Consider the following 144179-nt stretch of genomic DNA (forward strand, 5'->3'; position numbering starts at 1 on the left):
TAGCTAAAAATAGGGTGACTAGAAAAGAGATTCAGCTTACTAGGATGATTGAACTATATATTATATTATATATTTTTATATTATTATATATAGGTCCTATTATATCATTAAACTATATATATATCATCATTAAACTTGTTAAGACTAAGCAAACCAAAATTTAGCAGCAATTCGTCAAACATTAAATTAAATTTTGTAAAAGGTCATAAATGCAAGTATCTATTCCTGTTTTTTTCTTTCAATATTGTACAAAGTCATCTCAACAGTTTTTGTTGGCTTATCGAAGCCATTATTTCACTGACTTGTAATAGGTTAATTAGTATTGTAATTATAATGTTATTATTTATAGGGCATTATTTTTACTAAACAAGCAGCTTGACATGTCTTAACTGAATGGTTGCACTAGACAAAATGTGAGTATACAACAACTTGTATACAAAATAACAATGTCTATCATTGATGTGACAGTTTCCTGTCTCATATGTCTGGTTATTATGGATTTCAGTGAGCTAATAACACCGTTGCTTATTATACTTGAGAGACAACCAGATATATAGAATATCTGGAGTAGTAGTGCATGATAAGAATGTATTCTTGAATCTTACAGTTCTATTGAACTGTGGCAACAACTGCCACTGGCTGTCTAAAAGAATTGGTGGTTTGAGTGGCTCACAATCACTATGTTTCCATGGTGCGCAGTACTGCGAAGCAGCCCCCTCCGAAGTCGAGGAGATTGTACGTTTCCATGCTGCACAGTGGTTTTCAGCAAATTAGTCAGAAAAGAGAAATTGTATAAATCGAATCGCCGGATGGATACATGGAATCGATCATGCGTACTGAACATCAAAAAAGGTCTTTTTATGCTTTTGTCATCATTATACTTTTATTTACAATACACATTCACAATGTTTTACAAACCTTAACACAATTTATACAAATAGTATATTTTTAATAAATATTTATATAAGTAATAGATTATTGAAATGCTATTTTAGGGCTTGCCACCTATTTTTCGAAAAGTGTTGGTATCGATAACAAAGTCTAGGAAAGTAATCACTTCATCATCCTCGTAGGAGCAGACCATAATTAAATTTAAGTGAAAAAATATCGGAAGAATAGCAAAAACAAAGATAAGCAGGATAACTTTTGTACTAGTCTATGGCGCTCGAAGAATCTGTTTCCACGGCATGAGAGCTATGCGCAGCCACTGAGCAATTGCTGTTTCCTTGCTGCGAATTTGCACTGGCTTCTCACTGACCAGTACGCAGTGATTTCAGTGCGAAGACGTCGTTTCCATGATTCGGAGAGGGCACAACTCCGAAGCACTGTGCATCATGGAAACATAGTGAATGTTCTGGAGGATGTAGCGACAAATTCTGCATATTTTACCATTTTTTTGTAAATAGTATTATGAAATAAAAGCATCCCTCAAGCCTGCCACTTGGTTGGGTATTTGCAGTATTACGTTTTTGTACTCGGTCAGGGTCCTGACACATACTTATGTTTTTCCAATTGTGTACCCGATTGCTGTAAGCTTGCCTTCTTTTTCTGAGTGACCTTCGGTCGTTAAATACAGGTTCATACATGCAGTCAGATTTAAAATTTACCACTCAAATGCTTTGTGCAATATTGTCTATGGCATTTGACAGATTAAGGAGCTTGTTTTCTACACTTGTGTACACCTGGATAACTTGTGTAAAGAGACTTTAACTTGCCACTCCTTTCAGTCATCTATAGCACTGTCTTTTGATTAGGGTAGCGGATTTGTAATGAGGATGAGCTTAATTTTTTGTCAGCATGCTTAAGGTGAGCAGCAAAAAAATAAATTGTCGAATGAGGAACCATAGGCAAAAGTAACACTGATTTTTAGTAAGTAGGCTTAACTGGCTAAAAGCTTCACGAGTTTTGCATAATTACATTCACAAAACGGTATTGTACTAAACATTGAATTGATTGCTAGTTGGTTTAATTGGCCATAAAATAAATCAGTCATCATTTGGTCATTACATTGTATCCTCAATACATGCTCGGCTGCCGGCCACAATTCGTTCAGTCTGGGTTAAGAACAAGCAGAGTTATCTCACAGGCTGCTGAATAGTTAATGATTCTTATACTGCACCCAAGACAGGTCAAAGGTCATAAAGTTAAGATATACGTAAGCTTCAAACTGGCTACTTAAAGTCAACATAGAAGATTATTCATTCACCAAGTAAAGTGGCTAGTAGCCGATAAGGTCATTCTGCACTCTTTAGTACCTAGCAAGCATGCTGCCTTTATTCCTTTTAGCCTTGCCTAAAGTACTGCTGAAGTATGTTCACCATCTCTGGGTGAGGATTGTGAAATTCATTTGGGTGCTTACTGGTAAGTTTAAACATATTTTGGTGAGTCTAAACAGTTATAACTACTGTACTTAGTGCCTTTCCAGGTTTTTATAGAAAATGATTGTGAAGTGTGTATGTCATGCAAAAGGTGTGTTGCTGATGTTTTGAAACTGCAACAGATTGAGTTTGTTGTTATGACAGCAAATAAACATATATAGTCAGAACTTGTTTTGCAAAAATATCATTGCACTTTATAACAATAAAACTTTTCATAGCGAATAGTGTTTCAAATGAGGTTTCAAGGTTAAAGCCTTTCTAATCTATGTTTACTCCTAGCACTTAGTCATCAGTTCAGGTACATATTTATGTTGTTTACAAATTTATTTTAGGAACTTCTGCAAAGATAGAATCTGCAATGAGTAGTAAAGAAGCTCCAGCTCCAGCTCATGTGCAGAGAGTGGTGTGGATCAATCCCTTTAGTTTTCAAGCAAATCCGCAATGTTTTTTCACTGTTCATGAAAGGTTTGCGCCCGCTGATATTGTTTTAAAAAATAGGGTGCATCTTCTGTCAGTCACTTCAAAGAAAGCAACATTCACAGAAGTTGATTCTGACATACTTGATTCAAAAAAGCATCCTTTCGTATGGTTGGCTCAAATAAAGCGTTGTACCAGATTGATTGTTCGATTGATTGAGTGTTGTCATAGAGTTATCGCTGTAAATCAGCGTGTTATCATAGAGTAACCACTGTACATCAGCGTGTTGCAATAGAGTAACCACTGTACATCAGCATGTTGTCATAGAATAACAACTGTACATCAGCATGTAGTAATAGAGTAACCAGTGCATACCAGCGTGCTGTCATAGAATAACAACTGTATATCAGTGTGTTGTCACAAAGCTACCACTGTACATCAGTGTCTTGTCATAAAACTACCACTGTACATCCGTGTCTTGTCATAGAGTTACCGCTGTACATCAGCATGTTATCATAGAGTAATCGCTGTATATCAGCATGTTGTCATAGAGTAATCGCTGTATATCAACATGTTGTTATAAAGCTACCACTGTACATCAGCATGTTGTAATAGAGTAACCAGTGCATATCAGCGTGCTGTCATAGAATAACAACTGTATATATATATATATATATATATATATATATATATATCAGTGTGTTGTCACAAAGCTACCACTGTACATCAGTGTCTTGTCATAAAACTACCACTGTACATTCATGTCTTGTCATAAAGTAACCGTTGCACATCAGCGTGTTGTCATAAAGTAACCACTGTACATCAGCATGTTATCATAGAGTAATCGCTGTATATCAGCATGTTGTCATAAAGCTACCACTGTACATCAGCATGTTGTAATAGAGTAACCAGTGCATACCAGCGTGCTGTCATAGAATAACAACTGTATATCAGTGTGTTGTCACAAAGCTACCATTGTACATCAGTGTGTTGTCATAAAGCTACCATTGTACATCAGCTTGTTGTCATAGACTAACCACTGTAAATCAGCGTGGTTGTCATAGAGTAACCACTGTACATCAGTGTGTTCTCATAAAGCTACCACTGTACATCAGGATCTTGTCATAGAGTAACCACTGTAAATCAGGGTGTTGTCATAGAAAAGTAAACTACAGATCTTCAACTTTCTTAGAGTGACTTTTCATACTTTGAATGCACTTTTTGGCCTTTCTATCAGCTTCAAGGTATTATGGAAAGCAGGCTATGCTACATTGTATTAAAGCAGTATTCTCTAACAAACCTCTTGTAGTCTTGGCTAGCGTAAGAACGCCTATCATTTGACCTGACAGGTTTTGGTATCGCATGTCTGGTAAGTATGGATTTCAGTAAACTATTGCCAATGTTGCTTATAATGCCTGAGAGATGACCAGATATATGGAATTTCTGGAGTAGTAGCCTGTGATAAAAATGTATCTTTGAGTCTTACAGTATAATTTAGCTGTAGCAACAACTACAACTGTATGTTTAAAAGAACTTGTGGTTTGAGAAGCTCATGATTTTCAAGAGGGTGTAGCTCGCCAATTCTGCAGGTTTGATCTCTCGAATACTTTGTGCAATATTGTCGATGCCATTACATAGTGTTCTTTCTTTACACTTGTATCTGCCTGGATAATTTGTGTAAATGGATTTTATTTGCCACTTCTTTCATTTACCAGTATCACTGCCTTTTGATTATAAATTGTAGATAGATAATGAAGACCAGCTCCATCTTTTTTGCAATACGAAAAGGAGGTTTGAGATATGGTTTAAAATTAGGGAGATAGTCACACTATCTACAATAAGCAAAGTATATCACCTGTCATAAAGTTGTGCTTGCTTGCTGTTCGGTTTTGAAATTGAATAAGCAGCGCTTAATGGCAGAAAAAGGCATTATTGTAGATATATTTGAAGTAGCATTTCTATTTCTCACAACAGTGTTTGTTGGAAAGGAAAATCAGTCATTTTGTTGCGTTTATTAGTTAAGTGTGTAACAGCAAATGGGTATTTCAGTGTTCAATGTTGTTGTCTCTGAAATCTCCTTGTAAGAGTTACAGAGATTTAGCGTTGCTTTAAATCATTGCGTCTGTATGTTTGGTAGTGCACATCTCAGACACAGAGCAGGCCATACTATCCCTTGAGCAAATATTCCTTTGTTTTCTGCGCATCACATATCTGAGTTAGGGAGCTTTGGAAAGTTCTGTCGACAACTTCCATAGTTTGGAACCCATCGATATCGTATCTATATTATTAGCTGAGAAACAATGTTAGTGATTTAGTTAGCTCAGGAACCTTAGGAGAGAAGCTAACTAGTTGTTTTGTCTGCTCCAGAAATTGCACAGCTTTCTGGTACATAAAGAGTTAGACAACTCCAAAATGTATAATATACAACTTGGGCCTGTGGGCAAACCTTGTCTCTTATGGATTTTTTTTAACAAACTAGTTTAACACCTTTTATGGTCTGAAATCATATCTAATCAGCAATTTGTGTATAATACTGTTGGCATGTTTACTTTTAATAAAAGTAGGCCTACTGTATACTAACAAATTGTCCATGTAAAATACAGCATCATCGAGTACATCTGGAATGTCAACCATGCATTGTTGAAAGTTTATCTTTTCAATGTGCATCTAGATTAGTTATAAATTTTACTTTTGATATGTTGCTAAAAGTGCTTTTTGTTTATAGAATTGTCAGTTGGCTGTTGGACAATCTCTGGAAGATTGAATATGATGTCTGTATAGCCTACTGCAACCACAAACTGTGCGTGTCTTCAAAACCATTGTTACACAAACAGTGGCTCTGTGATTTTGGATGAACATGCTTGAGTCTGATGGCAAGCAAACCTCAATGACTGGGGAATGCCAAGTTGTGAAAAGCAAATAAAGATTGCATGTCATTTCTTTCAGCCCAAGCACGGATGTTTGTAGACTCATTTTTGGTACTTGAACTACACATCAACACAGTAAGAATTGTTACTTTAGTTACTGTACTCTTGCTCACATTTTAAGCCTGGTTCCCATACACGCCACAAAAGCACCGGCGACAGCACCGCAGGCTATTGCGGTGAAATTTGAATTTATACGCCGGATACCGCCAGTTGTTGACGGCAGTCAACGCGAGAGTTTAGCTCTATTCAACTTTCGCGAAAAGCCGCAGGCAAAATTTTCCCATCATGCACTGTACAGGTGAAGGTCACCATTATCGAAACGGCATGGAGAGCGAAGATTTTATGTGATTATGTTTAGCGATGCAGCCTGGCGTTGCAAGCGTTATGCTGTGCAAGTTACTGCCGGATTCTTGCAATCGATATAGGAACCATGCTTTATTCAGCCATTTAGTTTACTTGCAATACTCCTAATTACATGTAAAACATATTGTACACCAAGTGTAACGTGGTGGGTTTCCCATTGTTTTTTTCTGGATTTTATATGGCTCAGTAGTTCTAACTTTGCCTAAACATGTGAATGCAACAAAAAAATTCCTGAAAAATTCTTAACAGATTCCAGTATCAACACAGTACAATTATTTGGTGTTCTATTGTGTGAGACCTAGTACTAAAAGTGCATTTTTACTATGTTGATAAGCTAATTATCGACTATATAAATTCATAACCTGATGTTATATCTTGATCAAACTACTTAGAAGTAATCCTTCCAACCAGAGCTGTACAGTGTTTCTGTTGTCTTCAGTGGTTTCTGATCACTTTGATAATCTGCTTACCAGGTAACATTACATCTGTACCAGAATTTGAGTGAGTAGTTGCACTTCCACATTGCCTACATTTGGATTGTTGTCTGTAAATCTTAGACAGTTTGCAGGAATGACTTTTTGATTTAAGATTACCAAGGTTTGATTTCATTAATTCCACTGTGCCGTTTCTGGTTCAGGCTTATCAAAATAATGGCAAGAAGTTTGTATTACCAACATTGAATGGATATGTCTGCAGCCTCTACTGAATTATAGCTTTTTTTCAAGTTTCATACTTTCACTAACTTTTACAGTTGAACTATTAATTGTGGAAGTATTATAGACACCTAAAGTTTTTGCAGCATATTAATAAAATAAAAGTTCAGCATGTGATTTTGTTGACTGCCGAACAACCAAAGTGTAGACTAACGTTTAAATACTGAGAAGAGAAATGTGTTTTTAGATATTTGCTGTTTGAAATACTCAACTCATACCTCCAAGGCGCCTGACCATTTCTTACATTCTTACTTCTCTAAAAACCACAATATCTTATACTAGTCACAAACATCTTGCCAAGTTACACTGCAGAACAGCGTGATACACAAATAGCTTTATCTTTCAATGCCCTAATTTACTTCACTGTACTATATCTGTTTTTATGTCTCATGGTCTGATTTGCTCTAAGCTGCATTGACCGGTGTAAATAGAGTGTATAACTACCTATATCTAAGATATAGGCCTACTTACTCTAATGATTCAACTGTAATTAAAAGTCTTTATCCCTTTATTTTTAAAGAAAGCAAGGGTACAAAACTCAACTCTGGAATTGTGAGATACTCATGTTTATGTCTGTGTTAATACCCACCCAAACACCCAAATTATTAACTTTTAGTGATTAGCATGTGCAATACAGACTATTGATGGTATTGAAAGTCATTTCAGCATTTTTGTGCTTGTATTTGAGTGTTTTTGCCTCACTCATGATATTGGCTGGTTCGGTTTGCAGTTTAATAAGGGTTATATTTTGGACAACAATAAAAAACAACTAAAACGATTGCATCGCCATGGTGATTATTTTTGTAACCACTTGAGAAATGAGCTTTGAATGAGTCACTTCATCAATCAAAAGTCACAATAAGAGTATATTAAAAAAAATTGTGAAAAGAAGCATTAAGGCAAAACAACAGCGTTTCATAATCAACTTCTCTGGTTAGTAAAAGATCAATGCTGTACCCTATCACTAAACCTCGATATCTTAAAGCACAGGCTAGCAGAGTAGCTTCTGGTTAGTAAAACATCAATGCTGTACCCTATCACTACACCTTGATATCTTAAAGTGCAAAATAGCAGAGTAGCTTTGGCTGAATGTTACTACAACTAATCCTTTCACGTCTACTCCATATAATACTTCTTCATAATCAACCATTCCTTCTTTTATCAAATCAGCAACTCCTTTGATGGCAGTTGCTAAGGAAGTTTCTGGTATAATAAACCTACATAAATAAATTAATTCTTCTACCAAGCATGCATAATTGCTCAATATTTAATGCTTTGTTATCAGTAAACAATAACTTATACAAACCACAGTGACTGAGCAATCGGTCTTTGTTCAAGTCTGTTGCTTAATGTTTGTTTAATCTATGTTTTAAACAAATACATACAAGTAGACAATCATAAGATAAGAAAATAGAAAGCTGTCATTTGATGTCTGGGTATGAACTCAGCATTACATTCAAATGTTAAAAGACATCGAGCAAAGTTGATGGTGAATTACAAGGTGTTGACATTACTTTACTCTGCAGTGTTATTGTTATGCTTGCTGCTCTCTGACCTCCAAGATTATATTTAGAAATTATTCTGTCCAAGTGGAAATCAATTTTATAACTGCATAAAACTGTTCATAATGAAATCATTTTAAATTTAATAAATTTATTATGATTCATTTACTGAACGTTATTTAAAACCCTTGACAAGGTTTATCACAGCAATGAGACCTAAAAAACGACGATGATGAGATAATTACCTTTTTATATAATTTTTTACCTTATTCATTAAATAACTGAACCAACCGATTGTAGAGATTCCCACTGCCCAGGTGCCCTTTTCTAGACTTAACTCTTCTAGAATAAAAAAGTTATTTACTAAAAGCGACTGTCGTACATGCGACCTTTGAAGTAATAACTGTAAAGGAAGTAGTAAATTCTGTTGCTGTTTTGTAACATAGAGAGAGCGATAAGGAAAACAAAAAGAAAATTCTGATCAGGTATCCTGGCTGAGTTAGTGCAACAAACCTATGAAGCGTGAATTGAAAAGTGACCGTGACCCGAAAGCGAGTCTACTTTAATAAGTTCTGTTTTGAGGAGTACAACGCTAGTCTTGAAAGGATCGATAGAGTGCAAATCAGAATCGTTGGAACAGTAGGGTGTGACTTCATAGGCATAAGTAAACTCCGAATCCGTTTGAAGCATAGAAACCCAGTATATGGCTCCTCGCGTCGTGTCTAAATGTACATGTTGAACCTGTTGACATGTTGGTAGAAAAAAACTGACACAATTGCTCTCATGACCTTCACCTCACCTAGGCTAAAAACAAATTGTGAGTCTACTTGTAAACTCGATACATATACATCATTTAGCAGTGTCTCGGTGTGCAGCCACAGCAGCTCCCTATGCAGTTATAGCTATGCAATTTGCAGGTGTATTTATCCAAGGCTACTTTGTGACTTTACGTAAATCATAAGCTATCGTCTGTTGCTAGGTTGCTTGTAATTTCTCTTGACGGTGTTCCTGGTGTGATTTTGTTTTTAATAGCCAATCCCTTTAAGACTCGTATTGAAATGCTGATTTTCTGAATTAAATTATTTGTAGACTTTTCCATATCACGAAGTTCTTTTGATATCTCGATGGTAGGAATCTCAGTCTATCGTAAACTACTCAAATAGGCAAAGAATAGGCAATAGAATGCTCCAGGCAATAGGCCTGGCCTATACCCGCCCTATGATGGGCAAGTCCGCAATATGGTATCCGTGATACAGTAACTCCGAAGTTAACATTGCCTCTCACATCGGTGATGATCAACAGTGAACTCAAGGGCTGTAGTTGCGCATAGCAGTTTTTCCTTGTACTTTAGTCATGATTAGCTCACCGATTGTTAGCCAAGTGGTATTAATGCAACAATTAAATTATTTAAATAGTTTCAAGCAGTTTACAAACCATTTCTTCAGGTTTGGTAAAGGCTTGCGAGGAGCAGCAGGTAAGTTTTGACCAGTGAGTGTCTAGTTATGCATGGCTAGTGATGGTGCTTGTGTTATACAAGTACTAAGTTCTATACACTAATAGTACAGCGAAACTTGGGTGTACCAGTGCCGAAGAGTTATGGTGGGCTGACTATCAGATCATGTTTTCATAGGGCGCTGTAGTTAAGCGATGGTTACGCGACGCCTTATGTCATGGAGTATGTCTGCATAAGAAGCAACAGAAAAGCAAAACTTATTGGCCTTCACAAGTGCGACGCAGTTGGTCGCTGAAGCCGTTTCCATAGAACAAAGATGCTAAATTTGCACGGGTTCTAAACAGTGACACTTAATCACAACAAAATGAGAGCAGCACCACTGTTTCCATGATGGCAATGTAGTGCTATATTGGGGCGTGTCGCTACACTACCGCTGTCGCTGTATGGAAACTTTGTGACTGCCTATCAAATTTTCTCTGTCGAGTAATCTGTAGCAAGCTTGTACTAAACAGAGAGATTCACAGGCTTAAAGATTGGACATCCTTGACTTTTATTGGAATTTAACTACTCTGAAATTTAATAGAAAGAATGAGAAACAGCATCTGCCTTCAGTTATTTACAAAAACCATTTGCTGATAAACATTGTGGCTGGTCAACGCTGAAAAGCTCCGTGTGATAGTTAAAGTAAGCAAACAGGCCTTAATTGGCGGCAAGCCAACACTTATGAGTGGTTAGTACTTTATGTGCAAATAGTGTCCATAATTCTTTGTCCTCTGACATATGTTTGATTGCACAGTTTCAGGTTTCAATCAAAAATACCAAGAAGTTAGTAGTGTGATTGGATTAAATACTAGCTGGTTGGTCGAAATGTTTGTTTCAGTCAAGATTTATCGGAGTACTGACAGCAGGATAAAACAACCTTTGCAAGTTAAACTAACTGGTACTCAGGCAGTCTAGCGTGCCTGGTGGCATCTTAGTGACACACGAGTATAAATATGTGCAAAATTATTTGGAAACACCAGTATGCGATTGATTGGGGGAAATGTTTGAGTGTTGGTCTACCATGGTGAATGTTGTGGGGTTACATCATCTACGATTAAGATTACGAATTACAATTACACCATCTGGGGTTTGAAACCCAGATGATGTAATGGTTTTTCTAACCTCCAACCACGGACTCAGACAAAATGAATAAACTGTTGTTAGAGTAAAGATTACAAGGCAGCTATGCCTGCAGATATATGTTTAAAATTAAGGAGCTTGCAACACTAGTACAACAGGAAGAACTTGCAAAGAGGAAAGGCCAAACATATCCTTAGTTGAAAAAAGTCATCATGTCATACCAATTACGATGGTACCCTTTAAATCAGATTGCAACTATGCCAAAACCATCCTCACAGTAATATGAAGCAGAGCATGTGAGCTGAACCGACATCTCCCACTCGATAGCTTTGCGTAAACTCAATTTTTCGCTAGTCAGTTAAGTTTTGTACTGGGAAATAATTAATCATTTGACAAAGGGGTGTACAAGTTTTCAAAGTTTTTGAATCACAAGGTCTGTTAAAAAGATTTTGAAACTAAACTAATCAGAATAGAGTTTTATATCAGCTGATATAAGAGGTGTGATAAGAACTGTAAAAATCTTTTTCGCAAATCGAATCAAACTTTTTTGGTCCCTCTCTTACCACAGTGAGTAACAATCTGAGCATGCTCTACATAGAAAAAGCTATTACTATTACTAAGGGCAACAGCATTATTATTATTGTAAGAATTAAAATAAACTAATCTGTGTCACTAGTAATTTTACTAAGTAGAGAGTCATAAGAAGTCTATAATTCTACAGTTAGGTAGCCACAATGCGTTTGAGTCTGCTAGTAACTGCAAACAAAAATTGCGTTAAAATTTTAACACTTTTGCCAAGTGAAAATTCTCTCACCTATATTGGCTCAGTGTAGGCATCAGATTGTTTTATTTTAGTTTACGTATGTACATAATAGCCTGTTTACCTAATCACCAGTTCCAAAAGCTGTCTATTAAGCCCACCAATAACTACGTCTCGGTATTCAGTCATGCGCAAAAGTAGCGTCAAGCAGCACTACAAGGCTTGTGGTACATAATCAGTCAATGAAAGTATCAATATTCTTATTCCTTATAACATAGTTAGGTTTAAGTAGATATATTTAAAGTTTCACTCAAACTACTTTGTTAAACGATTATTTGTAAAAACCTCCTCTTTTCGTTTTCTTATAAATAAAAAGTTGTAACCTTAAATCTGATTGCTCAACAGGCACAGCCTAGTGATGACTGACCACCTTTATGGTTCATCTCTGATCTTGTCCCTCACCCTTCAAATAATACTTTTATTCAATCTGAAATTTTGACAAAACGCTAAGTGGGCTGCTGAAATCTTGCACATTAAATTGGGTTCATTAATTAAAAATTTAGGTTTCCATAGTTTAACAAGCTGCTGTTAATATACTTGAAAAAAGTTATGGAAATTTTAAAAATCAGGTGAAAGTGGGGGGTTCTCTTTAAAAAGGTAGGTTTGAACTGACAAAAAACAGCATTTGGCTATAACTCTATTTTTATTGCCTGCAGTATTTATTTGGAAATTTTTCTGAAGTTTTTTTGCGTTAAAAACGTATTATGTTAGACATTATGTAGTAAAAGTAACTTCAAATATTTTTAGAGATGGTTAAAGTTATTGACTTCCAAGCTGTTGTGCAAGCTAGTATACAGTGAACTCAGAGTTACAGCATCTCTGTCTGACAGTTTTTTTGTCTTGCGATGTAGAACAAAAAGTTTTCCATCCCCTCGTTATAGCATTTTCCTCGCCATATGGCATGAACAAAAAATTTTCTCAAAAATTAAGTTTAGCAGTTGGTGTATTACGGCACAAAAATGCTGGTATGCTACTCATCGAAATCTTTTTCACAATGCCTGAAAAAGATGGGTGCACGCACTCGCTTGTCCTCTTCCTCCCTCTCTCAGCTCAGCATTCTTTGTGTTTTGTAAAACGATTAATTAAGACAGTAACAAAATTAAGATTTAGTTTAGAAATACATTCTAGAACTTGGCTTTAAGTGTGTGTTTAGCATGCTAAACTCATTTAAGCTAAATTTAAAGTTTATGTGATGTCCGTCTCGAAGGTGAAAACTCCATATAGTATGTACTGTACAAATGCTACAATTTATTGCAGATCATAACCACTAAATAGGCAAATATAGTTACAAAGGTTCAGATACTATTTTGTTATTATATTTAATATGCACAGCATGTATATAAAATTTTGAAGTTTTGTATCGCAGAGGGGGTTTTTATTAGATAATTAGTAAGGGTTCCTATACCCCTCTAGACCACATTTTGACCTATTGATCCCAACAACGGAACAAATTAATGTTGTATGGCAGGGGTTGCTGTAGTTGGAAAGTAAGGCTTAGGTTGTATGAAACTTACTAGCTAAACAGTTATTTGTTAAAAAATGAAAGCACATACAAGGCATGATCTTGGTATTAGCACTATGCTATTAATAATAGGGGCGAGTATTCAACAGTCTACTTTTTTGTACAATTGTATTTCACACATCCTAAGGTGAAATCTTTGGCGAAACTAAAGTTTTTATAGCTATGAAACCGGCAATAATTATAATATGTGTGGCTTTTTGCATAGTTGCAATAGAGCTATATTCACAGTCTAAAAGTCAGTTTATCATTAATGCAAAAGATAGTCACTGCTGGTTGGCATTCAGCCAATGAAATGTAAAACAAAGCTCCACAAAACATGCTTATATTGTTAAATTTGGTAAACTTTACTTGCCTTTTCAGTTGATATTACTCCACCGCTGCCATGTAAATATTGCACTCATAATCTCAGCCAATGAATAAAAAACATACTATATTTTTCATACTTATTTTCCAAATTATATATAAGTGCAATAAAAATATATAAAATAGCAGATTTTTCTATAGAAAAACTAATTAGTTGAAAATTTTGTCAAAAATGTAAAAAAATTGTCTAAAATGGTTGCAGTACATTATATTTGATGCTTCAAGAAACACACTAACTGCTGGACATGCAGGGCTCTTCCTCCCTCATGGAGATCACTGCATTTCTCATCTATGGCAGCCGCCCTGGAATAGGATTAAATGCTTGTATCATACCAGGCATAGCAAGTTGTTGCATTCCCTCTATGACATATTTCCCAGAATGCCTCAGAGACTTCCGAAAGCTCGCGCTGCGACTAAGCTGAAATTAAATACTGATGGTAAATTTGTTGACCACAAAGTGGAAGTCATTTATAATGAGAGGACAAACATGAATTTGGTAATGAGAAGTAGCCTCAATTGGGCAGTTTCGTCTCGCCAAGTTCTAGCAGTTACTGACAAGCTAGCTTAGACTGCCTCTATCGCGATGTTTCTCTTGTGCAGATGATATGAATTTAGAATTGTCAACCAACCTTCAAGGCTGGTTCACACCAGATCGCCATATAATGGTACAGATGATCACTCAATAATTTAGTGATCATCTGTAATATCAAAGCTGACACTATTACAAACCCATTCGTTTTCACATCAGGAACAGTCGGTAGCATAGCATTCGCATTATACAATTGTATCTGGATGCGTTGTTTGGTGGTTTAATTCATATGATAGCCTAACCAGACTTCACATTTTTTACCTGTATTACTGAATGTGTGTCAGCATCAAGTTTAATCTCATTGGCCAATACCACAGTCAGGTTTAATCTCATTGGCCAATACCACAGTCAGCTATTTTTATAACCATATATGGTAGAGAAAATTGTCATAAATTGTATTTGTATAAACTGAAAAGTGCCCAAAGGAGAGAAGGCAGCTAGCCTCCTAGCAAGCAAGATAAAAGCCTAAATATCAGATAAATAGCTCAACCTTATACATTTTAGTATATTCAATAATCTAGTTATTCGTGAGCTATACTAGATGATCTTATTACTTCACACTATATTTAATCTATTACTGGATATCAAAAGAACTGGAAGACACCAGGATTTGTAAGTTTTAATACATTTTAGTTTTGATTAATTAGGCCTACATGTAATTTTTACATTGTTTTATTAAATCCGTTGTGCAAGGTAGGCTATGTAGTATTACGTTATGTTGTATTTTTTATGTATCATGTAATCATGTACTGCATTGCTTATTATGCAATAAAGTACTGCATTTTTTTTTATTCATATGCTTTATTGCTTGTTATGTAATCAAAGTCATTCAAAGTTAATGTCAGTATTTTAGAATACAGTTCAAGTTTTACATTTCATTCATGTACTTTCACAAAACCAGTTCAAATATGATCCGGTAACAACAATGCAGTCGCGAAAAAGATTAAATACTAGTCCCGTAGAAACAGTCATAAAAAATAATTATCGAATAACCCGTGATGGCCAATCATCATGTACAATGCACAGGATGTTGTAGATGCTTGGCGAACTATAGGAAAATCTTGACAGCTGCAATCTTTCCAGACGTGTCTGCGTTGCCTCGATGATACAATCGCTTTACGGTCGACGTATTCAACAAGTAATTGCTGAAAGGACAATGCCGACATACAGCGATATAGTGTGAACCAACCTTCAGGGAACTAGTCACAAGCAGATGACAAGGGAAGACAGAAAACAAAGCCCTACGAAAGTCATTGATAAACCAAAACCTTACAACAGTCATAGTCGAAACGACCAACTGCAAGAGGGACATTCATCGATCAAATGTATTATACGCTTAGTTGATGTGTTGTCTAAAAGTACATCGGCTGAGAAAAACTCAAAGGATTTGCTGATTGACAAAAAGAAATTATTCGCTGGGAGCATCTTGATTACACTTTTCTCGATTTCAGCATAATCTGGTTTCAATGAAAATGTAATTTTGAACTGTGACTGTAGGACATCATACAAACAATTACCTATATATGAATAAAGATCTATAGTGAGTATGTGATCACCACTAATATGAATTGTAACTGTCTGTGAAACCTTTAGGATAAATTTCTAACAAACTAAACCTATTGTTTCCAGAAGTTTACAGAAGCATTTTTGTAGTTTGTTTCATGTCATGGACCCAAATTGATTCAGTACGTAGTTACTGTAATACAGTGCAAGTTGAGTTACAGTGTTCTACGCGTTTCAATGGACACTGATATGTCGCAAATTAACTTGTGTATGTTTGTTGAAAAGGTGAGGAATTCTACACAAAAAATCGCAGCGGCGCACTCCTGTCCAGCTCAAACCGAAATAGGAATTACCGAAGTTAGAAAAATGTTTAAAATAGAATAGGTTGTGGGACATTTTCTTGCACAACATTCGCAAGTGACGTTTCCATCATTCCCAAACATGAAACGTACTATAAAATTTTGCAAGCAACAACACTTATTTAGCTTGTGGATTTTTGACACTTTCATCTTGCGAATGACCCAAATTCGCGGATTAGCCACATCATGGAAACATTGATTTCTAAGTTTAGGAAAATAATGGCTTATTTTCTATTGTCATAAGACTTGATTGATCGTTGCATTCTTTTCACTGTAAAAATTTCAAAAATTTTGATGAAAATCATTTAAGCTGCAAAATAAATTTAATTAGAGGCTGTACAAAATGCCGCAAAACTAGTGAGTTAATAAAAAGTTTAAAATATTTCCATAAACTTGAATAGGATTGAGAACATGTATCGGCTCCAGATTAGCCTACATTAGCAAATATGGATAGACAGGCATATGAAGACATTACAATACAACAAAAAAGTAACTTCAAAGTGACAGTCAAAAAGAATGTGCTTCCTGTGATTGGTGAAATATGGGGTAATCAAATAAATATTACCAACCACTTGTCCTAGAAACTGCCGTTTTAGTGACAAATAAAAACTGTGGCACTCTCAAGACTTCAGTTATTCCCCTTAACAGGCGTTTGATGCTTTACCAATGAGCAAGTTTGCAAACTTCATGGAGCCAACTGCTCAAAGGAGTAGGCATACAGAGGAGGAGAGGCGGTATGAGGGATTAAGAGAGGGGAAGGAATGAGGGGAGGGTGAGGAGGAGGGTGGAACAGAGGGGAAATAGGGAGAAAGAGGGAGAAAAAGAAAGGTGGATAACAAATAAGGAATGGGAAGGAATAGAAAAGGTAGAGAGGAGAGAAAAGGTAGAGAGAAGAGAGAGGGGAAGGAAGAGGTGGGAAGGAAGAGGTGGGAAGGAAAGCAGGGAAATCAGAGTCGAGAGGAAGGAAAAGAATAATGAGAATAGGGGGGAGAGAGAGAGGGTGGTTACAGAGTAAGCTAGACTGGCATGAGAACCAGCTTTGCATGCGACAATAATTTTGTATCAAGTTCAACTTTAAACCAACAGAACACTTAAACTCTTAAAGGTTGACTTGCAACAAAATACACATTACAGTTATTTGGTATGATAAGATTCACCATGTCTTACTCTGCTGTGTTGTAGGTGTGAAATATGTGGAAATGTGATTACAAGCTCTTAAAAGCTAAAAAAACAAACAGTTAATCGCAGCCACAAAGACCGCCGTAGTTTGGATTCGCTTTCCAAAACGGCTCAAATATGACGTAGTTGGTACAGGATGGTTTCTGTTTACTTTTTCATGCAACCTCATTCATCGAAATATTTTCACAAATATACTTCATGCATTCAATAAACCCATGTCTATTGTTTTTACGCGTCTGTTTTATCATCATTGTAATGCTGTCACTTTGAGCACTAATATCTTATAAGATATAACTTACCGTAAAAAATGGTTAAACTTTTTAACCTTACGTCGAAGGAGTATATATCATTGTCTGATAATCATGACGAGCCTGTTGGTTACCTGTGATCATCGAAAAGAGCTGCCAAAATTATTTGCGAAGTATTGGGTCACGTTATCAGATTACAACTTGACGATTGAATAATGCCGAAACAAAATTGTATAGTGGCGAGCATCTATATTTGATACGGGGTCTTCGGTAAAACCCGAAGTGTTTGTCATAAACTAGTGCTACGATAAGTTTTACATTAAGCTTTTTATTGGCCTTTCAATTCACATGAGAACATATGTGACAAAACGATAACCAAACTGGAATGACTACGTCAGATAAATAAACAGATTCCAATCTACGGCGGCTTTTCGTTTTTGAGCTTTTAAGAGCTGGTAATCACATTTCCACGTACTTGACACCTACAACACAACAGAGTAAGACATGGTGAATCTTTTGATACCAAATAAGTGTAATGTGAATTTTGTTGCGAGTCAACCTTTAAAGGGTCTCCAAATGAAAACAGAAAATTGTGCATGTTACCATTCTTTAGTTGGTAAGTCACATTTTTTCAGTGGTGGGAGACATCTTTGTCTCTGATTCCCATCAAAAGAATGAATGACTAGTAGCTGAGAAAAAACAGTAATAATATGTCATCAGGTGTTTAGGATAGAAAAACAAGAGAGAAGTTTGCTTACTGGGCAATTACTAGTGGCTCACACCTTGCAGCTTGTAAGACTTTTTTAATTATCGGCTCGGCCAGAGATCTGTTTGAGTAAAAGTGATAACAGTCAACCACTGTTTATGCATAGTTCTCAATTAAGATTGGATTAGGTACTTGAACACTGTGACTCACCTCTCATGATTACATAAAAGACATTTGAGTAACAACGAGGAATGTAAGAACTAGTTCTATAGGTGCTACTATTTCAAATAGCGCCCGTACACTTTTATATTACATTTCAAAACATCTTTAAGATTTCGAAAGATAAATATTTTTTCTGAAGGCTATTGACAAAGAAATATCTCGTCAATCTAGATTGGAGTGTGAGTCGTGAGTGAGAGATTAGTTGCAAGCGTCAATATGTGGGTAATCTTATGTAAGAGAGCCTGTATTAGTAGCAGAAGTGATTAGGTAGAGTGCAACCTTCAAGGCTGGTTCGCACTAGATCGCCATATATTAGTGTTTCCAATGTGCCATGATATTGTTTAATTCTGTTTCACACTGTATCACAGTATGTCAGTTTTAATCACATAATAATTTAGTGATAATCTGTAATAAGAAAGTTCACACTATTACAAAACCATCCGCTTTCACACCAGTGAATAGCCGGATGCATAGCATTCGCATTATAAAGTGCAGTCAAAAAATGATTAAATTCTAGTCCCGCAGCAACAATCATAAAAAAGTAATAATGGAACAACCCATGATGGCCAATCACCATGTACAAAGCACAGGGTGTTGTAGATGTTTGGGGAACTATTTGAACATCTTGACAGCTGCAATCTTTGCTGATGCATCTGTGTTGCCTCGATGATACGATCGTTTTATGGTGGGCATATTCAACGAGTAGTTGCTGAAAGGACAACGCCGACCTATGACGATATAGTTGAACCAACCTTCAGGGAACTAGACACAAGCAGATGACAAGGGAAGGCAGAAAACAAAGCTCTACGAAAGTCATTGATAAAACCGAAACCTTACAACAGTGCAAGTTGAGTTACAGTGTTCTACGCGTTTCAATGGACACTGATATGTTGCAAATTAACTTGTGTACGTTTGTTGAAAAGGTAAGGAATTCTACACAAAAAATCGCAGCGGCGCACTCCTGTCCAGCTCAAATTGAAATAGGAATTACCGAAGTTTGAAAAATGTTTAAAATAGAATAGGTTGTGCGACAATTTTTTGCACAACATTCGCAAGTGACGTTTCCATCATTCCCAAAAATGAAACACCCCATAAAGATTTGCAAGCAACAACACTTATTTAGCTTGTGGATTTTTGACCTTTCCATCTTGCAAATGACCCAAAATTGCGGATCAGCCACATCATGGAAACATTGATTTCTAAGTTTAGGAAAATTGTGACTTATATTCTATTGTCATAAGACTTGATTGAACGTTGCTTTCTTTTCACCATAAATGTAACTTGTTCGTAGGTTGGGAACCGTCTGTAGTCGAAACGACCAACTGCAAAAGGGACATTCACCGATCAAATGCATTATACGCTTAGTTGATGTGTTGTCTAAAGGTGCATCAGCTGAGAAAAACTCAAAGGATTTGCTGATTGACAAAAAGAAATTGTTTGCTGGGAGCATCTTGATTACACTTTTCTCGATTTCAGCATAATCTGGTTTCAATGGAAAGGTAATTTTGAACTGCGACTGTAGGACATCAAACAAACAATTACCTTTATATGAATAAAGATCTATAGTGAATATGTGATCACCACTAGTATGAATTGAAGTTGTCCGTGAAACCTTTAGGATAAACTTTTAGCAAACTAAACCTACTATTTCCAGAAGCTTTTTTGTAGTCTGTTTCATCTCATGGACCCAAATTGGTTCAGTACGCAGCAGACTTTCTTTGAGCTCTTTGAGCAAAAATATAACGTTGCCAACACCTACACAAATTTGATTGCCTTCACAAATTTTTGATGATCCCTAATCAATAATTAATATACTAACGGTACTTCAATAAAGGTAATGAAAAACTCAGTAAATACATCATCTGTTCTACAAATCTGAAGCTAGTTATCATTGGTCGACCCATATATTAATTTGACAAGTTGTTGAATATGGTTGGTGGGTTTAGCCCCAGCAAATATTTATGCTCAAAGCCAAGTGTAGCCAAGCCTTTTGTCTTGTGTATGGATACTTCACAACTGTATAATTTTCGTAGAGCAAAAGCTTAGCTCAATAAAACCCAACAACATTGAAAAAATTCTGTTCGCATTACATCACTTTCGGATAAACTAGTATTGCTTGCTGAAAGAGCGTTCAGTCACACATATATTTTGCTAAAGGTTATGCCACTTTTTCCAGATAATAGCACGAGAATTAGTAGGTATGTCAAACAATCCAAATAAAGGAGGGGGTGGCTACACAGCAACAGAACTAAATATTTCAACCAAAGCAATCAAAGATTGTTTGGAGCAGTCATATTTGTTCCAACCAAACACAGAGAATTGACACCACTCGAGTTATTTTCACTCAGTGTTACTCAATTACACTCACCAAGTTCTGGATCACTATTGAACCAGCTGCTCAAGGAAATAAATATGGATAATAATAACTGTACGCAGTACAATCCATGGGAGCATCGATTGTGCCTAGCAGAGAGAAACCCAAAATGGCCAATGCCAGTTGGTTGTAAGCTTTTGGGCTTCAGTTACTTAGGCTTCTGCCAATTAGAGCCTTTGCCTAGATGCTGTTTCACTAAAATTATAAGCTTACACTATAGCTATACTGAAAAATAATTTTGAACCTTTGCCGATAAAGGTTTAGCAATCACATTTGTAACGAATGAAATTGTGACCACTGCTGCTCACTAAACGAGTACATCTAATTGGCTAACTAACTAGGAAACTAGGGTAATCGTAACAGGTCAACCATGTTGTAGTCAGATATTTTGAAACACAGGATACCTTGGCAAACTGAAGGCATATATTCTTAAGTTTAGGAATCAACTTTTTTGCTCATTGCAGGATGATGACAATGACTAACTTTTGGTGGTCAAGCGAATAGCCCAACAGCACTCAAGGCTTTGTTAAAAAAAACAACCCTTCAACTCCAGTGCTACAGTAATTGACATTGTTAGTAAGTCAATTACTGTAGCACTTATCATAAACTATTTGGGTCTAGGCTAATTTCAGCATGTGTGACCAGGCAAAAGCTTAAGCATACAAGATTTTTTGGTTTTCCAATAATAAAACTCATGAACATTGTTGCTACAACCTTTTTATATTTTTAGCAAGGCAGCCAGTGCAAACAATAACAAAGTTTGGAAAGTGAAATGGGTTAGTTTTAATGACGAAGATTGAGTCATACCGTAGAAAGAGACAGAGAGAGAGTAGGACAGAGAGAAAGAGGGGAAGAAAAGCAGAACCCCATTGTAGAACTAGAAATATCTGTTGCCATTGGATCATGTCATCACCAGTGTACTTCTGATTAGTGATTTGAACTGGAAACTCTTCGTTAAGACATTTTTACTCAACATGTTTTAAGTTCAATTGTCAGCCATCGATACTACACTTCGTTTTTCACTTTCATTGCTGCCGAAAAGCTAGTTGACCATTTTCATACACGCCTTGCGGTTCTATGTGTTGAAAATTGTCTCTTCCTAATTTTCTTCAGTTCAGTGTATTCACATGTGCACAACATGTATTTGCAAGTGCATGTAAATTTGCATGTGTGAGTTAGACGTTACTTTTCAAAGGAGCTTTCCTCATGGTTTTTTTTAAAGAGCTTGTCCTTTTAAAAATGCTTTGACTGATACAAATGACAATCTTTCAGAAACTAATTGCTGGTAGAGTTATTTGATTATTTGCAATTTTTACAGTGGCTATTTGCATTAGCTTGATGTGACGTATTTCATTCAAACTATTGCTAGCTATAAATGAAAACAAAAAAAGTAATTATTACTAAGCATTCAGAAGCCCAAACTTGCCAAAAATTGCCAGAGTTTGTAAACTGGTAATGATAAACAGCCAAACAAGCTAATAGCCATGTACTCTACAGTTTACTAGTTCATGTGCCTACTTAGACCTGCATGATCTTCAAGTTTAATTCTATGTGATTTGTTTTGGCTTCATAAAAAAACTCCCAGCATTTCTCCTGCTTTTTACAACGCAAGCTCACAGACACAGCGAGCCGAGTTTGGACAAGCCACTTTGTAAAAGAATCTTACAGCTCACAAGCTATCAACTTTCTCAGCAAGCCGATGAAAGGAAATAGGGCTATTCTGACAGTTTGGCACTGCGAGTTGATACACCTTAGCTTCTTTCTATTGTAATAATAAGCGACCGATAATTTTACTTTCTTTTGGCTAATGGAAATTTGGTTTGCGATTGGGAGTATGACAATGACAATCGTTCATTGACAAAACTTAAAAGCACTAGTTCACACCACTTTTTGTTTCTCACATAAAGCTGCCTACAAAGGTTATGCCTGCTTTGGGCCAAGCAAGAAGCCAGCTCATTCCAGGAGCGCTGCTAAAAGCCGCGCAGTTATACGGCACGCCAGTTATATAGCCTCAGTCAGTTATATGGCTTGCCCCAATCCGCTTCAGCCCAAAGCAGGCTTCATAATATCCTTCAAAAGAACAGCATTTCCCCAGAAGGAGGTTTTTGAAAGATATACACACATGCGTGTGGGCTGAATGGCCGTGGTGGCCATTCCAAGGCAGGCCCATAAAAGAGAAAGAATGGCCACATAATCTCATTGGATAACAAATGTCAAGCTAATCACTCAATCAGCAGCAAAAAGGTCAAATATAAGGGGGAATGTCTATGTAACGTAATGTCTATGTCTATGTAACGGAGTATTTGCTAAAAAAGATCGGACATATTATTAGAGTATTAGAATGAACCAATCAACAAAGGCAACTCATGCATGAGTGGATGGAAAGATGAGGGAGAAAAAGGTCTCTTGGAGGAGCGGCTAAAGGCTCACATCTGACACTGATGTGTTCACTGCATAGTATCCATGGTAACAATCCTAAATCCAGCACAATACCATTTAATATTACACACTTCTCACTGACTTAATTACTGTCGTCACAAAAACAGCTTAACATGTTTTGGAAAATTTACTGCATTGGCTAGAATAACTGATTTCATGAGTACTAAAAATAATATTAATGATGTAACTTGATTGGCCAATATATTACCAGCACAAACATTTGTAAACAACAGTGAGCTAAGTAAAGGATTATTAAGCAACTGTCAGAAGGCAACGTGTAGTAACTTAAATACCAGCGTGATATCTGGTGTAAAACAGAGGCGCCCTAACCACTGATCCATATGGCTTCCCTTTTAAGATCATATAGTATGAGTTTGCATTCATGAATAACTTATGGCTTGTTCTAAATCGTGATTTGGATCAATTGCTTTCAACATGGTATCTGATTGACAACCATGACTACATAATTCGGGAATGCAAACCTTTGTCCTTCACACATGCAGGTCCTTATCATCCTTATTACTCTAACAACTGATATCATGTTAAATTCTGACAAACAGTTTGACCATATCTAAGTTAGTCATGAATGCCTGTCTTGTTTTACCCTATTGTGGAATCACACACTAGCTAAGATCTACCAGGAAGCGTGGGGTAAGCTTTTACTCACACATTTAAGAAGGAAAGAGCGCAGGTAAATAGGCAAGACTATATCTCAATCACCTGCGGCCTCCTTTTCGATCCAGGACTATGATCGTAGTCAACGATTTCTTCATCGACTATGGCTTTTGACTGTTCGCTTAAGCTGCCATATTTTCGCGAGTGAGTTCGACGTCGTACACTCTCTCTCACATTCCCCAGTTGATGAGCGCTGCGTCGTTTGAATTCTTTAAAACTGTTCCTTAGTTTACTGCTCCTTTGGAAACTGATCGGATTATATTCTGGTTTACTATTAGTTTTAGATAAGTTTTCAGTGACTTCTGATAGTTCTTCCGATGATGCCAAAACTTCAATGTCATCAGAAGTGGAATCTGTTATTTCGGTCATATCTAATGCTGGCTCGGATCTATGCTTTGGGTCTAAAACTCCATCAGGCGTGATTCCGATTTCAGCGTTGGCTTCATCTATTTTTCGTCTGCTGTAGAAAGCACTTTTCGTTGCCGAGGAACTAGTGTCGGCTGCAGCGACTTCCGATTCTTCAACCGAGTGAATGTCTATAAACCGCTCTGTATCATTGGAAGACTCCCTGCTGAATGTTCGGAAACGATTGGAGCCAGTTTTATTGGTCATTCGATGTTTATGTACCATTCGTTGCACAAACTTCCATCTCATAAATGGTTTTTTCTCAAGCAGCTTGAACATAGCAAGCCAGTTTTAACTGTCATACAGAGACGATTGAAGAACAACCTAAAATTATCAGAAAGCACTGAGACACATGCTACGCTAGCTTGGCAAAGTTTCTGTTGTCTCAACACTATCAGCGCTGACAAATAACTATTCAAGGTCTGAGCTTCAAGATCCCTTCTCAATATACTTACTTTAATTGTTAGAAAATTGGAGAAAGAATTAGTTATTACTTAGACGTCTATTCCTTCTACATGAACTTCAATCCTTCGGCTGATCATGGAGTTTCAAGCGACTTCAGTCACACCCCTAGTAGAGTTCACGCCTGACTGACCACCTGTTGAGCGCTGATCATTGATAGCCATAGAACTTCAGATCAGTTAGACGATTCTGCACGCCTCCGTCAAAGTTTATTCAACAACAATACAACTATGCAGATTAAATAATTACAGGTATCGATCACACGATTAGTAGGTTTTGAATGTATAGCTGTCCATTGTGCATTCCATTGATGAATAGCTTTTCATAAGCTCGTAAGACTTATGAATTACACGGAGTGCTAATAGCTGCAGACTGATCAGCAACAAAGCCTGTGTACCAAATTATGTTTAGACTAAACTACATTGCCACCAGCCTCAATAATTCATAACCAAAGCTAGCACTCGCAACTGTATTCATTTAAGTGTCTAGTTTTCTACATCCTCAGGATAAAGTCAACCTATCAATAGACACATATTCTGGACTGATTATCATAGTCAAGCACATTTTTTACATCTAGACTGTATGGTACTTAAATTTCTTTAGTTTTACTCAGGTGCAATAAAATTCTTTGTAGCTCTTGAAACTAACTTGCAATATACATATTTGTTGCCTTGTTACCGCAGAAGAATCGCTAGTCAAATGATACAAAGAGTGAGTTGCACACTACAGAAAGAAAGTAGGAAATTTATCTACTCGAATACTAGATTTAGACTATAATAGGCCAAAATGTGAAATTGAGTTGCATCAATGAACAGCTCAACTCACAAATAAATTCCTTACCATAATCTCAGCAGAGCTGACAAACAACATGTTGCAATATTATACCCTGATATATTAGTTATTTTAGTTATAAGACCGCAAGAAGCAAGCAAAGATGCCATTGAATAATATATTATTGATAGCATAAGAGGTTGCAATTATGTACAGCAATATACAAACAGGCTATATATAACAAATGTGCACCAATCAAAAATCTATTATTCTGCGCAGAACTAATGGAGCTATAGCACTGTGACATTAGTTTGTATCTTTCAAGTGTGTAGGTTTTCCCAAAATATGATAATCAACATAGACTAGGAATAATGTAAAAAGACAATAATTTTACCAGTGAATTTTGTACAGCTTCTCTTTATACATTAAATAAGAGCAACAACTTATGTGGAGTAGAAAAATATTTTATACAAAATTCATAGGAGGCTGGGAGAAATTACCCAGTCAGCAATTAGAAAAAATTTGCGAACTTCTAAATGAGAATATCATACCAACAGGTAGTCAGTCGGTTAACAAGTGCTCACAATGCCAAACATTGGTAAAACAAGAGGTTACAATGAGAGAAAACACTACCGCAAACTGATGATCTTCAGTTGCTACTCTCCTAATAGATAATTTCTGTACCTTGATACTGAAATATCTCACCAAAAAAGTAACAACAAAAAACGCCTTTGGAATTGTAAAAAAACCTAATCATTTGAATGTTTGTTGATACAAACATGCAAGGACAACCCTGAAGGCTAGAGGTTACCACCAAACGGATAGCAAACTCTGCAGAACAAAGCTATTGAAGGAATCTATCAGCTCCTAACATCGCTGTAATTTCAAGTATTTGTGTAAATGCTCAAAAAGTTTACAGAGTATATATCTGCCAGCCATCTAGTGTTGACAAAATCTTGTCTGCATTCTCTGTTCGATCAGTTAAGTTATATTGCAGTGCGACCACCGGCTTAGTGGCATTCGCAAAAATTATGACATTACTAATGGAGGTGATGAATGGCTGGTTAAATTCATCCAACGCTTTCCCGCTCCTGTTTGACCTTTACTGCTGCCCTATCACCGGAGTTATCCCCATCTTCGGCACCATTGCTACCGACAGAGTCACCCATTGACCTATCTACAGAAGATGACACTACAGGTAGCACTTTCTCAGCTAGTCTCTCCAGAGCGATGGGCTTCTCTACTGCACGCTCTTCTCGATGGGCCAACCTGTCATGGTTGTATTTCGGTGCAGTATATGTGGAGAGGATGTGCGTTATTTCAGATGGAAGGAAAGCCCATGGCACTGTGCCTCCTTCTAGCGGACACAACTTTCCACTCGGGCAAAAGACATCCTTCTTCGCCGCAACTAAAACAGGAAGCAGATTTTAGGACTGGCAACAGACACAATTATGATGGTAGATACAAAGGCACGCTTTGTATACTATTCTGCTGGTGGCCTGTTGCTAGTAGCAGATCAAATTCAGCTACACTTGATATATAACCCCTATAATAGGCGGTGTCATATAGCCATACAGGGAGACTATAGGGAGTGTGTTGCACTGATAACATGTACGTTTGGGTGTGGTAGTAGAGGTCTACTGTTTAGCATAAACTATTGCTACTCCCTCTCAATAGCTCACCTGTATTATGTAGAATTTAAAACTTATGAGATGTTTATCAGTTTATCTTGCAACCATGAAACACTCATGAGATGGCGTCTTTCGAACGTTGTTACCCAAGTTTTTAATATTCTATCGTGCGTTTATGGGAACTTCAATAATATCCATCACTAATTCTGAGAATAGCGTTATCTGCCCTACTGAAGAGAGAAACCCATGTTTACCGTGTTAAGCCTGAGCTGTTGGAAGAAAATTTAGGGATCGCATAGCAATTTTAGTAAATGGAAATGAAACAACAAATGTAGATAATAACTTAGTTCAAGTGATTGAATAGCTATAATGAAACCTTTAAATACTACCGCCTCCAGAAATCATCCTTCATTTTGCAAAAAGATCTCCTGAAAAGGGTTAACATGAGGGCTGATACAGATACCAATCATTCTATCGTTCCGGACAACTAACTTGATCTCGATATTTTCCGTCGCATGGTGGAGTAATTACGCTATCACAGAAAAGTGATATAAAAATACATGTATCTTTCAGTATTCAAGAAAGAAACAGAAATATGTCAAAGCAAGTTCATATAGCTAGTGAGTAGAAGTGTCACAGCCCTGGTTTGCATTTCTAGCCAGTAGCCCGTGAATGGTTGACCAGGTCTAACTTCTTACAACACGAAAAGTGTCTTCTAAAAGGTTAAATCTGTGCTTAGTCTGGCATGTTTACAGGCGTCTTAAAATACTACGAAATACCAACCATCTGTTAACCCAAGTTCTGACCAAGCCGATTCAATCGGCTTTTCGGCCTGATTTTATTTTGACCAAGCCAATCAAATAAGCTGTTACAATATTGTTTTATAACTTTTCTAATTAGCTCATATTTGTCAGTTTACCCAACCATTGTAAAGAAAACAAAACAAAGAAACGTTTTCAGTTGGAGTCATTGCGATAATTTCCGCTTTACACGTTTTGCAAATAGAAAATATTTTCAAGAAAATGATTGTAACTCTGCTACTCTCAATATGGACAATGAAGACGTTTTAGGTCATTTAGATTCTGATGGGAGTGATTTCGTGGCCGACCAGACTAATGATGATTACTTCGAAAGCTCTTCTGATTCAGATGATGAAAAATGTAAATAAAATTTAAATAATTTTATTTACATTTTTCATCAGCTTTTCATTCGTTGGTGTTGGTAATTCATTAGAGTGTTAGTCAGTCACACTCGGAATTAGACATCAAACTGAAGTTTCAACATGTAGTCAGTCACATGAAATTTGATCTAGAGTTGATTTTTCCGAGCAGAAAATTTTTCATTACTGTGAGAGAGTTAGATTAGATCACGTTTATGTGTTAGTCTGTGAAAAATAAATCAAACAATTCATTATTACATGTATACATGTCATTGTCACGACTAATAATAATAGAGCTAGTATGCAGTATGAGTGAACAAATATTGAAGCAGTTGGTATGTTGCCTCAATATTTTCTTGTTCTTGTTATTGTTTTATCAAACAAATTCCTGGTCCAACCGTGGTTGTAATCAATGTTGCAATTCTTGTCTTCTTTTTCTAGCTGTATCCCCGGTTGTTGGTGCTCTACGAAGCGCCAGAGTGAGAGCTCGAGGCAGACGAGCTGTACGGGCCGTTATTTAGGCTGCTATCAGATCATGAGCTATGCTATGCTCACAGCTATGCTACTCATAAGCTGTGAGTATTTTAATTATTCTTAATTGTATTAATATTTTATTAATAGATTATTATATTATATTTTTATATTATAAAATTTTATTATATAGTGTATTATTACATTATCAATATTAATTAACAATACTGGTTTACTGTAACTCTCTGTTTGCGTTCATCTAGTGCAGTTTGCACACTCAAATATTATTAATTTGTTTTCTTTCCTTATTTTTAACTTAATCGGTTTAGAATAAAACTGCAATAAAATGAAAAATAATTAAGATAATTCTTAGAGATTTTGTGCAGATATTCTTCACACTTAGTCTTGCTGGATTCTATTAAAAACACCTTCAAAAGAAGGACAATACCTTTGCCTACAACTCCTAACACAATCGAAAATTTTTTACGAAATTGTCTCCCCATAATGTATGGTCAAATATAGTGTATGTAATGAGCATTTACAACCTAGATTATGGTGCAGTTGGATTCTTTACTTTGTTAGCTTTCAGAAAATGTATGCATTGTTCAGGTTTGGTTGATAACTTTTTGATTTATTGGGGATTAGCCACTTGCGTCAATTATCTCTGAAATAGACGTCATTTGACAAACTTTTATGGTCGGTACTTCGGTTAAGGAAATATCTGGATTGAGTGCGATTAAACGAAACATAACCCCAGCATCAAAAAAAATGCCCAAGTATTTTAGTTTATAAATTGTAATAACCTTGTTGGTGTTTGATGCTGTCTTTGCTGCAGGGGAAGCAGAAACGATGACCCTTGACTGTCGGACATTGGACATAGTGAGCATCCTCGAGCTGCGAACAACAGAGGTAGCATTTCATTCTCATGTCTATGCTGCTCCTTTCCTCTCCCTTTCCACTACTCGTCGACAGCCTGCAACACACCTCAACTTTGTAAATCACCAGTTACACAGTTAACACAGTTAACACGCATGTAAAGGTCTGGTTATACTCACAGACAAAAAGCATAGCGTAAACATATGCTGTGGTTGCGCACTACAACACTAAGGAACGACGAGTGGTGTAAACAGATAGATTGACCAATGAGAATGTCATATCATTGTGTACGCATCACGCAGAGTATTAATTAGTTATTGCGGATTCCTGGAAAATCTTCTAAAATGTTTCATAGACAGTTACAATTTAAGGTAGGGGCCTTCACATGTTAGAATATCTTTGTTCATATATGTAAATAACTGTTTGGGTCAAATCTCATCATCGTCATTTGAAAGTGAATAAAACTACCTTGCTCTGAAAATGAAGAAAATAGAATCATGATTATGTTTGTTGGTAATCAACCCTTTCAGCCAATCACAAGTGTACCCGATATCTACCGATGTAAACCACCACGCTCAGCAAAGACGCACCGACAGCATTGACAACACTGACAGCATAGCCAACTTGTAAGCTATACAAACTTCGTCGTTTGTATAGTCGGCCCCATAAAACAGTAGGGCTTGATACTTGGATCTCAGACTACTTAATATTTAATTAGCTCATTCGCTGGCTTAGTTCTCAAATCAGCTAACGGCAAAAACTAAAAAAATTGAGATAATTGCATATTTTGGGTGTTTATAGAGTTACAAATATATGGACAAACTTTCTTTGCAAAGTTGCTGTTTTTCTCTTACGTCTCAGTCATACAAATGAGCTAAATGGGTTTATTCTACAAGCTCGTTAGAGCTCAAACTCTTCAACTGCTTTATCCAATACAGACTAGATACAATACCAATAATCCAGTTTATCTAACTACAGTGTATTATACAAACTGCTTCATCGCATATACGCAACTCACAACTCAACGCTGCTCGTTGCATGAGACTTAAGCAAGCATGGAGGTTGCAAATGGCTGACCATACCAGCACTCAACATATTATTTTATGGTTTGATAGCTGCGTCCCACAGAACAGGAACACCATCATGTCTTATGTTTTGCAACATTATTGCGCAAAGTCATGACAAACTCGTGTCTGTAACGCAGAGATATTGCGAGCCTGGACACAACTCAATACAGGAAATCGATTCTGCTCAGTTTGATCGGAAGAGCTCTACAACCACATGACAAATACAGTCCACTCTCCCTCATTCGCTACATACTCAATATAAAACCCAACAAGAAAGGTATGGAAGTCACTCTTAGGTATACAAAGTTGTAGTGAAATAACAAAAACAGGGCATTACAATCTGGTACGCTACATCAAGGTGAAGCAACTTATATACCATTCACTTAGACCTCAAAATGTTTCACATCTTGATCACTGGAATGAGCCTACTTTAAAAGTGAGTTCTATTATAAGTAGAACCTGATCAAGAGGATCCTCATCTGGGATCAGATGAGTCAACGCTACAGAAGATAAATGGGCTATAACGTTAGATGAAGCAAAAGTGAAAGATCTCAAGCCAATGCTTCCTTTTATGGCAGAAACAAAACAAACCATACATGGAATCGCTACTAAAATAGACTTAGTTTACCATCATAACTTTGAGCCTATGTACTGTAATGTCGTAAAATTATCTAGTGGTTCATCTAGAGAAAGTGAATACAATATTTGTACACTATAAACCAAAGTAATTCTATGCACTTGTGCATTCTCAGACGCATTGTTATGCATCAATGATATACCAATTGGCTGCTTTGTGCTCTAACTTCTAAACTGGTTTGTGAATAAACCAGTAAACTAGAATTACGGAAAATAGTTTTAACCACAAAGTAAACTGATAAAATAAAAAAATATTTTACCCACTCTTTGTTAGGATATTGTTTACTGGATTTTGAAAATTTTAACTAATATTAAAATGGAATTACAGAAGATCAAAACTTGTAATCTATTTTGTAAATTAGCCTTTGTGTCCCACATGACTGGTTTGAGAATTAAGCCAGAGCATTGTCAGCAAATGCATAACAAAATATAATCAGAAATACACCAAATGAACGAGTTTCGATTGAAATCTAAGTCATTTTAATACAATATAAAGTAGCTTGAAATAAGTTTAATGAGTTTAAACATAAATATTGAAAGGCTTATAAATGAAAACTGCAGCTTATTTTATAAGTTGTATAGTGAAAATGATACGGGTAAATGTCAAATACAAAAAAATTTGCTCGCATTGCCGACCTCCAGCACGCTTTGCAGGGCCACCGAGACAGAGCTCAAGCTTGAAGTACCTTTTGTGTCGCCTACAATTTACTTAGACTTTGAAATGAAGGACACGAGATGTATGACTGCACAGATCAAAAGATGTGGCCTCTTTCTCTTGGATATCTACACACATATCGAGCAAAAGCTCACACTTATTCCGATAACTACAGGTAAATGAAAGCGAGTAATGAGTTATTATAGACATGGTTTGCCTCTGATCATAGTAGATATTTCAGCTCTTTGTTCTACATTTGCCATAACAGAAGTAAATGCTACATAATTCTACACAACTGGGTAGTATAACCCAGTTAACAAGTTTACCTACCAGCAGCATTCATGCCTTTAGCGAGCTTGTAGAACGCCTGTTTGGCACTACCACCAGACATTTGCTGATCCAACTGATCTCATTTGCTAGAGGAATATGGTGGTTGACAAACTCACTGACACTAGGGTTTTAAGTACTATTAATTGTCAGGGGACTACAACAAGGTCAGAACCTTCCATAGAAACTTACGATAGAACTTAAGTTAACCTTGACATGCAAGGCAATACCGCTACAGAACACGTTTTACGAGCGTGTAAAAGCTTTACCCTACGCTAAGTCGACTGAGCTCATGTTTATGAATAAAAATGTCTGTTAAAACAGCTTTCGCAATGTTGAATGAAAACTCAACACTGAATGATGTCACGTGAGAAGAGAGACAAGTCCATAATAATCTTGAACCTAAAGAAAGCACAGGATATTTAGCTTGATGCAGTCCTCCCAAGAAAGATCAGCTAGAAGGATATCTAGCTTAGAAGGATGCTAAAGAGAATGTCGGCTGTTTGAACTTCAAGCATGATACGCGGCGTAGGCTTAGTTTTGAACAAAAACATACGAAGATATATATATATCTTCATGTTTTTGTATATAAATATGACAGGAAGGCAACTCTCATTGTCAACAGGAGTTATCTCCCTTGTCGACTCTCTGATGAGCCTTAAATAGCTGAAACAGTACTGTCTGTAGCATGAGTATGTATATCTTTATATATATATTTTTATATACCTTTTTAGCTGTTGTTCAAACAGATGGTTAGGCTATGAAATGGTGTATCGTTTAAGACTGAGAGGAGTGAGCTGACTCCTTATCCTAGCTCGACTACCGTAAACCAAAATAGCTGAATAGAAAAAGCTGTCAAAATAAAACATACTGATTAGTGAGGGGAGAGGCCGAGGCTATAGAGGCACCATGTAAAGCATCTGTAGGAGTCAGTTTCTCTACAAGAGCATCAATTCCAGCTTTCTGCCTGAGCATGAGACCGGCTCCATTTGGCATTGAGGAAGGAGTGCCTACAGGTATCCAAAGCAGCTAGTTGCAATTAACCTCAACTCTGTCATGTTGCAAATTTACACAATCGTTTAAAACCCACTTTCATTTACAGTCATACCTTGACATATGAGAACAACATATGAGAAATTTGAGATACGACAATTCTGAGCAAACCTTTGCCTTGAGATAAAAGACAAACTTAAGATAGAAGCAGTCGAAGCTGCTAGGTGGCAATGCATGTAAGAGGCCACCCAAGAGAACAGCATTGCTCAGTCTTTCTCATCAGATCAGTTTGGAATTTTTTTAAAAGGCCGGCTAAAAGTGAAGATGAAAACGAGGCTAAAAGAGTCAAGCCGGAAGAAGATAACTTTTTCAGAGGGTAGGAGGATATGGAGTTGCATTTAGTTATCCTATGGAGGAAAAATTGATTCTAGATATGAGAGAATTGACATATGAACTCAGTCCTGGAACGCATTAGGCGCGTATGCCGAGTTATGACTGTATATTATTAAACAAAATACTAAAACATTAAGAAAACCCAAAATAAAAATATAATAGAAAGTCACAGGTTCATCTGAAAGTCATGAGCAAGAGGTCACCAAGAGGTCAGCCAGAAACATGTAAAACATATACAAGAATGACAGTTGCAAAGCTAACAACCTGTACCATGCAGTGAAACTTCAAGCAAAATGTGCTGAAGAAATTCATTGTTCTAGGAATTACCCAGTCTCTCTGAGGGCGTGTCATATGACGGAGAAGGTGTGGTTATGCTCAATGAAAGACTATTTGGTCTCCTTGCAGCTGGACTAGGAAGTGCTGCCGCCTTTTTCGATGGAGGTCCAGCTGCAGTGCTGACGTTATCAGACGTCTAAAGAACACACGTAGGAAATAGAATCACAAGGTTACAAAGGGCATGTTTGAAGAATTGATTGTTTTCTGATGAAGAAATAGTTATCGATATTTTTTGTATCTTCTTTCCAGTATTTAAAAAGGTAACCACTATGTAATGTACTATTAACGCGGAACGGGTTCAACTAGTACCAACTTTTTAGATCAGCAACAAACATTAAATATTTAATGATTCACTGCATCAGTATTGGAAAGAGAATAACAAAAACATAAAATGGATTGCCCAGATGCCCACAGGCCAAATCTATACAATACAAATGCAACATATTCACTGACACTAGGGTTTCAAGTACTATTAATTGTCAGGGGACTACAACAAGGTCAGAACCTGCCCTAGAAAGTTATGATTGAACTAAAGTTAGCCTTAACATGCAAGACAATACAAGGTGAACTCGTAGTCTCGCATACTTGGAGCTTGATTTTTTTTACCAAATTATTGTTGAAATAGCAACTGGCCGATTCCAAAATATTCAACTATTGCCAGTTTATTACAGACTAGCAGAATACCCGGCGTTGCACGGGTATTAAAAATCAGCTTGTACACAATGAGAGGTAGTGAAGTTGCCGGCCCCTTGCAATCAGCCTGGCACATTGCCAATGGCTAATTTGAGTAAGCTTACTAATAGGAGCTAAGGACTTGCTCTCACAGGAGAACAAGCATAAAACGATGTTGCGCTGTAATGGAAAGCGGTAGCATATTTTCAGCTGCATAGCGACATATATCAATCACCCAAAGAATTAATCTTGCGCGTAGGTAAATTGGTAAGGCATTTGCCTGGCAAATGGGATGTTACAAGATCAAACCTACGATACGGACTCTCCATTCCAATAGTTTAATAGCTATAACAGGACAAACTGAATTACACACAGATACACAGACTTTGAGATATATATATATATATATATATATATATATATATATATATGTGTATGAATGACAAAATATTGTGGACACTTACGGACATAAAACCAACCTGTGTACACTTACAGACATACTATAAACCTGTGTACACTTAAGAATGCACAACCTACCTGTATACACTTAGGGACACACAACCAAGCTGTATGAACTTAAGAACACACAACCAACCTGTGTACACTCAAGGACACACAACCAATCTGCGTATACTTAGGGACACACAACCAACCTGTATACACTTAACCACACACAATAAACCTGTGTACGGTTAGGGCACAAAACCTACCTGTTTACGTTTAGGAGATCTCCTCTCGCCTGGCTCCAAATTGGATGAACCATCTGAAGAGTTGATGGTGAATTTAGGTAACACTGGATAGTTGGGGTCTATCCGAGGCACTGCTAGGAACTCCTCTTTAACTGGTTCCTAAAAAAATCATTAAAATTCAAACTGAATAAATCTCAACATAATAGGAAGGTCAGACAACTTCTACCTATCTAAACAGAACACTACTTAAGCATACACAGTACGTATATGCGCTTACCATGGCTTTCTAAATTAAAATCAGTTTAACTGAAATTAATAAGCGCAAATAAACTTTTGCAAAAATTTTGGCGTTCTTTGGATGAGCTAGCTTTTTTTATTGAGAATTTAAGTTTTTTAAATCCTATTGTAATGATCTAGATTTGATCGCAAAGATCTTCCATTTGATCATTTTACTTCCTCACACCTGTTACAGCATATGTTCAGTTTTCATTGACCAGAACTTGATAGGAAACACCTTCTTTACTTCATACCAACAGCTTGCATCTTTGCACACTATGGCTTGTTATTTCCCAGCACTTTCAGTGTCACGTGGCTGAAGCATTGCCAATCCAACCCACAACCAATTTTTTACAACAATCAAAACATTTGTTTCTCTTCTCCAAAACATCTCGTGACAAGCAAGATTAACCGTATGTCACATCTAGAAGAGCTCAGCTCTGTAAACCGACTTTGAGTATGCCTCAGGTTATTCACAACATGTCGAACCTCATTAAAATATCACCCTTGTTGTTGCAATATTTAACTGATAAAATGTGTGAGTGTAGAATGGGATAACTCCCCACACACCATGTTCATCTAACAATACATCGAAGCTTTTTCTTGAGAAAACTTCTGAGATTACTAAAAACAGCAAAAGAACTTTGAACCGGCAAATAATTTCAAGTGCCTAATATAGGATGGAGAAACTCTTATAAATGGGGTCTGGAAGCGCATGAAATTAAACAGAGAAACCTGTTCCTTTATCTCCGACCAACTCAGATGAATAGACAATTGGTGGTGTAATATAAAATCTGGCCATTAGAAATGATGACGAGAGTCCTGTCGAAGACTAGGAGTACAAATGAGCTCTTGTGAGCAAGCATTAAAGAGCTTGAAACATGCACAGTAAATCCTCGCTCTTCAAGATTAATCTCAGCCAGCCCCTCCACCATCGCAATAAGCGCAAATCCACAAAATAGAAACTAATGTACTCATATCTAAATATCAATCCAATAAAGGCACTTCTTCAGTTATCATTAGCATTTTCATTTATTCAGGTGCAATAGACAATGTTGAGGGTCAAGGGCGTATAAGAGGAGTGATGAAGGGCTATTTCACAAAATGTAACAAGAAAACAGTGAGCTGTGAAGACGGCTCTTACAATGATACCCCGGAGAGATCTCACTGGCCAAAAGTAAGAAAGAGATTTATGTATTTTGTGTATTATATTTGTATTGATTTAATTTTCAACTTTGAACGAATATTTTTACTCCGTAAAGCGATAAAGCCACGAAATATTGAAGAGCTACTGTAATAGCAACTCACAGCACACCTGTTTCCCTAATAAATAATAAAAAGTATAAACAGATCCAATAATTTCTACAGCAGTAATTTACCAATTTTCATTTTACTAGAACAATGTTAGCGAGTTAAATCGTAAAAACCTCAATGAGCGATTAGGAAGATGACTGACCTTAAACGACCGAACATTCTCAGGCAGGAGATCACCGAGGAGCCTCCAGTCACCTGTGTCAGGTCTCACCTCATATTCTAGATATTTAAAGCCAGAGGAAAGGGGACGACTCTGCTCTTTTAGCGAGTTGTAACACATCTGTTTAGCCACGCCTGACGCAGATGTATATACCTAAAAAAGTCTTCAAGATATATCTCTGCGGCCATTACAAAGCTTGGAAGAATTCAGGCGAATGGAAAAATATCCATTAAGGACTTGAGCCTTAGCATCTGAGTCTCCTAAAATGATGACCAATTCTAACCATCTCTCTGTAGCAACTTGGAGAATATACTGAACACAAGGAAGCTTTTGCTAGAAGCGGGCAACTGCAATACCTCCCACCCCCTTATATGGTCTATGTGACAGATATGGGCAGTCCTTAGAATAGTTTAATTGTTTTAAAAGTTCAGCAGACACCCTTAAAATTTAAATACTCTGTTCCGAAAATGGTTACGGTATACCAAGCTAAAATACATGTAAATAACTTATTCCGTTCCAAAATCTTTCCAACCTTACCCCTTTGGCCCCCCAAAATGAAACAGCTAAATTTCTCAATTTAATGACTCTACGGTAACTGTGGAATTACTGTTTTGTACTGACAACTTTTCCCTGTTTTCTTATCACTTTTACTCAGTTTAGATTACAATAATTTTATGTAAAGTTAAAAGGAGCACTTACCTTCAACGTCAATTAAAATTGTTTTTTTCCTTTTTTACTCCACAACGAGGTCTATGGTGCAAATCTAAAAGTTTATGGCTAAAGTAGCGGAAAAGTATAAGTTTCTCCTATACATGATTTTCTCTCCTAAGTGTTGGAAAATAAAAGCCAATACCTATCAAAGCTAGCTATGAAAGGCTGGTTATTCAAATCTAATTTGAGAATTTGCACCGACTTGACGCTTTACGATATATGGAAGTTCTCACATAATCCTTCCTTTTTTCGTGACCTCATTCTTTCGTTGTCTGCCATCTTTATGGACAACTTTTATCGTTAAAAACACGAAGCTTCTGCAATTAATATCGCAAACAATGCTTTTGTTTGCAAATTTTTTATTTTAGTGTCAAAACAACAGCGAAAAAACTACTAATCCAGAGAATGACAATTTTTTCTACAAAGATAGCGGCTTTTTCGCGGACGAGCGCATGTGCAAACAGGGTTATGACGTCAAAAAAAACAACGATGGATACGAAGCAAAACCTTTACATAACCCTTTAGGTTCAGAGAAATTTATGTAAAAGGTTTACGTATATGGCGTCTGCTGTACTCAGAAATGCTATATTACCAACACCTGCCCACTCGATGTTCAATACACCACAAAATCTAGGGCTAGGTATCAATACCCTTTGGATAGTCTATATGTCATGCATTTCTAACTATCTACAGCTTAAGAATGGTATGTGTCAGCAACTTCTAGGTGCTTTGCACGCTGCAGCATCTACATTAGAGCTCGGGAATGGCAAGGGTCAATCAATATCTGTCCGATGGTTTATATGTCACAACATCTAGAGCTCGCGAATGCTAAGTGTCCCAATAACTACATCAATGATCGACAGCACCAAATGTCAAGACCTGTACAAAGCACCTGAGTTGTCAATATGTAACAATATCTAAATCTCAAAGATGCTATGTCAGTTCCTTATATTTCGCTTCCATTCCGCAATATTTAAATGATCACTGAGTAATGCCAAATGATAGTACCTGCCCAGTAATGCCAAATGATAGTACCTGTCCAGTAATGCCAAATGATAGTACCTGCCCAGTAATGCCAAATGACAGTACCTGCCCAGTAATGCCAAATGATAGTACCTGCCCAGTGCCTTTGGGGTATTCGATGAAGAGTTTCAGATCGTAATCTGTTCCTGACTTGTGGCTAGCATCAAAAGCAAAGACACGACCCCTCTCCGAATGAGCTTTTTTGAACCGCACTTCGAATGGAGTAGACTTGGCGAGGACTTGCAAAACTGATATAACATGAGGCGGCTGCAACAAATAGAGACACCAATGTTTTATAACGCAGCTCTGTAAGAACACTTCGAGTCTCAGAAGGCCTCGAATACCGTGGAGTTTTGATTCGAAGATTGACTGACCAAACAGTACCAGTAACAAGCCTAGGTCAGTAGTCTCTTGTATATAGAATTGAAAAAATAAAAATCCTTAATAAAAACCTGCAAAGCCAACTCACACTATAAATATTATATGATGTATTATGAAGATCATTGAGACCTAAAAGGAAGCTATTACGGGAAAACTTAATAATTACAACTAACTATGGACTTGCTTTCAATACAAACTCAAACATTCTTGAAGAGAGTTGTTCCCACCATGTAATCAAGGAAAGACAACAATGCATACCTTAGTAGTGTAGTCGAGGTTAAGAGGAGCTGTCAATGGTCTACACTCTTCGCTGCCTGGTGTGACCGGGGAGGTCAGGCCATCTCCACTTACAACTGGAGTGCCACTCAATCCCGGTATACCTGGTATAACCGGTAACCTGTTCTTTTGACCCCAATTAGCTGCAGCAATACGGGCGGCAGCCATACCTGAAAGAAACCTGTCCTGATGAGAAGAGGCATCCAATAGGAAGCACTACATGAAACTGAACAGCCTGTGGAATTCAGCATTGTAACCAAGTACAAGGTCGGCTGAAGGTGAACGAATATTATTCTCTGCAATTAACCAAAAAGCTATCTTATTAAAAATAGCAAAAAACCTTGATTTTGGTGTTTAAAAAGATAAATAATATCTGCCAACTGAATAGGCCGTTAGCAGTGGACACACATCAGCCAACTGAAACTTTCGACATCGGCTGCTTCAGCTGAGAGAAGCAACAAAAGAAAACCGAAAATCTAACAGCAAAACTACATTGGTTATGCATAATTCAATTTAGTAAGACGACACAAAAACTCATATTTTACCGAAAACCTGAGCAAACATTTCATTTTACTTGAGCAAATGAGATATTCACTTATTATCCCAAACAGTTAATTCAATTGGATTTAAGAACGTGATTATTTAAAGAATGTAAGAATAACACTGGAAATGGCCAAAACGACACAGATATAGCTACTAAGCCCAACCAATCGGTTGTAACCAATCTTACAACCAATCCCGATTGGTTGTAAGAGAATCCAAATTGACATCATATGTAAGTTCCAGAACATTGGCTGCTTCGATCAAGATACAACAACTTCAAAAGCTTCAGCCCATTTGCCCTATAGCCACCTCTTGAGGAAGTCTCACAACCAGCATTAATAAAATGGATTGGTTGGTTTAACACCGACTGTCAGCACGAAGTCCTAGCTTTCCACTGATAAAACATGGAGATGCCTTATTAGAGCTAAAGGGCTTTAGCTTTGATGCATTGTCTAGCCATCTTATAACTCTGGTGTTTTACTTCCAGCCTTTTCTAGTTTGTAACACCTTATGACCTGCGCGAGACAGACACAACTGTAACTAGTTCAGCTTGTAGTAAGTAAAGTGGGCTTCTAGTAGTTTGTAAATGCTTAAAGGTTGACTTGCAACAAAATTCACATTACAGTTATTTGATATCTACGGATTCACCATGTCTTACTCTGTTGTGTTGTAGATGCCAAATATGTGGGAATGTGATTACAAGCTCTTAAAAGCTAAAAAACGAACAGTTAAGCGCAGCCGCACGAGACTGCCGTAGTTTGGATTCTCTTTCCAAAACGGTTCAAATGTGACGTAGTTGTGAGAGATGGTTTCTGTTTATACTTTCATGCAACCTTATCCGTCGAAAAATTTTTACAAATATACTTGACGCATTCAATAAAACCACGTCTATCATTCTTACGCATCTATTTTATCGTCATTGTAATGCTGTCACTTTGAGCACTGATATCTTATAACTTACCATAAAAATTCATTTAATTTTTTAACCTTACCTCGAAGGAGTACACATCATTGTCTGATAATCATGACGAGCCTGTTGGTCACCTGTGATAATCGAAAAGTGCTGCAAAAATTATTCGCGAAGTATTGGGTCACATGATCAGATTACGACTAGACGATTAGACCAAGCCGAAACAAAACTTTAAAGTAGCGAGCATCTATATTTGATACGGGGTCTTCGGTAAAACCCGAAGTGTTTGTCATAAACTCGTGCTACGATAAGTTTATATTGAGCTTTTTATTGGCCTTTCAGTTCACATGAGAACATCACGTGACAAGACGATAACCAAACTGTCATGACTACGTCATCGAAATAAAGAGATTCCAATCTACGGCGGCTTTTCGTTTTTGAGCTTTTAAGAGCTTGTAAACACCTAAGCACCTACAACACAACAGAGTAAGACATGGTGAATCTTTTGATACCAAATAACTGTAATATGAATTTTGTTGCAAGTCAACTTTTAAATTTCATAACGGTAGCATTGTAAAAGATGTGAGCATCCTTAAAGACATGTGCGAACAGCAAAACTTTCGAGCTGCATTTACGCTAGCACAAAAAAAACGCTGAAAGACTTGAGACCCTCCATCTTTTGTGAGCAAGCTTCATAAACCCTCAGTATTGACAACAGCAACATTTCCATAAATGGAAACGAAGCAGTGTCTTATTTTGAGCATTTAAACCAAACCATGCATTGCCAAATCATTAAGAATGACTCCAATAAAACCTGTTCAGATTATTTCTTTTCAATTCAACAATAATGGTTCAAGTAAAAACATACATGAAGTTCAAATACTTATTATATAAAGTCTAAAAGACGGAATCGAGAATGCTACACCCATAGATAAGAGGTTGTTGCAAAATGAATGTATTTGAGACCGTAAGCCCATTTTTCTGATGAGTCATGCCATTCCAAAGCATGAGCCATTGTTGGATAGAAATGAATATAATTGTGACGTTATGTTATAAATGTTACGGGCAGCTAACAACTGTCGGACTTTACTACGTCAGTGTCTGCAGCGGAACTGCGCTGAATGTCAACGGCTTTAGTATTGGTTAACTTGATAGCTATTGGTTAATTATAAGCCCAGCTCGCATATATGCTGACCTATAAAAACAGCCCTGAAATCAGGTAACTTATAAGAACTCACATATAAGCCGACCTATAAATCATAACACGCCGAACAGACCTATCAAAGAATAAGGTTCCATTTTGCTTGATGGCTTTTGCAAGCTTAGCACCAAATGTTTCTGATGGGTGAGTAATTTTATAATCAGCATATTATGTCTCCGCTTAATTGAAAGGAAACAATCATGTTTGCTGTGAGCCAATGGGAAACATGTTTGCATTTCACCGTTGCCCTTCGATTCACTTTTCAAAAGCACACTTTAATAACTATTTCTTCTTTGCCATGATAAATAGTAAAAGAATAATAAAATCTTCAGTAAAATAGTCAGGCAACCCACTGCAAATCTCATCAAACAGAAAACAGTATTTCAACATTATTCAGGCTAAAACTATAGCAGTTTGTGCGATTTAAAAAAACATTAACAGTAGTATCATATCCATCGAGCACATGTTCATCAACTTTTCATGACCCAAAGTATACTGAAAAATTATAGTTAGTATCATATAATTCTTCATTTGCATCACAATCATTTATGACCTACCAACGAATGAGTCGTATTGATTTTTTCGCGATATCGTTATAATAAAATTTGTTATTATAACAAAGGAAGTAGATGGAGATATTTGAAAACTGTTACAAATGCAAGTGAAATTTCTGGTCTAACATCCTGTGCAAGAATTAATTTGATTGATTTACCCTGGTACTTAGAAACAGCTTTTGTAAACAAAGAAATGTTAATGCCGGTATTTCTGCCGTTAGGGTTCAACGGGTAAAATTTTAGCCACCCTTCAGCACTTTTCAAGCAAATACAGTTGACGAGTGCACCCCCCCCCCACCGCATGTCCTTCTGAAGCATAGTGGTCAGACACAAAAACCTTTGTTACAAGATCATTTAAAAGACAAATTATAATTTTTTAGTGAGTAACCCTGCTGAATATCGAATACCATAGTAAATTTGCTACTAAGGCTCTCGTGCAGATTGCTCAGGATGTTTAGCTAGACAATCCCTAACTGTTTCTAACAAAATGCTGAACACAAGCTAACACCCCTTCAGATGTACCTCTAGATCTACATATATAGTAAAACGCAGCCAATACGCTCAATGTTATTAAAGAAAGTTCAATGAGGACAACAGTATTGGCAACGGGCAGCCGAGCTACTAGTAGAGTACTAACCCTGACGGTAAGCGAGACTGGCAGCGGGAGACATGAGTTGAGGTGCTGCCACAGACTGACCGATGTTGGGTACATTCGGCAGGGCACCGAATCCCTGTCTGGACAAATCAATGATTCCTGGCCGAACTGGACTAGGCAGTGGCTCTGCAGTCGTACTTAGCTCTACAAGTGATAGCACAGCTGGTATCAGTAAAAATGAGTAAAAATCATGCACGGTGTATGACTGAAATAGATAAACTTGTTCAACAATTTTACCTGCAAATTTGGAGTTGTATTCTCAATTGCCTTTCTAAGCTACTAACTGACAACAAACATGACATTTTGATAAACAACAGTACCCAAACAAAGCAAACTCAGTCATTAATTATACAAATGCACTAGTAGGAATATTTAGTTGGTTTTAAAATGCGAATTACAACCCTTACCACAGACAGCCTCAAAGTTAATCAGTACCACTTGAAATGCTATATATATATATTTCTCAAAGTTTGTGTGAATGTGTGTATGCGTGTCCAGCTATAGCTATTAAAATCTTGGAATAAAGAATCGGTAAAGAAGAAGATTTGATCTTGGAACCTCCCGTTTGCCAGACCGACGCCTTATTTACTAAACCACATGAGCTTGATATATTCGCTAGGCAATATATGTCGGTATATGGGAGCAACTAGACTAGACGACTGCTTTCGGTCACGACGCAAAGTCATGGCATAACATAGGTAGCTCTTACTAGTAAGCGTACTCAAATTATCCATTGGTAATGTGTCAGGCTAATAACATGTGGCAGGCAACTCTCATTACCTCTCATTGTTTATAAGCTGGTTTTACTACCCAGATGACAACGCCGAATAACATAGCTAGTATGTGTATAAAACAAACAAAAATTTATTTTACTTTTGAACAGAGCTTGTACATTAACATGTAATGTAACAACGTCGATACGGGGTTGAACAACGGAGTATTTTGCAAAAGAATAACCAGTGCTGCAAAAAGACCAAACCTCATCTGCATAGTATATACAGCTAAAAACTAAGTACACCGATCATAGAACGACGCGATGCTTGATGACGCCAAAATGTGGTGAATATTTATTATTGCAGAAATTGTGCTTGCACATTTTATGAGCGTCAAATGAAATGTAAAGACTTGAAAGAAGGAAAAGATAGAACAAAACTGTAGGACAGTGGAACCAATATATGAGAACGCTGAAAATCTATTCATCCTTGCTGTATAATTCGTATATGCAGAACAACAAATTTTAAGTACACCTGACATTATCAAGCGGGTCTCAGACATCACAACACTCAACCAGTTCTTCATCCGAATCATAGCGCAACACTGAATATACGGTAAGCTGAGAGTTTGAGTGTAACACACAATCCTAGGTGAAACTAATGCCAGAAGCAGCCTCGCCCATTCATACCCACTACTGACCCTGAACAGCCAACTTGACCTACCTGCTGGAGCAGAGTGTATTGGGCTAGCCAAAGGTTCAGGTTTAGCCATAGAATACTGTGATGTGGAAACCGCTGGGTCATTTGAAGGAGGACGACTGTCTTGTGAACCTTTATATGAACTGCTATCAGTAGCTCCTGCCATATAATTGATAACATACATGAAAACTGAGAAAATTCATGACAATTATCCTTGATTTACACATGTGATAAGAAAACTGACACTTTACAGATTTTCAATGAAGTGAACCATTATATGCTATCGAATAGTTGAAACTAATGCTGGATAGTAGGAGTTGTCACAGCTTTGTTCTAATAGAATATCGAGCGGACAACTCTTGCATAAGTAAAATGTTTACAAACCTCGACCAGGGTTAATGTAGCACATTGTAAACCTACGTATTTAGTGTGAGAACTGGCATGCTCGTGGATCACGTAATCAATGTTAAATTAGAAAGACACATAATCAACGTTAAATTAGAAAGACAAGATGAGTAGCTACGAAACTTTAGAATTAGATCGATGAAATGCAGCTACACAAAGTTAATAAATGCGTAGCGGCATTCATTAACTTTGTGAATGAATGCAGCAACTTCAAATGCTTTAAACATAAGCCTACACAAAACTTTGGTAGAGTTTAACAAAAAGTATCGGTATTTTTCTACCATTTGCAATTGTTCTCGATGTTTGAGATGGGCTTACAGCCAGGACGCTAGATTTAAATCAACAAAACTTCATCACGGTTAAAATGGACAGATGAAGCGAAAGCGATAATCACCAGATTATCTCAAAGATAATCGCAAATGATAAGAAAATACCGATACTTTCTGATACAATCTACTAAAACTTTGTCAAAGTTCATCTCTAAGAGACTTCCAAAGACAAACTCTACCATATTTTGTGAACTACAACGTACTACTTGACAATTCATCTTTAGGAATTTGTAGTGACTTGCTCAGCCACTTGAATTGAATAACTTACCCCTCTGGGCACTCATTTTTTTTTCTGGCTTGGCAGCCCTTGAAGGCTCAGAAGAAGAGAGAACACCGTGTTGAACTTTGAGTAACCGAGCCATCTGTATGGAGTGCTCGACCCGGTCGACACCCTCGTAGTTGGCACATCCTCGACATATTGACTCTACGGCAAAAACAAAAAAGCTAAATGACTAAATCAACTGCTCCGGAAAGAAATGATGCTGATGGAGTTATCTGAGCATGTACTCTGAGTATGAGTAGATAAGTATACTTATGTGATGTTCCATAACCCTAAGTGTGATTTAAGAAAACTATAAAATTATATATATAGTAATTATAGTTGTGCCTAACACAAGGCCTAAAACCACAAAAGTCAACAAATGATGTATTCCTTGAAACAGGATGAGTTGTTCCATTATTGCCGCAATACAAATAATACCGTAGTTATCAATCCGGTTAAGTCTCAATCAATATCAGCTGGTTGTACCCAAAGTGCTCTTAAATCAAAGTGCATTTAAAATGGCTCCTGAATTTCAAAAGTATGTGACCATCAATGTTTACAATCAGTCTTTCAACTTTATATTGATTTGCTGAAAGCCTTTTTTTCAAATACGATGCTTTAGATAAAAGCATGACATACCAGTAATTTCAGTTTAATTTCATGTATTTTTAGACAGTATCGCTACTAGCGCTGTATAACTACATTCAGCTCTAAAGTAACAAAACAATTCAACATTTTTGTGAAATTAGAGTCTAAACCTGGTCGGAATGTGCCTTAAGAATGCTGAAGAGCAAGTCTTGGATTTATTGTTTAATGAGGAAGCTATTTTAGTTCTTTTCATCAAAATGGGCAGCAAGGACACTGCACTAAAATTAGCTAATCAAATGAATTTTCAACACGAAACACAACTGGCTGATTGCTGAATTAGCTCATTGGAGTGAGTAGATTTCCGCCGTATATTGATAACACATACAGCCTAGCCTTTACTTATGACCACCTTAACTTAGAATTTTTTAATATACAATTTAACTATTAGACAAATTTTCTATGCAAAATATGAAGTAATTTTTTATAATGTACATTGGAATTTTTCAAGTATTGAGGTTATTTAAGGAAAATAAACAGAAGAATTAAAATTGGGAGCGAAACATAAAAACAATAAGAAACTGCATCAGCTAATTTAGAGTAAATCAGGTCTAAATTGGACTATATCAAGTCTAATTTTGACTATATCAGGTATAAATTGGACTATAACAGGTCTAATCTGGACTATATCAGGTCTAATTTGGACTATATCAGGTCTAAATTGGACTATAACAGGTCTAATCTGGACTATATAAGGTCTAATCTGGACTATATCAGGTCTAATTTGGACTATATCAGGTCTAATTTGGACTATATCAGGTCTAAATTGGAGTATATCAGGTCTAAATTGGACCTGGTTAAACCACCTGTCTCTATCATCTCTTGTACCTTTAAAACAGCACCGTAGAGCCTATATTGCCATTTACATGTTTCTATGATAAAATGACAATGAACATTTTTTATTAAAGCTTATCATTAAATTATTAATTTATTGTCGTACCCATTATTTACTTTTGGAAATTTAGCTTCTTAGATAGCTTCATATAATGCATTTGTTTGAATGCTATGCGTTATCAACTGAAGTAGTTGTTTTATGACTTTTTGGGATGTGGAACGAGTTCAACGCAATACAATGTATTGTTATCGGAACATTTGCTGTGATATATGATTGCTTTACTCATTGATAGAACTTTTGATGTAATGGTTTCACCACATTGTTTAGTGTACAATTAGTTGACTGATTATGTACAAGTTGTATATATTTTAGTTCACCTTTCATTTTAGGTAGGCATCAGCTGTAAGTGCCTCAAGTATGTGTGATAGTAGCTTGTATACATAATATAGTAAATCAGATAATTAACCTTGGTGGGAAATAGGAAATGTCAAACATTGAAGAAAATTTCATTAAGTTATAATTATATCAGACTTATATCAGAAAATCAGTTGAATCACCGACTCGCTCATCGATAGCGTAGCAAGTTAAATCTAATTGCATGCCAAACATTCCATGTCATAATCGAGGAGTGAATTACATAGTCACAGCATCATTTAAAAGCTTCACCCTTGGATACAGACTTGATATTTGTTGGAATGAATAATTGTTGCCATTGTTACATGGAATACTCATAATCCGCAAAAAAAGAAAGGCCTCTGCCTGAGTCAATAATGTAGGAAATTTCCCATGCCATGAACTGCCATTAGCTCGCTCAAATGTTGTACAAGTTAATTAAATATAATTGAGTGATCGTTGACATACATTAAAGGACCAAAAGTCAACAAGTTTGTTTTCTATAGTAACAAAATAGTGTGCTTAATTTTACTACTTTTTGCATGTAAAAAACTTATCTTTTGGCAGAATTATGACATGACAGCCTTGTAAACTAATAGCTTGTCTGACTTGGCTACCTATGGTCTATCCTGTAATTTGACATGTACTATAACTAAGTACTGATCAGTAATGCTCAGCAAGTTGGCGCACCCGAGCGGGTTTCAAATGACCGTGGTAAAAGCCCAAATTATGGTAAGTTGGTACGCAAAAGAAAAACATGAACATAGAATGATAATACTAAACTCAGCACTTAATAATTGTTGCAATGCAAGTTCTGGGCTGAACCATTGAGCAGATCTCTGACAAAGCCACTAATGAGGAATCTCTTACATGCCGATAGTCTAGAACAAATCTAGAGTGAGAAATAGAAGTGAAAGAGAGCTATTACTATAGGAAACAGGCATGGCCAATCAATTTTTTCAAACTTGTTTTATTAGCCGAAATGATAACATCATTATTCTTACTATTTCTTTTCACCTACTGAAATTTGGTCCATTAAATCTCCTAAATTTGATCCAACAGGTCTATAAATCGCAATTAACAATGACACAGTGGACCTCCAAGTTACGGCGTTCCTGCCTTACGGTTTTTTGCCTCATGATGTGGAATATAACGTTTTTCCAGGCTCCTTGTTATGGCATTTTCCTTTTTACCATTTCAACAACGTCTCTCCAAATAGAAACTTAAACAGCATCGCTTATCAAATTAATTTCAAAAAGGTTTTAATAAGGTCGGCTAAAAGTTATAGCGTAAGTGAAGCATCAGGCGCCAATCAGGAAACAGATAGGTAACAAAAATTAAGACAAAGACAAAATTAAAACCAAGTTGAGTAAAATATTCAACCATAGCCTCAAGTGTGTTTGTAAGAGTAAAACATTCAACCATAGCCTCAAGTGTGTTTGTAAGAGTAAAATATTCAACCATAGCCTCAAGTGTGTTTGTAAGAGTAAAATATTCAACCATAGCCTCAAGTGTGTTTGTAAGAGTAAAACATTCAACCATAGCCTCAAGTGTGTTTGTAAGAGTAAAATATTCAACCATAGCCTCAAGTGTGTTTTGTAAGCTAAATTCCTTAAAATTAAAAGTTTATAAAGTTTACGTTATGTTACATAGCGTCACAAAAGTCTAGTGAACCAACCGTTGCTGTTAGTCTTTATCTCACAGCGCTAGTAGCCACTACGCCCGTCTCGAAGGTAAAAACTGCATACATTATTGTACACAGTAATGTTACATTTTATTGCAGATTATAACCACTAAATATATAACTACAGTTATCTAAGGTTACTATACTATTTCGTTACTAATTTTTAATATTTACAGAATGTATATACAAATTTGATGTTTTTATCATTAGAGAGGTTGCATTAGATAATTACTATAGGTTCCTATGCCCTTCTAGACCTGCACGATGTTTCGGTTTGATCCGGTGGTTGCGGTTAGGTTCTATTAAATCGAGTCGGAATCTTTTATTTTCTGACATCGGACAAAATCGAAAACACCGGTTAACCGGTGGGAGTTTGAAATGCGATATTTTGGTGCGGTTTCGGTTTCCATATCATAAAAACTGTGCCAGCCCGCTTGGGCAGTTACACAGAATCTTCCATGGAAACGGACATTATTTTCTCTTGAAAGGTTTTTTAATCTTTGCTTTACACACACGTAGATATTACAACCATTATCGAAAGCTGTTTATTCCTCCCGTTGCAATAAACGCATTTATGCGTTTTCTAAGGTCCACTGCCATAGACGCATTATTGCGACTTTCCCAGCAATTACGTAGTAACCAGATTTTATTATTCGCTGACAACATAACCCACGGTCTTTTAAACTTTTATGAAATTGACAGTGTTGTCCGAAAATCTCTATAAAATTAGCCTAAAACAACGAAGCAATTTTAAACTTTCTAATCTAAAACCGAACATTTTTGCGTAAGTTAGTTAATACCAAGCGCCAGTCAGAAAACAGGTAATTATTTATGTTGATGACATTATAGCCATCGCAGATTTATGTAATTATACAGATAATTAAAGTAGCAGCACTGTCTCTGCTAGTGGTGAAAGTAATAGTTTTGTAAGAGTAAGAAACATTGGGGAGAATCGTTTTAGCTTCGCATCGATCCTAGCTTCACATAGATTTATCATCGCACAAAGTATAGATCCATTGAATTTTTGCATAGCAATGTTGGTTAAAATTTTATCAAAATAAAATATGTAACAAAAATGTTCTAGATAGAGATTGAAAAAAATACTGAATACATATCATGAAGCAATATCGGCAATTTTCGGTAAAATGGCTGGCACGGGGCATATACCTGAATTTGTACATGATTGGCAGTGAAAGTGTTAAATTTCATTACAAAAATCTGAAGTTAAGATTCATGAAATGAGGATGTTCAGGTTGCCTCGGTGTCAGGTTAACCGCAAGCAATTGTGACATCGTTTGACACCGTGATGAGTCCTCATGTGTGTGTCGGTTATAAACGGTGTTCGATTGAAGTTTAGGTCGATAACCGAATTGGCATGGGGAGACAAATCGTGCAGGTCTATGCCCTTCCATATGACATTTTCGCCTTACGACCTCAACACCAGAACAAAGTCTTTTCGTATTGCAGGGGTCCACTGTACTCGGTTGTCGACAGAGCCACCTCGTAAACCAAGAGCTATACGAGTTGAAGATTTTGTTCAACATAAAAAATGACTGCCTAGAAATACAAAACTTATTACAATCAAATAAATACCTGAAAAGTCATGAACCATCGCCCAAGGCATTCTTGGCAGATCACAAAGAAAGCATAATTCCCTACTAGACTTTCCAGATCTGGCAGCTCCAGATGCTGCCATGGCTGTCTGCACGCCTGCTGAATATTATTAATTACAATAAAAGAGATATCACTTGCAAGGGGAGTCTCATGGAAAATTAGTGAATTCTAGTAAACTTGATAAAATATTATGACAGAGTTGTTTCGTAAAGAAAATATTGAATATATAAAAAACGAACAAATATTATGAAGTACAACCCAGTTACTTTAAAACGTGAAGAAAATCTGAATTACATAAAGTTGGATCAGACTAAATCATGTTAGTGACTGTCTAGAATATGCGCTGCCTAAAGAGATAGAAAACTGATAATGAAATGCATCATTGATTCTCTGCTATTGCCACACGTATCTTTGGCTAAGTATTTGAAACTTCAGCAAGTTCAACTATTCCATCACTCTAAGCTGAATTGACGAAATAATATATTGTTTATCACCAGACAACTGCATCAGTCCTCAGAGAGGTTTGCAATAAAATAATTAATATAATATATTGGTACATCAATAATTAGCAACAACATGTGAACTATAGACAACGTCTAAGATAACGACTTACAACAGCTGAACCAGTGAAACCGACTGAATATCAAAAATACATGATGGGGTCTAGCACAATTTTTTATACAATCACTTTTAAGTAGCACAGCTGTTGCTCTTGGTAACTGAACATTGCAAAGATGGCTGCATCCATCTGTTGGAAAAAAATTGTTAACTGAAACTGTCGACTATGGTAAAATAATACAGGTAGTCCTCATATATGACGGGCTTATGTTCTTAAGATCCTGTCATTAGGCAATTATGTATATATGTATGTATATGTACAGTATGTTTACGCTGTACTGTATCGTGTCACCTTTTTTCCTCTACTTTCTATTTACTTTTTTAATAAGTGTACAAGTCTAGGCAATACATTGAATTTCAACTTTTGTCATTTCCTTTAGCTTGTGTGTGCACACAAGTGGGTAAACAACTATTACGCTACTAATAAACCAATAAAACTAAACTCATATTTTGTCATACAGTAGAATATGTATAATTGTTGCATTCGGCTTCATGCACTAGTATATTCACTTTATGTGGCTTTTAGTCTAGACATGTTCATAATCTGGCATCTTATATACTGGGTTCCATGCTTCAAATGGACTCGGAGTTGCTTTCATTCCGAAAAATAGAAACGGTGAAATTCAAACGGATTTGATGCCCTTTCGCTCCACAAATTTCGGGCAAAGGCATTCGCGGTGAGGACTACTATTCGACGTCACAGAAACGCTCATTGCAGATGGATCCAAATTGATAATGCTCAGTTAGCTCTTCCAAAAGGAAATAAAAAAATTCAACTCATTTCATAATATTACCACGCGGTAGGTACATTTCACTATGGCAAATGATAGGTTGCTCATATGACAATTATGAGATAATTACTAAATTTCATTTACTTTATTCCCTTATTCAATAAATAAATGAACATACCAAATTGTACAGATTCTCACTACATTGGTGCCAACACCTTCCTAGGCTTAACTATTTTAGTATAGAAAGTTTTTTTACGAAAAGAAGATTGCCATTCAAACGACCTTTGAAGTAGTAATGGCTTTGTAATATAGAAGGATATTAATATTAATAATAATAAAGAAAATTCGGATCAGGTATCCTGGCTGAGTTAGTGTAACAAATCTATGAAATGTGAATAGAAAAGTGACTATGACCTGAAAGCGAGTTTACTTTTAAAAGTTCCGTTTTGAGGAATACATCGCTAGTCTTGTGAAAATCGAAAAAGTGCAACTTCGAATCGTTGAAGTGTTAGGGTGCGAATTCGTTGGCAGAGATCAACTCCAAATCTATTTGAAGCATGGAAAACCAGTGATTGTGTAATGTAACCAAGGACAGGCACTCAATAGCCGCGGGAAAACTGAGATGAAAAGTAAACGAAATTATGATAAATTCAAATAGCTCTCAAAGGTTTTGGGTGATTCATGAGAGGTTTTTAACGTGCAAGGCTGCCTAGCCAGTAATTTTGTTCATGAGAACCTTGATTGTGCAATTTTAGGCGAGTTGGTTGCTCTTACTCAACTCACCAGTTTCGAAGAGTGGTTTGGACACGGGGGTTTTGTGTATGAAGCAACAAGTTATTTCCTTTTGAAATATAGTGGGAAACCTTAAATGTTGAAAACAGCTTTTGAAAGGATATATCCATGATTATTTCATTTCAATATGCATTTCATTGAGGCAACAGAAGCAAATATTACCAAAATACTCAATCGTTTGCATACCTACTCCTAGATAAACCCCTAGTGAAGTACAGTAGCACACATCACCTCAAATGACAAAAACAGATGGCCTAGTCGATAAAATATAATGATATACTATCACAGTCCCAAGCTTGCAGTCTAACAAAAATGTCGCTTAAATGATGGTCTTCATCTTGTGTAATATACTTTGGTTATTTATCTTGGACAATGCGGCTTAGTTTTTAAAGACATTCAACACAGACCTGTCAACCCAAGAGTGGGGCAATGCTTGAGATTTGGTTTTGGGGCAATTGATGTATCAATGATAGTATATATAAAATTGTGGAAATTGGGGCAAAATCTCACGCATTTTCATTTTTTCTTTGGGGTGATTGCGTGAGTCTCACGCCCAATACGTGAGAGTTGGCAGGTATGATTCCACAGCAACGTAGTTGTAACTAAATGAAATATTCAGATAAAATTACATTGTCTAAGTTTTTTTGGAAATAGCCTCTTCTCATTCATGTAGGTGCATGCAGCGTTGTGTGTTCTTTTCATATAGGCCTACCGGTAAAAACTATCAGTCGAATAAAATTATTGGGTAATGCTTTACTGTATGCTTTGCAACTATTGATCACATGCATTAAACATGATATATCGTTTGATATTTAAAGTACAGCAACACCTTACTCAAGGCTGCTTTAGATGTGATTATCTTCTCTTAGACTGCAAGAGACCTGGCAGGCATATCATTTCTTTGTAAGGATATAAAGGAATTCTAAACACGATTTATTCCTAAGTTACGGTGACGAAGACACAATGGGTCAATACATGTCTGTACATCAATACTTATCAATTAATGCAATTGTTCTAAAATGTCTATTTTGATCAAACGTAATGCTCGTTTTCCCATCCTTTGGAAAACACGGTTTGGCAAACATAGCTAGCTTGCCGGTAAAACGGAATAAACCCTTTTAGATGAAAGATACACTACTGCAATTCATGATCATTTGGTAATTAGCAAATAATACCTCTTGGCAAGGCTACCCAATCTGCTTTTCCAGGAGATGACTATTTTGAACGGAGGTCTCGCGACTAATCCTCTTCCGTTCTACGATAATGCACGTGTCATTGATAAGTATGAAGTCTTGCAAAACGATACAAATAAAACTTCAAAAGTAAATTTTAACAAATCAACATTCGGTGATTACAACTGATCATGTTGTTGCAAAAAGTTCGCATATACAAAGGTTTTTGCATGTACGCGGGCACCAGACGCCAGCGTTTACTTTACTGACCCGTACATCTAGCGATGACTAATGACGGTCACGTGGTCCAACGTCATCATCACAGCCCGCTATCACATCGCTTTACTCACAATAGGACTAATCATCCCTTACTAATATGCGTTTATAATGATTGCTCATGCCTTCTATGTCTTTGATGGAAATACGTGACTTTGATAACTCTATGGATAGAAAAAACGAACGCAACTCCATATAAAAACCGGAGAAACGTAGTTTTTTTTTCAAATATTCGGTAGTGTTTTCTCCCTCAGACACTATCCAAACGATAAGATCGTCAGAGTACAAAAAAAATCGTCGTAATATAACACAGACAAGGTTAGATTATTTGACTAGACTACACGGATTATGATAGGCGGGTGTGTTGTGTTATCAAAGTAGTGAGCATATATTTTACTATTTACATGTATTTCAAAACTGGTATTTAAACGAGGCTAAAATTACTTATGTTCGAGCGAGTTTCACATAAATTGTAGTATTGCATGAAGAAGAAATCTTTTCTTTGCAAATCAAGGCAGCCTGCCTAACACAAAAATACACAGAGTGATGCAATTGCTGAGGTTTTATACCAGCATTTAAATTAGAAAACATAACGCATATTAAAAGCAAGAAAGCTATTGATTTCTCAATTATTAAAGATTGGCCTCGCTATAGTAGCAGATTCCAATCAAACAAAGCAATCAGGCTGAAATAAAAGAAGTGCACCCAAAAACAACAGAACAACTATACAGCATAGAACTTTAGATGGTGAACAAGAATTATGTCAAAAATCTTTAGAAACGATTCTAAAACTGAAAAGTCTAAGAGTGCCAGGAACAAACATCAACTTGCTAAGCAAAACAAATATTTTATGTCTAATTGATGAACCGGGTGTTACACGCTTAAATATGCTGGATATGCTTTATAAAGCAAGCAAATCAGTAACTCTAATGCCATTTCGAGCATTGAATCCCAAGGGCATTGAATCCCAAGGGCATTGAATCCCAAGGGTATTGAATCCCAAGGGCATTGAATCCCAAGGGCATTGAATCCCAAGGGCATTGAATCCCAAGGGCATTGAATCCCAAGGGCATTGAATCCCAAGGGTATTGAAACTCTAAAAGCTCGAGGGATAATATAAAGCACCAGCTTCCTGTCTTTCAGGCTAACTTATCGGCTGCCCAGTCGACTGAACACATCGGCTGACTTGCTTGCTGAATGCATCTGGCTGATGATGCGAGATGCCGGTGTTGATACAAAGGTTACTCTCTGTTTGGCCAGTGATTTAGATGAAACCCTTACAGCCGAGCTGGATTGGTCAGTACTGCTGCTGACAGTGCTGTCACTAGGTGCTCCCAGCCTGCGTCTCACTGAACCTGCATTCACATAAAAAACTATGATGTCTGAATATTCAATAAGTTCACAACGGACAACACTGGGGAAAATTCTGGATAAGTGTGACAAACAAAAATCTAGACGATGAAATAACGGTGCTGGAAATTTTTGGTCGTTGTTGTTAGAGCTGTTATAAAATTTGACCTTTTTTTTAAATGATGGTTTCACACAAAAAATTTGAAAATTAAAAATTTTACAGTAATTTTTTTTAATTTTCACCTGGCCAGTTGCAGTTTTATGCTGCCTATGTTCATATGAGGTTATATAACCAGAGACTAAAAATTCCTACAATTTTCATATAAGCGAACAAAGGCTGTAAAAATTTTCATTGCTAGACAATAGTGGTGGTTATTAGAGTTGACGAATGAACCAACCATTTGTAATCTCAGATGGCTTGTAACTCAGCTCATTTCAAATTATCTTTGTTTTTCATTTTATACTACATAAAAGGGTTCAGAATAAAGTTACAAGTAGTAAATATTTGCCACCTCATTCATACTTAATAAGAGGCTTTACTGTGTCATAGAGCGTAGCGCAAACTGCTAATGCATGCTGATTACAATAATTATTTCATGAGCAAACAACTCCAAACAAAAGCTGTGTGTGTGATTAACCTGGTTTACGAAACCATAGAATGTTAAACCTTTCAAAGTTATTGATATTATTGAACTAGAAGAACTCCTAAACATAAAACACACAAAATGCCATCAACTGAAAGTTAAAAACTATAGAATTTCAATGAGTAAATCCAAACGAACAATTACACAATTTTTTCGAGAAATTGTTCATCAATACACACATATTTTGACAAGTGTTTCTATTTCTGTGATGTAATTGCTCATCATAACAGCCAAAGTTACCGCTCAAATACACACAAATAAATTTTTGTGGGACCTGATGAGAAGTAAGTTTCATTTGGTCAAACAGTTAACCATTATGTGCTGTCACCAAATATGCATTGTTACACAGGTAACTGTAGCATGAAGAACTCCGATAGACGCCGTTGAATGAGTAACCATAGCCTGCAAGTATCTAATAAGGGCCAATGAACGAGTAACCATAGCCTACAGGTATCCAATAAGGGCTAATGAACGGGTAACGATAGCCTACAGGTATCCAATAGGAACCGATGAGTGGATAACCATAGCCCACAGGTATTCAATAGGGGCCATTGAATGAGTAACCATAGTCTGCAGGTATCCAATAGGGGTCATTGAATAGGTAATCATAGCCTGCAGGTATCCAAAAAAGGCTGTTGAATGGGTTACCATAGCATCCGATAAAGATTGTTAACAGCTAAACTATTGCCTGTAGTTGCCCAATAAGCATTTATAACAGGTAACCATTACCTAAAGGTATCAGAAGATAGAGTCTTGTTAGCAAGTCATAAAGGTTGAAAGTTGAATGTCATTGAAGACCTCTAATACTATAGATATGCTCAAATACCCACCTCCACCCAAGTCTCATCATCAACATGTATATAAATCTCAAAGTTTGTCACTCGTCTGTTCAGCTATAGCGATTAAAGTCTAGCAGCGACAATCCGTACAACACAAAATCTGATCTCGGAGCTTATTTCCACTATATTTCCATATACATCCACTGTAGTCTCGCACAACTCATGTTCAAAAATGACAATCATAAATTCTAATACTGAAAATGAAGGTGGAAATCATTACGTACTTTCTAACTATGGAACTGCAGAAACCTGTTCATATGATCTAACTATGGAACTGCGGAAACCTGTTCATATGATCTACCTGTGGACCAATAGAAACCTGTTACATACTGTCTACCCGTGGACCTATAGAAACCTGTTCCATAGTGTCTACCTGTGGACCAATAGAAACCTGTTACATACTGTCTACCCGTGGACCTATAGAAACCTGTTCCATAGTGTCTACCTGTGGACCTAAGGAAACCTGTTACATACTGCTTACATGTGGACCTATGGAAACCTGTTACATACTGTCTACCTGTGGACCTATGGAAAGCTGTTACATACTGTCTACCTGTGGACCTATGGAAACCTGTTACATACTGTTCACTTGTGGACCTATGGAAACCTGTTACATACTGTCTACACAAAGACCTATAGAAACCTGTTACATATTGTCACCTGTGGACCTATGGAAACCTGTTACATACTGCCTACCTGCGAACCTATGGAAACCTGTTACATACTGCCTACCTGCGAACCTATGAAAACCTGTTACATACTGTCTACCCGTAGACCTATAGAAACCTGTTCCATAGTGTCTACCTGTGGACCAATAGAAACCTGTTACATACTCTCTACCCATAGACCTAATGTAATGCTGGATACTTACTGTTAGTGTTGCTGATGCTACGAGTTATTACAGCAGTTTTGGATTGTCCTAGCCTCTTCTTTGCAGGCTGTGTAGCTAACCTTGATGCCGAGAACCCGGCTTTATCAGCAGCACTTGGAGCTGTTGCGATAGAACAGATGCGTATTAATTATAGCCTACTAACAATACATACAGAAGTGGACTTCTTCGAAGTTTGCATTTATTTGAAGATTTTCCATTCATGACAAAGCACTATACAAGTGCATATCGCCACTGTTGCTATCCTTTCGAACTTGGACATGTTGGAAAAGATTATTTCAATGCTTCATAATGAAAGAAACCATCCTACACCAACACAAGCTCCGCTCGATCCGAACATTGAATACAGGTAACACAGGAACTGGATGGCTTGCAATTGCCTAGGAGCTGCTGACTACCAAAATACCAGAGCTAAGGCTATAAATCTGCGGTCTAACATAATGTAGCTGTAATAATCACCAAACTTGATCTTTGGTTTAGTTCGGGCATGCTTGCCTCCATCCTTGAGTACGCCGATGTATGGAGCAGCGTCTATCGCTATTGGTTCATCTGCCTGTGTAGAAGTAGCTGGACGCTTTATGGTGCGCCGTACATTAGGGCTACTTGTACCACCCAACCTTCGAAACACTCCCTTATTGAGAGCCTCAGTCTAAAACAGATGACAATTAGGATATGACAAGTGAAAACTATTCATACTTGCTGAGGTTTGTAATGAAGACGATTTAATGTCGATACTGAAGCGTGTTTTGATAGATTTTACTAAGGACAACCCACTTCAACCTTCCGCTTCAACCTTCGCACATCCACAGCCTCAGCTTCAGTTATAGCTACTTGTTGCCCACAAGGATGGTACTTGTTATCATCTCAGAGATACTTTATGGTTACTATAGTTGACCTGACCATTAGCTCATCTGTCTTGATGTAATAATTAATTTTTTGAGAAAAGAACAATTTAACTAATTCAAATACAGGGTTACTTTTAGTGAACAAACTTTCAGGATACTTATTTTGTGATGACCTGCCTTGACCTTCAAACCGTTAAAAGCTGTGTCAAAGTTTAATTTTAACATAAGCAATCATCTAGAATAGCATTACCTAGGAGTCTTAGCTAGTACACAGACAGAGTTCATAATCATGTATCACAGGAGTTAAATGATATAGCTCTGGTTCAAATGAATCGTTTTCAGAAGCGTTGAGACAGCCTTGGCATTTAATTCGGCGTGCCATGAAATGTAAAGATGGCAAATAATAGTGAAGACTCCAGGAGACCGCACATTATGTCTATCGCAAAGTTTCCAAAGTTAAAAAGAAAATTAGTATAGAGATACCTAACTCGAATTGAAACCAAAGAAGCAAACATCTTCAGAATTCGGTATTTTAGTTACACTAAACATCAAATTTGATTGGACAGTTTCATGTGAGCGAAACAAATTCCTAATCCATTTCTTAACTATCACAATTCATTTCCTGAGAATGCTCTTTCCTTCAAGTGACTTTGATGAATCTGCGGATTATGGTTGCAGAAACCAGAACTAACCAACTACACATGGGTCCTCATGGTAAGCATTAACAACTTCATGATGCTTTTTATATAACAAGGCTCATTGACTGGCCGATGGCTAGAGCCGATAATCATGAGAAACTATATGGCAAAGAACTTTCTTGAATTTAATGTAGATTATCTAAATGATATGGAGCCATTTTTGTTAGAAAATTTTATGCACTGGGTCAAAAATCCTTTACTTATTTTTCTTCACAGTAACTTTTCACCATTGCTCCTTCTATTGTTTTGACTACCGGTACTACAAATCTGGTGTCTAGATATTGATTTCACCATTGCTCCTCCTATTGTTTTGACTACCGGTACTACAAATCTGGTGACTAGATATTGATTTCACCATTGCTCCTCCTATTGTTTTGACTACCGGTACTACAAATCTGGTGTCTAGATATTGATTTCACCATTGCTCCTCCTATTGTTTTGACTACCGGTACTACAAATCTGGTGTCTAGATATTGATTTCACCATTGCTCCTCCTATTGTTTTGACTACCGGTACTACAAATCTGGTGTCTAGATATTGATTGCGGAAGAAACTTGGCGAATGGTCATTGATAGGTCAAACAGTCACTGCCTTACAAACTATAGAGCGATGATGCACACCGATTTTCTTCGATCACACGAAGAAGCGCTTTACTGTTATGACAGCTGTAACACAGCGCTGGAAGGGGGTTTACAAAATCTTTTTTTCACATGGCTTACTCCGTGTGACAGAAATGCCTTGCTTACCTTTGAACAGTCCATGTAACAAACATGATGTACATACACGAGAAAAATACTGTAGAAATTTAACTAAAAGTTTAGTAACTAACTGAAAGGTTGGCTAAGAGCTAGCTGAAAGGTTTCATCACAAAATCTTTACCCTCGATATGTTTACAATTCTAGAAAAAACAAACAATCCAGTCACTTACCGGCTTGGCTGATTCTATTATGCTCTGCGGGTTCACCTTGCCCAGTCCTGTTACCGTGAAAGATATTGTGTTATCATCGGGATTCATATGAGCACCGACTATGTGTGATTTGGTCACCGCTGTCTTTGTAGAAACTTCCTGCACAGGACTCGTACTTGAGCCAAGGCGCTCAAACACTCCCTTAGAATGTGAGGCTTGTCTACGGGCGCTGGAGAGCTTACCTATAAGAGCCATGAGTTCAAAAACTTGTCTTACAAAACCTCGGTTTGACCTAGAACCAATATCAGAGATCATTAATACTGGTGGTTAATAGATTAGATATAAACTCGCAAATGACTTCAAGACTTTTGTGCAAAATAACAACAATACCTCTTTTAAAGTTTTAAAGCAAAAAAGGTGCTTTTGGCGCCTAGCCAGTTTTTTGTATTTGAATGAATGAAATCAAAGGTGTACAACACTCTTCAATGCTTAAACTTGAGTTGATTGCTGTAAAGAGTTTGATGTCATAATTTCATTTATTAAACAGAGTAGTGAGGGAAAACTGTACCAGTTACAGTTGCTACCTCATAATAAATCCTACTTTGAGGTTTACTAAATAAACTCAAAGGTCCCAATTTCAAGGTCCCTCCCATAGCATTGTACTACACATGCAGTCAACTATTGCCATGCACATATGAACTCATGGCAGATGACGGTTTACAGGTTTGTTAAGCGCACATCAAAACAAGATTGTTTGCCAAAAACATTGATTTCTTGCAAAAGTATGAAAAAAATCGAAAAAGTCATTTTTTTCAAATTTTTCTATTTGGTTGTTGTGAAGGAAGGGATGCATTAACTCATTGTTACTTTTTGAATTTTCTAAAAATTTAGTAAAACAAAAACTGTTTGCTTGTATTGAACTTTAACACTCCTCAGTTTAAAGAATTACTGCTGTGTATGAGCCATTTTGGTTGGGACATGCCACATATATAGGTCCATCAGAACAGCCATTTTGATTGGGACATGCCACATATATAGGTCCATCAGAACAGCCATTTTGGTTGAGACATGCCACATATATAGGTCCATTAGAACAGCCATTTTGGTTGGAACATGCCACATATATAAGCCCATCAGAACAGCCATTTTGGTTGGGACATGCCACATATATAGGTCCATTAGAACAGCCATTTTGGTTGGGACATGCCACATATATAGGTCCATTAGAACAGCCATTTTGGTTGGGACATGCCACATATATAGGTCCATTAGAACAGCCATTTTGGTTGGGACATGCCACATATATAAGCCCATCAGAACAGCCATTTTGGTTGGGACATGCCACATATATAGGTCCATTAGAACAGCCATTTTGGTTGGGACATGCCACATATATAGGTCCATTAGAACAGCCATTTTGGTTGGGACATGCCACATATATAGGTCCATTAGAACAGCCATTTTGGTTGGGACATGCCACATATATAAGCCCATCAGAACAGCCATTTTGGTTGGGACATGCCACATATATAGGTCCATCAGAACAGCCATTTTGGTTGGGACATGCCACATATATAAGTCCATCAGAAAATCAATTTAAAGAAAAACTCAGTTTGGACTTTTCTCAAACTCCTCAAATTGACAAACCTTGAGCAACGAGTCGTGCAGTCTTGGGAATGGTGCCAGCCGGCATTTTGATCTTGTAACCTCCTTCATGCTCTGGAAGCACCCTCCGCTTCTTAGGCACCGGCACAACCTCCTCAAGTTTGTCTATCTCTATCGGAGACGCGACTCGTCGCTTTTGTGCCATAGTGGTTGAAGCGACAGGTACTTTCTTAATTCGAGGGTTGGGAGCCATCCGGCCACTTCTCAGCTTACTTGCCATGGCTGACACTACACCCATATGCCAAAACACTCAGAAATATTACAAGCTAGCACGAAAAAGATGCATTGCTGATGAAACACTGAGACACAAGATTAATGAACTGATGCGATGAGAAGTTAAGAACTAGATATGAACTTGCAGTTTACTCTATATTTAGATCCAATCACCCTGAATACAAATAGCAGCATGCTGTCGCTACAATACAGTCACCAAAGTCAAAACATGAGAACTACCTGCTGAAACTTAATACCTAGTTTACAATAGGACGAACCTCCAACAAAACCTACACCTGAAGCTTTGGAGGAAATTGTTTGGGCCAGTGTGATGGACATGTTAACGTTTCATGACGTATGAGTAATGCTCTTGTTCATAATATTGTTGGGGAAGTGGATCGGCAGGGCTACATAATTGTAGCTTGTGTCCCTTCCCCATTACAAAAAGCTAAGCCTATTATATTGATTAACTGTTCGCGAGAAAGTAATGATGTCACATCGAAGACAACTTGTGTTATCATCTGCTGAAATAACGAGTCAGACGAAATGACAAAATATGTTTGGGTGAAGTATGGCCATACAGATGACATTAACGTTTCGTCCCATGGTTTGTTGAGCTTTGTTCTTATGTAAACCAGACATTACCAGTTTATTTATAACAATGCCAGATGTTTGGTATATTAAAACCATCGCGTTGGTACATGAAATAATTAAATCTATGCGTATTGCCACAAGGAAGAAAACCATTAGACGTTTCAGATGAAACAGAAAGGATTCCGCTACCAGAAGACAGAATCAAACAAACCTAGATGAGCTTAGGTTAACGTGAACAAACTCAAAGTAACTTTTGTAGTTCACTGGGAGGGTAGCTAATCTGCTGCTGATACTTTCACCAGCGTAATGATAGGCATGTTATGATTCATGGGGTGTAATTATTAATTTAAAAAAGTGGCTCATTCACAATTTAGGTGCGTTTACACCAAGACGATTTGTTGGAGTTGTGTTTCCGCCATGAGAGTTGGAGTTCAAATGGCTTCTAGTCTGTTTACGATTTGAAATGCGTTATGCAAAGACTACACCAAACTAACTCAAACACCGGCTGTACAAAATGGGTCACTTTTTTAGCCAATGAAATACAACGTCGATATCTATTTCATTTGCTTGTATTTTCGGCGCTATTAAAATTTCGAGATATGATTGGTCAATTCCATATTGTACTCCGTCAATAATGACATAGTGAGGCAGCATTTAATAGTAATGACGACATTTCCCAATCACTTTCGTCAACTAGGACGCCATTTTTGGTTTTAAACCAAAAGTACTTTGTGGGCGTGGAAGCAACTTTCATAAAATGCCCTTTTGTAAGTCGTCTTTAAGTGTTATTTGGTGCAAGTATTTAAAAACTTGTAAAAAAGATTCTCAATGATAAATTAGAACAAGCGCGATGAATGCACCAATAAGTACATTGTATTCAGCAGCATCTGTGGTTTACAAATTACTAAATTTTGATTCCAAATTATAAATTTCCTTTTACAGTTCATGATTTAAGCTAGGCACAAAATAGTCAGTTTTTTTCTCAATCTCAAAACTATTTAAATATCTCAAATAGTTAAGTTAGAGAATTCAATGGTTCATCTGAGATAAAAACGAATTCGTGAACTATATTGGGTGTATACACACGGTTTTATTACCACTGCCTAGATTTAAATACATTCCATTGTATCATTGGTACAATGGAATGTATTGTATCAATAAGATATTATTGATACAAAACACCAGTCCTTTCAATGTTTGACCATTGGGAAGATTTTTGGATTAAACACACCGTAACAGGATAAACCGTCAAATTAGAGTTTAATTGTAGCAGAATGAACATTATAGGAGAATTAAAATTGTAACATGAAACACTGACAGACACTTATATCAAACCATGCACACCTTGTATAATCGGGGCCGTCTCTATGACGACGTCTTCATTATCATCATCTTCCGAAGGTTCCTTAGGAATGATAGGGCTAGGCGGACTGGAGTCATTTGATTTGAGTATGTGATCAACAAGTCTACTGACCGCTGTAAAAACAAACCTAAGTTGCTTTAGAACAATGCAGTAAGTGTGCCACATATTATCAGATGACCTTTCAGAAAGGTAGTCTAGAGACGACTTATGACAAACTTACGTGTCGACTTCTTAAGTCCATCTGGAGTTCTAACCATCTGTATCTCAGATTTTTTCGATGACTGCAAGAAAAAGAGTCATTCTTTATTCACCCAAATAATACATTGCAGATTCTATAAGCATAAACTGTAGAACCGATGGCGATTTACTAATATCAAGACATCAAAGACCAGTTATTAATTAAGTCAATAGTCACATACTCAATAAAGATGAACTTACGCAATGTTTAGTATATTTTATTAAAACTAGCTGTGCCTTCCGGCGTTGCCCAGGTATTAAAAATCAGCTTATAAACAATGAGAATGATGAGATTTGCTTTCCACTTGCTGGCAGGTAACTCTCCAGCAAGTGGAAGGCTATTGCCAAATGGCCTGGCATGTTGCCAATAAAAAAATCCACTAACCTAGTTAGTAAGCTTCAAATGCCGGTAGGCAATGACATTGCGTCAGCATTGTTGCCCAGCTAGGCTATTCTAATAATAGCTATAGCCGGAATGCAGACAGACATACAAAATATGACACACGAATATACTTTGAGAAATATATAAATAGAAGTATCAATATTTTCTATCATTTCCAATTGTTTTAGATGTATGAAGTTATCTGACTGCCAGGATGTTTCAAAATTAAAATTGACAAACCTTCATCTCGGTTAAAACGCTCAGAAGAAAAATACATGCAAAATAACGTTACTAGTTACTACTATTGCTATAGTTGATATCCCCTAATGCCCTCGAGTTGAAGCGTTACGCGTCTTCATTCTGTGGGTCGCTTTACGACTATAGACGTCGTCATACTTTCGCTTAACCTGAGCATTTTAATCGTGATCAGGTTTTGTCGATTTCAGTCTATGAATATTATGGCAGTCAGATCACTTCAAACATAAAACAATCGTAAATGATAAAGAAACGTCTATAATTTCTGATATAAACTCCTAAAATTTTGTGCAAATTCATCTTTAACCAAAAATAGGTAGCCAACCCTGGAACGGTAGAAATTGATTGAAGGCTATCGATCACATGACCTCTAATGTCGCTAGCATCACATGACCTTATAAGCCGCTAGTTGAATCTAATAAACAACTATTACAGTCAGACCTCAACAATTATTACAGTCAAACCTCAACATCTCTAGTTAATCAATGTTGGTTTTGCTTCTCATGTCAAAACCATCGTATGCTAGAGCAAATATTCTTATAAAACATCCACATTTCAGCTAATTCATTTCACAATTCATTTCGACCTAAAAACCACATGGCAAAGTCTTCCATTATTCACATATGGTATTGAAACCAAAGTGAATACATAAAATAATAAGCAAACAGAAAAAAATCAAATTATATGGATGAAACTATATATACTAATGATCAATAAAAAAGGTTTTATTGCCATTTTGTCTTCAAACAGAAGACATAATGGCAATAAAACAAGACAATAGTAGAGGAAATAAATGATACACAAGTAGAGGTCGCCATAGAGATGCCAAGCTAGTCTGACTACAGAGCAAATTAACAAATTTTATTTGAATTCTTAAAATTTTCATAATAGACGTTTGTAGCCTATCGACTTCCATTCACCAAAAATGATAGACATTTTTTGTCTCTTAATATAATTTCACTTCCGTGCTCTAGATAATTACGATATGGCATTAGAGATAACTACGATAATGATAATTATCGATCTGAATTAAGTACGAACAAAATGTTACAGCCTTGACTGTGGTTGTTGATCTCCCCCAAATGAGCTGATGTCAAAAACTTCAGTTCAATTTTAAAGTGTTAACCTTTATCTACACTTCTTAATATTTACTGACCCAGAAACACTTATAAGACTCTTAGCTATTCTTTAAACAACAAACACCTACATACCTGAGACGCAACTTTTTTGGAGTGCTTCAATATGGCTATAAGATCCCCGAGAACTGTAACACCGAGTTCCCTTAAATAATCTTTGTCAAGATCACAAAGCATGTCTTTTGTAATTCTGTTGTCCACAAAATTAACAGCATAGTTTGCTGCCTGACGCGCTGGAATGCCAGCCTCGAGGAAAAACTGCAGCCAGTCCGAGAGAGTTCCACCTGCAAAAGCGACAGCTTCATAACCATTAAAATCTTACTACGAAAACAGCCAATCACTCCGTAATTTTTGCTGGACATGTCTGGGTCCAATGGCAAGAAGACCTTAATGGCTGGTGATATGCTTAGTTGCAGAGAACAATTAAAACCCAAACATCATTCGACTCATTCCTCCACGATCAGTGTCCTTTTCACAAACTGAACCTATTGCTTAAGGTTAGGCATTCTGGACCACTAGGCCACGGTTGTTTTCATATTACATCGTGTAGCAATAAGGAAAAAGAGAAAAGCAATGCAGATACAGAATATGGAAACGAATTGACTTTTACAACAGCAAACGATAGCCTGATGAGGAACATCACATACTTCAGTGACCACTATAAAATGGTTTGCTTAACCTGTAATAGCATTGTATTATATATAAAATATAAGCTGCGAAAAATGGTGTTTCATATGTGGTGTTTTTGGTTAAGAAGTTTTACTAAGGTTTAGTTTGATCCCCTGGGTTCATATGCCCAACACAAACATCTAGCCAACTGAACATTTTCATAAATGATAAATCTAGATGCTAAAACAAGCTCATTGAAACCGGAAAGATAAGTTTAGAAAAAAGCTTTGATGAGCGAAAACGTATAATTATATTTAATAAATGCACCATCATTCAACTCAAATAATGGTCAGACTGTATATAATAAAGAATGAAAATAGTACCCAACTTAGCCATAACCATAATAAATGTTTCATACTAAACAAAACTTGAGAATCGATGCTTTAAATTGAATTGTACAGAAAAATTGACGAATGCTTTTGATGAAATTATCTGGTTTTTTAATACCCAAGGATTATTCTATGGCCAATCGTTTCTAAAAAAATTATATTTTAAAAGCATTCTAAGCATCGGGACCTTAAACTGGAATACACTGATGACGGTGTCAAATAGCAATCACTGATCGAATTAGGACAGACAGCTGAGTCCTCCAGAAGGATGAGGTCACATAGGTGAGAACTTGTATTACGTAAACATGTAGTAACTTGACAATCGATAACCAAACATTTCTACTGTCCAGCCCTATCTAGGCAACCCTACTAACATTACACTGCATAAGCATTGTCTAGGTTGCATATACCAAGTTCAATTTCTCCTTACACCGTGAAAATAGGATGAGTAGGAACAAAAGACATGAAAACAGAAATATTCTATGCTTCTATTTATAACAGTCCTCCATATTTGTTTATGAACTATGGTTTTGTAAATTATTTTACATCTCCAAAACTCAAACATGTTTTACGTTCTACTAGTTATGTATTGTTTGAGTTAAATGTGTGAGTAATGTTGGGCGATGAACCCTATTTCTACGCTTTATGTCACATGTTAAGCACACTGTGACAGCAATTAGACCGGTAAAAGAATACATAAAACAGTTTCAAGTTTACTCACGAGAAACTTCCATTTCAGTAGATTAACAACCCCTTACAGCATAGCAACAAACGTGATATATTGTTTCAGTGCTTCTATAAAGCAATGGAAATAAAGTTGTTGTTGAACAAACTAACGAAGGACATATAAAGGTTATACTTTTCGTAGTGATCGACTTTTGATGAAGCATGAAACAGGGCGATTTATGCTAGCTAGTCTTCGGACTACGTTAGCCCTGCGCATTGAACTCGGAACGTTTTATACATTTGCAGCTATGCTCGAGTTCTATAAAGCTTTCCATCGGAGTTGTCAGTTAAAGAGGGCATAACTACAATAGCCAATTTTGTGCTTTAGTAGATTAAAATAAAAAAGTAGATTCGAGGCCTTGTCAGGAAATTTCATAAATTTAAAACAATTAACAGACAAGCTTTCACACTAATATATTTGCTTGCTAATTTTGCTCAAGCATCAAAGAATATAGATGCCAGAGAGTGTCCAAAAAACTTGACAGTTTTGAAGTTTTACTGCAAATTGTGAGTCAAAAGATAGCTGTACAATATATTTAGTTTTTTATGCTGCATGTTTTTCATTTTTCATTACAAAATATCAAATATTGGCCTTGAAGGTATTACCACTAAAAAACTTTTCTAAATCCATCTTTTTCCATGAAGAAAAATGCTTCATTTATTTTGCACTAGTCTTTTTGTTGTGGGTGACAGGCCGCAAACCGTATTTCATGGTCTAGTCCTAAAATTTTACCTGCAGACACTGAAATTACAATCTTATGAATATTTTATATAGTTGTTTCAAAACGTTAAACTGCCATAATGCCGGATTTAAAAATATTCATAAACATGCTGAGCCATAATTAATAATGCATTTAGAGCAAGTATAAGCTACTGGTCAGTTTTACCAATTTATTTGAAGAATAAAATGAAGAAACAAACATAGTATTCACAAACTCCACATGTAATAGAATCTTACTTAATCAAAATTGAACTAGCTACCCAAGAAAAGAAAGCGAAATAAAGTTTGGAAAAAAATATATCTAATTGACCCAATTAACTATACAATAAAACTACTAATTCTTGAAATCAACAATAAAATCAAACACTTAAATAATGAAAATAGTGCCTTTTTTTCATGAAAAAGTGGTCCTCAGAAAACTTTCATAATATCAACATCAAAAATGGCTGCAAAAGCAGTAAGAGAGGAACAATTCAGACGAGTGATGAAGAACTATTGAAACTTTGCGATACACTTTGCTATACGTATTAAACAGAGAATGCTTGTCATACAAACTTTGAAATAAACTGCTAGCAACACTAAAAAACTAGTCCTAACAAAATAGGCAGCAGTGAACAAGAAAGACTTGAAAGAAATTGATTAGCTGTAGATGAGAGAAATGGGAGCGATTCTGAATCCTCATTTGTCTGCAAGGCAGTTTTCCGATACTGATCTGTAATGACTTCCTCTTCTTTGAAGATCATGCTTTTTTCAGAAACTAACTCCACATCCACAGGAGATGCAAAATAAATAGGACCCTGCATCACATTTTTGGTCTCGTGTTGATTGTCGTCCGCCTATAATAAAACAAGATATGCAGTAGTGCACTTAATCGACCTTCAATAAGGTTACATCTATTTGGACAATAAATTTGGAGCAGAACAGAAAAAATTGAAGTTCATATGAAATAAAAAAATAAATGAACTTTTTCACTTTTGCCCTCCAATATACCTCTGTGCTAAGTTTAGCGATATGTGCAGCTCAATTATTACTTTCAGTGAGTTACTAATATAGACTTTCAGAGAGTTAATAGAGTTACTAATAGAGACTTTCAGATAGTTAATAGAGTTACTAATGGAGACTTTCAGAGAGTTAATAGAGTTACTAATATAGACTTTCAGAGAGTTAATAGAGTTACTAATAGAGACTTTCAGAGAGTTAATAGAGCTACTAACAGATACTTTCAGAGAGTTAATAGAGGTACTAATAGAAACTTTATTCCCTTTATTCATCAATGTTTCATTAGGTAGGGCAGGCCTCGTGCAAACATAAATCTTTCAGCATCAGTACAAGCACATTTTTACTAAGTGTTTTTTTTAGTTCGATGTACTCTATAGAATTGTTGATTGTTGATGCAATTATCGTCAACAGAAACAAAACATATTCACTGAACTTCCATATTTGCGGATATTTTTCACCAGTTTGTTACTCTTACAAAAAATAATTGCAGGCACTGTCTTACAATAACAGATTGTAAGTACATTTTATATAAATTCTTGCCCATTGCTGCACCACATCCAGTGCAAGTTTCCAAACTAATAGACTTCTTTCTGAATGACTTACTTTCTTGTTATTAGCTCGCTGTTTATTGCTAGCAACTATCAGAACCTATTTATAAGGCTGATAATTCAGATCAGTAGCAACTAGTCCATAGAATTTTAATTCGAAACTAATCGCATCAAATTTTATTATACTATAATAAACTGATACGAATTAACTCTGTAAAGAAGATGCTAAATCCTATTAGCATGTATTGATCCTGACAGTCGTATCTTACAAAACTAACTTCAAATCATTGAAAGATTTTTCATTCAACCTTTTCTAAAAAAAAACAAAGGCCCTGCCTAATGAAAACATTTTGAGATAGTAAAATATTCACGGGCCTGCGAATTTATGTGAATCTAATGGTTCTACAAGAATCACTATTCAGAGCATGGAAAGGGAGTTATCTTATCTATTATCCCTAGTACAATCAGTTAGTATATTTCAAACATATGCACTTATTTTGATCCAATATTTGTTTCATATATCAAAACCATTGTATGTAAGAGCGAATACTCCTAGATGAACACATCGCGTTTTGTTTCATTTTCTTCGCGCTCTTAAACTCAACAATACATACTTTTAATAAATTACTACACACATTAAAACAAGCTCACCACCTAAAACTATGTGAAAACCTAAATGTAAAACAAATGAAATTATAAGTAAGAAACCAAACAAATATAATAATAATAACTGATAAAAAAGGCTTTATAGTCACATTCCCTTTATGCTGAAGCAAACTACGGATAAACTGTGGTGATAGGAGAGAGATGATTATTAGGTAGAGGTAATAATAGAGATAAGGAGCTTATCTAACTTACACTGATAAAACTATAAATTAACACAAACTAGTTTCATATTTTTTCGTTTTTATAATTAATTTTTGAGAAAAAACTATGTTGAATTATTATTATTCAGCCACTATTTCCATTTTGACTAGTTTTAGATATTATTTTATGCGCATCACTTTAAGAGACTTCTTCTGAAACTCGTCAAAGAATTATTCTAGATTCTTTGCTCATTGTTTGTTTTTTTTATGAGATAAACCCAAATTGGTTTACAAGATTTCAAAGGAAAGGGGAAGCACTGCTAATGCTATTTAAACGCCCTCAACTAAGTACTGATTTACAAAGTCACAAGGTGCAAGGTTTTGATGAACTCAGAATGTTGCATGCTGGAATTTACATAGTGAGCCAAGACAAAAAATTTCTCAAAACTGATTTTTGTTGGAATTTTTAGATGCTGAGGTAGTCAAAGTCATGGTTTGACTGGTTAAATGACAGTAAGTATGCCAACATATTCGGGATATGAAGCAACCGTAAATGAATCTAACAGAAAATCAATCGAAATATTTCTTAACAGAATGACTTACTAATTAAACATATGTAGTGCCTTCCCAGTGTTTGTGAATACATCAATAACTCACCTTTTCAGAATCTCGTCTACGGCGGCTAACGCAGGTCTGGTCACAGGGTGAAATCTTCTCACTATTGAGACAGACGATAGCCTGACAGTGGACATAAACAAATGTCTGATTGATAAACTTTAAGCTCTGTAGTCGGAAGCCAAACATGGTCTCATTCAGCGGGAATATTCTCACAGTTGGGTCAGTGGGACACCTAAAGCCAACATAAAAATGCTTTGAAGCAACAAATATATATAACACTATGAGATACATGACTATATTGTGTTGTTACTTGATTTTCATTCCATTAGCGTGCTGTATCAATCCAAAATGTCTACAGTAGGTCCCGTTTCTTGGAAGTTTACTTTTTCGGATTCTCCATTGCCTAAACATGTTTGATGTAGTCGTGTACGTCCAAAGCGTGACAACTTAGACCGATAGGTGGCTCTCGCAACAGATGAAAACTGATGACGTGAGCGACACATGTGCACGAGTTTTCGCCAGAGTGTTGTAATGAGCGAGTGATGTACTAAAATTTTCATTAATTTTTATTGCTGCTATTAATACTATACTGTACCCTATTGCAGGTATAACTATATATTACTCTCTTATGTATACTCTATATGCTTATCTATACATATATTTCTCAAAGTTGGCTGTGTGCATGTGTGCAGTTTCAGCTACATCTATTAAAATCTTGGAATAAAGAAACCGTATTGCAGAAGATTTGATCCAATACCTTACCAATTCAGCCACACGGGCTTGAGCTTGATGTATTCATTAAGCAATATATGTCGCTATATAGCAGCAAATCCATCGGTTTTTGACGTCATCAAGCCGTTTGCACACGCGCTTGTTCACGAAAAAGCTGCGATATTTGTAGAAAACGATTGTTATTCTTTTATTTAATAGTACTTTTGGTGTTGTTTTGATACTATAATAAAAAAATTGCAAACAAAAGCATCGTTTTCAAAAATTCTTTGCAGGAGCTTCGTGTTTTTAACGATAAAATTGTCTATAAAGATGACAATCTAGAAAGATGAAGATCTAGAACAATGACGTCACAAAAACAAAAGATAGGCTACTGCTCTACCTCATGACGTATTGTGATGGCATGACGTCATGACAACACCAAAAGTCATGACGTCATGACTTTTGGTGTTGTTTTGATACTATAATAAAAAAATTGCAAACAAAAGCATCGTTTTCAAAAATTCTTTGCAGGAGCTTCGTGTTTTTAACGATAAAATTGTCTATAAAGATGACAATCTAGAAAGATGAAGATCTAGAACAATGACGTCACAAAAACAAAAGATAGGCTACTGCTCTACCTCATGACGTATTGTGATGGCATGACGTCATGACAAGCGGTAGCTCTTATTAGTAAGCTCACTCCAATTATCCATTGGCAATGAGTCAGGCTAATAGCAAGTGGCAAGCAACTCTCATCACTGCTAATTGTTTCTAAGCTGATTTTAATTACCCGGGCAGCGTCGGGTAACACAGCTAGTTGAACCATCTATTGTAACAGCGATTGTAGCCTCGAAGTATGTGTGCGAGACATTATAGGAGGTTAACTGTACAGTAAAATACACAATTTTCAGTGTCTAGACATGGTACAATCTATAGTAGTTCAAACAAGCCAAAGTTGGCTGTATACCAATATTTTATCTCACACTAAATATGACTTCAATAGAATAAAGACCAAAACATGTGTGATATTCATTATGGCGATAATGCTGGTTACGCACAGATAATAGCAAACCACACAGCAAACCATAATAATTCACAACTTTTTGGTTGCCACTCCAGCCAATATGGTGTAGCTTGACTAAAAATGTGAGACAACTTTCTCGAATAAATTTTGTAAAATTAATTCTATTCTATTTTTAGTACATGATCAGCGCATGTGCTAAAAATAAACATCATGCTTTATGCACCTAATGTTTGCAATAAAAATGCCTTTTCAGCCCAAAAAGAAAGAAATTATGTCTGTTGACCTCGCACAAAAACGGTGGAGAAATGCTCACAACCACATATTTCCTTAAATTTTATTCATTAAAATCCACTCATTAAATTTCGTGCTTGGGTGGCAGGGCCTTAAAAATTTTTTTCATGCAAACTTTGTGGGAATATTAAAATGAAGCCTCATTGCAGTTGCAATGATTATTCGCCATTGTTAAAGACACAACAGCCAATGTTGTGAAAGTTGTGTTGTTGTGAAAGCTGTGTTGCCAATGTTGTGAAAGGGTCATTGCAGATCAAAATATAGACATTTTTCTGGAAAAAAATAAAAAGGCAAAAAGCTCCTGTTGTACAACATAGAGATACATACCTACCAACTATGAGAGTATACACAGACATACCTATCAACTATGAGGGGATAAGAAGGGGTGGAGTTGCTGTACATGTCTGTGGTGGCCCAGCATTCTGGGATAATCTGCTTCACACGAACGTCTTCAGACCTCAAAAGCACAGCGACATTGAGAAACCCTCCCAGGGTCACGTTGTATGGGTAGGAAGTGATGGCAGATTGAAAATTGTCATCCTGTATATAATAGAGAAAAATAACAGATGAATTACGAAACTTAAAAACACATTAATGACAATAGATCAGTTGTTCCTAACTTAGTTAGATGTATTGAACCCTACAAATGTTGTATGTGCAGTCACTGAACATTTTGTAGTTGTAAATAAATATATTATATTATTTAAGTAAATGAAATAACTTGTGTCAACTTTACCAAGCCTGTGAGATTCCATTACCGGAAACCCCGCTCGATTGTACACAAGTTAAGAACAATTGCTATCAGTAAAACATTTTACAGTCCACCTAATTTGGTGTTACATGACTGTAATAGTTACGATGTAAGTTGTTTTGTAGATGAGTTAATGCTGTCCAACTAATGATGAGTCAACCAGAAAAGGTTGGATTAGGCCCACATTTAAAATCAAATAAGGAATCTCCGGTGAGTTTAGCTAATGGCCAGTTTCCTCAATATTAGCGATAGTCGCAATACCAAAAGATCATTACAACCTGCGAAAACTAATTTATGATGCAATGTTATTTTTCACCCAACATTTTATTGTACATAAATCAAATATTATTTTTCAGATTAACATCTGACTCTGATTGTCCATAGATAATAATTAGCTTTGTAACCTAAAACAATCTTCTGAAGCTTTTAGCGAGACATATCTGTGGATTAACATATAACCCCGTATATGATCGTAATTCTGTGAGCAAAAGAAAACAAGCAATTTTTAACTGTATTGATTAGTCTTTAAAAGCGCACATATTGTACAACTTCTTTTTGAATGCCACGGCACTCTATTTTTCAATCCATCCTCTGTAGTGACAGTCCAATAGAGGTGGTATTCAAATAAAGGCGAGCGTTGTATTTTTCAAATAGCTCGTCAGAATTTTGGAGATATAAATTTAACCCTTTTACAGGCAATGCGAATGTCGTCTATATTTTGCACTCTCCTTCAAGCAGAGTTACATTGGCCCTTTTTATTAGATGCACAAAATTTCCTAACTTACCTCCAACTAGGCGAAGATCTTTATATAAATACACATTGCAAAGCGTCAAAAATATTTTTACCAGTTGACAACTATTGCTTGCAATTAACCTGTGATGATATTATAGCCTGTGTCTTGCTTAGCAATTTGTTGGAGCTTTCGGTCTTTTATTCAAACTGTATTTAACAATGTTGCATAAAAACTCATAGCATTCATTGATATGTTTTCTACAGTTTACAATAAAAACTGGCATTTTATATGCAATAGAAGATGAGTTATGAGGGTCGATTCTTTATACGCCGAGTTCAAATAACCGCAAAGATGCTATAGAACAATATGTTACAAATGTGGAAATTTATAAGTTATATAATACTAATCTATCAAATGCGAAAAATATAGATTTAAATACAAGTGACATAAACAAACCATACTTATAATACATGCGGAAACAAAAATTACATTTTTGAAGAAAAATATTTGTGTCGTTTGTTCGGCCGGTTGCATTCTGGTTGTTGCACTTGTTCGAAACAATTTTATGTTTTGTCTGTTTAATACCTTAAGTCACAATGTCTTCTGACTTCAACTCTTATTCTGTGCTGCTGAACTAGTCGATATTAGCATCTAAACAATATTTTTAGCAGAGCAAAACATTTCACGATGCATTTCGCACAAATAATGATAAAATTTTAGCCTAATGAGCGCCAAGCGCAACTTTTAGCCAAAACTGATCCATCGTAAATGTCGTTTTCCACATAGACCGGGTTAAAAAAGGAACAAGGAATTTTTTATGGTCTTGCTCCAAAGTTTTAACCAAAGAAACTGAAAAGCTTTTGAGTTGGCAAACGGATTTCGATAAGCACAGAAACAATGAAAAAATTCATTGTTATTTATGTAACCGAGTCAATAGTAGGGCGACTTAGTGGATACTTTCTAGTGATCTATCGCTATTATGGGTTTGTAAAGGCTAAAAAATGTCAAAGTGGCGAGCAAATAGAGATGCCGTTCAATGAAAATATTCGCTCTATTTTTAAACCTTTTTCCTATAATAGTGCTAAAATGGAGGTGGCATTAGATTAGAGGTTTCACGGTATGTATGCCCATAGAACAGAAAGTGTTAACACAAGTTTTCATCAATATTATTATATTATTATTGAATTATTAGATTACCAACTGTCTATTGGTTTCCAGGTGTGTAGAACAACATGAACAAGGAAGCAGCTTCATTTTTGCATGACACATATTAATTTAACACACAATGACGCAGATTTCTTACCGTGAATATGTACATGTTTACATCAAAGTTGCCAAAGCTAATCTGGGGTGGCACTGTTTGTGTGACAGGTACAAAGGGCTTGTTAGCAGTGTTTGCTCTAGCCATGACACAGTGTACTGGTAGCTGGAAAATGTGGGTGCGTTGCACGACGTTCCCTGTTACCAAGTCATACTTGATGTAGGTGGAGTAGATGATGTGAGAGGTGTTGGTCTAAACATACAATAATATTTGCATTACTAAGTTCTTAAGCAGTAGGTAAACAAGATACTGATTTGGTGCAATAAATGAGGTAACACAATGGGAGTTGTTAAAAGGAATTGGCAAACAGCTAATGCAATGTTTCACTTTATTACAGCGGGACCTCAGTGCTCGACCTCCTCCATACTCGAACAATTCAGTGCTCAACTAAAAAACTTGATTGGTAAATGCATCTGAAATTGAGCAGATTTGTGGTGCTTGAATTAGCTGAGTCGAGCCTGAGAATTCCGAGTGAGAATCAAAGGAACTGAGTCAAGCCGAACGTCCTTCCCGACCATTTAGCGAGCATATAATCAACTCAGTGTTAGCGGAGTAAGACGTACATCTTTCGTTCGAGCATTTTTTGCCAGTTTTCCATTTTTTTTGTGTTGCTTTAGCTCGTAATAATGAGCTCAAAGAAAAACAGTGTAAACAAGGTCAAGTATTTTTCATTGGGATGAAGACGAATGAAAATGCTTACGACTAATTCTTATGAAAAAAAACATTTCAGCTTTCGAATAAACTAACAGACTGGTGCTTGGCCACCAAATTCAAATTAGTGGATGACACACATTTAACTCTATGAATAAATAACTATTTCAAATGTTGAAATGCTAGGCAAAGACTTTAGGTGAGTCAAACTTATTCTTAAAAGCCAAAAACCAGTTTAACAGCAAATTTATAAATTGATCAATGTACAAGCATTAAATGACATTTCATGTAGGGATAATTGTAAACCCAAATTAGAAAATGTCAGCTGCATTACCTCTTCTGTAACGGTACAGCCGGCATAGGAGATGCTAAGAGAAATATAGGTGGCATTAGTGTTTTTTGTAATTTGACAATTAGCTGCAACAGAGGAAAGAGACAGCGCCGTCTCCTGAAGAGTTGGGTAAATAACTCTGTTGAAGGCTACCTCCATGCTTTCAGCATTACATATCACCTCTGGTGCTGGGGCTACAACACATACATATCGTCTTTGGTGCTGGGCTACAACACATATATTACCTCTGGTGCTGAGGCTACAACACATACATATCAACTCCGGAAACTAGGCTACAGCACAAAATGTCACCTCTGGAGCTTGGGCTACAACACAGAGATCTTCTGAAGCTACCACAAAAGCTTACCCTCACATGACAGCGACTTTAAATTCAAAATCAGGCACGCTTTTATGTTTATTTTAACCTAACTTTTGTTTCTCACTACCAGCAATAAACAGCAAACAAGCAGGCATTCAAAGGTTGAACCAGTCAGTAATTTTGTCATGCCTTTTTTATTTCAAAATCAATTGAATACAGGATACGATTAGATAGCTTCACACAGGTGTAAATCAGATGCCCGTAATGTAATATGAACATGCACCATCAACTATATGTAGTTGACCTTTAGAAGAGTTAGACACAGCTAACTAAACTGCTTTTTAAAGTCATTCAAAATTGCTCTACATGCATGTGTGGACAATTCCCTAGAGTTGGGCCAATCGCATACTCTGCCGACTCACTCTGACTCATTCAAGAGCATCACAAGCAGTCTTATGCTACAAGCGAGTCAAGACATACTAGCTAAGGAATGAAATATTGAATTACCAAACAACCATTGCTAAAAGTTAGCAGTTGAATTGGTTTGAACAATAAGCCTTTTTATGATCACATTTAATCTATTTCATCGATGCCGATTTACTTAAATACGAATACGGCTCATTCCCATTCAAACACCAAATCTGTGCCATTTGTTCTATATATATATATATATATATATATATATATATATATATATATACACATTATATACTGATGAAGAAGAAGGTTGCAGTTCACTAGAAGAAAATGCTCAATATTAAAATAGAGCATTTGTTTCATGGTTGTTACCATTCATCAGGTAAAATTAAAATGATCTGAGTAGTATTTTTTAAGTAGTAAAATGTTTTAAAAGTTTTCAGTTCTTAATACATTATATATACAGTATATATATAAATCTTAGAGTTTGTTTGTTTTGTCTTATGTCCAGTTATAACGATTAAGTTTTAGGAATGAAAACACTGCATGGAATTGGAATTCAACTCAGAAACTCTGGTTCTGCAGACGGGCGTGCTATCCGCGACACCACTCAGCCTAATTACCAAACTATGGAATAATTGTGCACATACTTATTGCACTTGCCAATCTTTAATGGTGATTGGTTAAAATATGCAGGCTTCGCACTGGAGCTAGCACACCTGAACTACTGGCCACTACTAGGAAAAAAATAAGTGCGCAAACATCTCCAAAATGCTATAGATATATGTAGGTATAGCATAAACTTAATTAAACTCATAGCGCACACAAAAATAGACAAACACATTCATTTCACTTTTCACAGAAATAATACCTTCATTTACAAGTTAGAATGATTAATTTTGCATATTGAATAAAAAATATTTAAACTAAGCAAAAAAAAATTATAGCCCATGCAATATTTGCATACACACATATATTGAGAAATATATATATATATATATACTTATGTATACAAAATACAAAATACCATCCTTTCACAATGGATCCTATTTATCATAAGCTTTCAGCATTTTAAAAATAAAGGTATTCATGAATAATAATGCATAGGGTGGCTCACACCTACAATCTATCAAGTACCAACAATTTCGTATAGTCATGTACCAGCAAGCATAGCAGAGACAACCCTAGTCCTCTCACAATTGTCAGAGGTTCCTGATTAAAAGTCAACTGATACACTCATTCCCTTAATGATGCCCACTACCTGTGTATAATTTGAAGTCACGCCAATCTTAGGAGTAAAAAATTGTAACAAAAGCTTTTACTATAAAAACCTTGACATTTAAGATACATAAGTGTATCAAGCTTGGCTGATCTTTCATCAATGCAAACAGCATACCCAATACGAATACTCCACGAATGAATCATAATTGAATTGATGTCACGCACTATAGGAAGCTCAAAGCAGAATATACTAAAACTATGTCTGAGGTCATCACATGTAGTTCAGTCTGCAACTACGATTTCGAATGCGGTTCCCTGACTAAACAGTTATTTCAAAACCTAAAAGGTTTTCAAGTTTTTGTAAGAAAGCAGAGATTTATGACAGAAAGAAGCATATTCTAAACCACTTAAATATAAAACTATCATTTAATGTTCTGCAGGAACAAGTAAACAGCAGCAACAGAAGCAGGCATATTCACCCTCTAGCCATTCCACTAAAATATCATATTGAATGTTCTGGTGTAGAAACTCACATCTCAAGTATTCAAATAAAATGATACGAATGTATCATAGTGTGCATCAGCTACATTGAAAGTGAGAGAATCCAATTTCCATTAAAGTCGACATGCGATGTTATTTCTAATTTGTACTGTTTTACATACTATTTCATGTTCTACCGAGGCTTAGCGTATGCATAAGATAAACAACTTCATGTGGCACGTGTAAATCCACAAGATATAGCAGCATAAAGCAAAGAGGGTTCATAAAAGATTTAGCTCAATAAAATCAAGGGAGACATGAAATAAGATTGTCTAGTCATAGTAACCTGTAATACATGAGTAGGTAACTGTGCTAAGGATTAGGTTATTTAACACAAGACTACGACGATTAATAGGATATATTGCGGCGGCAGATCGATGGGCCCAGGGTCAAGAGGGAAGGGACCGCTGAGAGGACTATAGGAGACCCTCCGAGACAACCTACACCATCAAAGGGATCGAGCCGAGCATTGACTCAACAGGAAGTATGGCCTTTGGTGGGGCCATATATATATATTATATATATACTATATACAGTCAAACATGGATAACTCGGCCACGGATAGCTCGAAAACATGGTTAATTCGAACAGTTTCTTTGGTCCGTTCCCACGTAATGATAAATTGCTATAGATAACTCGAACTCAACACTGTTAATTCGAACTGTTTTTTTGCCCAACGGCTACCGAAACGGTTGTTATCGCTTTAGAAAATCACTTTATTCAAAGCCATAGAGGTAAACCTCATATTTTCGTAATTCATAAGCGTTGTTATTACCACCATCGGCAAAATAATTTTGTCAACGACTTTTCTAAAGGTTGGGTCAAATTTGATTTATACTGCTATACGATTAATAGCACGGGCTTGCCGGGTCACGCGCGCAAGGATTTTCGCCACGCACATACAAAACAAAAACAGCATGTTGTTTTGTATGTGCGTGGCGAAAATCCTTGAGTGCGTGACCCGGCTAGCCCGTGACGAATAGTTTTTCGACGTTGATTCCGTGTTGAATCAACGTCGGAGTGTTGAATGTTTAAAACGTCTTAAGAATTGTTTTTATTAAACGTATACGTGTCTTAGCTAAAAAAAACTATTCATCGTTTGACCTAAACACAGAATACGTGTGTACATTCAATAAGTATCCATTCAAAAAGCGTGAGTGATATACAATGTACCGTTAAACCTCGTAAAACGTTTAATTGAACTGCCTCGGAGTGTTGCTCTTAACGAATCCCAGGTAAAGTAAAGGATTTTTCTTTGGTAACTTTTTCTTGAAGTTGCATAAACTTCAAGAAAAGTCGGCAAAATTGATTGTGGGTAAAACGCTCAAAAGAAAAAGATGTTTTTTCTTTTGAGCATTTCAACAACGATCAAGTTTTGCCAATGTCAATCTAAAAAAACGTCCTGGCAATAACATCACCTCAAACAACAAACCAATCTCAAGTGATAGAAAAATCTCTATACTTTTTGATAAAAACGTTTTAAACTTTACATTAGAAGCATTTAATTTGAAACAAGCCATTTGTGCTTTTGATTTATAGTATAGTTTGCATATGTACATGTATCTACTAATAAATAAGTAAATACATGGACTTGTGACAGTGCTCTGATAACTTGAATGCTCTGATAATTCGAACACTTTTGCTCGGTCCCGTGAAGTTCGAGTTATCCATGTTTGACTGTATATAGTATAGTACATATATATAATATATACTGTTAAACTTGAACTGTATACATTATATACTATACTATACATATACTACTATATATACTATATATAGTGCATATTTATATATATACAGTGGTGTGCATAAACTTAGAATCATCAGTTAAATCTTCAAATATGTATGTTTATATGCTGTTGTCGAAGAAATTCTTTGGAGTTAAGTGCCTCAACCCCATCAATATATATATATCATTTGAAAGGGAAAATTCTGAAGAGCAAGATGATGCCAAATATTCGAAAATATTCTCAGATTTTTATCGCTGGGGTGGATCTACCGAAAGGCAGACTTATTGCAGGCTATGAATGTTGTTAGTGAAAATTGACAAAATAGGATACAAACAAACTCTTTTATACAAATTGGTGGCCTGAAAAGGGCCGTTGGGTTATTGTTGATCTTCAGAAGGACTGGTAAGGTGTCTTGAGCTGAGCATTAGTATTTTATTGGCCAGCCCTTGTTCTTGATCACCATCTGACACCGTCGAGGCATGCTGTTTACCAACTTTCTGAGCTCTTCAGGAGTGATGATGTGATGCCAAGCAGTGATGCCAATCACTCAGAAATGATTGTGTTAAATCAATCAATGCATTGTTTGAAAGCACATCTTCTGCTGATCAGATTGATATATAATATCTGGCATGGCATCATAATTGGCAGGAAAATAGAAAGCAAATGGAAGATCAATTCGATATAGAGTGAACAAAACAATGTGATTCCAAGTTTATGCACACCACTGTATATACTGCACTAGCACAAAACTGCCAGTAGCTAAATAAGATAGGTGCTCCATTTAATTCTCTTTTAATTCATATACATTTATATTGTGCAATATATATTTGCCATTTTACTCAAATGGTTTGGTTACTTGTGGAACAGTAATGAGATGCAGCAGTTTCATTTACAGTATGACCAGATGTTTTTGTTCAAATAGAAAAAAATTTGAAAGATCGCAGGATAAAATAGTAAATGTACATTGCGTCATCACCACACATCGCGCTAGGAGTTATCTACTCAAAGCTCTAGAATACCAGTTTTGCTAGTTATAACTTTTATGTAAAGCTTACGATGACAGATTATAAACACATACGAGTCGGAGGCGCCTCTGAATAATTGATGCAACTGACTATAGCGTCTTCCTTGTGAGTGCAGTCATGATCATTCCTACGTCCGTCACAGGATAGCAGAGAGTCCTCATCACCCGCACACTCAAGGTCATCCAAAAAAATGTCCCTGACACCGTCATTTAATATTGGAATCGCGACACCTTCCTCCATGAATGGCTTGGCATGGCTTTCACTGCAACAGAATGAGTTCTGAAAAAGTCAAGAGCCACACCATTTCAAGTGGTTATAGATGCGTAGCTTCCAGTTTAAGCAATTGATTAAATAGTTTTATAAGTTCAGTTTAATAGGGAACACGCGAGGTTTTAAAACATAAAATGGTGGCTTACCTGAAATAGCTAACAAGCTGGGAAAAAATAATAAGTGCAATGCCTATTTCATGTAATACGCAATATTTCCCGGTCAGTACATGACAGTAAAATGCTAATGCGTCAATGCTAAAATATTGGAACAAAAGTATCAAAATTCTTTGTATCTATTGCTGAGAAACAACACAAATTACACATTTCAATGAACATAGCGTATGCATGCAATCATAGCTAAACAATTTACAAACATTCAACATCCTGTTAGTTTTGTTCAGCTGTCACTTGTCATCACGTGTCAGTTTTAACCTATCTATGGATAGTGTTCAAGGGTACAATTATGTTCATTATTGGATGAATACATTTATGTTGTCAGTAAAACTAAGCAAGACATCGTGATCACTGTTAGACAACCTTCAAAATCAGAAAACAACAATCAACTCTTTTGTTATCGAGAAAAAATATCTCTAATTAAATCAGAACAACTGACTAGGATCTGTTCATATCTATGACAGTTTCCTGACACGTTGACAACCTGACTCCGTTAACAAATCCTGAGAACTGTCCTATCCTATTGTAACACAGTAATCCCTTACCATTTCAAGGTTCCCTTTCACGGTCTCAGTATTTCGAGAGATAAAAATTACAAATAAAAAACAAATAAAAAACAAAAAAATAAAAAACATAAATTTTTTTCATTTTCTTCCCCAGTGAGAGGTTCTTCTGCAAGCATCGTGCTAGCAGTCGTCACAGTTTGCTATTTCTTGTTACATGTTTTGAAGTGCAAAATTACAGTGGTGTGCATAAACTTGGAATCACATTGTTTTGTTCACTCTATATCGAATGGATCTTCCATTTGCTTTCTATTTTCCCGCCAATTATGATGCCATGCCAGATATTATATATCAATCTGATCAGCAGAAGATGTGCTTTGAAACAATGCATTGATTGATTTAACACAATCATTTCTGAGTGATTTATATTAATCCTTGGCATCACATCATCATTCCTGAAGAGCTCAGAAAGTTAGTAAACAGCATGCCTCGACGGTGTCAGATGGTGATCAAGAACAAGGGCTGGCCAACAAAATACTAATGCTCAGCTCAAGACACCTTACCAGTCCTTCTGAAGATCAACAATAACCCAACGGCCCTTTTCAGGGCCACCAATTTGTATAAAAGAGTTTGTTTGTATCCTATTTTATCAATTTTCACTAACAACATTCATAGCCTGCAATAAGTCTGCCTTTCGGTAGATCCACCCCCAGCGATAAAAATCTGAGAATATTTTCGAATATTTGGCATCATCTTGTTCTTCAGAATTTTCCCTTTCAAATGATATATATATTGATGAGGTTGAGGCACTTAACTCCAAAGAATTTTTTAGACAACAGCATATAAACATCCATATTTGAAGATTTAACTGGTGATTCCAAGTTTATGCACACCACTGTACATTACGCTTGTGACACCCTTCAACACGCTTCATACATGACGCTCAAGATCACTCAAGTGAAGCTGACAAAAGAGGAAGTGACAAGTGACTTTACAAGCAGTTTTTATTACACAAATTTTTGCATATCAGAAAAGGCGCTGGTCCCGATTAATCGCGAAACATGAGAGATTACTGTATTACAAACTTGTTTTGCTCTCCTTAGTACCGAACAGCGCTACTACACAACACCAACTGTACTATCAATGTTCAATTCTCTATGCTCCATATTTTAAGAAAGACTTTGCAAAAACTGCTAGAGGTCTCTGCAAACCTTTAAACAATATATTGTCTACAAAAGGCCCTCCACCCTCAACCAAACTCATCATAACAGAGTATATAGAAACAATGAGATTAATACTTTGTCTACAAAAGGCCCTCAACCCTCAACCAAACTCATCCTAACAGAGTATATAGAAACAATGAGATTAATACTTTGTGTGATTATTTCATATTTTATATTCATACAAATAACGTATGTTACTTATGTACATGTATATCTCTTAATATCAAGGGAGGCACTCTTAAATGCACAAACACATTTTCATGCTATCAGCTAGCTCACTTTTGTGGTCATATAAAGATGCAGAATAACATACGATGTTTAGCAACAGGTGCAAAGAATATCTTTAATCAAACCTTAATGCGCTAATTTTCAGTAGCCGGGCTCAACTTCTCTTTCCATTTGAATTTAATTCTTTAAAGAACATTCTTAAAACAACAGCCTAAGAACCAAACAGAGATCTCCCATCATAACTTGCTATCTATGATGAAAAGCAGCTTGATATTTTAAGACATTAATTTCACTAAAAGGCCAAACTACGATAAGTCAGGCAATCAAAGGCACTGCACAATATCAAACTTTCAAATCAGCTCCATACCATCTCACTTTAGGCATAAATAGATACTAAATTAATAACTGTAGCGGTTATGTCTGTTATGTCTCGAGCTCAATAGCACTGACACTACAGGACTTCGAATATACTTGCTATTTCTATTTCTACCTGCTATTTCTATTTACATTTACTTTGCTCTTGTATTTTTATTCTATCAAAAAACACTTTACCAACTGAAACTTTCCATCACCACATTCATTTATGTGTATAATTAGCATTGAACTGCAATATATCGTAAAATTTGGCATCAATTTTTTAAAATATATATGCTCACTCACTCCAATTTGGTCTCTTGCTATGCTTTATACGCGTAACTGTTTGCAGATATCACCTGATAGATCAAAGGAAACTAAAGAAGGTCAGAGACGTTGAACACATTATATCGTTCTAGACTTTGTGTGACAATGATGACCTCAACGATTAAAATATGTGGAAACGAGATGTCAAATTTTAAGAAGGATTGAGAAAGGTGGTAATAGAGAGCAACAAACATATGAAAAAGCCTCACCCAAAGCAGAGGTTTCTGCAGACGATCCTAGCCTCAAGGTATCCAAAGTTGTCATCGCACACCGTGCCCCACTGATTGTTGAGCCTCACTTCAACACGCCCTACTGCTATATTTGGGCCATCTTGAAGTCGCACATCCGTTCGTGCATTACCTAAAAGTAATATTTGAACATAATCTAGCTTTATTATAAAATATACTAACGTCAAAATGAACAATTGAAAAAAATAAAAAAGTACAACTTCCCATTTAAATTTAAAAGAGCCAATAAGATGTTTGCTGAATAGTTTTTTAATTTTGTTGTATGTCAGTCATTTCCATTTTCATGTAAAATCTTCAAACTAATTATACAAGCTGTAAATTTACTATTTCACAACTTTAATATAATATACATTATATTTTTATGAGACCTGCATTGTAGTAGCTTTTGAACTCACAACCTTCAAGTCTGCAGATAGGCACACTAACCACTACACTAGACCGTTATAGTTAAAATCATCTGCGATAATTGTGTCTATATCGATTACACCTGCCAATCATTCATGGGTTCACGCTTTGCTAATTAAGAGCGAAGCCATGAATGATTGGCAGGTGTAAGAAGTATGTCACGCTTAGCTAGCGTTACGCCATATCAGAAGAAAAACATGTGCCCAAATTTGGAGAAAAATGCTTAAACTCACATGGCCAACAAAACTATTGCAATCAGTATAGAACTGTAGTAGGTGCTGCAGCTAGTACAGTAGGAATTATGCAGAAGTAAACGCAGTACACAAAACTAAGCAAACACCTTCATTTAGAAAGTTAGAATGGTAAATGTTATGTATATGTTGATCGAAAATAAATTTTATGGGCCAAAACGTTTTAATATCTCGGCGACACCAGGCATTCAGGCAGTAATTTACCAACACAGATTTTCAAAAGCAAACGATATTGTTTGCTTTTGTAACAATTTATTTTACAAAAATCTTGTTTGTGATGGTTATCTAGTTTAAATATACAAATTTATCTATTTTTACTAGATAGCCAACCATCCTTCTACATGTAAATTGGTGGTTACAAATGCTACTTACAGTTTGATATGGTTGTTGGAACAGGCATAGTCGTAGTAAATCCTGAAAAACATGTGACACCAGCATCCTCTGAATGATCTGAATTACAGTTACCAGTTCCCCACCTGGCCAAATAAACCATGATCTTAATGGCAATCTATAGAATACTCAGTGCCGGTTGTCATTCTTCTGTTCAGTTATAACAACAGCGATAAAGTTGTAGGAATGAAAATTCCGCTTCGCCGAGGATTTGATTTTAGCACTTCCTGCACTGCAGACACAGGAGTTAACCGTTGAGACACTTTGACCTTGCGATGCAGTGAATTATTTGGGCACATACTTATGCAGCGCTTGTAAAAATACTAGCACACTTGGCTATTAGCTTGCGTGTCACAATCTTTGAATTCGAACATAAATTTGCCGCTTTTCATTATTTACATTTTTTACGTATTTCTTTATTTATTTTAATTAAAACTATTTTTTTTATATTTATTTATTTTTACTCAGTTTCATTTAAAACAATGTCATTTGTATGAATGTTTTTAATTTAATATGGATATATGACATTAACATGCAAAACTTCCTTTTCTTAACAGACGAGTGTTGAGTTCATTACGCGTGTTCATCACGAAATCTCATTGCAGTATTTGTTTTGTGTATCATCTAACACATTTTTTCCTTCAAATTCAACAAATTCATGATTCACATTCTCTCTTAGCCCGGTTAGACAAAAAATAATGTTTATCATCTCCTGCTTTCGTGATGTACCTAATTCCGATACCTCATTTTTTACGTTTGTAACAGCATGACTGCATATAAAATTTAGACGGATAGCTTCAACAGCAACAGTAATCTATTTTATACACACACTTCTATGTACTCATTATTATTATTATTAATTCAACATATTCATGATTTTTATCTTGTTTTTTTCAGTTTGTATTGATTGTATCAGTATCAAATATTTTTATTGCAATCATCATAGAGCACAGACTTTATCTAGCGATTACTTGCTAATTATTTTACATTTAGACACCTTTATTGTCGTCTTATTTTTGTATGACCAAAAACGTGACACTGCCAGTATTTTTATATTGACTGTTTTATGCTAATAGAAGGGCTATATACGGTTTTCCTGAAAGTAAAATTGATTTTCTGTGGCTTGGCAGTATTCAGAGACATGGAGTTCTGTTTACACCAATGTGATGCATAATCTGCTGCGTGCTGTTGTGAGTTTTGACAAGTATATGATATTGATTTAGTCTTGGTTGATTCAGTGACTGATACTCCATATCAACTTTACAGTGTTATACAAGGTAGTGTTATCAGCATACTTAAAGGTATAAACACACTAGGCGATATTTAGAGCGATATCGTGCTGCGTGGCGCTAATCTGCGCTAGAATTCCCTCAGCGTGCTCATCCAGATCGATAACGTTAGACTTTCTCTGCACAACTTTATCGCTAGCGAGATGCATTTCGATTGGTTGGATTTTACCAGAATGCAATTTTATGGCGGGTAATTATTTCTTATCGATGTTCACCAATGTACAGCAGCGACAATTTGCTATTTTGTTAATATTGAAACATCTTCAGAACGAGCACTGAATCGTTCATAAACTTAATAATAGCACTCCCAGTCATGTGCACCATAAAAAACAAAAATTACAAAAAATCCAAGTTGAAAACCAACATTTGGAGTGAATTGTTGCGCAGGTTGACCATCTTGAGAACGGTAAATATTTAATACATTAGGCCTAAATATAAAAAACTACTACAAAATAAAATATGTATAAAAATAGTAAAAAATATTATAGTTAAAAGTGCAATAATTGTTTTTCTTATGTCTCCTTGTAGTGTAGGCAGTGTACAGTCCGTGAAAGTGAGATAGGTTTAATAACAAATGCGTAAGTTGTTTACGTTGTCGCCTAGACGGCGCCATATTGACTGACCTAAATTTATTACCAACTCCGAAGAAACTAATGATACGGAATTTTATTGGCAGTTTGTGGGCGTGCCCATTATATCGCTTGCTAGTGAATCGCTCAAGTGTGTTTATGCACACGCTAGCGATATCTCCGCCCTCCTCATGACGCTCGCGATAAAATCGCCTAGTGTGTTTACACCTTAATATGTTTGACACTTGGCTTGAGGTCATCCACAAAAACAGTTCATTACAAAGGACCCAAAATGGTTTGTTGGGGGACTTTGATCTTGCAGTGTTCGTACGATTAAGTAGAGCCTCCATAGTTTCATTTTTGCATACAGTCTGTAAACAAACTTTTTAGAATTCTCACCAAAAATAGTTTTGTACTAAGCGCGAGCAATTTTTCAACTGCTAGATGGGGCAACATCTTGTCAAAAGCCTGGCTAAAATTTAAAAAATGCTTGTATCGCCAGCGTGTCATCACTATCACTATGATAGCGTATATAAGATGTGAGCTTGACTTTAGCATCTGTAGCGTTAAGGCTCATGATATAAGCCAATCGGTTAGCTAGTGTAGGAAGAATTTCTGTAATGAGCTGGGAGATAACAGTTTCAGCAATCTTTCCAAGATGAAAAAGAAAAGATACGGGTTTTAATTGGCTGAAGCTTTGTGGTGAATTCACTTTATTTACTGGGATCACCTCAGTTTTTTTCAAAATGCTGGAAATACACTGTCCTGTAGAATACTGCATATGATGTCTGTCATTGGCTCAGCAAGAGGATAGACATTGTTTTTGCTTACCAAGCTAGAGAAATACTCTCTGTTATTTTATTTGGAAGTATTAATTTTGGTCAAGTTTATAAACTCTAAGGACGTCAACATTTACAGTAACTGCTTTACTGTACAAATCAGAATGGGTGGGTATATGATTTTTATGATCATTGAGGTATGGTATAAGTTGAGCTGCTCAACAAGGTGTGTAAAATTCATCCAAACTCAATCCATGAACATCAGTTGTGCTGTGTATTATGGTTTTCTACTAGTAAATCTATTACATTTTTCCACCAGTTTTTTCTTCCATGTATCATCTTGTTTATGCTATCTTATGTTTGATCAGCAAAATATTCCTTAACCTTACACTACGGCAGTTTGAGAAAACTTTTCAAGAAAGATCCTATTTTCTATTTGCTCTTTTCTTAGCCTTTAATAGTTTCCTAATAAGTGGTGAGGAGATTAATGGTCGGCCTTGTAAAACCCTGATACTCAGTTCTGGACAAGGAACTTTTTATACACACACCTCCACGCACTCATTGTTTTTTTTTCTTAAATTATTTTAACTGCACAAACACACTTTTCTCATGATATGAAGTTTAAGATGAAAAGATGTTTTTTGCTAGTGTTCACAATGGGACAATTTTTACCACAACTGATCTTTGGACGAATAGAAAGATTTCAACTGTTATGAGCAATATCCAGTTTACATATGAATATTGTAATTTCTACCAAGATCGTTCACACAAAGTTGGACGAAAAACAAACTAATTCACATAATTTCAATTTAATACTAAAACCTCGAAAAAAACTTATAGCTAATAAACATTTACATATTACTAAACTGAGAAAAATATATTAAGCGGAACTGATATCCGAACGGGATAGATAATGAACTGCAACAGTTCATCAGCTTGTCAACTTGCTTTAGCTACAATTATAACTAGAATTTATAAAATTTAGTGATTTATGATTTTGAAAGACTGGTCCTACAAAAAATAGCCTCAAGGAAAAAAAAACTCGAAGAGGATACAACTTAGCTAGTGAAAAACCCATTTCCCTGTATGAAAACATGTCTTTTCAAAAATATCAGCTCCTAAGAAACATGAAAATGTGATGACAGACCTTACTACAAACACATCTAGACAGCATGTACTACAAAGAAGAAACAACTACATTTAATTTGACATAAATTTTAACTAAACTATAAATTTTACACAAACTATTAATTTTCAGTCATCAAACCAGCTGGGCAAAGTAGACCAAATCCGCTGATATCAAACTATAATCATTCATGAATAATGTGCCTGGCAAGCTACAGTTAATAATACTGGTGAAGAAGCCTACCCGGGAAGTCTGGGACAATCTCTTATGTGATCTTCATTTCCTCCGCACTCGACATCATCAAACCAAACCGGACCAACTCCAGGACCAAACTCAGAGGCAACATGAGCTGATGTAGCACTCCTACAATGTTTCAACTTTTAATCTTGAAAAATTTTATAAACTAAAAACCTTTAAAGGTTGACTTGCACCAAAATTCACATTACAGTTATTTGGTATCAAAAGATTCACCATGTCTTACTCTGTTGTGTTGTAGATGGAAAATATGTAGAAATGTGATTACAAGCTCTTGAAAGCGTAAAAACAAACATTTAATAGCAGCCATCACGTAAACGCCGTAGGTTGGAATCCCTTTTTAAAATGGCTCAACTGATGGGGCGTAGTTGGACACGATGACTTCTGTTTGCACTTTCACGCAACCTCATTCGTCGAAATATTTTCACAAATATACTTCACATACTCAGTAAAACCATGTATATTGTCCTTACGCATCTATTTCATCATCATTGTAACGCTGTCACATTGAGCACTGATATCTCCAAACCTACAATAAAAATCCGTCTAATTTTTTTAAGCTTAGCTTGAAGGAGTGCATATCATGCTCTGATAAACATGATGAGCCTGTTGGCCACCTGTGATAATCAAAAAATGCTGCAGAAATTGTTCTAGCTATTTGGCGGGAAGTATGGGTCACATGATCAGATTACGGCTAGATGATTAGACCAAACTGAAGCGAAACTGTAAAGTAGCGAGTATCTATATTTAATTAGGGTTTGCCGATAAAGCCTGAAGTGAATGTCATAAACTAGTGCTACGAAACATTTTATATTGAGCCATTTATTGGCCTTTCATTTCACATGATAACATTGTGTGTCAAAACAATAACCACGTCAAGTTGAGTACATCCTCGCAATAAAGGGATTCCACACTATGGCGTTTTCAGAATGGCTGCGATTAACTGTTCCTTTTTTAACTTTTAAGAGCTTGTAATCACATTTCCACTTATTTTGCACCTACAACACAGCAGAGTAAGACATGGTGAATCTTTTGATATCAAATAACTGTAGTCTAAATTTTGATGCAAGTCAACCTTTAAGCAACATCAATCAAGCTCTTTTCACACACTGCAATGATTGCTGGAGCATCATCATTTTGGATGTTTTAGTGAAATTGTGAGTTAAAACTTGTTTGGTATGAATATGGCCAACTTTTACTATAATTAGATAGTTGTCAGGCTCTTGCCAGGTTTAGATGTTGAGATACATGTAAAATATTCCCCTTTATGGTCTCGAACTCATGACGTTTAGCATAGTAGACTACATTCAAATGCCTGCGCTTATCGATTGCATCGTATCACCCCGGAATATTAGTGCAAATAGTTATTCTCCCGATATGCTAGACTGCAAGGGTACTAGTTTTGTTTTAAAAATGCATCACCTCCATGACGTTTCTCATAAATATCCTTAGCATTGTGTTAATTATATGAATGATATACTTACGAAAAGCCCAGCATTTTACAGATGACTTGGGCATCAGAAAGTCCCCATCTGTCATCACATATAGTGCCCCATTCGCTAGTGGAATTAAACCGGATTCTCACAGTGCCTCTATAGAACGGTGCGGAATCATTGGCATATGGTATAAGACCTACTTCTATTTCTGCCACCGACAACACTGCAAATATATTTCAACTGCTTTATGGAGACTCGGTAAAATGGACAAGCACAAGTGTAATTGCGGACATCACATAGCAAGAAGAAACACTAAAATTACTGATGAAGATAAGATAAATTTGAAATGTCTAGAGTCTGATGAAGGAGTTCGTGTTTGACAAACCTGTCTCAAAGATTTACTAATTTACTCACTAATTGACTCACTAATTTACCAACAGTGATCATCAAAATGTCAGACAAATAGGAGAATGAATTGGAGGAGCATGACGGAGTTTTGCTAATCACCATAAGCTTTCAGTCAAAATTTTGTTGCGTGTTGACAAAAAGGTGAATTGGTAATGCACGATTCTCACTTAATTTTAGAATGTGGCATGAATCGCTGAAAGTTACAGGAAACAGATACATGCTGAAAGTATAAATAAGATAGCAGATGGATAGAATAGAGTACGAAAAGATGGTCCCAATGCTGGGGAAAAGAGGGAAGAAATTGCAGGTATGTAACATTAAAAATGGAATGACTTGACGATATACAAAAAGGTGAGTTGAGAAAGAATGACGCATAGATTAGAAATAAATGTCTTAAAAAGGTAAATCAACTAAGTGATTTCATGTGATGATAATGAGCAATAAAATATGGTTTATTTATAGAAACTATATAGGAGTAAGTACTCCTCCTATCAATTTTATTGCTTGGTAAGATTGATAAACTACAAATTATCTAGTCGTACTTAAGTGAGAAATGCACTTAAACAACAAAGTATAGCCTAGTACTCAAAGTTGTATCAGTAATTGCCATTGTTCCCTGACCTATACATATATATATATATATATATATATATATATATATATATATATATATATATATATATATATATATATATATATGTATATATATGTATACATATAATGTATATATGTATATAGAATATATGTATATAGAATAATATGTATTCTATATGTATGTATTCTATATGTATTCTGTATGTATTCTATATGTATATAGAATAATAATACCGGTAATATATATATGTATACATATAGAAGCATATATATATGTATACGTATATATAGCATTTTGGCTATAGAAGCCAAAAGGCGAATAGTTAAGTGATACAATTGCATAGGTACAATACAATAGCAAAAACTTAGAGGAATGCCTGCATGATGACAATAGTTTGTTACGTTTATTAAGAGTGCCTAGTGTATATATGTAAATGCCTATATATTAAGTTTTTGTCTTTTTGTTAAACCATGTATACAGCTACAGCGATTAAAATCCAGCATTATATCATTCACACGGCACTGAACTTGGTCTCGGGACTTCCAGATCTAGAGGCGGCAAACTTAGCCATTTAGCCACATGGCATACAATGGATTCATTGGGCAAACAGTCATTACATTGGTTAAGATACTCATGCTTAAGGCCTTGCTTGGGGGTAGCAACTAGTACTGTTGACCATTACACGTAACAATTGCTAAGCTGGCTCAAAATGGGAGTATTTTTTAAGTAATGATCTAGCTTTCCAGGTTATTTACTCAAATTCATTAGGTAATTATTCTATCACCCTTCGGCTAGTCTGTATACAAATCTCAAAGTTTGTCATCACCTGTCGTCGTCTGTTCAGATGTCTGTCTGTCCAGTTATAGCTATTAAAATCTTGGATTGAAAAGCTCGCTTGGTGGTGGATTCGAGTTCACAGAGATTGCAACGAAAGAAATACAATGATTGTTCTCTCGGTTCAGCATTCTTTGTGTTTCGTAAAAGTTTGATACTGCGTGAGTGAATTGAAAATTAGTGAAAAACGAAAGCGAAAATTTATCGTACATTTTAGCGTTTAATATAATATTTACTATGAACTTTAAATCATTATACCTATATATAAATACTTATATAACTTCAACTCATTAGCCATGGGTCCGAAGATTAATAACAAGGTTAGAAGAAGTAGCACCCATAACCATAATCATAAGCAGATCATCTATACATATATATACAAATCTCAAAGTTTGTTGTCTTCTGTCGTCCTCCGATCAGATGTCTGCCTGTACATTTATAGCTATTAAAATCTTGGAATGAAAAGCTCGCTTGGTGGTGGATTCGAGTTCACAGAGATTGCAACGACGAGTTTCTAACCACGCATTTAACCACTGAGCTACACAGTCCTTGAAATTCTATCGATCTTATTATATATCGTATACCCTTTTCTCGACTGCACACGCTGAAAGAGATATTAATTGATACATTGCGCCCCTGCGTTACGATGCCCCTGTTATAAAATATTTTTTGCTCAACTCCATAAAACTTTATGTCCTTGCCATACTAGGGCGAATTTGTTTTCCACCATACGATATCAACAATAATTTCTCTCAAAATTTAAATTTGGTGATTGTTGTACTGATTACGACGAAATAAAAAAAAGGTCGATGTGCTATTTTGCCGCTATCTCAGCTCAACGGTCTCCGTTATAGTAAAAACGGATTTGCAAAGAGATAAGTGATAAAATTTTAGTTCAAAGTTTGAAGTTTACTAAAATACGTACTAAAAATTCCTTCAAATACATGTATGTGTTTGGTAAGCTAAATTAATTTAAATTAGATTCAGCATTTATGTTACACGCCTGTCTCGAAGGTAAAAGCTCTGCACGCAGTACATTGTAATGTTATATTTTCTTGCAGATCACAACCACAAAACGCCCTAAAGTTATTATAGGTAACTATAGTTACTAAGGTCAACATATTGTTTTTATACTAATCTTTAATGATGATGATTTTGATGATTTTTACCAGGAGGTGATTGCATCAGATAGTTGGCATGGGTTTTATACCACTCGATACGTTTATACGATATTTTCGCCTTATGATGCTAACATTAAAACGAACCAAAATCATGTAATTGTATACCAAATAATTTCTCATGGTAGTCGTATCAAAACAGACTATATTTAGCTATTACTTGCCAATGCTTTTACATTTAAACACCTTCACAGTTTTATTTTGTCTCCTAATTTATTGCAACAAAACACTTCCTTCGTGATATAAAATTTAAAAGTTACAGTCGTTTGAAAACCTTTACAGTTGTTTTATTTTTTCTCTTAATTCCTTTGAATTTTACAAAAAACACTTTTTTCATGATATAAAATTCAAAAGTTAGAATAGTAAATGTTGTATATGTTGAACAAAAATAAATTTTTTGTCGAAAGACTTTTTAATTACCCAGGCAATGACGGGCATTCAACTACTATATCTGTATATGGGTCTTTCCATAGAACTCGCCCACAATGTGTGACATTGAGGTCAAAATCTCAAATCACTCCTACACTAGATCTAGCATTACTCTTAGGAAGCCTAACTATTTAAATTTTGTAAACAAAACAGTTATTTGCTACTTTGTTTTTTTAAATTTCGCAGTATATTGGTGTTTTTACAACAGGTCAACGACAGGTTGCCGATGTAACAGGGGACACCATATACTTTTTTATCAAACAAAAAGACACAAGCTTAATCATCTTTCACCTGCTTTAATACTTTGGTAATAAGGTTACAAGGCCATAAGAACAGTTAACTATGGAGTGCAAACAATATATTTTACATAAAACAATTGCCTGTCTTACCATACATACAGGTTGCCGATGTAACAGAGACACAAGGGGACACCATTTCCCGGTTACACTGGCAATATTGCCAAATGATAACACTGTCATTAATTTGACCCAATATTCCTTCCAACATAAAATAATAGTGATCATACATGTTTATATCTTTTGATTCCAGTTATTTAGGTTAGACTGGAATCAAAAGAATAAACATGGGATCAATTTGACCCAATGTTCCTTCCAACATAAAATAATAGTGAGCATACATGTATATATTTTGATTCCAGTTATTTAGGTTAGTTATCCTTAATACAGGTTGCCGATGTAACAGGGACACCAGGTGACGCGGTGTTCCTGTTACATGGTACCATCGGCAGAGTGAATTCAATTTCACAGATGACAAGACAACGAATTTTCAAAATAAAACAATGCTTCCTTTGAGTATATTATCTTACATTTCAGACCCCAATGCTTTCATGTCACACTTTTTGCGACAAAAACTGTCGGGGACACCACATAATAATGCTTTTTATATCAATAAGTGTTGGTTGTTGGAAGTCGTACTTTGTGCCAATTTATGTTTGGATTGGTGCTATCCAAGCAAACACTGATCCATTATGACACTGTATTTACTTTGTGATAATTTAAACGTGAAACATTTGATTTGTTTAATCTCGCTTTGTGGGCGAGTTCTATGAAAAGACCCATATCTATATATGAATCTCAGTGTCTATGTAACTGTGATTCAGTCTGTCCAGCTATAGCTGTTGAAATCTTGGAATGAAAAATCCCTAACACAGAAGATTTGATCTCGGAACCTCCCTTTAACCAGACAATAAGATAATCAATTGAGCTACGCAAGATGCATTGGATTCATTGGGCGATATGAGTAGTTATCTAGGTAAAAATACACATAGCACTCTGCATTACGTTACGACGCAACATCAGTAAAGCTTGCTGTCATGGCTCTTATTAGTAATTTAGCAATATGGATACAAGCTTGCTCAAATTATCCATTGACAATGTGCCAGGCTAATAACAAGTGGCAGGAGCTGTCATTACCTCGCATTGTTTATAAGCTGATTTTAATACCTGGGCAACGCTAGGTAGCACAACTAGTATATACATACAGTGGTGTGCATAAACTTGGAATCACCAGTTAAATCTTCAAATATGTATGTTTATATGCTGTTGTCTAAGAAATTCTTTGGAGTTAAGCGCCTCAACCCCATCAATATATATATCATTTGAAAGGGAAAATTCTGAAGAACAAGATGATGCCAAATATTCGAAAATATTCTCAGATTTTTATCGCTGGGGGTAGTAGATCTACCGAAAGGCAGACTTATTGCAGGCTATGAATTTTGTTAGTGAAAATTGATAAAATAGGATGCAAACAAACTCTTTTATACAAATTGGTGGCCCTGAAAAGGGCCGTTGGGTTATTGTTGGTCTTCAGAAGGACTGGTAAGGTGTCTTGAGCTGAGCATTAGTATTTTATTGACCAGCCCTTGTTCTTGATCACCATCTGACACCGTCGAGGCATGCTGTTTACCAACTTTCTTAGCTCTTCAGGAGTGATGATGTGATGCCAAGCGTGAATAATCTTCTCTATGAGCTCCCGTTTTGTCTTTGGTTTATCTTTGCTGACTATCACACCAAAACGCTGCCAAAGATTTTCAATGGGATTCAGGTCAGGGCTTTGTGCTGGCCAGTCTATTACCCTCACATTACTTCTGGTCATCCACTCCTTGACTCTCTTGGCACGGTGGCAGGGTGCATTGTCATCCTGGCAGTACCAGGGTTGGTCGTTGCTGGTGAACAGGCTCCGAGCACTTGGAAGCATGACATCTTCCATGGTCTTGATGTATTTGTCTCCATTCATCATGCCTTCACAAATGGAGAGTCTTCCCACACCAAAAGCTGTCATGCAACCCCATACCATGACTCCAGTAGGGTGCTTGATTAATATAAATCACTCAGAAATGATTGTGTTAAATCAATCAATGCATTGTTTGAAAGCACATCTTCTGCTGATCAGATTGATATATAATATCTAGCATGGCATCATAATTGGCACGAAAATAAAAAGCAAATGGAAGATCCATTCGATATAGAGTGAACAAAACAATGTGATTCCAAGTTTATGCACACCACTGTATATAAATTAAAGTGTTTGCTTGTCATTTTTATGGCCAGTTAATAGAAATTGGTTAAAATACGTCAACATATCATTGGTGACTACTAGCACGCTTGCGGTCCAATGTGTCAAGAAAGATCATTATATGCACAATCATAAAGTGCCAAAAAGTGGCAAGGTGGTTGCATGGTTTGTTTAGTGATATCCCATCCGAGCATCCAAATGTATGGGTTCAATTCCTGCAAGGTGCCATCGTTTTTACTAATGCTCTCCGCTGGCCTTGGACAGAAGGAAGGAAAAACATGACTCAAATGATAACAAATGTTTTGAATCTTGAGCAAATGTGTAGCATAAGTGAAGAATGTTTTTCAACAATTTGTTTTAGTTATGACTCAATCATTCAAATATTTGAATAATGCATTGTACGGACACACACAGAAATAAACAAACACCTTCATTCAAAAGTTAGAACGGTAAATGTATATGTTGATTAAAAATAAATTTTCTATGCAAAAACCTTTTGTATTAGCCGTGTAACACCTGGCATTCGTCTAGTTTTGAATTATTATGAGCAGTTGGTCCAAATATGGTCTGAACTAATTGACAGATAAAATGTAGTAACATATGACATTTTCATATCGTCCAAAGCGGACATGGACGATCAGGAAAGTCACTTTAAACCAAGCATAAAATTTTGCTTGTCAAGGAATAAGTGAACAAATTTCTATGATAAACTACATGTGGCTAGCTCTGCTGCTTAGACATGAGTTATCCAGAACAACTAAGTCAACATCTAGGAGATTCGTCAGTTGTATACTTTGGACAGAACAGTTTACCTTTTACAGCACCCGAGTGTATGCAAGTCACAAATTCTGTTCTTACATGTAATTGGACAATTCCTTGCTTTGTTACTTGGCTTGCTCAGCATTTGGTTTTAAAACTTCATTAAAAATGTTATTTCATAGGTAATATAAAGTTTCCTTAATTAGAGGCTCTCATGTTTCAATTATTATTGAATAATTCTATTGGTAAACTTCAACATTTCAATCCTGTTGACACATTACATGAGAAGCTTTAGATTTAGACCAACCTACAGATCATAGCTTAGAGTTGGTACATAAAGATAAGGAGCTTCAGAAATTTGTGAGGTTGCAAAACCAAAAATCAAGAGCGACGGGTAAATAAAGAAGACAGACCATCAACCATGTAAGAGAAAGAATGAAATACTGAGTAGACTAAACATTATTTAGAGTGGCTGAACATTATTTACTTTTGGCTTACTTTTGGCTTACACAACGTAGCTAACACTAGTGACCATATTTTGTCCAATTTCTATTAGGTTTCTATCCAAGTTCAAATAATGTGGTTAGATTTTGTCATTTTGTATATTAAAATTGAAGCTATCGAAAATACTGAAAAACTCAGAGCAGGCTTTATGTGTAGGGTTGTAAGTGATTGTATGCGGTGAATCTTATGAGAATCACTTACAAATTTGCTCTGAAGAGGGTCTTTGTCCCAACTTCTGTTCATACACAAAAATGTCTAATGCTTTGCTTTATCGCTAAGCTTTTTTGTTATTTGCTTTAGAGCTTATTAATAACAGCACCTTCATTAACCTGAGGCATTCTTGATTATGTTAAGTTTTTAAAATTATTCAACAGCTATTTATAGAAGGCTTTAATCCAAAAGTTAATTTGAGGTTTTCGGCTTAAACACCGCAGCAAACTAAATCAAGATCTTTTTAAAGAACATTGTGAGAATATCCTGGCATAAATATCGTGTCTACTTTCAGCTCATTAGCCATGTCATCAAATTACAGTACATTCACGAGAACTGATCAATACTCAACTGAACCGACAGAAATGTTAATGCTTCTTGTAAAGGGATGCGCCTTTCTGAACATAATAAATAGATTCAGTTACATCAGATATATAATCACATAACTCTGAACAATTTGTTATGATGTCAGAATCTTAAAATAAAATTAACTACTACAAAAAAATGATTTCTCTAGAGCTTGCCATTATTTAACTAGACTTGTTTTATTGGTCAGTTTGACATACTAAGGGTCTGTCGTTTTGAGGACATATAAGCAGATCATTTGTTTTAAAAATTTTAGCTAATTAGTAAATATTTTACTCTATTTGTTTCTAAACGAGCACCCATCTATTTACCCTAGTCTTTAGGAAATAACTATTAGAAGAGCAATTGGCAGTCCAGTTTGCAGCTAAATGTAGCTGTAATGCATGAAGGCCAACGTAATATGCCAGAAACTGAGTATAAAGCAATAATTATAAAACACAGGCGTTCTACAAGAAATAAAATACTGATCTGCTGCTGCTTAACCTATCCAAACAGAAGGCCACAAAAGAATCTTAATTTCATCGTTAGTATTCTTAGACAGGTTTAAAGAAGCACCCGATTAAATAACTATTAACCAGAGTATTAACCCTATTTTATTTAATTTAAAGCCGACTTGATATGCTAAAATGTTTGAACGATCCGTTTCAATGCACTACTTTAGTACTATCTCGCCGCGACTATCCAACTCCATGACTGCACTGTTGATCGTCAATTAGTTTAAAATGAGGTAAGCTTAGATTGGTAAATGTTATACTTACAGCATCCATATGCTAAAACAAAAATAAAGCCATAAATCGTCTTGGTGTACATTCTTGAAAACTAAAAAGAATCAGTAAACGCTGCGCTAGCACTGTAAAAATAATTCTCTCATAAAACATCCACGCCCGACGGGAATTCGAATCGTTTCTGCAGACTGACCAATCAGGACAAGCAAGAAAGCTATTGACATGACAACCGAGTACTCGCTAGTGCTTTTTAGTAGGAAATCTTACTGCGCAATCTAACGCTCTATGTAACACTTCGACTCGGGTTGCGTATTTGCTACGCTAGTTACGCTTGCGATAGCTTCCGTATCAATATGGCAAAAGAAGATCCATACTTTGTAGTCAGAGAGTAGGTATTTCCAATTAGTTTGAACATATTGGTTGTTGTCACTTGCCTTTTGTTATAATTTTGTTGTATTATGACTTAAGTGTTTTGGGTCCTTTTTAAAACTTGATTTCAGACGGTTCATTATTACTTAAGTGTAAGCCACGGTATTTTAAATTAATCTGGAACTATCGTGATGTAAAATATCTCTATCTCTATGCTAACTATTTGCATTTAGGATTAGCGATATAAGATTTAAGATATAATAAGATTTTAGCAACTATGAAATCATGTGAATCAACACGTTTGTTTCAAAATGCTTGCTGTATATAATTCAGACCTGCCAACCCAAGAGTGGGGCAATGCGTGAGATTTGGTTTTGGGGCAATTGATGTATCAATGATAGTATATATAAAATTGTGGAAATTGGGGCAAAAATTTCATGCATTTTCATTTTTTCTTTGGGGTGATTGCGTGAGTCTCACGCCCAATGCGTGAGAGTTGGCAGGTATGTGTATATTTCCATTTAGATGAACAAGCGCATTATCAACTTGAATGTGTTCAGGATGAATATCTCTAAACATTGGCATGTCCGTGGACCAATTTCTAGTAACCCAGTAAACTTCAATAGCGTGTTTTTCTATTGTTACCCATGTTTAAAAGAACTCCATTGAATGTTTTATTTAGGGTACAATAACACCTTCCATAGACATACTTTATAGTGAGGTTTTAGCAGAAGGGGCTTCTTCAAAAAGTACTGGTGGTATTTGTTGGTTTCTGTGTCTAAGATTTTTTACTGAATCAATCCGGTCACCATCTAGATTGACCGGCTCAAAAAATCTCTCAAAATAATTTACTGATTGGGGATCTACTGGAGTGAACACCGAACCTGTTACTCCACCAAAGCTATGAATTGGGGGAGCTTTGTCACTTGTCAAATTCCTGATAGTAGTCCAGACACTAGCATCACCCGTACTTCCATAATCAACAAAACTATTACTAGCACTTTTATCACTTTTACTCTCAGGTTCTGATGCAAAATCGCCCTAGTCACAATCTGAACCAGAATCATCATCACTATTTGTTCTGTCTACTAACTCTAAGATGTTATCATCATCAGCTGATATCATCCGATTAACCCTAGTACTAACAGTACGACTACTTGCAACATTAGAAGAACGTCGGTAATTTCGTTTAGAGGCTGCCATGACAGTAAAAAATCTGTTGCGCCTTAGGAAAACATTCAGAAAGCAGAAGCAAGCTAGAAACAAAATATTAAATTTTATTTACATAAGTTTTATTTTCTAATTTTTCGTTAGTTTAGTCTTGTTGAAACCAATCATTTTTTCTCAAAACAGTGTTTTTTTGGTTGCTAACAGAGACCAATCTATTGTAGTTTACTATTGGTGAGAAATTAAACCAAAAGATGGCAATAAGCTAACTAGAGATCACTTTCTAAAAACGATCATGTGGTGACATAACAGTCGCTCTGCCCATTGTTGTCATTCTCGCTAAATGACAATCATCGCAATACCTGCAAAAGGGTTAATTTGTATTAGTGGTACAGTCTGATTTTATTTCTACAGCTAATTGGTTGCAAGAGGTATTATAATTTAATGGTAGACTGGTACAGTACTGAAATAATCACTACTAGTGCTTCAGTGGTTACTCATAGCATTTAAGCCAGTACAGTAATACTTCAACTTACGAGTGCTCCAACGTACGAGAAACTGGAGATACGAGCCAGCTTTTAAGCAAGTTTTAGCACTAACATACGAGCCATGTTTGAGATACGAGCACGTGAGTCAGTTGCTAAGTATGCCGGAGATGTTTTATGAGAACAGCATCACTTTGTATTTTTCAACTGCTCAGGTTATACTTTTGTACCGTGTTTTTTGTGCGCGATTTTCAGTGCAGAATTATGTGAATTAAAAGTACTGTGCGTAGACTGAAAGTTTGCCAGTAAAATGAAAGATGAAATGCAGAGAAAAAGCAAATGATAACAATTATTAAATGGAAAATTATTGATAAAATATGCGAAATGTGTATGCGTGATTGAGCTAGCTCAGCAATATGACAGAAATACATCCACAATTATAAAACAGAAGGATTATATTCATGGCATTTATTTAGTTTGCAAAATGACTAACCATAGTTTCTAAACGGCCCAGCGATCTTCACGAACGCTGATGGAGAGACTGCTAAGGTATTGGATAAAAGATCAACAATTGGCCGGTGACAGCGTAACTGAACGACGCTATGTGAAAAGGCCTGTGCTATCTATCAAAACTATAAACATTCGGACAAGTTGGCTAGTGGTCGTACATTAACCGTTTGTGAACACCTGTGTTCGTCCTAATGGCAACATGTTGAATGGGCGACAAAGGCAAACGTCCTTAGATAGGTTTATCTTAAAACGGCCGGCTAGTCGTGAAAGCGAAACAAAGGAAAAATTAGCTAATTAGCGAGAAACTTAAAACTATGAACGCCGAAGAAATTTTAATTACGTTAAGTTGAAAATGAAAGTTTGCTTTTAGGTTTGCCTCTAAGTTTGTCTTTTAAGACTCTGATAAAATCCAAATTTATTAAAGTCAACTGTTGTAATGAAGAACAACTCTCTATAACTCCCTAGGATATCTCCCTCTCTGGCAAATGCTAGTGTTAGCTGCTGTTGTATGTATTTAATTTTACATTTTAATTAATCACATTTTCTTGCATTATTTTTTATTTGTTGCTTTTTAAAAACTTGTGGTAAGTTAGGACAATAACCAACATGTTCTTTCTGTTACAATATCTTGTTTTGAGTGTTTTATTTGCATTTATTAGAGTATAGAAACCAATCAATATATATTTAATTGTTCTATATATAAATAAATTGCACCAACATGCGAGTAAATTGACATACGAGCTCAGTCTCGGAACGCATTAAGCTCGTAAGTCGAAGTATGACTGTATTTACGACAGTAGATAAATTAGTAGGACCTGTTGTTGATGATATTGAAGCATTTACTTCTGAATATTAAGCTTATTGTTGCCTTTTGACTATTATATTATTATATATATTATATTATGGGTTTTGTTGGTTCCAGTGATGTCATTGATTCAATTGGGAAAGTTGAGATTCTGCTTCAGACATACAGAATACGCAAAGCAGAAAAAGGTTCAGAGCATGCATCAGAGGTTGGAAGAGAGCTAAGGAATTCTATTAGAAGTATTGAGTGGGACCTTGAGGATCTACAAGTAGGATTATTATTTATCAGTGTATTTCATCATTCTAACACTTATCAACAATTTAAATGAAATTAAACCGCTGCATACAATTTTCCTTTAATCCAGGACCTGCTGTATCCAAGACTACTAATCCTACTCCTACTAATCCTCCTATCCAGGACTACTTAATCCAGGACTACTGTATGTTAGATCAGATGTTTCTATGAGAATACACTGTTATTGGTGTTTTGCCACCGAAACCTACGATCTCTCTAATGAATACTGTCAATAGTTGAATTATATAAGCAATCACCACAGTCTCCACTAAATGGAGGAAAAAAACTCTTCCATACACCCTAGTATATTTGCTTTGGTACTACCGAGGAATATTTTTCATGTGTTCTCGAACATACCGCCGTTTCGAGATAGGATTGAAATTTGCAAGTGTCGAAGGATGGAAGGAAATCGCTGATTTAGTAATGATTTGCTATTTATGTAATTGCTCACAATAAAATCTGCAACTGGATCAATATATTTACATTATTTGTTTCCTTTGCATTATAAAAGTAGCAATTTTATGAAAAATTACTGACACAACCCTTTTACCATCTTTAAAACATTCGCAGAGCCATTGTTATATTCCGAGCTGAGTGAAATCAGACAATATAAATGATTCTTAGATGGTCTCATAACAAAATGGCTCTTCGAACTGGGAGTTGAACTCCCAACTTGGTGGGAGGTCAACTACCAGTTTTACTGGAGTTCAACTCCAATACCCAACGGGGTTTGACAGTTGGGTATTGGACTATCCTTGGCGCCCGACCCTGTGTTTCGATTGTGATCTCAAGTGATCAACTCAAGCAATCAACTCCCAACTTCTTTGAAGTTGAAACACTGTATTTAAACCCTCTTTAAACACATCTTTAAATCCACTGTATTTGTATACAGTTTCAGCAAGACAGTCTATTTTAAATATCCAAGACTACCAAAATCATTTGAAGAATGATGATTCTTTTTTATATATGAGATTGAAATAGTTGTGACTTGGGAGCTTTTCAGTGAGGTTGTGTTGTTCTCTACTGGATGTTGTAGGAAACAGTTGCCATTGTGGAAAGAGCGCCTCACAAGTACAACCTAACACCAGCTGAGGTAGCTGACAGACGGAAGTTTATTGCAGATGTTAAGCACAAGTTATCTGTGGTGAAACAAGGGTTTGAATCAGCTGGAACTAATGCTAACAAGATTCATAAACCAAATACAGAGAAACAGGTCTCTACAGCAATACTAGGTTATGGTAGATGCTTTATGCAAACAGGGTGTAACATTCTTTTTTATCTTTGAAAGAATATATTTGGTGTTGCCTAATTATTTAATGTATAAAATCAGTCAAATTTACTACTATTTATTATGATAATTTTGGGAAAAAAATTGGTACTTTCTCTCTATGTTATACGTAGGTTGTGACCTTATACTGAATAGGTTTTCATTGATGTGTTTAGTTTGTTCATGAACTGCACTGTTTTGTCTTATGACAAAGTCATGTCTTTTCAGAGGTACACATATGTTACTGAAATTTAAACTCTGGGCTCGGCACACAGTTTTAAGTTTCAAACTATGTGTTATGACTAGGCGATAATCTGCTGTTAGATTTCAGCGCATTGTTGATGAAATCAATCTATTATTGCCACAAATTTGATATAAACTTAGAAATTCTAGGAATTTCTACAATACAAACTACAATGTGAGCTAGTGTAACGTCATTCAAGGATTGGAGAAGTTTTACAAAAACTCTATTGCTAGTGGATTTTTTGCCTAAAATGCAAAAAAGGTTGTGAGTACATTAGGATAAACAACTCTCGGTAAATTTGTACTTTACATTTTTAGTCAACATTTCAAACGCAATAGCTCTTTGGCACCATTTGCTCCCTTTTATCACCGATCTTGGCTCGCAAGCAACTACAAGTAGCTTTTGCATCTAAACTCTGAATAAAACTTATTTTTCTAGAATTTGGGTTTATTAGGTTTGTTTTGCGCGACTGCAATAGTTTTCAGCTTTGAGTGAAGCTACCTTCAATATGATCATTTTATATTTTGTTTTTTTCCAGACTTCTTTCTATGATTTCATCACAGTTGTACTTGACCTTTGCTCTTTTATCCAAACTTCAAGTCTGATATAAAAAGTTATAGCGAAAAAAGATAATATTATCTTTTTTGTATTGACAAAAATTGGTGAAGTTTTATTGTCTTCTGGAAGGTAAATCTCAGCTCATTATTCGAAATAGAATAAAACCAAGCTAATTGGATTTTTTAATGTTGGATTGAACTGATTGGCTGTTGTAGAAGATTAATATAATGAAAGTTGAATAAATATGAACTTCATCATTAAAATTATGATAAAGCTGATTGCCGTCAATGAAGGAAAGAATGAAATAGTGATTTGCTCATCAAACAGTGTGGCAAAGTGTATCAAATGTGTGACTCAATCTTTTACAGTGACGCCTGGAGGACTGGCGAGTAGGGATATAGCAACTTAAATGATGTTGTGGAGTGTGTTTGACCTTGAGCACGCATTTTTCACACATAAACTCTAGATAAGTGTTTAGCTCTGCCATGTTTGCCATATTCAACAACTCAGTATAGGATTCTATCCATGGGTATATGACACGGATGCAGAGGCTTTGATGCCTCTCTAGTTAGACATTAGACACGAGCAGTTCGATTTAATATCTGTTGTCTGGTAAATTTAGGACGAATCATCAACCGTTTTCTAAATTGAAATATTGATCAAGTTTTTTTGTAAAATCTCCTGGGTGTTCTACTAGTGTGCTCACTACTCTAAAAGAAAAGGTTTTCTGTTTTCATACTCTGCTAAAACTACATTTAGGTTTGATATCATTTCATTGACTCACTTTGCTTTGATATTAATTAATTGAGCATTTTGCTGCTGCCTCTCTAGCAAATCATGATCTATCTGTTGCTAAAATCAAGCTTTTCTCGTGCTTTTCATGTGCAAAAAGTAGAAACTTTGTTTTCAGTACACAGTCTGTGTAATGGTTCAACATGTTTTATTTGAATGATAACGAAAAGTTTATAAAAAATCTATTATTAATTTTGTGTATTTTGCGTTTTACCGCTGCTAATTTAGAAAACCATACATTTATCCAACAAAAAATCAAGGTTTCTCATATTTTGCTCTGCTAAAAGTTGGAAAGTGTACATTTTAGTCTGCATAATGGTTCAACGTGTTTCATTTGAATGATACTACGAAATTCATAGAAATCATATGATGCCGCTGTTAAAATTGATTGCCTTTATCAATAACACTGCCTGATGTCAACAGCATCGAATCTACTTTGGAGAGTGGGAATTGATTAACTGGAGATTCTCTTTATTTAAGCAACAAAATGTCTCATCTCATTGATGTCAAAGCTAGTTAGGCTACACGTGGAGTTAGCCACATAGGGGGAAGAATTGGAAAACTTTTCAAATAATTTCAAAACTTTAATTCAGTTATAAACCTATAAACTAAGTAACATGTAAAGCTCTTTTCTTTGCTTTAGTCACTTCTGTCAGCAAGTGCGGACACAGCACATGCACCCCAGTATTCCACCGCCAGCTCAGCGGCAAGTTCTAATGCTCACTTTATTGAGGAAACCAAACAGCAGCAGGAGGTAGGTGCTACAAGCTAACTTTGTTAGCTAGTTAAGTGGTGCTGCAATTGGTTGTATATTGCTGCAATTGGTTGTATTTGCTGCAATTGGTTGTATATTGCTGCAATTGGTTGTATATTGCTGCAATTGGTTGTATATCGAGTTTATGAGGAAATGGTTAGCTGCAGTTCTTCTGAAAGGATGGTAGGATAATGTTGTGCGACCTAATTAGCTAGTCAGGCATGATATAATTGGTCAATGAGGCATAATATGTTTGGTCGGTTTAACAAGTGATAAGTGGCCAGCTTTGAATTTGTTTTTCATGCTGTGCCAAAATTTATTAGTGTTTCAAAGCCAAGAACCAGCTATCTCTATGTATATCTATCTAGCATTACACTAGTGCAGCCTGAGGAATGCAAACGCATGAAACTGCCAGTAGCTGGAGAAACAATAAATAACATTTAAACTTTTCTATACCTTCTTAAAAGCTCCATTAATTTGTTGAGCACTTCTTTTAGTTAGTGTAATTTTGATCATTATAATAACTTATCTATCATATGTATGTACCTGTGTACATAATATGTATGCACCTATGTACCTAAAAATGTACTGCGATAGTGTAAACAGAAATCACAGAAACTTTTCAACTTTTGGTTTGTGTGTATTGGTATGTACAAACTCCACTTAAGAACATGCACTTTGTTAGCCACATCATTTTACTATTATTTAATCCAGTAAAGCTAAAGCAGTCATTGATAAATGTTTTGTTATACGATGTCTTCATATGAGTGTTACAAAGTTGTTAATGGGTTCTTGGTCAATGCACAAGGGGAACTGAACCGGTCAACAAAAAAGAAAAACTCTGTAAAACACAATGTGAAACATAATGTGAAACACAATGTACAACACAATGTAAAACACAATGTACAACACAATGTACAATACAATTTAAAACACAATGTAAAACACAATGTACAACACAATTTACAACACAATTTAAAACACAATGTACAACACAATTTAAAACAATGTACAATACAATATAAACCACAATGTACAACACAATGTAAAATACAATGTAAAACACAATGTAAAATACCATGTAGAACACAATGGCAAAAGTAAAACCGTAGTCAATACAATAAAAGAGATACATGTAAATGTATCAGTTTCTTTCAGATAAAGTAGTATTTTGGGGCTAGATAAATTCTACATTAGTCTACATACGAGGAAAAGTGCAGCTTTGTTCCGTGTGTCAATCATTTGGTTTCGACTCAGGTTATTCATACAGTTATGAAACAGTTTGAATGTTATAAATACTTACAGAGTGAACTTTACGAATTCCATGAATTCTTATTATTTATTAGCATGATAGAAGCCATTTAAATACATCTTTTTACATCAAATGAGTTCACAATGTTGGTGGATGTGTTAGGAAGTTGCAACCTAAATATTAAATCATAAATGCCACGTGCAACTCTTATCGTTTTTTCTAGGTAAATCAAACACGCCGATTCCGATTTTGTACTCAAAATAAAGATTGGCCCACTAACTTTCAAATTCATGAAGGCTTTTGTACAGCATTTCAATATCGGTCTCGAAAACAACACAATCGGCACAACAAGCTCCGCCCATAAATATGTGACGTATGCTAGCTTTTTAGGAACAGAAGTTGGGGATGTTTAATCAGATTTAGAATAATAGAGACGGGTGTCTTAAAACCCATTATTATCTAAATTCAGCCTTCAAAATAATCTGTCTTTCATGAAAGGTAGATAAACTATTTAAATTTCCTCGTAGCTTGTTACAGGATGTTTAATAGGCTGAACGCCAAGAACAATGAGCTCAAAAAATGCAATTTTATTACAAGCTAGCATTGTTACTATGCTTTTTTGAACTCATTTTTTTCGGCGTTGAGTTTATTAAACATTCTGTAACAAGCTACAAGCAATTATAAATAGTCTATTTACTTTTCATAAAAGACTGAAATTTTTTTGAAGGCTGAATTTAGATAATAATGGGTTTTTTGACCCCCATCTCTATCATTCTAAATCGAACTAAACATCTCCAACTTCTGTTCCTAAAAAGCTAGCATACGTTACATATTTATGGACGGAGCTTGTTGTGTTGATTGTGTTGTTTTTTGAGACCGATGTTGAAACGCTGTAAAAAGCCTTCATGACTTTGAAAGTTAGTGGACCAATCTTTATTTTGAGTACAAAATTGGAATCAGTGTGTATGATTTACCTAGAAAAAACAATAAAAGTTGTACGTGGCAGTTATGGTTTAGGTACCGTGTATACTCCCAGATAATTCCTACTTTTTGTAACAAAGACTTCCCAATAATTAGGCATGTGACTTTTCCACTGAGCTGATGTTCCTAGAAATTCCCAAAATGACAATGTCCCAGTACATTATTCCTATTTCATTTTTCCAAGTGATGCTACCAATGGCTTGTGAGGAGAGCCTTATACCTCTTTGCTAGTTCATGGCCCCATTTCTATTATCTGCACGCATGAAACATTTACATTGTGTAATATAATGTCATATCATGAAGTATAGTTTATAGGCCTATGAATAAAGTTTTTTATTTATAAGCTTTTATCAGACTTACCAGTAGAAGGTATTCGAAAATTCTGAATAACTTGGATAGTATCTGCTGAAAAAGAATTTGCTAAAGGTGGGGCACTGAACAGATATTAATTTAATTGTAAACTGGGTAAAAGAAGCTTGCAATAATATTTTTCAAGTGAAGTTTTGAAATAAGTTTGGATTTCTAATATTTTCATGTTGGAATAGAATTTAGGATGAATTTCAGATAATTTTTATCAGAATGAACAATGTAGTTCTACCCTCAGATAATAATGCGACGTATCCACGGGTCGACCACATATACCCGCTTCGATAATGGTAAATTAGTGGTGTTAGCTACGAATAAGAGAATATATACAGTAGTTTAAATCAGTAATTTTTTCCTGTTTAATAAAACAAATCTGAACTTACTGAAGTGATAAGAACTTAATTTCTAGTGGCAGTGTAGCAAAAGGTACCCCCTACTATCTGGCAGCAAGAGACCTAAAGGGATCAGTTAATTCTTCATATTATTGGTTTATATTCTAGTGAGGGCAGTTGATTGGTCAGTATTATTTTCCTTACTCTTAATTTGTGCTTGGATCATTCTATTCTGTTGTATTAACGTGTCTATCATGTTATTTCTTGGTGGTTTGTTTGGTTAGAGTATTTCAATATTATAAGTGTGAGTACTTTTTATGAATGCTAACAATATTAATTCTCGAAAGTGTCCAATTCAGAATCAAGTAACATAAGGACCTTTTTAATGCATAAAACATCTTCATTTCTAATTTACCATTTGATAATCAGAAAACGCCAAGATCCTTGTCAATGTCGAGTATGCAGGAACTTTAATTATATTATTTACTTTTTTAAAACTTTTCCATAATATTCCAGTGGTCTTTTGATTATGGAATTTTTACAAATATTCAAGGAGAAAATTATCAATTTTATGTCATTATAAACCTAATCTCACTTTGATTGCAGAGTCAATCACTTTACCACGTTCACTCTCAGACATTCCGCACAATTTATGGTTGTAGTTTAACAGCCAATAGGTTTTAAGGATTGTCTCATTAGTAAATATTTTTCTTCCCTTCCTACCAGAACATCTGTTACAGCATTCATTTAGTGTACATAATCGTAGGCCCTAAATATTCAGTAGCTGACTGGATGTTGTAATATGGAGCAGTTGACACAAAGTTGTAATATTCAATATTTGACAGGAAATTGCAATATTCAGTAGCTGACAGAAAGTTGTAATAGTCCGTAGCAGACAGGAAGTTGTAATATTCCATAGCAGACAGGAAGTTGTAATATTCAGTAATTGACAGGAAGTTGTAATATTCAGTAGTTGACAGGAAGTTGTAATATCCATTTACTGTGGATAGAATCATAGTAATAACTGACTGAGTAACAACAGCAGTTAAGGATCTTGTAGAACTTTAAGTCACTTCATTCATTATATAAAGCCTTTATGCCGGCTCGCTTTAGTACCTATGCAAAAAACATTGATTACCGATTACAGAATTAACAGGTCCATCCAAATTTTTTCCACAACAAATTTATGATACAGTCATACCTCGATGTACGAGCTTAATGCATTCTGGGACTGAGCTCCTATGTCAATTTTCTCGCGTCGCTATGCAATATATTCTATGTAAAATAATTAAGTACAAATTAATCGGTTCCCGTACTATGAAAAACCACCGGAAGACAATGAAAAAATGTGCTTTTAACAAAGTGACAAATTCCTATTTAGTGGTTATAATCTGCAAAAAAATGTAGCGTTATTATGTACACTGCTGTATGGAGTTCTTACCTTCGAGACAGGCATAGTGACTAACGGCGGTGTGAGAGAGACTTCACAGCAATGCGTTCTGTACACTAGATTTTTGTCATGCTAAGTAATGTGCAACATAGACTTTGAATTTAATTTAAATGAATTTAGCTTGCTAAACACACACTCTAAGGTAAGTTTTAATCTTACTTAACTTACAGTGAGTTTAATTTTGTGTTCATCTTAATTTTGTATTATCTGTGTCAGGCTTTGCACTGTTCGCCTCGCTTTCACTATAAAAGTTAGCCATAATTTTTAAAACTTTTTTAAACTGATTCAACGAGAAAGACCGAGTAATGCTGTTCTCGAAAATGGCCTCTCACATGTTTGGCCATTTAGTGGCCATCAGGAACTGGCTCGTATCTCAATGGCTTCTCATAACTCAATACAGAAACTTGCTCGAAATTCTGCTCATATCTCGACTTTATCATGTTTAAGCAGTTGTGCGTGGCGAGTTATGACTGTATTGGGTTATTATTATTATTATTTCACCACAAGAAAACAGACCAGTAAGTTTACCTTACACTCAAAATTCACAACAAAATATCGAAGTTTCCAAATTTTTATGGACGAAAATTTTTTTTAACGTAGTCCTAAATGAATTTCTGTAGCTCATGCTAGTAAAATTCTACAAAAGGTTTCTGTCAATCTTAATTATGTCTGTTTTGTGATATTTGGTTAGAGAATAGGGTCCGCCTTTTTGTCAAACTGCAGAAAATGATAGTTTTTTTCAGCCAGTTTTTCTAAACAAAAATAGTAAATATGTTTCCATATTTAAATCCATAGCTAATTGTGCAGAATTGTCTGCTGACATCAAAAAACTTTACACATAAGCTTTAGAACAAAAAAATCTAGTTTTTAAATAAAAAAATACTGAGTATACATCTGCCAAAAAAGTTTGGACTAAAATTAATTACGTCAGAACAAGCGAAAGAGTTGTTCTATCTCACTGATTGTGTAGATCATAAACCTATTAATTATATATAAGTATAGTTAATAGGTCTATGGTGTAGATATTTGTGAAAACATAACTTATTAATGGTTATCTCTAGCTGATGATACGAGCACAGGATGAGCAGATAGACAATATCGGTGCTAGTGTAACAGTGCTTAAGAACTTGAGTACAACCATTGGTACGGAGCTTGAGGAACAGTCTGGGTGGGTCTTACCTCTCTCTTTATTTACAAAATGCTATTTATTTGAGGCTAATGCAATAACCATAGCATTATCTTCATGAGTATTGTTATCTTGTTTGTTTGCTAAAATTTTGAAAACCGTTGTTTCTCAAGCTACTATTGACTTTTGTTCCAAAGGTAAGAATTTGATCAGTTGCTAGGTAACAAGCTCACGGTACGCGCTCTATTAAATGGCACTGGAAGTCTAGGGTTTTTTCAACTGTATTTAAAATAAAGGTTTTACTGAATTTATTTAGCTGTTTCCAATATTGCATGCTTTATAGCGGGCATAGCAAGACTTGTATATATTTTTATTTTATTATTTATTGGTTAGATGAAGCAAAAAGAGTTGTTTCAAAATTAATGTTATGTCAGCATTTTGTATCCGAATTGAAAACATTAATGCTGCCCAAAGAGCTTTTCACATCAAATTTATGTTTTGTCCCCTCTTGCCACTCATTTCTGACAGTTGCTATGGTCAGAATAGTCATGCAATTATTATATATATAATTCTTATATTCATAATTATTATATATATATATATATAGTTACTATATATACAGTTATTATATATATAGTTATTATATGTATAGTTGTTATATATACATGTATATATAGTTATTATATATCCATTTTAACAGTGGCGACTACTAATAACTATAGCGGCAACGCCATTTTAAGTTGCTGGTTTTAATACCCCTTGAGAAAACATTAGTTACGTTATGATTATTGGTCTGCAAAACTGTTCATTCCAAGATTTTTTAAACTCGATGCCTATTCCAGAATTCTATTTGCTATAATTTGTTTTATGCAAATTGGCTCAACAAGTTGTAATGCAGTTGTCTGCGTTTCTGCAGTTGAAAGCCTTCCTATTGTGATGCAGTCCTCCAATATATGTACATCGGTACTGCAAATCAATAAAGAGGCTGAATGTAAAAACATTGATGGTCTCTATCAGGGATATGATGGCATTTGTTTAGTACTCTGCATGAGCCATTGTTAACAAAATGCTAATCTCTTTTCTTAGATAATTCAATCAAACACTATTGATTTTTGGACTGTGAATAGATTCTTTAAAAAGACTTGAAAAATATTAACAGCAATATTTTGTTACGATGTGGGAGAACATCCTTGTAATTTGACTTCCAGCCATCAAACGCTGCCAACGTGTTTTTGTAAAAGCCCACAAACTCACTGATGGAGTATTGTTATACACTGTTGAAGGTGATGCAAAAGGGAGTGCACCCATGTCTATCAATGCAATTATTTCGTGTTGCTTAACCGCTTCACAGCAAAATTCAGCTGCCAGATTATTTGGGATCATTGTACATATGGTTGAGATGTTGCCATAAACATTGATAGCAAAGTTATGCATACACTATTAAACTACTTGTAGCTGTTTTGTAAGCTATATCCAAAAATTTCATCTAGCTTACAAAAATTCATCTGTCAGATTTAGTTTATGGATATAAAATACGTTTTTGCATAACACCGTGTTACCAAATCGTTTCACGTAATCAGGGTTCTGTACTCTCAACAGTTGTTTATCTGTAGACGTTTCATGCTCACCAAAATTTGCTGCGGCAATTGTAGTTGACGAGCATCCCGAGGACTAGAGATTAGTTTTTCTAGGGAGTTTCTGTGTCGAACAGCAACATGGCAATTTCAAAGTACACATAAATGTACATTCATAACAATGCCACATAATTCATAGACAGCATCCTTGGCAGGTTAATTTAGTCAGTGTGTGTTCTGGTATAATACATAGGAGCACGTGGTTCAAAAAGCCTCACAAGAAACCTCAGAAAACTTCAATGTGATTATGTTATAGTATTAGTGCCAAAAAGGTTAGCCAAAATCCTTGACATTTATCAAGGGCACGATTGGTTCAAAAGTTTCTGATGCCTATTTTTGTTTCTGTCTCATGTGGAGGGTGAGAATGACTTTAAATTAATTTCTGATACTCTGGTCATAAACTGATAATTTCCTTGTTCGAATAACAATGACCTGTTATTCTAAATAAACCCTTTTTTCCACAATCAATATTCTTGACATAGTTTTAAAACAATCTGAGAGATTAGATGAACTTACTCTTTTTCAACTCCAGGCTTCTCGATGATTTTGGTCATGAGATGGAGGAGACAGGTAGCAGAATGGATAATACTATGAAAAAAATTGCTAAAGTAACCAAGATGTCTAATGGTGAGTAACTAATGTTTTTAATAGAGCACAATTAAAATGTCTAATGGTGAATGTTTAATATTGAGTAACTAATATGTCTAATAATGAGTAACTAAGATGTATAATAGGGAGTAACTAATATGTCTAATAGTGAGTAACTAAGATTTCTAATAGTGGGTAACTAAGATGTCTAATAGGGAGTAACTAAGATGTCTAGTAGGAGGCAACTAAGGTGTTTAATAGGGAGCAACTAAGATGTCTAATAGGGAGTAACTAATATGTCTAATAATGAGTAACTAATATGTCTAATAGTGAGTAACTAAGGTGTCTAATAATGAGTACTAAGATGTGTAATAGTGAGTGACTAAGATGTCTAATAGCGGATTACTAAGATGTCTAATAGTGAGTAACTAAGATGTTTAATAGGGAGTAACTAAGATGTCTAGTAGTGAGTAACTAAGGTGTCTATTAGGGACTAACTAAGATGTCTAATAGGGAGTAACTAAGATGTCTAATAGGGAGTAACTAAGATGTCTAATAGTGAGTAACCAAAAGATTTAATAGTAAGTAGCTAAGATATTTGATGGCGAACTACTTAGATGTTTACTATCGTAAGATTAAGTTCTCTCTAATGATCAGTGACTACAATGTCAATTAGTGAATGACTAAGATGATCAATGCTGAGTGACTACGATGCCTAATGATAAACGATAAAAATGTCAAGAGTGAAACGGTGAAATATTTAATAGTGAGTTATTAATATATCTATTGGTGCATGACTAAGTTCTCTAAAATTCAAGACTAAAACATGTAACAATGCTTGACCAACATATCATGTATGTCTCGTCCTGAGTGACTAACCTGTCAATTGGTGAACCCCTAATAGGTTTTATCATAAGTAATTAGGATGCGATATGTAACTGAGGAGGTGAATTACACAAATAGTTCACCAACTAATGATGTCATTTTTCAAAGGAAGATATTAGCGGTATCACAGCACTGACGCAAAGGAATCTCTCAAGCAAGTTTGTTGTTTTTGTTACAGATAGACGACAGTGGTGTGCTATCGGTGTCCTCATAGTCATTCTCCTAATACTTATTATACTTTTGTCCGTGCTGTGATCTCCATCTTATGGATAACTCTGTGGATAGCTCTATGGGTTTGATAAGGATATGTACAGTTATTAATTCATGGGAAACCTGTGATTGTTATTATTCATGTTCATTCATCAGCTGGTTGAGCCTGTGGAACAAGGCTCTGTTAATGGTGTACTGGTTGGGAATATAAAGTTTTACATTGCAAATTTGTTATAGCATAAGCCTTGGCATTATCTTGTCTTCAACAGATTATTTATTTTTATTCTTTGTTATTATATTTTGTTATTTGGCAGAATGACCAATGTTTAAGTTCATTTAACTTTTGGAACTAAGGTCGTATCGAGACTGTTAAATTTTTTTGAAGGCGTTTACTGGCAGTATATAGTCTTTGTATATTGGGTCCAGACTATGCTGTATAGCCTTGTTTGTATTGGCATGCCACTCCCTTATATTTGAGGCTTTGTTGTTTTTACTGAGCCCCTCATTTTATTTTATGCATGTTTATGCGAGGGTAAACTGACTAGCTGACATTGTTGGTGCTTGTCAAGGGAATTGACTAGTAATACAAGTTAAGAGACCACATCAACAGGATCCCTTCCTATCAGCAGTGCATCACCTATTTGCTGGCTGTACACAGAGCCTACGCCAACATTATATATACTGTTAGCACAATGTATTAGCATAATTTAAATATAGCATTGTTGTTTTATAGTACAAGTTTAGCTATGTGCTGAAATAAATTTTAACTTAGCCTGTGATTCTATGATTGTTTGGAAGATGAAACTAGGTTGTAGCTAGGTTACGTTGATTCTTTTCGGGTTGCAATTCGCCGCCTGTACCATGGCTTCAAACTGGCACTAGATTAAAATTATACATGATATTTACTGTTCTCACAACGTAGTAGCAGTATAGTTTAATTAAAGCGTTGTTGTTTATGGTGCATGTTTTGCTATGCGATAGAATAGTTTGATATAGCCTGTGACTCCATTATTGTTAGCAATGGCTGCATCTTGTATATTCACATGCGTATGTACATACGTACATGGGTACGTACACATGCGCATACATATGCACATACATACCGCCAGCTATCCGAAGAATGCAGTACCACAAACCAAAACTATGGTGACTTCAGAGAAAAACATCAAGCTGAAAAACAAGCTCAGTTGCCATATTCCAACACTCAAGTTATTTATAACACTTCTCACTTTTCAGAATGTAGATCGCTGTTAGCGGTAGGCCTGATTCCTTATTCATTATCACATTGTATATATCTACATCCAAGGGGTTGTTTGTCTGCCGGATGTCCGGTTTATAGTGATTGGTTTGAATTCGCATGCTTGAACTATTAAAAAAACTCTAACTAGCATCTTAAGCTACAAAAAATTTTTTTTTAAAATGTTTAAACTAACATGGCCAACAAGACTTATGTAATCAGTACAGAGCTGTAGTAGGCACTTTAGCCTATACACTATGAATTACACAGAAATAAACACAGTACACAGAAATAAACAAATAACACCATTTAAAATGGTAAAAGCTGTATATGTTGATCATAGACCCATTAACTATACAATATAGTATAGTTAATACGTGTAGGTCTATGATGTTGATTGAAAACATACTCTCTGTGCAAAAACCTCTTTTATTACCCATAAAATGTTGGGCAAATCAGCTAATTTATATATATAAATATAAGTGTTCGCTTGTTGATCTCTCATATGCCATCTATAGGGATTGGTTAATATACACATGTTTCTGTTGCATGAAGCACGTTTGAATTACTAAAAGAAAAATATTTGCCCAGACTACTGCTGTGTCTGTGTAACAAAATGTTTTGCACAATTCAAAGTTTGCAGTCCAACACGCCGTGAGGGTTAATGATGTGTAATGATAGTATGCTCAGGTAATCTACATGGGGGCTGCGTAGCTTAGTTGGTAGTGCCAGGTTTCACATCTGTTTGTGCCTGGGTTCAATGCCTGTGAGGTGTGATCCTTTTTCCTAATGCTGGTTTCAGACTGACATGGCTCTTATTAAAGCAAAGATTTAGACTAGCTTAAGTTACTCAAGTTCATCAGGTAACTTAGCCGATGGCAACTCTTTACCTGCCACTGTTTATAAGTTGGTTTATATCTTGAGTGAATGTGTAGCATAAGAAGTAATAAATGTTTTTCAACAACTTGTTTTAGCCGTGTCAGAGCTTGTGAATATTTGAATTATGTGCTGGCTGGTCACACACAAAAATAAACAAACACCTTAATGTTAAAATTAGAATGGTAAATGTTGGATATGTCGATTAAAAATACATTTTTTGTCTACTAACTTTTTTATTACCTATGCTACGCTGGGCATTTATTTAGTATGTATATACTCACGCATGAAAGTTTGGGGTGTTTGATACGCCTGTTATACTAAGCTCAATTGTTTGTGTTTACCTAAATCACTAGGTTAATGAGTAGATATGGCGGACTATCTCTTTTGAAATTTTGAGTTCCGCAAGGTTTCGTGTTAACTGTTGCAGCCAAATAGCTTGTTCCTTTTTCTACGATAGGCGATTTAATTTTCAAGGGGATATTATTCGATTCATGGCTGATAGAGAAAAACCATGTCTGTGCAATACTTATTCTAGCCTCTCCCTTTTTATCTCTGGTCACATCTAGATTTTCTTTTTCTGTGACTTTTCTACCTTTAGCACATGTTCCTTGACTCTTTTTGTGTGTTATTTTTCACTTGAATGCAATTAATTTTTTAAAACTTGGCTACTGCAAACATGGTCCAACATTTTTATAAGTTAACCTTTTTTTTATAAATTACAGCGATCAAGTTCGAGAAACAAAAAATCTGCTTTGTATGGGAAGTAAACTTCAGAAACCTCCAGTTCTGCAGACAAGGGTACTATCCATTAGTCTACTTGTATGATGGGCCAAATTAATTAATAGTCGGCATATAATTATTACACGGGTTAAAATAGCCTTGCTTAAGCACTTGCAAAATTACCACTAGTTATTATTAGCCTCTTGAAGATTATCACATCGCTTAAGGCAGTCTGACTCCTAGTCAATCTGGTGAGCCCTCTGACTCAAAGTGGCACAAAATAACTTCTAAAAACCTGTTTTAAATGTGGCAGATGAAGAGGCTGACTCAGAGCTAGCCAAAATTGCATCAGAACGTCTTGACAAGGTTCAATCAATAATTTGAAATGGAAGAAGGAGAGTTTTGCATACTCTTTAGTTCTGATACTAATTGTATAGAGCTAAAGCTGGTTAGGTATAATGCAGAAAGATACAGGACCACTTAGGCTTTTAGCTGTATAAATTGGCATTCATAAAGCTCCTGTTGTTATCTTGGCTAGCAATGTCTTATTCAACACTCAGAAATTCCTTTTCTTTGCGAGTGAGTAGATTTTGAGGCTACAAGTACAGACCGTCAAGTACTCTTGACCCTAAGGCATGATAAATGGTATGTTAAAAATATGAGAGAAGACACTAGATGAGAAAGAACATAGGAAGGCTAGAAGGGGGTATAATTGAAACCATCACACATGCTATTTCCTAGATGATAACTGGGAGAGAACAGTATGTGTTCAAAGAAGTCACCTATTCCTAATATTCTCTTTTTGTGATTAACTGTGGGATTAAGTAAGCTTGCTGAGAGCTTTTTATCAGAACGGCATAAAGCAGGACTCAAACCGCCAACACCATGGTTGACAGTCAAAAGTATAATTGAAACCATCACACACGATGCTATTTCCAGGAGGATAACTGGGAGAGAACTATATGTGTTCAAAGAAGTCACCTGATTCTTTATATTCTTTTTTGTGGATAACCGTGGGATTGAAACATAGAAAAAAGTCTAGCTCCTACTGCATTACATACTGCAGCACTTACTTTTACACCTATTGTGACACCGACTGGGAGACTGATTGTAGCACCTACATGTAGTTTACCATATAAGACAGCCCTAGTAACTAAGACAGCCCTGTATTTATTTCATCTACTGCCTTGTTAGCCAGATATCTTTTTTTAAGATGTCAGGCTTATCCTTGGCTAGTCAATCTACTACAAGAAACGCAGGAAACAGGTACATGTAAGTATCAATACTCCATTAGGTAATTTGTTGGTTGTTCATTTTATTAGTGTCTAGACTCAGCTTCTATCATCTCCTGTTCATTAATGTCTAGACTCAGCCTCTATAAGGTCATGATCCAGTGTTTAAACGTCGACCAAGTGGCACTCGCCATATTCTTAATGTCTTGGTAATCAAGGTAATGCAAGTAGATTATTCTGACGATTTATCATGATGACGTATAGACAGCCAACATGAATTTAAAATGGTTGGATTATAAAGGAGTAGAATTATAGACATTTTTATACCTGTTGAGTAAGACTCTAAATTGTACGAAAGTTTATGTAGATTTTCTTGTAGCATTATTCCGGAATAGTTTGTTCTATGATAGACTTTTACCACCATGATAAGATACAACCGACGAAGGTTAGACTTCCTTTGCTGTACCCTTTTTCAATCCACCCCTTAGCTTACCAATAATAAAATACATATAAGTGTATAAAAGCTCTCTCCTTTTTAGAGGGTGTTTCATTTACAGATTTCAGTCTATCTGTGTCTCTCAGAGGTTCCTAGTTGTAACATGAGCTCGTATACCATCAAAATGCTTTTTGCATTGCTTGCTATTAGGTTGGCTGTTCAGGTAGGGGTGTTATGTTTTATTTTAGTTTGTTCGTTATCTTATAGTCTGAGATAATGTGTTACCAATCATTCTTCTGCAGTTACAATTTTAAATAAAACATCTGATACATCTACTATTAAACCTCTTAAAATTGAAATAGATCATTGTAGCAAAAAATATGTATGGTAATTTTATTGATACAAATATGCACATTCTAAATTGTCTAACCCTTTTAAAGGCCCAAAAGCATACAATAGCTTTAATATATGTGTATGACATCAAAACAAATGCTTTACATAAAACTACTTGAAGAGTGAATATTAAATGTTGAGAAATACTTAAAAACCAAAAATAAATAGGGATAATAGATATTAAGAAGTTTCTACTGTTACCCTGTCCTAGAGACACAAACAAATGAAGAGGCTTGATGAGGTGCATACTCAGAAGTAGAGCTAGAGATTAAAGTACACTGACTACCTATTTTAACTTGCATTAGCTTAATCTTAAACTAACTTAGCTTATTGACAGTTGATCAATTTTTAGAGATATTTGTACTTTTTGTTAATATTTACCAACCTTTACACTTTTAATTATAAAACAGCTACACTTTAAGAGATTTTGAAGATTGCTTGCTGAAAATTAAACATAGAAAATTTTACGCTGTGCATTAGCAAAACCATATGTAAGTTTGTTAACAAATTTTACTGCATTATTCTTTATGGTGTTAGATTTATGGAAAGCGTGAGAAGTTGTATGTGAAAAAGTTCCGCCAGCCAAGCTCTGATGCATTTGTTCAGCGCGAGGTGAACTCTCTTATGGAGTGCTCTGCTATGTGTCTTTTATCAAAGCACATCAATTTTCAAGCCTTTGAGTGTGATATTGAAGAGAACATCTGCCGGTTGTACGACTCACCTTTGGCTACCGGTATGGATGAATATTTTTCTTCTAAGGTTCTCTATAAATGTTAGTCAATTTTTTGGAGTATTAAAAGTGTTGCACATACTTATGTCCCATAGCTTCTTTACACAGTAAATGAAGGTAAAGGTTTTATACAAAGAGATATGAATATTTTATACGGGGATCATTTTAGGTTGAAAAACCTATAGTCGAGTAGATGTATGAATCTGTAAGAGATCTATAAATCCAAATTTATGTGTTAAGGGGTAAATTTTACTAAGGTTTGCTTAGGGTTCGCTCTTGGTCGGCAAGGAAAACTTTCTTTATTGCCTAATCTGAGCCATTTCGTACCAATGTCATACCATTTCATGCCAATTTTATTTGCCTCTTTAGCTTTTTGAACTAAATTTTAGGACAACCTTCCTTTTGTTGCTTGGTAACATCCACAAGCTATCATATCTCTACTAATGTATCTTTTGTTAGCTGAGGATTGTCCTATAGAGTACTATTTCAACCCTCACTCTCAGACCTGCCTTAGATATATTGACCAGAAAGTAACCTGGGAGGCTGCTAGGAATTTCTGTTTGGCAAACGGAGAAGACTTGGTGACACTGGATAGCCTGAGCTCAGCTCACTGGCTAACCAAAGTGATTGTGACCGCTCCGGGTATAACATTTTACTTCATGATTAAAATGTGATACACTCTGTATCGAGATGGTTTAGTTATTAAACATTACTGCACCAACCAGCTTTTATACTAATTTAACAATAATTTGTATTATGCTTTAGTAAATTGTTTTTTTGTTCAGTATTGACTAAACTTACATCTAGTTGTATCTCCACTTTTGATTACCTCCACATATAAAACTTTACACATGTGTTATGTAAAAAGCGGCAATTATTTGACACCAAGCCAAAGAAATTTCTAAACTTTTAGGACTCCGTCAGAAAAGGATTTGGATTGGAGGAAGAAAAGAAGGCAGCACATGGTTTTGGAAAGGAAAACAAGTAGATCCTATTGAGTTAGACTACTGGGCAGTTAGCAATCCAAGTGGAGATGGTAACTGCTTAAACTTGTTGTCCAAGCAGGATTTCAAGATGAACGACGAATCATGTGAGACTACCTGCCAGTTCTTTTGTGAAGGAGTCAATTTTGTTTATATTTAGTACAAATAGCTTGTTTAAATTGTTCAGTGAAAAGTTATTGTTATTGTACCTTGAGATGTGTTTGATGTGTGAATAATCACTGCCTTATAAATGAAGTCTTTAGACTGTCTACTAACCCTGAAAGTAGTCTGAAAATGCTTTATTTTGAAGAGTTAAAAGCTTAACCGTCAGCCCTGTTCAGTTGTCTAAAGTCTGCTTCAGTTGAAATGTTTTTAATCAGTTCACAAATATTGTTAACTAATCAGAAAACATCTCTGATTAGTTAATAATACGGTTCACAAATCAGAAAATGTTTTTGGTTGATTAACAAGTACTGTTAAACAATCAGAAATCTTTTTTGATGATACAACTACACTTTTAACCTTTTACCTAATTAAACTTATCTACAATATTTTATGTTGTCAGTCAAAAGTATACAAATAAATTTATATTTATTGTCGTTACATTTCAATACTTTATTTGTGAAACGTAAAATACATACTAGCCAAGTTATAATCTGAACAGAAAGTACAAACATTTGAAAGTAGAACATCAAACGCTCAATTTGTTGTTACATTGGTCACAGCAAGTGCAAATGATATTTTCACCCTCAGTTCAGGAACATAAGCTAATTTTACTAAGTGCATACAAATTCATAAACCGACATAAATTCGTTGCGAGAAGGTATTCCTAACTTAATGGTGCAAATATTTCAGCAGATGCGCTTTACAATTTAGCCATCAGTTTGGAAAGCTGTGCAGTTATTATAAATTCTTTTGCGGTCATAAGCTACATGCATTTCAAAACCATGGTGAGATGCCCTTAATTTGATGATGCAAATATTATTCCAAGTGCGTATGATGTTTTAACTCTCAGTTCAGGGACATTTACCTCTTTAATCCATTCCCATTGACAATGAATCTTGAAACCATTGTGCTAAGATGTCCCCAGTTTAATGTTAAAAATATCATGACAAACTTGCATGATATTTTGATATTAGTTTTGAAAAATTGACCAAGTATTACAAGCGCGCCACACACTGCTGTAAATCATTTGAGATGCTTTGTGACGACATGTCCTAAATTTGATCCTACTAATGTATGATTACAAGTATAGAGGCAACGTAATTTTTTGTAGCAAACATTGATCAATTATTACAAGGGCACAGACAGTCATTAAAATGTTGAAACAAAATATATCAAAATTATAATGAGTTCATCACAAATGTGTCTGCTATTTTACGCTATAGCCAGCATTTCTTAAATATTAATAACTTATTACAACAAAATTGTGAAAAGATTTTCTCAACTTTGCGATACAAATTTCATCACAACAGCGTATGCTATAATAGACTATAGCTTGAGAACTTTTGTCAATATTTGCCATCATTTTATTTGGAAAGCATTTCCGGGGTTCAAACTTTGGGCTCAGCACTACTAGCAACTCTATTTATTGATAAGTGGTACATTTAGCTATTGCTCTCACATGGCCAGGCCTAATGGTTTAGTATTTCGGTTTACTTATAAGCTCACACTGCTTGTTATACATCAAAACAGAGTTATAATACAACATTTGGTTGATTAGATTTTGATATGAGAATCGGTTTAATATTTATTAAATTTTTGTGGCAAATTGAAACAAGCCGAAATCTGGTGTTGCATGGCTCTTTTTTAGCTTGTAACTTTTTTAGTAGACTTTTACATTTTAGATAGTTTGTATATGTTAAACTTTTGATAGAAAAAATGATGAATTCATGGAATACCCCAGATACTTCGAACCTTTCGTTGCTGAGACTTATGTACTTTTTTTAGTTAGCTTCAAATTTTCCACAAAAAGTTGGTCATAGTTAAACTACTAATAAATTTTGAAAAACCAATGTATGTAATAAAAAGTCTCTGCACAGAAAATTAATTTTTATTTTACATTAGCTGTACTACCCAGCGTTGCGGTAATAAAAAGGTCTCTGGACTAAATATTGATTTGTATTTAACATATAGCAACATTTGCCATTCTAACTTTCAAACTATACATCATTAGAAAGACTATACATCATTAGAAAGACTACACATCATTAGAAAGACTACACATCATTAGAAAGACTACACATCATTAGAAAGACTACACATCATTAGAAAGACTACACATCATTAGAAAGACTATACATCATTAGAAAGACTACACATCATTAGAAAGACTACACATCATTAGAAAGACTACACATCATTAGAAAGACTACTCATCATTAGAAAGACTACACATCATTAGAAAGACTACACATCATTAGAAAGACTACACATCATTAGAAAGACTACACATCATTAGAAAGACTACACATCATTAGAAAGACTACACATCATTAGAAAGACTATACATCATTAGAAAGACTACACATCATTAGAAAGACTATACATCATTAGAAAGACTACACATCATTAGAAAGACTACGCATCATTAGAAAGACTACGCATCATTAGAAAGACTACGCATCATTAGAAAGACTACGCATCATTAGAAAGACTACACATCATTAGAAAGACTACACATCATTAGAAAGACTACACATCATTAGAAAGACTACACATCATTAGAAAGACTACACATCATTAGAAAGACTACACATCATTAGAAAGACTACACATCATTAGAAAGACTACACATCATTAGAAAGACTACACATCATTAGAAAGACTATACATCATTAGAAAGACTACACATCATTGGAAAGACTACACATCATTAGAAAGACTACACATCATTAGAAAGACTACACATCATTAGAAAGACTACACATCATTAGAAAAACTACACATCATTAGAAAGACTACACATCATTAGAAAGACTACACATCATTAGAAAGACTACACATCATTAGAAAGACTACACATCATTAGAAAGACTACACATCATTAGAAAGACTATACATCATTAGAAAGACTACACATCATTAGAAAGACTACACATCATTAGAAAGACTACACATCATTAGAAAGACTATACATCATTAGAAAGACTACACATCATTAGAAAGACTACACATCATTAGAAAGACTACACATCATTAGAAAGACTACACATCATGGGTTTTGTGCAGTTAAAATAAATTAAATGAGAAAATAAAAACAACAATAAAGGTTTTCAAACTTTGACAAAGAACTGTAACTTACAAATTTCATATCATGAAGAAAATGTTTTGTGCAGGTCAGATGAATAAAAAACATAAAACAATTAATAAAGGTTATAAAATAAACTAAAATAAAATAAAGAAAATAATAGAACGACTATAAAAATATTTAGCTGTAGATGTGAAATAATTAGCAAGTAAGAGTTAAATTGAGTCTGTTTTGCTACGATTACAATGAAAGATGATTCGGTAATGATACAATTAATACAAACTGAGAAAACAAAATAAAAATCCTGAATATGTTGAATTAATAATATCAATTCTTCTATAGAAGTGATGTGTAAAAAAAGGTTACTGTTCCACTAGAAGCTATCCATCAAATCTTTAAATAAGACGATACCGGCACTTCTCGATACTGGTACAAAAGTAAAAATGAGATATCGTACTGTCTTCGTCAGACCAAACAAAGAGAGAATGTCGAGGCTCTTCCTATCGAAATAGTACAATTTTCCGCGGAAAAAGATATGGCACTGACCCCAGATATAGCAATTGAACCTTACAAAAAACCAAAAGCAAAAGTTCAAGAAAACATAAAAAAGCATTGTGCTTCATAGAGTTAACAGAAAACATAGAGTTTCAAATAGTACATCATTTAGCATGTGCATACGCTATACTGTATAAGATAGAGCCTTTGATCAATGTGCCTTGTATAGCTCAGTGGTAGAGCGTGTGTTAAGACTTGTGGTTACAATTTCTGTGAGTTCAAATCCATCATAATGAAGAATTTTACAAATAAACAAAAATGTGCAGACTGAGAAATAGGTATATAGATATACAAAACTTGCTGTCACAACTTTTAAACTTTATATCATGAGAAAAGTGTGCGTGCAGTTCAAATTAGTCAAGAGAACAACCAAAACAACTGTGAAGGTGTTTAGATGAGAAATAATTTGTATGTATTGGCTAGATAAAGTATGATTTGTTACAATGGTTAAAATAAATAGTGAATTGATACAATTAAAATAAACTGAAAGATAAATATCACCAATACTGTAAAATCTTTAATTGAACACCATACTGCTCTACTTTTTAACACCTCCCATTTAGTGGCGGTCAAGTAGAGGCTGAAGTTGTATTTTTCTATTGGCTTGTCAGAACTTTAGGAAGATAGCTTCAGCTCTTTTACGGTTGAAGCAAATGTCGCCTATATTTTGAGCTCTCTTTTGGGTGGAGCGGCATCTTTTGGGTGCAATAAATCTCCTTACTTATTTCCAACTTGTCAAATATTTTATAATAAATACGCATTGAGAAGGTGAAAAATGTATCTATCAGTTGATATTTATTGCTGGCAATTAACAAATGATAATAATATAGTCTGTGTCTTTCTTTGCAATTTGTTAAAGCTTTCAATTTTTATTTCAATCTAGATTTAAAAACATATTGTTATTATATATCTATATTTAACATTGTTGCATAAAAGCTCATTGCACTCATTGATACGTTTGCTACAGTTTGCAGCCAAAGCTGGCTTTTTATGTGCAATATAAGAGGAGTTACGAGTGTCAATCCATTGTAAGATCAAATTACCACAACAATGCTATCGAATCATATGTTATAAATCTGCAACTTTATAAGCTATATAACAATAATATCTTAAATGCGATAAATATTTAAAGAGAAAATACACCCTTTTTAAGAGGTACCAGCAGAAGGATACCAATTTTTTTCTTGTTTATGCTACTGCGCAGTTTCCTCATGTGACAGTGGTGCATTGACCAGCATAGAAAGTAAAGAATAAGTCCATTAGGTATCACTTACCAACTTATTTCAAGGATAATTTTTGGTAATAATAGGCTTTTATGCACTTGTAAAAATAGAAGCAACTGAATATTCAGCGCAGATCTTAGGCTATACTTGTTGTTAGAAAATGTGAAAATAGTTGAAATCATCTTCCGAGTAAGGGTCTGTACATATTCGCAAAGCTTCTGCCCACTTCCTTAGTAAAGGTTATTCCAGTTATAACAATTCCATGTTCTGAGTGTTGATGGAAATCTATTTTAAGTTATACATTAATCAAAGCCAGTGTCTCTATGATAACACACAAAATGACAATCTGTGGGCTGGTCAAAAATAATATGGCAGTATTTGGTTTTTAAGGCATTATTCTTTCAACATATGATGTTCTACATATATGAACTACATATTTATGTAGTTCAGGATTGGTGTGCATAGCTCGAATCATGCAACTGGGATTTCAGCGAAGTGGTACAGGTGAAATCTCCCGATGGTTAACACATCATCCTGATGTCACAGCGAGATATGCTGATATTTTCATAAGCGATGGTGGACTGCCAGACTTTGGTCAGCTGAACCTATTAGCAATGCTTTCATAATTTGGGTCATTCAGGATTTGAGTGAATGTACATAAGAGTGAATGTGTTCTCTAATAGCAGAACCGTTACTAGAAAAAATAGTAGGAAGTTGCAGGCATGCTAGTAGTAATAGGAATGTTAACAGTAACAATAATAGTAATAATAATGATAGGAATAGTAATAGTGATAGTAATTATAATAGGGGTAGTCAAATTAATAGTAATGGTAGTAACAATGGTGACCGTATTAGTAATATAGTAATAACAATAACACTAGGATTAGCATAAGTAAGAGCAGTTGTAATAGAAATAGTAGTTGAAGAAATAGTAATAGTAATGATAATTTTTAGAAATAGGAAGAAATACAAAGATTGAGAATAAAGTCAGAAGACATTTGAGAATGCAGACTTGGGTAATGTATTGCTTACCCAATTAAAGTAGCGTACTGTTCTCCATCTACATTCTTCTATTTATCAAACATATAATTTTGACTTAACAGCTGTCTACTACACCCAATGCTTCTACTATACAAGTTATTGCTATGATTGGGCTGCCTATTACAGATGTTTGTCCAATTGAACAACTACGTGACTCGACAGCTGCTGGATACTTTGAGTCTTACCCTTTGACCTCTGTTGGAACTGCCGGAAGTCAAAAGAATTATTATGTGCACTGTGAGCATTGCCTTACAACCGGTGAAGTAAATTTCAATTGCTACGCTCCTAATAACATATAAATAGACCTGTGAGTTATTCATAGTATCTGATCTGTAGTACTGCCAAACATCATTAATGAAATAGAAAACACTCTAAATACATGTATATGAACTGTGTATTTCATAGATTGTTCTCATGTCGGGTGTTGTAATTACAAAACTGTCAACAGCCATGTTTCCCTTCATAGAATCAGCAAACCAAAGGTTCATAATCGCGATTAAGAATGCAACTGACAGAGCTATTGCAGAGTACTTCTATCCGTACACCGTGGTAAGACAACTACAGCCATGCAAAATAAACATTTTTTCATACAGACCAAAGCAGTTTCCAATATTTTTAATTTGGCCAAGTCATTTGAGAGTTCCCTTCTAATTAAGGACATGCCATTTTTATATTTTATTGCATGCTAAATAAAGATAAATGAAAGTATATCAGTATTTATTAAACCATCTGTGAGAAAACTACTTCTGAGAGTTATCTCTCTTGTCATATTATCTGTACAAACCTAAAGGTTTTATATAAGCAACTACTACTTATTGCAAGATTAGTAGTGTTCAAGTAGTAGATAATTCGTGTCAAGCAATCCTACCCAACAACAGCCCACCTTCTTGGCAACCTAGTTGTGTAATTGCAGTATGACACACAAATGGATGACTTCACTTTCACATTTGAGTCTTTATATCTATTTTATGACTTTTATATCTAGGTTAAATAACGCACCTGAATACAGATAAAAATTAATGTGCTTCACTATGTAAAACTTGCCATGTAACTAGTTGAGTTTCTACTAATCTAAACACATTGACAAAGTCCTCAAGCCTCTGTTATTGTTGCACTGCTACATGAACTCAATATTTTAACAGACCGGAACAGACTTAGATCCTGTAGGCAATCAGGTTTTTCAAGCAAAAGAGCGGCATCATACAATGCATCAACAAAATCTTGCCAGTTATGCCTTTGGGAAAAGTATTTCATCATACTCGAACCAATGTTAGCCAGCCTTAACACTAAAAGTGAGCTGATATCCACATGCCGGCAAGCTAGAAAACACCTAATTAGCTCAATAACATAATTTGACGTCATCTTTGCTGTATACTATAACTATATCAGACAATAGTATTAAGCCCTCAGCTTTATAAAATAATTTTATAATTTTATAGGTTGTACATTATACATTTTAGTTATTCTACCTGAAGATTGCAACGCGATTGCATGAAACTAATAGTAGTAATGAATTAAACCTGTGGTTCTTAATAAACTGTATATATACATATTTATGTATATACATGTATAGGTATATTGAAATTTATTATGAGTAGAACTAAAAGCACATTGCTGAAAAATATATGTGAGTATATACATGTAAAGTATGCATATGTACACGCTTAAGGATCAAAACACTCATAGTAATCCAGTAGAACATTATTATTGTTTTTTTGGTTTTTTAAGGTTGCTTCTGTTCTGTATTAGAGTTTATGGCAATAGCCACTTTGTTTTAGTGCATACAGATGAAGTTGTTTTATTTTGTCAAAGTCTTACTGTTAAAATTTATATAATTTATATATACATGTAGGCTATATACATGTGCAATGTCTATATATCCTACTTAATGCAAGATCATTTTTTGTCCAACAATCTTGTCCTAAGACAGCTCACTTTCTCTGTAACCTAGTTATGCAATTACAGTATCATACACGAGTTGATGTCTTCAACTTCACATTTGACTTTTCATATCTATTTTATATCGGAGCGAAATATTGTACCAGAATATAGAAAAATTGAAAACGCTTCAGTATGTTTTACACTAAGAGCTTTACGATAGCTGCTATTCGACTCACGTAGCCTAAGTTCTTACACAAATTAGCGTCTCCCAGGTCAGTAGAGTAAAGCATTTTACTGTTTTATACATTTTATTTTACTTGCTCAAGCTAGAAAGGAACATAACTTGATTTGTACTCTAACTATTATTAAGTTTGAATATTGGAGGTTATCTGTTAGCAGCTGTTATTAGAACAGTGGTATAGAATTCGGTGACTTGTTCTCCACAAGTTTTAAAATGACTATTTTACAGTGTTGGTTTAGACTAGTATACTAACAGCTCGCTAAAGCTTTTAAAAATTTTATAGCACAATATCACTATGAAGTTCAAAGTCTGTTTTATTATAAAGAATGGTGAATAAAGGCTTAAATTAAGCCGTACATTTGATAAAATTCTAACTAGATTTGGGGAAAAGGGTTCAAAATCTCATAATATTTATCACAATTAGCTGGTAACAAGTATTTATTATCACCAACTACGAATGCTATATACTGAAATCATGGATGTCATTTTAAAAAATTAATAAACATCTGAACTATAAAAATAACTAAAAATAAATATTCAAAAATGTCTTTTTGGCACAAACAGCGTAACCTTACTTGAGTCAAATTATGACAGACTCTTTGTACTGTCCTAAAGGTTGACTTGCAACAAAATTCACATTACAGTTGCTTTGTTTCAAGAGATTCACCATGTTTTACTTAGCTGTGTTGTAGGTGCAAAATATGTAGAAATATGATTACAAGCTCTTAAAAGCTCAAAAACGAACAGTTAATTGAAGCCATCACGAAAACGCCGTAGTTTAGAATCCCTTTACAAAACGGCTCAAATATGACGTAGTTGAACATGATGGTTTCTGTTTACACTCTCATGCAACCTTATTCGTCGAAAAAGTTTCACAAATATACTTCACGCATTCAATAAAACCATGTCTATTGTCCTTACACATCTATTTGATCATCATTGTAATGCTGCCACTTTGAGCAGTGATATCTCAAAACCTACCGTAAAAATTCATTTAATTTTTTTAATTTAGCTCGAAAGAGTGCATATCATCCTCTGATAAACATGACGAGCTTGTTGGTCACCTGTGATAGTCGAAAAATGCTACAGAAATTGTTCGGGCTATTTAGCAAGAAGTATGGGTCACATGATCAGATTATGACTAGATGTTTAGGCCAGGCTGAAACGAAACTGTAAAGTAGCGAGTATCTATATTTGATACAGGCTTTCCGGTAAAACCCGAAGTGTTTGTCATAAACTGGTACTAGTGCTACGAGATGTTTGATATTGAGTCTTTTAATAGCCTTTAATTTCACGTGATAACATCACATGTTTAAACAATAACCATAATGTTTGAATACGTCACCGAAATAAAGAGATTCCAAACCACAGCATTTTCGAGATGCCTGCAAATAACTGTGCGTTTTTTAGCTTTCAAGAGCTTTTAATCACATTTTCACATATTTTGCACCTACAACACAACAGAGTAAGACATGGTGAATCTTTTGATACCAAATAGCTGTAATGTAAATTTTGTTGCAAATAACCTTTAACTAAGTGGAAAGGTCAATGCTTCTTCCATCAAATACTATAGAACGGTTTTTGGTCAAGCTTTATTTAAAATTAGTTTTAAACAAAACAAATTTTATTAGAAATTTTTATCATGCTGCTGGAACTTCTGATAATTTTGAAACTATTACTTTTCATTAGTTATTTTTGATACCAAATAATAAGAATATTTACTAACAGGTTAAGACTGGTTGCAAAACTTACTTTTGGAGATTTGAGCCAAATATGAATATTTTATAGCCTAATTTCTAAAATACTACACAATCTATGAGATTGACATATAAAATTAATGCTTAAAGCTGTCTGACAGCTTGAACAACTGTCTCACAGCTGTCTCCTGAACAATGATGCTACAGACAGTTGTGTTCTTGTAGACCTATACTTATATACCTATACCTATACCTATACTTTGTCAAAATAGAGGAATACTCAGCTAGTCCACAAACAGTCATGCAAGAAGTCTACAACTTGGCTGGCCTTGAATAATTTGAATACCCTACGACACCTGTTTTTTCTCATCCTTAAAGCTTATTTATTCTGACACAAAAATTATGATGGATGTATTCTTTGAACAGTCCATTCGAGAGTTGAAAGACTTGCTTGGGGACAACAAGTGGTTTTATAACAGACCTTGGATAGATATGCATGACTTTCAGTTATTTTATTGCTGAAAACTATAATGCTCTTTATTTTAATTAACAACCTGAGCAGGCATTAGTAGTATTAAAATACAAGCAAAGTTGTATCTTGAATGTTAGGTTTATGGTAAAAAGAAGACTACTTCAAACATCCATAAAATCGTTTTTTATTATAAATATGTTTAGCATGTTTTCATTGTGTGAGCTATTTGGTGTGCTTATTAATTCAAAATCTACATTTCTGATGTTATTTAATCGGTGAAATCAATATGTTTTTTCTAATATTGTAATAATATAATTATACTAACTTATGATTAATCAGTGGTATCAACACTCCGACGCTTGTTGGTCAGAAAGTTGCACTTCTGAGCAGGCGTGACATCCTAAACACATATGAGGCAAGCATATGCTATTACTACATGCAAAAATGTGTAGTAGCCATGATGCACACTATTTATGACACAAGGATATAAAGTTCTGATTCTCTTGCAATATTCAGAAAAATGAGAAAATAACACTTAGATATAAAAATTTAATACTCCAGTTACCACTGAAGAATTTATTGTCACTTTCTAATGACTTTTCTGTGCCCAGTTGTGTGTGAACCAAAGGAACAGATCTCCAATACTAATGTCCAAAATTAAACTAGAATATAAAATTATATTCGGTTGCTAAAGAGTATGAACTAATTTTAAAAAGTAGGTAATCTGTGGCCATCAAAAAGAGAAGTGGACTAAGGACTCGAGTCAACACTCTATCATACTTTAGCAATTCTTCATTCATGTGTGAGCAAAGGATTTGTTCAAGAATAAAGCAAATACCCAATAACTTAATTGTGATTGTTGAGATCAAACCGGGCTGATCAATGTGTGATTGAATGCTATTATAGAATTGATTGTTGTTCAGGCTAATCTTTAGCTTGGAGCAGCAGAAATGGTCATATAAAGGTCAGCATACTACGAGAGGAAAATATGAGAAACTACTGCTGCATTTTAACTTATTTTTCACAAAATTGTTCTGTCATTATAAATGATAATATTACCATTAGTAGATATACAGTGGGCACTATGACTAATATCTTTCTTTGAGGTTAACACAGACACTGCAGAGTAAAAATAGGCAACGTTAAGATGAATTCAGGCGCAGCCTTTGTCTATGCGTCTTTGTCTGCCGCGTGTGCATATGTCCCTAGAATAGAGGGTTGAAAGCATAGCATAGCACAACATTTTATTGTATTTTATTGTTTATAAACTAGATATGTTATAGATTAGACAACAGATTAGAGATTAAATACTGCAGTTATAAAATAGATCATGGAGTTACAGATTAGACTCTACAACTTTATATCACATGTAGGTACCGGTACTACGATTATCAATTGAAGTCTATAGTTACAGATTAGATGCTACAGTTATAGATTAGACACTACGGTTATAGATTAGATATTACAGTTATAGATTAGACCCTACAGTTATAGATTAGACACTACAATTATAGATTAGATACTACAGTTATAGATTAGACATTACAGTTATAGATTAGACACTAAAATTATAGATTAGATACTACAGTTAAGGTTAGACATTACAGTTATAGATTAGATTCTACAGTTATAAATTAAATAGACACTACAGTTATAGAATGGAGACTACATTTAGGATTTGTTTGCTATAGCCATGCTGCTTGTATCCTTGTTTCCAAAACAACCTTTAATGAGTGATAGACAATATTTACATAATCAATGAGCGCTCTGAGTGTGAAATATGTATATCATATGTTGATTGTAATATCTTGTCCATGAAATCGTAAAATAATAATAATAATGATGGTGGTTTGTTAGATGGTTTGGGTACATGATGGTTATTTATTGATCATAAAGGTATATCTCTACAATATTTTATTAAACAAAAGCCAAAATCCTTCATCAATATTGAATGTCTAACAGCTACATTATCCTACTTCTTGCAGTGCAGAAGACATGCTAAAGTTCAAATAAGAAAGCATGACTACATTGTTAAAGTCAGGATTACCTCTTTAAGCTTAATTTGACCAAAGAATAGAGAATGCTGTCAGATCCCTAACAGAGATAAACATATTATCTTTACATCGGTAATAGAAATACACATAGTGATAATAATATATTTATATTTAAAATTGATTTTCAGAAAGCATACCTTGTAGTTCAAAGGCACAAATGACTCAAAAATAATTTGTCATTTGAGGTGTCATAAGGTAGCCGAATCAACCTTTCACCATCAGCAGTGAATATGAAATTTTGTGTGTAAGCGATGTAGCAATACAGAGACTTATATGGCTACAGGTAGGTTTCATATAAATATCATAGTTATATATAATACAATAGACTATATTTATATTCTGTTTATTCGTTTGTTTGTTTCCTTATGATTACATGCGGTTTTATTGAAAAATATTTTACATATATGCGTATGTTAATTAGCTATCCAGTCTTTTTCCGGCTTGTCCCATTTAGGTATGGCATGTGGTGTATCTTGGTACAGAATGCATTGTGACTGTTTGCTCACGAGGGGTAGAACAGGAGCAATTGTGGCTGAATGCCCTTCCTAACACCACTAATAGCCCTTATGTGATTCAAACAACTGATCTTCTACTTTTATGCCAGGATACTCACCACTGTGACAAGAGTCTTTCAATTTGTCTCACTAACTCATTAATAAAGGCATAGGCAGAAGAAAGAAGTGCAAATGTTTTATATCAATTTAGAGTTATATTGGTTTCTCAAAAATTTACGTTAAATCAATGGTAACTTTATTACATATTGACATCTATTATCATGATACTTTTATTATATTGTGAGATTTGTTATACAGATTGCAAGAGAAAGCAGAAAACAGAACTGTGGGGAAGTCAGTGATAAAGCCTCAACCATCAGACGGTCATTTTCAAAATGACCCACTGTAATAGAGATACATCATATATTATCATGAGACTTTTATTACAGTATGATATATATTATCATGATACCTTTATTACGCTGTGATATATACCATGATGATACCTTTATTACACTGTGATATATATTACCATGAGACTTTTATCACACTGTGATATACATTATCATGATACCTTTATTACACTATGACATATATTATCATCATGCATTTATTACAACCATTGTGATGAGTGATGAGTTATGCTAATGTAAACTAGCTAGGAAATAAGAGAAGCTGCAGCAAAAAAGGCAAAGTACAAGCAAAGAAAAATAACTTTGCCCTAAATACCAAATTTTATAATAAATGCTGCAACTTGAAATCATGCTACATTTAGTAATTATTTTTATTGCAGACTGTTTAGTACAATGGTAAAACAACTTGCATGTTTTTTTTATTTACTCACAGACAAACTTCAAGCTAATTATGATAAACGCTGCTAATCCAAACACAATTGCTGTCATTCACTGCTGCATAAGCTACTGCACCGGTGGATGTGAATTTGCACCGTATTTTTATACTGCATTGTAGTCTTTGGGTGGAGTCGAATGAACAAGTTAATAGCATCATTGTCAACAACTGCCAGCCATATTCTAAAGGTCAAGTGTAAGCCAAGAGTTTTAAGAAGAATGCTCTCAGTAGCAAAAATCAATGATGTTTTGAGCAAAACTAACAAAGCTATTATTCTGATTAGTTTCTAGCTATGCAGACAATTGTATCAACAAGGTACCATCAATCACAAATAAACATCTCGCTCATTGACAAATCACACTATACTCAGTTCTAGTCATTTTTTGGTTTAGAATAACATTATCATAACTTCTTTCTTTCGCGCACGTAATTAGAGTCTTATGTTCCTTGTTCACTGAACTATTGATCTACAAGTGCAATTCTGTATTGAGCTGCTTCTATGTAGTTACTGAAATAGGTACACTGACTTTTGCGGCGTTTGGAGTTATGCTAGCCTTTAAACGGGACATGAGATAAACGCAAAGTTAGGGATTTTCTTAGTGTATAAGATATACCCTATCTTAGCGTATTTATCTAAAACAAAATGCGCATCAAAATTCTGAATGTAAAGCTTGAACTCTCTAGACACTTTCTCATATATATTTTATTATGACTTAGAGGTATAAAATTCTGAATCTCTTGCAAGATTCAGAAAAATGAGAAAATAACACTTAGATGTAAAATTTAATACTCCAGTTACTATTGAAGAATTAAATTTCCTTTTCTAGTGATTTTCTTGTGCCCAGTTGTGAGTGAACCAAAGGAACAAGTCTTCAATACTAATGTGCAAAATTAAACTAGAATATAAAATTATACTCGGTTGCTAAAGAGTATCACCTAATTTTGAAAACTAGTTAATCTGTGGCCATAAAAAAAGTGGACTAAGCACTCAAGTTAACACTCTATTATTCTTTGGCAATCCTTCATTCATGTGTGAGCAAGGAATTGGCTCAAGAATAAAGCAAGCGCCCAATAACTTACAGTAATTGCGATTGTTGAGATCAAACCAGGCTGAACAATACTGAGCAGAAGCGTAATTGAATGCTATTGGAGCAGCTTTAGCTATTAGCTTTAGCTATTAGCTTAGAGCAGCAGCAATGGTCATATAAAGGTCAGCACATTACGAGAGGAAAGTATGAGAAACCACTGCTGCATTCTAACTTAATTCTCACAAAATTATTCTATTATTTTGAATAATAATAATGATAGCATGTAGTTATTTCTAAAAGCTCAAATTTGTAAAAAAGGAAAAAACTAAAGCTTTTAAACGTTTGCAGCAAAAAAATTGCTGGATATATTTCAGTTGCATTGTAATGACCATCAGGCAGCTGACATACTTGTAGCTTTTAAAGTTTTATCATTTGTAGTGCATTGGAAGTTTTAACAGGTTTAATGAATCTAATTGTTAGAGGTGCAATAAGACAGCTTCAGGTTTTCACTTTTTGAAAGAAGTTAAATGGGAAAGATTTTTGTTGTAAAATTTAAAATGGTTTGGTCTTTGTGTAAATAAACTGTTGACCAAGTAAAAAAAAATGCTTAAAGGTTGACTTGCAACAAAGTTCGCATTACAGTCTTTTAATATCAACAGATTCACCCTGTCTTACTCTGCTGTGTTGTAAATTCAAAATATGTGGAAATGTGATTACAAGCTCTTAAAAGCTTAAAAATCATCAGTTAATCGCAGCCATTAGAAAACGGCGTAGATTGGAGTTCCTCTCAAAACGGTTCAAAAGTGCGGTAGTTGAACATGATGTGCTTCTATTTACACTTTCATGCAACCTCTTTCGTCGAAAGATTTTTACAAATAAGCTTTACGCATTCAATAAAAACCATGTCTATTGTCTTTACATGTCTATTTCATCATCATTGTAATGCTGTGACGTTGACCACTGATATCTCAAAATCTCGTTTAAAAGTCTGTTTAATTTTTTAACCTTAGCTCGAGGGGATGCCTATTATCCTCTGATAAACACAAGGAGCCTGTTGGTCAGCTGTGATGGTTGAAAAATGCTGCAGAAGTCATTCGCACCATTTAGCGGAAATGTGGGTCACATGATCAGATTATGACAAGATGATTAGACCAAGCTGAAGTGATACTGTAACGTAGTAAGCATCTATATTTGATAAGGGCTCTTCGGTAGATCCCGAAGTATTTGTCATAAACTAGTGCTACGATACGTTTTATATTGAGTCTTTTATTGGCCTTTCATTTCACGTGATGCCATCACGCGCCAAAAGAATAACCACGTCAAGTTGAGTACGTCATCAAAATAAAGGGTTCCAACCTACGGCCATTTTTTTAGTCGTTCGTTTTTGCGTTTTTAAGAGCTTGTAATAACATTTCCACATATTTTGAGCCTACAACACATCAGAGTAAGACATGGTGAACCTTTTGATACCAAATAACTGCAATGTAAACTTTGTTGCAAGTTAACCTTCAAAACAAAGGCATTGGTTCCCATCAGGCTCTTAGTCAGTCCAATGTTCGGAGGCTACAGCTTTTAGAAACCTCTAAACTATAAAAGGGCAAAAAAGAAAGATTTCGTTACAAATATAAATTGGTCTCTCACCCCGAATAGTGTGAGTTGATGGTAATGTCTAGTCAAGCTTGGGTATCCTATCAACAGCTTGGGAGTTTGAGCACTCATCTTAAGATTTTCCCATTTCCAATTGTGAGCTTCTCCGCAACTGACTTTTGTTGATTGTTGCCAATATTTAAGCAAGCCAAATTTGATATGTAGATATTATTACAGTTGTTCTCATATGCCAGCACTTTTTAATCACCTCTTCGAAAGGAAAATATTCTCCCCTTTCTTTCGCCCTTTGATGTGTATGCTGTAGTCATTATAAACTACTACTTTTCTCTCAATAGTGCTTTCACCTCCTTTTCTACCATCCCGATATCTGCCAGATTTACCAAGATTTACTTGTTTGTGTGAAGGTAGAAATTGTAGAAGAGCTTAGCACTGTCATTTTTATGAACAATATTGACCTTCCAACTGGTGGTATGGTTTACTGAAGCTATACTCATTGTATAGGTTTTTATACCCTACACACTTGACATGATTATTTCACTCATGTATGCACTAATAGCTGCTTGCATCCACTGATGATGTGCAGGATGTTATCTGGTACATCTTTACACAGTTTACATCTAGGATGATTTCTCACGTGCAATAGATCTGTGTTTGAAATTGCCTAGTTTTGAGTACTTGCTCTTGTGCAGCAATGATTAGTGATATCGTATTGGCTATTAAATCACCTTTGTTCAGCCACATTGATGTCTGGCGGAGGTTGCCATCCTTAGATACCCTCCAGGGGTGGTCACCATAAAGAGGTTTGATGTGCAAGTCCCAATCGCAATTGTAGATGCGAGGCTTCACTGTCACAGCAATCGAGTGGAATTCAATTAACAACTTGTTCATGGCAGCCATGAATGCTGCATAAGCTTGCCTGCTGTTCTTCTTCTTTTCCAATCTTGAGGTTTAGTTGAGCCTGACTTTTGAATACGTAGTTTATTTGTACTAAAATAATAAAGTATCATTTTTGAACTACCTGACAAAATTTTTGTTCTATCTAAAAAAATATTTTGCACCGTTTTACATGCCATGTAATACTTGTTTTCTACCTTTCTGATTATCTCATCCAATTGATCAGTAAGCCTTCAAGCTAGATTCATACAAATTGAGGTTCTAGAACCGCTTCTTTGCCACAATCTTGATAAAGTATAAGAAAAGAATTTTAAGCATGAGTATGTAGAGTTTATGATAACCATTAACAATATACAAGCTAAAACTATCTTGTTTCATTTAAATAACAAGCGATGCTTATGCTTTTTGTAGAACAGGTTCTGCCAAGCTAACTTTAATTGGTTTCATTTACTACTAGATTTAGAAATGTATGATGCATAATTTAATATATGTGTTGAATAAGAAAGCGTCTCTAGTCTCACAAGCTCTACCAGATCAACCAACAGATCTACACAGGTCCAAAGTCTTTCTTTACACACAAAAAAATTCCTTCATAAGTTTGATTGAGTTGATTGAGCAGTGATGCAATGAAATAAATTATATTCATCAAATCAGATGGCTCAGTCTAGACATGAATGTAGTTAGAATCCTTAATGCTACTTGGCTTATTCATGTCATCCATAAGTAATACAATACAATTCAATACAATACAATACAATACAATACAATTCAATACAATACAATACAATACAATAGAATACAATACAAAGTTGCACTTGAAATTGCACACAATTTCAAGTGCAACTCCGATGGATAGGCTGAAGTCTTTTCCAACGCTTTTTTTTAAAGTTCCTGTAGCTATGAAGGTAAAATTTAAAAATGTACTAAGCCTATCAAAATTACAATCACCAGTCTGCATTTTTATGACATTACATGCTAACCTGCAGCCATCCACATGCTAATACTTTAGCAGCGGAAGAGGAGTTTCTTGGTTCATTGCACAATTATTGCAGTTCTTGCCAAAAATAAATTATTATTATTAATAACAAACAAACAGTTTGATCAGCAATAAGTATGGTAATGACCAAAATATTCTTTATAGAACAAGTTCTATCAGATAAGTAAAAAAAGAAAATCATAGTTTCCTATATATAGGTATTATTTATTGGGCGTTTAGCAGCCAGTATGAAAATTTATTTAAATAAATTCGTCACAAGTTGTGTGACCGATTGCATGGTATGATAGTATTTTATGAAACATTCTTAGAATATGAAACTGTACTTGTGAAAAAAGCGAAACTTGAAAAATTGTAATTTACGATTTATTTTGCTATCATCTTTGTGTCTATATGTGCTCCAATTTCCTACATTTTTGTCCTTTCATAGCTAAAAGCTAAACCCTAAACAGACTGATCAACAACACCTTTCATTGTCTAAACTACCACAATTTATATGGCACTAAACCAAAGACACAAGAATTTTACAGTTTGACATGAGGTTCATATAAGCCTATTTTATTCTAACACAAATGTCTAGCATTTGATTGTAAACTCATTCAGTCTAAGACGGTGTAACACTCAAAATGGACTGACAAATACTGATGGCTGTTTAGATTAACTAGTAAAAATAAATACCTACTATTCCTCTAACTAAGAGCTAACATGGCTTCTACCATTTTCAAGATGTCTCTAATCTACTGTGAAAACTAGGCTGGCAACATGAGTTTATTTCATAAACATGACTATTACAAAGCATTTGTAAGGCGTTTTTAAAACTCAAAAAATGGTGATTTAATCTGAAGTTTTAATAGAAATTTACATGTTCAACAGAAAGGCTAATGTAGAGTGATGTTGGTCTGTCTGTACTTCATGCCATCAAAGTTTTTATATAAAAGAAGCACTCGTAACTATAGGGAATCAGTCTTTGTACGTGATTGCTATATGCACAGTGTACAGTACTCCAATATTTAATCTTGATTGAGGTTTAAAGTAAAAGTCTTATTCACTCGAGACTCTATGTTGAACCCATAAGTTTAAGGTCAGCACACTCTCACACAAGAGCTCATTCAGCTTGTGACAATTTTTAAGAGAAGAATCTGACACTCGCTGCTAGACACCCAATAAATAATATCTATATATAAAAGAACCCGGTTCACACCTTTTTTACTTATCTGTCAAAACATGTTCTATTAGGATTTGTTTTTTATTAATGGAGTTATTTTTAATCAAACTGTATAGTTTGATATGCATAATGACAATAGCATTGTATTTTGTGAAAAATAACTACAACAAATGTTCAAAAAACGAAGAAGTTCCTCTTTCACTGCTCAACTAGATATTTTTAATAATACAGATTACACTGTGTGTGTATGTGTACATGCGCGTGTTGGTCTGCATGCATGAGCGCTATTTTTAACAATTGCTGTTAATTTTCACACACAGGTGTTCTGTGCCATCTGCATCAAAAATATTTGTATTGAAACTTCATCTTGTTTCAGAGAACTAGCCGGCTACACACCTTCCTGTTCCTTATATGGAGCAGAAGGGTGGGTAGCACCTTGCTCTTAATACAGATGATTTAATGAAATTAAAGTCTTTCCTAGTAAATGGCATTCCAAAACTTTTTGTTTTTTTCACCCTTCTGACCACACAATATATTAAAAATAGAGATTTTCTGCGTGAAGAATGTTAAAACTATTATATATATTTTTCTCTACTT

General features: G+C 35.3%; 5 protein-coding genes across 10 annotated transcripts; 2 read left to right on the plus strand and 3 right to left on the minus strand.

The window, feature by feature from the left end:
* Positions 1-7591: 7591 nt before the first annotated feature.
* LOC137399830 (uncharacterized) lies at positions 7592-24863 on the minus strand. Of its 6 annotated transcripts, none has more exons than XR_010979182.1 (4): positions 24735-24863; positions 23920-24603; positions 13818-13998; positions 7592-8015 (listed from the first exon to the last, which is right to left on the minus strand). XR_010979182.1 is itself a non-coding variant. In XM_068086068.1 (4 exons), the coding sequence occupies exons 2-3, from the start codon at positions 24556-24558 to the stop codon at positions 13866-13868; spliced, it is 657 nt and encodes a 218-aa protein (XP_067942169.1). In that variant the 5' UTR covers positions 24559-24603; positions 24735-24863; the 3' UTR covers positions 7592-8015; positions 13818-13865. The 6 variants fall into 6 exon arrangements, 3 of the variants coding, with proteins under 3 accessions (XP_067942169.1, XP_067942168.1, XP_067942167.1); XM_068086068.1 differs by having other exon boundaries at positions 13818-13883; XR_010979183.1 differs by lacking the exon at positions 7592-8015 and adding an exon at positions 9004-9022.
* An 818-nt stretch (positions 24864-25681) lies between these two features.
* LOC137400801 (interferon regulatory factor 2-binding protein-like A) lies at positions 25682-68462 on the minus strand. The gene is made up of 22 exons (XM_068087140.1): positions 68326-68462; positions 66682-66890; positions 64817-64877; positions 64578-64709; positions 62409-62654; positions 60792-61003; positions 58771-58960; positions 58294-58413; positions 55745-55944; positions 54317-54356; positions 50980-51096; positions 45836-45991; positions 44858-44995; positions 43404-43565; positions 39541-39728; positions 38995-39168; positions 37150-37320; positions 35430-35576; positions 34048-34192; positions 33206-33344; positions 29577-29746; positions 25682-26920 (listed from the first exon to the last, which is right to left on the minus strand). Exons 1-22 carry the CDS (start codon positions 68336-68338, stop codon positions 26583-26585), a joined length of 3468 nt encoding a protein of 1155 aa, XP_067943241.1. The 5' UTR covers positions 68339-68462; the 3' UTR covers positions 25682-26582.
* A 745-nt stretch (positions 68463-69207) lies between these two features.
* LOC137400149 (deleted in malignant brain tumors 1 protein-like) lies at positions 69208-93046 on the minus strand. The gene is made up of 10 exons (XM_068086465.1): positions 92963-93046; positions 91467-91586; positions 87443-87546; positions 86376-86526; positions 83142-83350; positions 77840-78030; positions 76837-77046; positions 74407-74588; positions 72062-72254; positions 69208-69887 (listed from the first exon to the last, which is right to left on the minus strand). The coding sequence occupies exons 1-10, from the start codon at positions 92974-92976 to the stop codon at positions 69630-69632; spliced, it is 1632 nt and encodes a 543-aa protein (XP_067942566.1). The 5' UTR covers positions 92977-93046; the 3' UTR covers positions 69208-69629.
* Positions 93047-101809: 8763 nt separating this feature from the next.
* On the plus strand, positions 101810-118129 carry LOC137399771 (syntaxin-6-like). Its single transcript, XM_068085990.1, has 7 exons — positions 101810-101845; positions 104911-105061; positions 106124-106300; positions 108592-108702; positions 114145-114251; positions 116376-116470; positions 117495-118129. The coding sequence occupies exons 1-7, from the start codon at positions 101811-101813 to the stop codon at positions 117569-117571; spliced, it is 753 nt and encodes a 250-aa protein (XP_067942091.1). The 5' UTR covers position 101810; the 3' UTR covers positions 117572-118129.
* Positions 118130-122193: 4064 nt separating this feature from the next.
* On the plus strand, positions 122194-124296 carry LOC137400802 (snaclec stejaggregin-B subunit beta-1-like). Its single transcript, XM_068087141.1, has 4 exons — positions 122194-122253; positions 122961-123156; positions 123613-123795; positions 124067-124296. The coding sequence occupies exons 1-4, from the start codon at positions 122194-122196 to the stop codon at positions 124294-124296; spliced, it is 669 nt and encodes a 222-aa protein (XP_067943242.1).
* The last annotated feature ends 19883 nt before the right edge of the window (positions 124297-144179 follow it).

Source organism: Watersipora subatra, chromosome 7 (genome assembly GCF_963576615.1).
Source record: "Watersipora subatra chromosome 7, tzWatSuba1.1, whole genome shotgun sequence".
NCBI classification, from domain to species: Eukaryota; Metazoa; Bryozoa; class Gymnolaemata; order Cheilostomatida; family Watersiporidae; genus Watersipora; species Watersipora subatra.

Bases quoted from the DNA above. Each gene is read 5' to 3' on its own strand.
- LOC137399830 (XM_068086066.1), bottom strand. From the start codon at position 24,558: ATGTTCAAGCTGCTTGAGAAAAAACCATTTATGAGATGGAAGTTTGTG. The intron at 13,999-23,919 runs GTGATTGAGATA...ATTTAATTTCAG, and splicing joins GATCGAAAAGGAGGCCGCAG to CTTAGTCGCAGCGCGAGCTT.
- LOC137400149 (XM_068086465.1), bottom strand. The intron at 72,255-74,406 runs GTATGTCTGTGT...TGTTGGCTTTAG, and splicing joins TATCCCCTCATAGTTGATAG to GTGTCCCACTGACCCAACTG. The intron at 69,888-72,061 runs GTGAGTTATTGA...GTTTTATTATAG, and splicing joins GTAGACGAGATTCTGAAAAG to GCGGACGACAATCAACACGA.
- LOC137399771 (XM_068085990.1), top strand. From the start codon at position 101,811: ATGGCAAAAGAAGATCCATACTTTGTAGTCAGAGA. The intron at 106,301-108,591 runs GTCTCTACAGCA...TCTTTGCTTTAG, and splicing joins AACCAAATACAGAGAAACAG to TCACTTCTGTCAGCAAGTGC. The intron at 108,703-114,144 runs GTAGGTGCTACA...GGTTATCTCTAG, and splicing joins AAACCAAACAGCAGCAGGAG to CTGATGATACGAGCACAGGA.
- LOC137400801 (XM_068087140.1), bottom strand. The intron at 54,357-55,744 runs CGATAAGTTAGC...CGTTCAAAATAG, and splicing joins TGTTCAGTCGACTGGGCAGC to TCATCTCCTGGAAAAGCAGA. The intron at 34,193-35,429 runs GTGCCCTAACCG...TGTGTTCTTTAG, and splicing joins AACGTAAACAGGTAGGTTTT to ACGTCTGATAACGTCAGCAC.
- LOC137400802 (XM_068087141.1), top strand. From the start codon at position 122,194: ATGAGCTCGTATACCATCAAAATGCTTTTTGCATTGCTTGCTATTAGG. The intron at 122,254-122,960 runs GTAGGGGTGTTA...TTATGGTGTTAG, and splicing joins CTATTAGGTTGGCTGTTCAG to ATTTATGGAAAGCGTGAGAA. The intron at 123,796-124,066 runs GTATAACATTTT...CTAAACTTTTAG, and splicing joins AGTGATTGTGACCGCTCCGG to GACTCCGTCAGAAAAGGATT.